The sequence below is a fragment of the Dermacentor andersoni genome, chromosome 8 (genome assembly GCF_023375885.2).
Source record: "Dermacentor andersoni chromosome 8, qqDerAnde1_hic_scaffold, whole genome shotgun sequence".
Taxonomy (NCBI): Eukaryota; Metazoa; Arthropoda; class Arachnida; order Ixodida; family Ixodidae; genus Dermacentor; species Dermacentor andersoni.
The window spans coordinates 128,354,637-128,498,285 of record NC_092821.1 but is presented as its reverse complement, the minus strand read 5'-3'; the positions used below and the strand labels follow the sequence as shown (position 1 = coordinate 128,498,285).

The 143,649-nt window shown below is 45.5% G+C and overlaps 5 protein-coding genes, 3 long non-coding RNA genes and 1 pseudogene across 12 annotated transcripts; 4 read left to right on the top strand and 5 right to left on the bottom strand.

Moving 5' to 3' along the window:
• The first annotated feature begins 3,608 nt into the window (after positions 1-3,608).
• LOC129383333 (uncharacterized) lies at positions 3,609-9,052 on the top strand. Its single transcript, XM_055067769.2, has 3 exons — positions 3,609-3,967; positions 7,112-7,664; positions 8,552-9,052. The coding sequence occupies exons 2-3, from the start codon at positions 7,226-7,228 to the stop codon at positions 9,016-9,018; spliced, it is 906 nt and encodes a 301-aa protein (XP_054923744.1). The 5' UTR covers positions 3,609-3,967; positions 7,112-7,225; the 3' UTR covers positions 9,019-9,052.
• Positions 9,053-20,129: 11,077 nt separating this feature from the next.
• On the bottom strand, positions 20,130-40,444 carry LOC129383332 (uncharacterized). 2 transcript variants are annotated; one of them, XR_008611207.2, is made up of 4 exons: positions 40,124-40,432; positions 39,910-40,052; positions 38,571-38,908; positions 20,130-20,286 (listed from the first exon to the last, which is right to left on the bottom strand). It is a non-coding gene; the product is annotated as an uncharacterized lncRNA (long non-coding RNA). The 2 variants fall into 2 exon arrangements; XR_008611206.2 differs by lacking the exon at positions 20,130-20,286 and having other exon boundaries at positions 37,786-38,908; positions 40,124-40,444.
• On the top strand, positions 27,754-31,192 carry LOC129383331 (uncharacterized). Its single transcript, XR_008611205.1, has 2 exons — positions 27,754-28,014; positions 30,745-31,192. It is a non-coding gene; the product is annotated as an uncharacterized lncRNA (long non-coding RNA).
• A 4,876-nt stretch (positions 40,445-45,320) lies between the features above and the next one.
• On the bottom strand, positions 45,321-47,089 carry LOC129383246 (uncharacterized). Its single transcript, XR_008611128.2, has 3 exons — positions 46,932-47,089; positions 46,268-46,324; positions 45,321-45,773 (listed from the first exon to the last, which is right to left on the bottom strand). It is a non-coding gene; the product is annotated as an uncharacterized lncRNA (long non-coding RNA).
• A 5,978-nt stretch (positions 47,090-53,067) lies between these two features.
• On the bottom strand, positions 53,068-65,387 carry LOC126525627 (cytochrome P450 3A19-like). The gene is made up of 8 exons (XM_055067955.2): positions 65,177-65,387; positions 64,366-64,441; positions 61,937-62,012; positions 61,266-61,374; positions 60,311-60,399; positions 58,175-58,315; positions 56,600-56,765; positions 53,068-55,229 (listed from the first exon to the last, which is right to left on the bottom strand). The coding sequence occupies exons 1-8, from the start codon at positions 65,201-65,203 to the stop codon at positions 55,083-55,085; spliced, it is 831 nt and encodes a 276-aa protein (XP_054923930.2). The 5' UTR covers positions 65,204-65,387; the 3' UTR covers positions 53,068-55,082.
• Positions 65,388-88,316: 22,929 nt separating this feature from the next.
• LOC126526081 (U2 spliceosomal RNA) lies at positions 88,317-88,480 on the bottom strand (annotated as a pseudogene).
• Positions 88,481-90,208: 1,728 nt separating this feature from the next.
• LOC126525626 (uncharacterized) lies at positions 90,209-107,177 on the top strand. 3 transcript variants are annotated; one of them, XM_055067767.2, is made up of 4 exons: positions 90,209-90,368; positions 96,919-97,226; positions 100,471-100,590; positions 106,945-107,177. In XM_055067767.2, exons 2-4 carry the CDS (start codon positions 96,975-96,977, stop codon positions 107,077-107,079), a joined length of 507 nt encoding a protein of 168 aa, XP_054923742.1. In that variant the 5' UTR covers positions 90,209-90,368; positions 96,919-96,974; the 3' UTR covers positions 107,080-107,177. The 3 variants fall into 3 exon arrangements, with proteins under 3 accessions (XP_054923742.1, XP_054923743.1, XP_050029512.1); XM_055067768.1 differs by lacking the exon at positions 90,209-90,368 and adding an exon at positions 91,441-91,459; XM_050173555.3 differs by lacking the exon at positions 90,209-90,368 and adding an exon at positions 91,528-91,962.
• Positions 107,178-108,065: 888 nt separating this feature from the next.
• Positions 108,066-123,791, bottom strand: LOC126525624 (thioredoxin domain-containing protein 11-like). Of its 2 annotated transcripts, XM_050173553.3 has the most exons (9): positions 123,256-123,784; positions 122,202-122,754; positions 121,527-121,592; positions 121,302-121,421; positions 120,092-120,268; positions 119,291-119,488; positions 118,312-118,424; positions 114,392-114,469; positions 108,066-113,042 (listed from the first exon to the last, which is right to left on the bottom strand). In XM_050173553.3, the coding sequence occupies exons 1-9, from the start codon at positions 123,573-123,575 to the stop codon at positions 112,766-112,768; spliced, it is 1,902 nt and encodes a 633-aa protein (XP_050029510.1). In that variant the 5' UTR covers positions 123,576-123,784; the 3' UTR covers positions 108,066-112,765. The 2 variants fall into 2 exon arrangements, with proteins under 2 accessions (XP_050029510.1, XP_054923741.1); XM_055067766.2 differs by lacking the exons at positions 108,066-113,042; positions 114,392-114,469 and adding an exon at positions 114,478-115,352 and having other exon boundaries at positions 123,256-123,791.
• A 208-nt stretch (positions 123,792-123,999) lies between these two features.
• PIG-Q (phosphatidylinositol glycan anchor biosynthesis class Q) lies at positions 124,000-141,737 on the top strand. The gene is made up of 8 exons (XM_050173554.2): positions 124,000-124,663; positions 127,928-128,050; positions 130,101-130,224; positions 131,979-132,105; positions 134,171-134,505; positions 138,624-138,738; positions 139,068-139,123; positions 140,400-141,737. The coding sequence occupies exons 1-8, from the start codon at positions 124,071-124,073 to the stop codon at positions 140,502-140,504; spliced, it is 1,578 nt and encodes a 525-aa protein (XP_050029511.1). The 5' UTR covers positions 124,000-124,070; the 3' UTR covers positions 140,505-141,737.
• Positions 141,738-143,649: the final 1,912 nt, after the last annotated feature.

Here is a 143,649-nt window from a genome sequence, read left to right as displayed (position 1 = left end):
ATACATTTTGCCACAAGATAACGAGAGCTGTTGCACAACAGCAACTTTGTATGGAACAAATAAATGCTCATGCTTTGCACCACATCCGCCAACGCCATTATGTCAACTCTTGGCTTGCTTCTAACACGATCACAAACTCCAGACAACTCAAACGGTGAAAGAACACAGGGTTAACGCTGTATATGTTTGCAATATCATTTAAATTACGTGAAAACTTGTATGTACGGAATTACAAACGACGCTCTTGTACTTTTCTGCTTTTTGTTTTACCCAAACCTGACAAGCAAGTGCAGCAGTGACGCAGTGGCTTAGGTGACCTGCTGCAGACAGACTATAGCTTCTGAAAGATGATTTTCATGTCGTGGTCACATGATTTTGAGAGGACAGAACGCAGGCAACAAAAGACGATGGCATTCTTGAACACCTTCGATTGGTTGGAAAAAAAAAAATAGCAAGGGCTTAACACATCGTGGCTTAACATCATGGTTTAACATCGTGGCTGGACACAGCACACACGACTTGGTGCAAAAGTTAAAGTTGAATCTGGAAATCTCAAATGGCTGTCCTCAGACATTTTTTCGACGGTGAAATGTAGCCCAAGGCCTTGCTCACGAAATAACTTTGGAATGTCAATAGCAGTTATTTTGTATTCTGTAACCTTGTATATAACCAAATAATCATCCACTGAGCAAAAAAAAAAAAATTATTGCTAACAAGCCATGCAAGCTCTTTTTTACCACTCTATCAACTCCGCCCAGGAAACTATCACGGAGCACAGACGCCATCTTCTAACCATTAGGAACACCTGGCTTTTGGGTATACAGGACATCATCCCAACCAAGTCACGTGCTAAAATAAAACGACGGTAACTCAAGGAAGGATTCGATGGACTGTAAATTTTGGTTTTGAAAAGCCAACTCGTCATTTTGTTCTGTGATGCACATTTCTACATTCCTTATAAGTTATTCGTGCGGGCGAAAATACTAGAAATATTCCGCGTCAATACTAACGACTTCACAAAAACCAGGGTTTTCTTCCCGATGTAGTTCACGAGTTTTTCTGAACTTGACATCAAATGCTGGTCACTAATAGTTAATGACGACAAGTGCGTTTCTAAAAAACCGGCAACAGCAATCTGTCAAGTATTCATTTCGGAAAAGGTAGCTCTGAATTATAGAGCCATCTCCTGGGGTTTCGCCGAAAGGAACAAATCTAACTGACTTAAATTAGCTTTCTAAACAATGAAGATTAAGGTCGTGTACTGCTTCCTGTTTAACATTCCTGGCATCACATGACATAGGTTCAAGAGCTCTGCTAACTCCGTCTAGTCCCCTCGTCGAAAAATTGTCTTGCAGTAAGACCAGAAAAAAAAAAATATTATTTTCTCTGATGTTCAATCACCTACCACCGTCAACATGGAGACAAACACCCAATACCACGCGACATTCAGCAATGGATACACGCCGACCCTATTCCGAAAAAATATGCACCCAGACCACAACAAAGAACGCAGGAAGGCACGAGCTACCTCCCTCATCAAAGCTTATGCCAACACCGCAGGCGTCACCTTCGTCGACGCAGCTGAGTACCAAGATGGACGGCGCTTTGAGGCGGTTACCACAGCAGGCGGCTTGCTCCGACATGCTGCCAGCATCGTTACCCAAAATGCCGAGACGGCTGCGGAAGTGGCCATCGCCCTGGCCACTCTTGACCCAGCCTGTCACGCCATACTGAGCTATTCTCGCGCAGCAATCAACAACTACATGAAGGGCCGTATTTCTCAGCAATCACTCCGTATCTTACAACAAGCCCCGCATTCCTCTGAAAATCAAATCACCCTCGCCTGGATCCCAGCACACGCCGGCGTTGTCCACCTGCACCTCACCAACCTCAACGAGGTTACACACTCCGTAGCACGAGGACTAGTCAACCGTGCCGGAGACGGTGCAGGTGCACCCGCAGGACGCGACCGCCTTACAAGATACAACGACCTTGTAAAATCATTTTACCTCGCAAGAACCTTTCCCACCCCTCACCGCAAGTTAAACAGAGCACAGGCAACCACCCTTCGCCTGTTACAGACGAATACATACCCCTCCCTCACACGCTATCACACCATATACCTCGACATCTACCCGAGCCAGACGTGCAATGTCTGTAAAACTGAATCAGCAACACTTTCCCACATGCTGTGGGAGTGCAAACATCAATATCCAGACCTTAATCCCGTGACCCTCTCGTCGAGATGGTACGCCGCCCTGCGCAGCTCCCATCTCGACGACCAATTCTGGGCGATCCAGCAGGCCTACGAAGCGGCGAAGAGGCAAGACCTCGACGTCCCATCGTGGGAGGCCTAGGCCTAGCCGACTGAACTGCTGGTGCTCATTAAAGTTCACTCTCTCTCTCTCTGATATTCAAGGTATGGTACTGTGTGAACAAATTTCTTTTGCAATACATATGCTTTTTTCAGTTTCCTTTAATGTTTCTTCTGTCATGCTTCTGATGCTTCTCCGGTAGGTGGCTTGTATAATAAGATGTCATATGTGTGTTTTCTTTTCTCTTCAATAAACTACTTGAGAGTCAACGCGTCCTCTTGTTTCTTTTCTTCGTGCTCCTCTTCGGTGCTGTTTTACCATTTCTTTTTCAGAAAATGAAGCGCCAACGGTAATGGCACACTAAGAAGGAACAAAAGACACGTTCGCCACGCGCATAATCTGTGAAAACTAAAATGCAGTCACTGTTTTCTCTTTGTTTTCGTTTGTGTTTGCTTTAATTGACGCCACTAAAGACCCGCTGAATCTTCAACAGTCGTGAACAGCCAGCTAGATATTTTTTTTCTGTACATGTCAGTCGCATTAGCCAATCGCCAGCGCTGCTCATATTAATCAAGTAGAAATACTGCATCGTAAATTGTATTAAAGGGCCCAATGCTGAACTCTGCCGTTCAAGGTCGGGCGATCCCTTTCGTAATACGCTGCCTTGTGCGATGTCAACCGCATATAACGCTGTTGTATTTGTACCCGCGCTAAGCAATGACAATAGGCACCTCACGCTTCGTGCAAGGCTTTTCTTTTTTTCACGCAGGCCCAGGCTGGGCCAATTTGATGCTAGGAAAAAGCTAGTGAAAGAAGTGTTATCAAAAATGAAGATGAAGAAAAAAGAGAGATCCTCATCTCGAATCTCTAACCTCCTCGCCTCTGTCGTCCGTAATTTCACTCGGGCGCGTTCTTTTCAGCGCAGCCCTTCTGGGAAGGGTAAGAGAGGAGGTGATTTAAGCGACTTCGGGTGACGGCGCGGCTTTTAAAGAGAACGCCAACAGGCGGCAACACGGCGTGCCGTCGAAGGCACGTTGTAATGAGTGAAATACGCCTGTTGCGGAAGCAGCCACCGCCTACTCGTCGCCGAGGCGACCCGTGCAGCTCACAAAGGCGTCGCGCGCGCCCCGAAAGAAAGGAACGAATGAGACCTTGTTTGCGGTTTTCACTTCTCGTCAATGCATACTCGTGCAACCACTGGGGGGGCACGCTATAGAAGAGTTATCAAGAGAAAAAAAGAACTAGAAGAACTGGTGGAGACTTGTATGCCAGTGTTGCCAGCGTGTTTGCTTGTTTTGTTTTGTCACTCCCATTGGGCATTGCTCACCGCTCACGCCCGCCCGCTCGTCGAACTCCCGAATCTGAGCCGTCGTCGGAGTTGTAAGGACAGCTCTGGGTTTGCGGGCGTGAGGAACACATACTTGAGCAACCTCGCCGTCGCGGACACTCTATCGCGTGCATCTGGGATTTCGGCCCACACTTAGCCCGCAACAGCCTCGACTCGTGCGAAGACAGTGCTCGAACCAGCCGGGACTCTGGCCAAGACAAGCCGGGACGTCGCCGTCGTCGAAGACGGCGTCTTCGCTACTCGCTGGAATCGCGTCACTCCTGCAAGAGTTCGGCCACGCCTGTGCGGTTTTCGTGACAGCGAGGTGACGATAGATGCAATCAAACAATGTGTTTGACCATTGAGTATTATGGAACCACGTGGGGGCGTTTTCTATAGCTGTAATTATTAGTATGGTAAAACTAAAATGCCACCAATATCGTTGGCTAGTAGAAGAAATGTTTCATAGAAATGGATTGGCGATAGTACAAGTTGAGTCGTTACACTTGATCACAAGCAAGCAATATATACTTGTAAGTTCAGACGTATTAATAGTGTTTGTGATAGAGCGGGGGGAAATCTGAGCGATTTCTTCGTAATTAACCTTCAAGATGCAAAGCGAATGCCACGGTTCTTGCAGCCTTCTTTTCCGCATGCACTACACATATATACTTTTCCATATTTGAAATAATATTGTGAATTTATCCAATTTTGCTACTAAATACACTTCGTCCATTTACTTGCGTACATATAACTTATTCTTCGTTTTTTGGGTGTATTATGCACCACAGTTACAAAATAGGCGAAGTGTGATCTTAAGAGGACACTTTACGTAAGAAGGTCCCTATCTAAATACATGAGATGGGCGAAATTGTATTGCATAAGGAGTGAAAAGCGGGCAGGTTCGAACCTATCCATACTTGGGCACCGCACAAACAAACGAAACACGAGAAAAAGACGGGACAAGCGCTTGTCCTGTCTTCTTTATCGTGTTTCGCTTGTTTATGCGCTGCTCGCTTGGCATCCACTTAGTTAATGCATTGAGGTTTGTTACATTTAAGAGAAAGAAAGCTGAAATCTAACGACCGCAGGCAGCACAATTTTAAGCAAAGATATCAATTGAAGGTTATTCTTTAGAGCCACCAACATTTAAAAAAATGCATAATTTTTACAACTCGGTAACTCAGCAGTGAGAACGATAATGCAATTATGTAAACCATACCTATTGCCACATCTAAAGTAGACATAACTGAGACATTATACACTACTCTGAAGTGTACCACTAGTTTGGGGGTAGGATCTTTGCAAAACCCTCGTAAACGTTTTAAAAATTTCAAGTAAGCTGCAAGCTCACTTATCCCGTTTCTCTACTTCGAATGGTTTAACCCTTTCAGCTTACTGAACTGCGATTCCTTTTTCTTTTTTTCTTTTTTGAGTAGAGTTACGGATTTATAAACTTCGTGCTTCAGCATTCTTTTTTTTTTCTTTAAGCTTTACATTTTCGGAAAAATTTTTGTAAACACTTCATATGTTATATGAACATGTTACCACAATAAGTAGAATTTTACTTTGTCTCTCAAATGCAACAATGTTTTTATTTGTTTAGCGGCTGTCCGACGGTATCACTTCGGCGTCTCACATGTATTTGAAAAGGACAAGTCAGAGTTGGCCCCGACATAATTAGATTCCTTATAACAGTTCCTGGGAAATGCAGCGATGGCCTGCTTAAAGAATTATTACGCAAATGCTTTTCCTCCTGACCTTCTGTACCGAGTCAAAGTGTGCTGCCTTGACTGGGCGTGTGTAAATCATTAAAGACCGAACAAACCGCCCTTTTGAAAAGTAAACCTAAATTCAGCTTTCGAGAGGCGAAGTGTTCGTTGCTTTCTGAGTGAGTGATTTAAGCGATGCACGAAGTGCCAGCGAAATCACCGGTCTTCTATACCAAAACGAACACACTGCTTTTTTTTTTTTTTTCAGAACAAATTGGTAAGCTCTAGCTTGCTCGAGAAAGTGGGAATAGAATAGCAGAAGCTGTTTCTTATGAAAGGCCGTGTGGAAAGGAGTATATATTATAGCTGCTTCAGTAGCAAATAGCTATTCAAACTATTACGTCACCTGAATAGACAAAGCACTAGACAACAGCTCAGAATGAGTCAAATAGGTCAAGATATTAAGCGACATCAGCTAGCATTGATTGTTTTTAACTACAATGTAGGTATGAAGGTAACCGTGTTACATAGTAGTTTATGCCGGTTTAATGGCATCCGCTCAGTTCGTGTCCTCCATTAACTACAGTTGGCACGACGTGAAGTCCTCCAAACTAGTCATTTTTGCATAAATGGCTGTTTAAGTCGTAATCTGAAAATGAAAGCGGTCATATTTCCCTTTGTTATGAGTTACATGGCCCTTTTAGGCAGCGTCTGAACGAAACGAAAACAAAAACGAAAAAGAAAGCGATATTTTTGACCGGAACGATAACGTAACCGAAACGCTATTTATTATTTTGTATGGGAGTGAAACCGAAATATTTTTATCGGTTTTCGGCTCAACGGGAACGTCAGCAATCCGAAACAACCGACGCCAGGCAACGTCAGCATTATCCTCTCATCGTTCCTTCGTCCTGTTTTACCTTTCCTTCCGCATATCAGTGTTTTGCGCTGCAGAAATTTACATCATGAGCATTAGCGTGTATCTCTAATGCGCAAGCGGTAGCCGGTCGAGCGCTCCACTAATCTAAGCTCGGTCAGAAGATCCAGCTCTAAGCCTTCATATCGGCATCATAGCGAAATCCAGGACTTACGCGCTCAATAGCTTAGCGTGTAATTTTCTACGGGTACAACGCTTTGTTAGCTCATTTCCCATCTTCTTCTCTCCTATCTGCCGTTCCGTTTAGGGCTATAACTAAGCTAAGCGGAGCTGTCGAATGTTCTTACTCAGCAGATATAACTTCGAAATGCAACCTTTTCATACTAAAACCCTTTAGCGTGTACTGAACATCGATGATTTAAAACAAAACAAGATGATTTAAAATGAGCTTGTCGATAATATTACTACTTTCACGTTTCCAAATTATAGCCCTTGATCCACTTTCATGGAAGTTATATAATTTCAAGAAAAAGACTACTGACAACTGATAATTGGACTTAGAGAGAGAAATACTTTACTGAGAGCTGAAGATGTTAGAATAGCGAAATGCTTATCATGCTACTCCAGATTTCTGCGTTAATATATGCGACAATTACTGTAAATAAATAAATAAATAAATAAATAAATAAATAAATAAATAAGAGTAAAATATACATTAATAACCGCTCTAAAAACTAAAAGAAAGGCTGTAAAATAGATCGTTAGAGAGTGTTTTCTATACTTCTTTTTATTGCACGCACTGCCATCTTCGACTATATGTGCATGAAGTCTGCCATAAAGACTACCTCAGTCTTCATAGCCCCGCCCTCCTCATGCGCAGAATCATGCGGAGGCGTCCGACTAGAGAGACAAAACCTGAGTGACAAGGTTAAAGGCAAAGAAATCGAGAAGAAAATCGCTGCTGCTGCTGTAGAAGGGACAGGAGCCAACAGCCATGAACAAGGGAGTGTTTATGGTGCTGTTTGCTGCGACACTGACGCCGCTGCTAAACCGGGTGGCATGCCAGCCCCAATGTGACATGAACGATTGCGCCGATCAGTGCGGGTCACTCGGGGCTCTGCGGTGGTGTTGCGAAGAGGAAGGGTGTCTCTGCACGTTCCCACTGAAAGATGCCAAGACTATGTGCAAAGGCGGTGGCGAAAATGGTGGTGGCAGTGACAGCGGCAGCGGTGGCGGCGGCGGTGGCGGCAGCGGTGGTGGCAGCGGTGGTGGCAGCGGTGGTGGCAGCGGTGATGGTGGCGCTGGGGATGGCGGTGGTGATGGCGGCACGGGCTACGGGGACAATGGTGGCGGCGGAGATGGAGGAAGCAACCGTGACAAGCAGAAGGACAAGGATCGTGACAACGATGACGACTACGATTACGACAACGTTGGTGAGTCAAAGGACAGGGGTAGACCCAGCGAAGAAGGCGGCAGTAACAAGCACACCAAGGCTCCCGGTCGGTAGCAAACTTTTCCCAGGGCAGCGTTCTTCAAATTTTGGGAAGTCTTTCGTGAGCAGCGCTGACGGGAAGGACAGGGCAGAAAACGCGAAGACGGGTCCTTCTGGGACTTATGACGATAGATAAGCGCTAGTTCAACTTGCATGCAGTCTAACCTCGATTTAATGAAACCCGATTGTACGAAGCTTTCTATTTAAAACAGTTTGGTTTAGAATCTCGTACGTGTGCACTTTTTCGCACTGTTTCGCTCTTTCTAACAAATGATGCAACTCAGGAACAGCGCAGGACCGGAGCAGAACAGTCGCCGAGCGCTTGTGCTGTTCAGTCTTGTCCTGTCTTTTTGAGCTCTTTCGGTTATACTCAGATTAGTATGCTGTCCACAAAAGTGTTATAGCCTTTTCAATTTAGTGACTTTCTCAATATTACAAAATAGTCTTGGGTCTTATACATTTCGTTATATCAAGGTTTATGTGTATGTTCTTCCGAGTGTCCTTGCACCAAGATATCGTACGCAAAAGTAAAGAAAAATTTCGAAAAGAGAACAAAAAAAAAGAACGTTGCAAATATCCTTGCAAATCAGGCAGTTGATGTTCGTGAAATCAGCAAAAGGTTGGTTAAGATAGCTGCCCTACAATCTTGCAAGTAAATAGAAATTTAAATCAACCACTGACCTTACGAGTGTCCCGAGTTTGTTAATGCTTGCTGCTTTACATTTTCTCACGGGAGCTAGGACTTCTACATAGGCTGTTGCACGCGACTTTGCAAGCCGGTCTTGCATGTACGATTGATTCAACGAACTTGCAAATTCTCTCGTCTAGGTGGCGGTAAGAAAAGCAAAGGCACTACCAAGAGCCCAGCGGACAGCGGAAAGAAAAGCAAGCCGCCAGACCAGGGTGGCAAGCCTCCCGGTGGTGATGGTCCGGACACCATCAAGGAAGGTGGGAGTGGCGATAAGGCGGAACAGCCGCCAGGCGGTGCGCAGTCTAGTAAGGGCACCAAGAAGCCAACCACGAGTGCGGAAGACCACGGCCAGAAAGATTACGGACAGAAGGACTACGGAGCCAAGGCCAGAGGTGCCGTCGATGAGCTCATGCCCCGAAGGGCACTGGAGCCGGACGGGGGTGCCGGTAGCCAACGTAAGGGCGGGAAAATGCACATGCCGTTCATTGTCAGAAGCTTGCACAAGCCACTGTCCCCCAAGCAGGTGATGCAGCAGCTCAACCGACAGAAGGGGGACATTCCCATGAAGGAGATCCAAGATTTCTTGAAGAAAGGGGGGCGTTAATAAACACGCTCATAGGGGAAGCGCGGGTTGACAAGTTTCGTTGCAGTATCTTCTCGAGAAAGGTAACAGAGGGAGAACTCTCACGGGTACCAAAGGTGAGCATTTATGGAGAGTCGTCAACGAAAATGTCGTGACGTGACGTTATTGAATAGCGATTTCGTGTGCAATGTGTTTACGAACAAGTTAATTTTTTTTTAGTGCGGATATAACAGGAGTGCAGTTATCAAATACCGGAGGTACTATAGTCACGGATTGAAACGCGTCAAACTAGGGCTAACTAATACGCATGTTTTCGTTTCCACCATCTGCACTGCATGTGACACCGGTACAATATTGGCTCGGACACTTTGAGCAATACCTTCGCTCCACACCTTCACACCATCATTAATGACCATATTTGTAGCGAAATCTTTATTTATTTATTTTAGAAATGCGGCCAACCTCTGATACTAGGCCTTAGTCGAGACTAAGTCATACAATGAAAAAAAAAGACAAAGCTATTAGTAATAATAAGAACATCAGCTGCGCGAAAGTTTGACGTAGCTCTCTCAAGTAGTTGTGCGTTTCCCGGTCGCGTTTCACTCCGTAAGCATAGTGCAGGCTGCCTTCTCACATACAGTATTTGTTTGAAGACGAATGATAGGCCGTGAATTGTCAACAGTAGCGCCCCCATGTATGTTTTTTATGGCTTAATTTACAGGGTTGACGCTGGGCAGATCAATTTGTTTTTAATATGCATAAGCATAGTTGCGCGAATGAACAACTTAAAAAAGCCTTGGCCCTAAATCATTCGGTGCACCTTATCTCTGTGGAGGCAGGGTCCCGGTTGGTCGTCATGTTGAACCAATTTGGCTGGCTGAATTGCATGAAAAATTTTGCAGCTTTGGAAGATTTACGATTGGGTTACTATTTCGGTTGTTTTGCAATTATTGGCAGTGATAACACGAGCTAAGGTTCGATTTCCAGAAGAACAGTATCAGTAGTCCCCAGCGATTAATGTGCCTACCGCCGGTAGACGCGAATCAGCCAACAGGAAAACATTCCCGGTCATTAACTTTGGATAGCGCAGTAAGGACGAAAGACGAACAAATGCACAAGCCAAACAAATAGACACGCAGGACAAGGGCTCGTCCTGTGTACAGGACAAGTGAACAAGAACACAGGACAAGCGTTCGTCGCGTGTATATAGGACAAACGAACAAACACGCAGAACAAGCGCTGGCCCTATATATATATATATATATATATATATATATATATATATATATATATATATAGCTCGAGGGTGATGAGTCAAATCCCGGCCACGGCGGCCGTATTTACATGGGGGCGAATTACAAGAACGCCCGTCTACCAATGAACGGGGGCGCGTTAAAGAACCCCAGGTGGTCAAAATGAATCCCGAGTCTCCCACTAGGGCATGCCACAGAATCATACCATGGTTTTTGGAAGCAAAAGCTTGAAATTTAATTTTTGAAGACAAGCGCTCGTCCTGTGAACACAGGACAAACGAACAAATACACAGGACAAGCACTCGTCCATTGCATCCCGGACAAACGAACAAATACACAGGACAAGTGCTGGTCCTCTGTATCCAGGACAAAGGACAAATACGAAAGACAAGTGCTCGTGCTCTGAATACAGGACAAGTGAACAAATCCGCAGGGACAAGCAGTCATATTCTGTATGATAGACAAGCGAACAAGTACTCAGGACCACGTACTGCTCGTACTCCGTATACAGGACAAACGAACAAATACACAAGAGAAGAGCTCATCCTCTGTATCCACTACAAACGAAAAAACACACTCGACAAGCGCTCATCCTGTGTATACAGAACGAACATTTACAAACACACAGGATAAAAGTATAGAGGAGAAGCAAGCATAAAGTACAAGCGTGTATAAAGAACAAGCTAATACACAGAACAAGCGCTCGTCCTGTGTATACAGGACAAGCGAACAAATAAACAGGACAAGCATACAAATACACTGGACAAACAATCTGCATATGTGTACAGCACAAACGAACACATAAACAGAAGGAGCTCTTGCGCTCTGCTACAGGGCAAATGAACAAATACACAGCACAAATGAACGAATACAAAAGACGAGATAATGTCCTGTGTATACAGGACAAACGAACAAACACACAGGACAAGCGCTCATCCTCCGTATGCAGGACAAACAATTACAACCACACAAGACAAGCGTGTATAGAGGACAAACAAGCATAAAGGACAGGCTTGTATAAGCGACAAACAAACAAATACACAAAGAAGCGTTCTGTTTAAACCTGTTCAAACCTGTTCAAATTTCTGCTCGAACCGCAAGAAAAGCTTAACAGCGAGGTTCTTTCACTCACTCACATGTTTCTCGAACTGAGCAGGCACACCCATCAGGATACCTTGATGTTGAATAAACACTGCTTGTGGCCGAGAGACGTACACGTGGTACTGAGGCATCCTACCTACACGAAACAGCTGGCTGCTAATTACCGCATGCGAGAAATAGAGTGCCTCGACGTCCTGCTCGCCCGGAGCTCCGCACACGGTGGAGAAAACCGCGGCGTCTACTACGGCGTTGCGCACGCGAATGGAGGATACACACGAGCGCCGGCAACGCGCCCCTACGGCGTCCGCCGTTCGCGTGCCCAACGCCGTAGTAGACGCAGCGGTTGTCTACACCCGGGGGGGGGGGGGGGGGGGAGCGGCGGGCAAGGAATACACCGAGGCACCGTAGCGAGAAACGGCTTTCCGCGCCACCTGTTGTTTCCCTTCACATCACTCGCGCCAGTTGTTTTCGCTTTCTGCGATGATGTCATTGAATCTAAACAGCGTGCCTGCCGGGATAGCTCAGCTGCTGCTTGACACAAGGTCGCTGGTTCTATGCCGGTTGCGGCGGTTGCTTTCCGATGGAGGCGGAAGGCGAAAAACTATCTCGTGTATCGCGCATTGGGTGCGCTTTAAACAGCCCCAGGGGGTAAGAACTACACCGGGGTTCCCCATCATGCGGTGTACCTCTTAAACAGATCGTGGGTTCTGGCTCGCAAAAACCCTGAACTCTTTCCAATTTCAAATGAGCGCCTCACAAGAAGATTTATAGACTCATGAGCAATTTACTTTGTGAGTCCATAGTCGGGAACACGCAGTTGATTCGCTGCGTACGACTAGGCAGTTGCGTTTATGGAAACGCAAGTTGTGCTCCTTCGCTTCAGCGCGTACGGATCGAGGGGCACAGTGCGTGAGCTGCACACATCGAAGCAAATTGTTCGCATTTATTTCAGCATGTACAGCAGCGGGACGCACTTCTTCAGTTCTCAAGAAAACTCTGTTTATAAAAAAAAAAACTCGGTTCGTTCCGCTTTTTAAGTGCTAATACCTTAGTGTAAATTTCCATGTGTAGTGTAGCAAACCGGTTGAGCTAAACTGGTTAACCTCCCTCCCTTTGCTTCTCCACTTTTTTCTTCCTTCCTTAGTGTAAATTGAATGTGTGCTGTAGTTGCTTAGCTCACTATCACGTTAGAAAATTTTCTCGTAATATAACCAAGCGAATCAAGGAAAAAAAATTTCAAATTCACTGACTCGAAAGAAAACGCTAATTTGAAGAAAGAACGCAATTTACCGCCGCTTAGAAATGCCGAGTTGCCGGGCATCTATCCGGATGCGTCAACGTAAATGAGCTTTGCCGGAGCAGCTGGTGCACAAACAACTGTCACAGAGTGATCTACTGCGCAAAGGCACTGACTTATATTGCTTTATTCTGACAGCATACAACGCTCCGACTAGTGGTCTGATGTCGTTGATAAGCCTAACGGTTTGAAGTATGAGTTCACGCTGTTTCACACAGAGTACGCTGTAAAAATGTATACTCGAAATTAACTGACGCATGTTTCTTTCTTTCTAGTTTCATCAACGTGCTTATTCCCAGACGGCTATGTCATAGCACAGCCAAATTTATTTCCGTACTAACAATATCATCGGTGACAACCTGATGATAGATTCGATTGATCGTTAGAATAGGTGTTCTAGAGCACTCTCGGTTGCGATATACATGCAGTTGGTCGGTATAGAGTGCTCGGGACACATTTACCTGGTTCATTCAAAGCGCTGCGCTTCAGCTCAGAGCGCTCGGAAGCGCTTGAGCCTGGGCGCGCGACGGATATCCTACAAAATTTTGCTCACGTGACTACTACGATTGCGCTTTATGGGCAGGGAGGAAGGAATGCACTATATGAGGGAGCATTACGCAACAAAACTGAAGCCAAGGAGCGAACGCGGGGTGGTCAACAATGTTTTGTAGCGCAGAAGTACTGAGACAAGTTGCAATGCGGTCTCGTGAGCGGAGGTTGTACGGAATTCTAGGAGTCAGAGAGCAGTGGGATGGGAACGGCAGTGAGGTTAACCAGAAGAGCTTCCGGTTTGCTACTGAATTCCAAGGTTGTCGGCGAGTATAACCTAATGCATTTCTGATTGTTCAAAGTTGCAATGGGTACGAATCAGCTTCCGAAAAGGATGTGTTATAAGCACGAGTCCTTTTTCTTCTTTTGTTACATTATTTCTTTACTTCGACTACACGTCTCCGGACATTCATGTACAGCAACAATGTTTAAAACAGGCTTTGCCTATTTTGCCTACTTTGCCGTGTTTGCCATTACTGCTGTTTGCTGTTGGGTGGTTCTTATCTCGACAGCTATGTTAGTGGACACACACACACACAGTGTGTGTGCGTGTGCGTGCGCGCGCGCGCGCGCGCGTGTGTGTGTGTGTGTGTGTGTGTGTGTGTGTGTGTGTGTGTGTGTGTGTGTGTGTGTGCGCGTGCGTGTTTGTGTGTGTGTGTGTGTGTGTGTGCGTGTGTGTGTGTGAACAAAAAATATTTGCTCACAGGTGGCTCCAGAACAAAACGACCTGGTAATTCTCCTATTACCATGTCTTATTACCAGGTCTTATTACCAGGAGGTGTATTTTCTTATTTACTCGATTTTCATTGATTCACCGATTCGGTAGGTGCCACTGAGAGTGTGCCATCTCTCGTCTAGTCCTACAGATTGGATATGTACCGCTGTGATCAAAGTACAGAAACCTTAAACGTAGCTAGGCATATGTGGCCCCTCCCTGTGCGCACACCTTCTGTCACTATTATTCTCTCGACAAGTAGGCATAGCCTGTGAGCAGTGCTGAGCATAAACATAAAAAAATACATGATATTAAAATTATGGCATTGGTGTTGAGCAAACATAAACTTGAAAGATGTTTCACGCGGTATAGAATGAACGCAAACACAATTGTACACATCGCCATCAGTTGTATAGAAAATAGAACACACAATTACACTTCACTAAAGCTTCACTAAAATGTAGGGCCATCTCACATGCGTGCTCTCTCGGCGCTCGCTTGCTTTATCTAATTGACTGCGGCACGAGGAGCACGTTTTTGCTCGAACTACAATGACTTCCAATCGAAAGGTCTTCTTTTTGTACAGAATACCTTTTCTTTGCGTTTTGCCATACTTCACTCAGGTACAATACACTTTCTTTACCCCTCGCCCTCTTCTACATACGCTTCCCCCGCAAAGGTCCTGAGGGCGATCTAAGAAGCTATTTAAACACGCACGCTGAATGGACTTACATCCATGATAAATTACTAGCACAATCGCGGAGCACGAGAAACGCTTCGCTATTCTACTGACAGCCTATGATCGATATGCGCACAATGCGACTTCGCAGTGCTAGAACAAGCAATGTCGCTGGAGCCAACATTTCGACAAGAGGTATTTCCTCCGGGAGAAACAGGACGTCCGGACACTTCAAGCCTCGATTTTCGTGTTAACCTCTCTCTCTCTCTCTCTCTCTCTCTCTCTCTCTCTCTCTCTCTCTCTCTCTCTCTCTCTCTCTCTCTCTCTCTCTCTCTCTCTCTCTCTCTCTCTCTCTCTCTCTCTCTCTCTCTCTCTCTCTCTCTCACTCTCTCTCTCTCATTTGTTTTTTGTTCTTGCAAAAGTATGCTTACGCTGTTAACTTTTCGTTTTAGTGCTCGTTTCAAGCCGCCACAACAAACTCAGCTCCCCTCAGTTACTTCAACTCCGAACCCGCCCTCAGAAATGGCGTCACAGTTTCTTCGTTGTCGGGCTCTTGGGATCACAGAGTTACTATACTGATTCCAAAGGGCAAGCTACCCATAGGGCCCATGCATTGAAATCGGGAACCGCAAGACCGCAGCCATGTTGCTACGTACCGAGGTTGCCAGCTCCTGAGATGCTTGCTAGACTTGGTGACAGTAGTCAGTTTTAATCTGGCAACCGTAGCAGCGTAGCAGTGTGGCGTCTCGCTTGTAGTGTGGTGATGTGGTGTGCGTGCAGCCGTGTGTTTGGGCTTTATATAAGTTGGTTCTTTATTCTGTATTGCGGGATGGTGTGGGCGTGGTCAATGCTGGCCGTGCAGGTGGCAGTTATACAACCTAAGGATGATCCTGTTGAAGTTTCCGGCGGTATGCGCTTTTCAGCGGTCACGCCTGTTGCAAGAGTGTCACTCGACGAGGTTACGAGTTAGGAGCTTGAAGCTGTGGTCAGATTCCTCATCGGCGTTCCGTAATTCTCTTCGCACGGCCGCGGTCGGTTGCAGAAGCCGCTGGGCGCTTTTTTCGTCGGGGGATGCTTTTCTCGTCACGACGATACACATTTTTTTTACAAGTACTGATCCAGCTTTAGGGCACACGTAACCGATAAACGGAAGTATCAGGAGAGTGCCTCAGATTATAATAAAGCAGGCGGCGCAGAAATTCCAGACACCCAAGGGAGGGGGGGGGAGGATCAAAGTTCGAAGCAGAACAGTTCGTAGGTTGGGGCCGCTGAGGCAGGTGTGTGCCAGGATGTGTTCGCACGGAGAGCTCCCCTAGCACGCGCAGCGGTGCCTCGCAAGGTCGAGATACTTTAAAGGCACCTGCGCCCATGATTTTTCTTTTGCCTCGGTGCAGTGAGCATGATTAACCAGAATAATATGGAGGGCATCCGGTGCAGTCGCGAATGCGAGTCATTGCATATGTATACTACATACGTCGCCAGGCGTATGTAGTAATACAGTTAGTTGTATGAACTTTATGCATAATACGCTTTGTTACGGTACCTTAAATGAATGGGTCTAGAGGACGGTGTTGGTACGTTTTTTTCGTACCGCCCTAATCCTATACCCCCCCCCCCTACAAACACACACCTATACCCCCTTTTTTTTCTATATGTATACATACAATTCCTTCCCATGACGGATTGACCAGTTCAAGTTGTCAACTTTTCCATAACTGTCATAGGAATCACTGTAATAAACACAATTCCGCGATCGGATTGTTTACTTTTATTATATTATAGCACTGAGAACTACATAGAACCTTATTTTGTATATGTGAGAGAAGTATAGGCCTTTTGCACATGTGGATATAAAGAGCTTAATCCAATGTGCAATACACAGACAAAGCAGCTGCTACAACATGAACTGCATTGAGGGCCACACAACACATACGTAAATAAAAGGGCAAAATATAGAGGGAAGCTTCAAAATACGCTATGTAGCACTCCAAAGTATAACATGTATGTGTACATTAAATGTTCAAAAGGTCAATGCATCAATGTCCCATTTGCCCCCTTCAAGTTTATTATTAAGTTCAAGTTTACTGAAGTTTAGTATGAGCATATGTACAAGAGGAATCTGCTGACACACCCGCAGTCAAGATGGCTGGTTCGAGGTGTGCTGGCTGCCTCAGTGTAAGAAAAAGAAAGAAATTGGGTGAATGTCGACACCAGTGCCACTGCTTCTTGTTTCTGACCTACACGTGCCTTAGCAGCATCTTTGTTGGTGGAGACTGCACAGGTGAGCTGGCGTGGCGAGGCATAGGAGTTATCCGAGAGAAAGAGTATCGTTCACATGGAGAAGTGGCTGTTCATATTGCCTGTCGCTTTCCCTCAAATGCTTCCTTGGCGACTAGTGTGACACACCCGCAGTCAAGGTGGCTGTTGGGGGTTGTTAAGAACGGCCCGCTGAGGTGCAAGTTTTGCCAGCCAGTTGCGACAGCTGCGTCAACTTTTCTTGGAAAGCCACCGTCATCCTCTAGCCAAATGGCGTCACTAAGTCTACTGTGTGCGGGGGACAATGCGCCACGTCCGCCACTCTGCGTCGCGGGATTGCCGAGATGAGTTCGACGAACCAGGCTTTGTGACTAAACACGCCACCGCCGACCCGGTCTGCCGTGAGCAAGGGAGGTGCCGAGAAAACGTCTTCGGAGGCCCCTTCCCACGCGCCTTTCAAGACGCAAGACAATGGAGAACCGGCGGCCGCGCTGCGGGGGTCAGCTCGGGGAATAAGATGCGCCTTTCCTGACGTAAGCCCCGAGTTCTGCGAATACCGTCTGACGTCGGTGGGGACCGTGAACCTGTGCGGAAGTGTGTGTGTGTAGCCCTCCCGCAGAGAGGCGGCTCGTTTACGATGTATGGTCGAACGTTTCCCTCAACTTGGGATCGAGGGAGGACTGAGTGTTTTTAAACCGCAGTTGCTCGGCTGCTCAGGGTACTTTTCTCTAGCAGTCATGCTAGACTGATGAACTGCAACGCCTTATGTAGATACTGTAAATAAACCCATATTCCTCGTTCTCGATGAGAAGCAGTCCTTCCCTTCAACAACGTCCTCAGCGTGGATAAGTTGGACGTCGGCATGGGCCAGCTACCATCTAAATCATGCCCGACTACAATCTTGACAACTGGCTACGAACGGTGGGATTGACCTCCCAATCCTCACAGGGTGTGCTGGCTGCCTAAACGTAAGAAAAAGAAAGAAAGTAGATGAATGTCAGTACCAGTGCTATTGCTTCTTGCCTCTTACCTGCATTTGCTTCCACGACCTCTTGGCTTGCAGAGTCTGCATGAGGGAGCTGTTGTGGCTAGGCGTAGGCATTGTCTAAGTAAAAAGAAAAGGCCATTGAAATGGGGAATTATGGAAATAAATGAAGTTCTTATGTCTGCTTCTTGCACTCTTCTTGCCTAAAAGTTTTCATACATAGTGTCCAGAATACACCAGCACATTGACTGCTTTTGCTTTTTACCTGCAGGTGTTGCCGTGAGATCCTTAGTATGGCTGCGTGCAGCATTGTAACACTTGGTGGAGGCATTTGAAGTGGTAGCCAAAAATATAAAGAATCATCCTTGTCTGCACGAATGCTTTCAATTTCTAAATGCAGTGGTAACTATCAGTATTGGTGCAAGGCCCCCCACATCTATGCGGCAGGTGCCATAGCTCGATACTGAATTTTTCCTTTCGTGTTTCACAAGGCGTCTGGCATGTCCACATTAGATGTGATCCGTTTATTTTTATTTATCCCAGTGTGGAAAGAGCATCACGAAATTGTTTTTATTTTTGCGTGTCTTGTTTTTGTTTTTTTTGTTTCTTAATTTATCAAGCAACAGTCTCATGATGCTTAAGTGACTTATGTAATGACAATCATCAGCTTTTTTTGCAGAAAACGAAGCATTTCCTGACCCATTGTTTGCAATCCCATCACTCGCATAATTGACTTGCTTGATCTCCACTAAAGAGTCTTGCATTTTCAAATACCATTCTTTCTCTAAAATCATTCGACAATTTTCATAATTTCTGTAGCTTGGGCTTCTGAACTAGAAATGTCTTCTTTAATGTAGAGCTTAAATTTTACCTTTGGAACACACAGAAGGGCTTGTAATTGCATATCTGCATAACAGGGGAACATGTTCCATTAAACATTCGCAAAATTCAATAGAAGATTGATGAATGCAGCTTGCAGTGTGATTTTACTGAATGAGCCATAAAAGTAACTAATCTGACTTGATAAATTAAAGCACATATCAGTGTGATGTACCACATATGTTACACTAAAGTGCTGGGTTCTCTTGCTTATACAGCAAAATAATCGGTACGCGAGAAAAAAATTATTTTTGCATACCCCTTGTACAAACTGATTTAAGGAAAATGAGCTGGAGCTGTCAACATGACCTACCTATTTTACCTGCGAGTATACTCAACAAAAATGTCTTCCAGCTGCTTAATGGAAATTGAGATTATGTCAGTATTGCATATATGTGCCTGGTGTCTAAAATAATTGAATTTTGAAAATGCTCGTAAGGATCTGATGTGTATATCTGCAGTTTAGGAATGCATGTAAAAGATTCAGCATCAAGTGCAAGTGAACGTTCCCACAGACCCGGAGTCGATCATGCAAACAGATTCGCTGCACACATTTGTGTCCAGAAAAGATATGCCCCATGAAATGGCATGCAAGGAAGTACTGAAAATATTGCAATGTTAATAAAACGCCTACGCTACTAATATGTGGGTTCATGCACTCGATTCCGTCCGTATTAAGCACTCGCCTCTTGATTGCTTCGTGGCACAGAAATACTCGGCATCAGGCTGTTTTTCTGCTGTGGCCTTTGTAGAAGCATGATTGTTCAAAGTGCAACAATTAAACATATTCTATGACTTGCTTGTGGATTCGCCAGTGCAATTTCGGTGCGCTGGTCCGCCTGTCCGGCAATTTCCTACCGAAGGAAAACCTGCAAACAAAAACACCTCTCCGCATGTAAAAAAAATGCTCTGCTGTAACGCTTCTCAAACAATTGGGATGCATGATAGGAGCTGTCTACTCGCGTGATAATCTGAACAAGAAGATACATTCATTTACTTATATGTGAAGGTTTATGCCAGAGCACTTCGGGGCTTCGGTGGCACAAAAGGCACGAATCTGCCATAGCGTCAGATGTTGACGCGCGGTCGCATGTCAAACTTAAACTGTACGAAATTACTACGCATCCAAAAAAAAAAAGAACAGATTCGAAACCGAAATTCGTGTCCTCCTTTATTGCATGAATGTGTACGTCGTGATTTACACAAGTCACGCACTTAGCAAGCGCTTTCCGTAAACTTAATATTAACGCATCACCTTCATAAAGCCATCAGGTATGCGACAAAGCATAAGGTCACCTGTACTTGTTTTTAGCTATTTCATTGTTTAGGGCGCTTGTGACATACACCATCCATAATAGGGGGGCGCCCTAGCGGTGCTCACTCTCCCTCGCCGGCTCTTCCTCTACCAACTCTACATTTCTCGGTCGCACGTGCATTGGATGGCCGGTAGAAGCGTTGCCATGACGACGAAAGCGCCGAACAGCAGCGCCGCCCAGTCGCAGTCGCGGGCGACGTCTCGTCGCCGTGGCAGGAATGACTTACCGTGCAGCATGTTGGCCTGTCTTCCCGCTGAATCTGAAATCGAGAAACCGAAACTCAGCGCACGACCGACCGCCAATATTTAGCACAAATTAGTTATACAAAAACCAACGCATCTGCAATGCTGCGCTGAGTTTGATACCTAAGAATTTTTATTTACGTTCTTGAATCTTAACGCAAAGCCCACAGTAGAGTTTGTGATTGGAGCGAGTTCTCCCGCCTCCTCCACATCCGGATAGTTCAACACATCTACCATTTATTGCTTAGTTACTATATTATTTATTTCCTTGAATTAACTTTTCCTTGATTTTTGTATAAATATCTACTCTTCATGGTTAGAAAACTAGATAAACAAGTTGTTTTAATTTTCCTTTATGTGGGATGGTGTATGAACACTGTGATCTTGAGAATGATCTGGGTGCGAACAGTGTTCAATACCACTGTCTGCGTCCTTCGGTAACGCAATATCGTGAGAGAGTTGTTTGTGCCCTGACGTAAAACATGCAGCCGAAAAGATATTGAAAGGCAGGTCACTGATGTTCTGTGCGCGTGAGTGAGTGAGTGAGTGAGTGAGTGAGTGAGTGAGTGAGTGAGTGAGTGAGTGAGTGAGTGAGTGAGTGAGTGAGTGAGTGAGTGAGTGAGTGAGCGAGCGAGCGAAAAGCAAAATAGTGCAAGGAAAAAGACAAATCAGATTGGCCGTGGCCGCTCATTTCCAGAAAGTCCAACTTTCGGGAATCGGTATAGCTTGGAAACAAGAGCAACGAGAGGAGTTTTTGTTCCCGTTGCGCGTCGATCTAGCGTACGCATAAAACAGGCAGGGATTATCGAGAGATGACGTGAAGGCGTAAATAGGATAGTGGATATATTAGATGTGTACTTCGGACGCCGCATATCCAATGAGTTTAAGCTCGCCGCCTTCTCGCTTACAAAACACGTGTGCACGTTCTCATATAAGCTAGTTGACTCGGTTATTCATAAGGTGTTATTCACGATCCATATGGAGTTCGTATCATTTTCTACGAATAATACAGTAAACACTGTGGGAACTGGCATCCGCTCAGCCCGCAGGCTGAACAGCCGCAGGGAGATCGACGCTAACGATGAGGCTTCAAAGAGCCGTGACTGCACCATAATTATTATCATCATCATTATTATCATCATCATAATGAAGCAGAGCTAGGGTGGCTAGAACGGGCCCCAGCTGTAGAGCGCAAGATTGGCCGGGAAGAGCTAGCAGAAGTTCGCGCCTGGGACTTGCCCACAATACGTCGACTTTTTAGCTTATGAGAACGCAGTGGGGACACTTTCAGCCTGCGTCCTTTTAACCAGAGTCATTTTACCCTTTAAAGACGGATGACGAGGAGACGAGCTCGTTGAACGCTTTTTTTTTCTTTTCCTTTTTTGTGCTGGTTTGAAGACGACTTGAGCTCCTGTGTTGCTGCGCGCTTCTTCCAGATGACGTGCTTTATTTTGTGCTTGCTTTGAATAACAATAAATGCTGCAAGGAGCTGTTGAAGAGTAAAGTTGGGAGCATAGACTCTCTTCTGAGAAGTAAAGTCCACCTTCGTTACAGTGTAATTTTTTTTCTCTCGGTAAACCTCGCCTTTCTGACAGAAATTATTTACGAGGTCTTGCTTTATATGGCTATCACAATCGTTTGCACGTGGTATTGGCGGCACAGACAAATTTCTGTGCAGTGATGCCCACTTTTTTTATAGGTTAAAACTTCTTTTTTTTTCTGGCAAAATTAATTTTTCTGATAAATTTTTCGTGTGGTTGCGTTTCATGTTCTCATCAGACTCATCTCCACGCAAAAAAAAAAACAAAAAAAATATCCGTCTTCTTAGGTCTCAAATCTGCTGTGCACAAATAAAGTTTATTCCTCCTCCTCCTCCTCCTCCGTCTTCTTGGCAAGCTTGCTATTTTACCGTATTTACAAAGTTAATTAAAGCACGCTAATATATCATGTGGCGGCACAGTATCGCCATGACGTATTGTGGAGATTTCCTACCACCGAAGTGTGCCGGCAGAGCTCGTATTTCAACAGCTGTTGTTGATGTGCATGACAACGTCGCCTGCTTCTGCGAAGCTTATACACTGCTTGCTTGGTCCCAGTGTCGTTGTCTTGGCCAGAAACAATCAGTCGCTGCAAATTACGTTGTCATCCTCGTATTAACGTACTGACGTTTAATTGTAACCAGCCACAGAGACAAACGCTCACGTGATGCCCCCAGCTATAATGCCTCGGCTGCCTTTAGTCTGGGCCTGACGGCAACGTGGCAATAGTACTAAATGCTAATGGGCCTATAAACGGCCCTAATGTGAATAGACGATTGCGCTAAATTAAAAAGAAGGAAAGGAAGAGAAAAAAAAAAGCACCCAAGCAATGCAGCGCATTCAGCGGCGGACATTGCAGTAATCGTGAGGTTTCGTCTACTAACGTCTGCCCAGCATATAATGGTTGCTACGACTACGAGAACCCTCCGCGTGCAGGATTTTAGCAGCTATAGAGTTGGCACCAGCCAATAAGGAACTGTGTTCACAGAGCTTCTCTCACGTAACAGCGGTCCGGATTCGGTCACCACCCCTGTTCTGACCAATCGTGGTAGCGGGCTAGCTGTTCGCGGGGCAGGGCTCTGACCAATCACGGGGCTTAGTTGCGCTCCAGCAGATCAGAATTTCTGCGTCAGGTGCCATTCGCTGACGGCCTGGCGCCGACTCTATAGCTTCAACAGCATTGGTGCGCGGTTTTGAAAGTGAGACACAGTAACAACAACAACAGCAACAACCAAGTCTGCATAATGCAAAAAAAAGGGGGGCGCAAGGCGTGCAGACAGGGACGCAGGAGAAGACAGGTGGACAACACGAACGTCCACTTCTCTTCTCTTGTGCCCGTGTCTGCACGCCTTACCCCCTTATTTGCATCATGAATCCTTACAAACTAGCTCAGCTTTCTGTCGTACCAAGCATGCATAGTCGTGGCTCTGTTAACGAGCTTTTCGTGTTTCTTTTTTCTTGTTTTCTTCTTCTTTTACATCACGTTTTAGAAAGTTGAAGGTGCAGACGACACAAATGGCTCCATGCCATAGGAGCAGAAGCATATGTGGCCCTCGGAAGTGTTGTTATGCTCGGCCCTGAGCTACACGCTACAGCTGCAGCTTCCGCCGAAATGTGAGGCGCTGCTGAGATTGAGTGCATCCTATACAGGTGGACGCGAAAGGAGTTTATTCCGCTTGCGTCTCAACGCAGCAGTTTTAGAGGCTCCTTTTACGGCTTACGAGCAGCCAGAATGGGAGAGAACAACGATCCCTCTGCGCCCACACGGGTGTTAAACTATACCCCCGTGAAACAAGGCGTATCTGGCGCAACGTTAAGGTGCTAGTACAACTCGAATCTCGTTTATTTTACCTTCAGGGCTTTTCGCAGTTTGAGAGGAAAGCGGCGACGTTAGCCACAAATGTACATAAATATAGTACAAACCATTTCCCCTTAAGAATCGCAGTGTAAGAGATTTAAAAAAAAATAACGATACGTTAACACAAGTATAACGCATGAAAGATGTTCCAAGTACTGCTAGGTAAGAACAAAAAGCCAGATGAATTTTCTTGCAATATTATCTCGTTGAGTTTATCTCGCCAAGTCATATACAGATGGATTTATTGGCGTGTTTAAAATAGCACTAAATCCGCGATATTCACGGTACCGTGAAGGAGCTGGTTCTACTCATTGCAAGTTTCAGGATGAAATATACTCGAGAAGGTTGCAGTTGGGTTGGGAGGAACAAAAACTTTATGCGTACGGTAAAGGCGACGTGATACGTGTGACGGTAGAACTATGAAAAGAAAGGGAATGAACTGGTCGTGGTAGTACAGCTTATGAAACAGAGTGAGATGTGATATCTTGCTGCGGTTCCTAAGCAGCGGGGGAGATTCAGTGTTTATGTTCGTTAAACTTGCTGTGCCGTTTTGTAGTTACGGTGAAATGGTAATCTTTAAAACAAGAAAATGGCGGTTCTGGTCACTCGAGACCTCGCGCAGAATGAGCTAGTTTACTTACACGTCACCGACCGCTCACCGTGATCGATTTTGTCAGAAAGCACTAGCTCTATGGCGAAATATTGTAGTACGACGTGGGGCGCGTGATAATAGCACCTAATGTAAATATTAGATTATGTCAGACTATTAATTATTTCACGCTAAAACGTATATAGTCTGCGCAAATTGTGGTAAGGATGGTGCAAAAAAAGCTGCATCCACAGCAACTTCACTGATGCTGAATTCCAGCCCCATTAACCCAGCAGTAGTCAGCACAGTCTATACATAGCTATCATGAAACCAACAAGGCGAAAAAAAAAATGAAGATTAGAAAAGTGTATCACAGCGGTTGATCGCTATAATAAATCAACGATAATCAATTATACCATAAATAGAGCTTGTACTGTACAATCCGGCGGAAAATTCACCAGAAGAGAATGAAAAAAAGAAAGAAAGAAAGGAAGAAAGAAAGAAAGAAGGAAAGAAAGAAAGAAAGAGAGAAAGAACGGAAAAGGGTACAGAAAATTTTAAATTCAAATTTGACTTAGATGTTCTGGTACATTTTTGATGACGTCGAACAGTCTGTGCTTTTCCAGTTAGACGAATTCGGAGGGTGAATTGCCGAAAAAATCTGACAGTAGATAGCAAAGAAGCGAATAAACTGTACGCGTCTAAGCAAGCATGCGTCAGAGACCAGCTTACCGATACGAATAATTGTTCTGAAGCCTTCCAGACTCGGCAATTCTAATAAAGCAAGTGTTTCGGAGAGCACACGTTTTCTTGAATGCTTCTCTTTACTGTCTTTATGAAGCAGATGCTAACAAATAGATTATTGCCGAAGTAAAGTGCACATGCACTTTGCACACAGTAAATGCGCGCGGCGCTGCTTGTCAATTCACCACTCGCACACACACGCAAATGCACACATAAGTACACGCACATACATAGCACGCACGCATGCGCGCTAGCCACGTCCACTAAATATCTATCGTTATATTGCCTGTCTATAGTGTAGGTGAAAGTGGTGAGTTTGTTCTGGTTATACACGACTGCCTGTTGCATTGGAAAACATTTGTTTCGGGCCTCTTTTATTCCCGCCAACAAAGTTAGAAAAACAACGTGATTTAACTGATTAATTAATTATGGCAAATCAGTTCTGCAGAATCCCGCTAGGTGGAGGAAGTGTCATGAAAGGGAAAATTGTCCCTGAACTTCGTTCGGTGTTCCCGTGCTTCTAGTTGTCGATGAATTCGCCCTCGCGGTGCGATCTGCCTGCTTCCTGCTTAGCTCAGGTCGTAGGGCAACCACCCTGCGAAGGCGCTGGTCCCGCGGGTTCGAATCCCGGACCAGGACGAATCCCGTTCGAGGACAGTAACTGTGAATATTTATTTCTGAGAAACCCGTCTGGGTTTCCTTTGTAGCTTTATGCTACATTCGGGTGTATGACAAATTTATCTTTCGTAAACATTTACTTACTTATTTATTTATGTGTTTAAAAGTACTGCCAGATTCTTTTACCGCGCTGCCACATTCGTATAATGAAAGATTTATTTATTTATTTATTTATTTATTTAATCACAGGTTACAGAGTTTGGAACATTGCATGAGGGGAGGTGGGGGTGCAGGGGAGTGGTTGCAAGTAAGTTATACCAGGCACAGAAAAATTCATAACATGAGAAATGGGAAAAGGTACACAAATTTAGCTCGACAGACAACGGAAACTATCTCTCAGAGAAACAATGGGGTAAGGCGCACGAATTTAGCATTATAAACAACGGAAACAAACCTTTCAGAGAAACGAGTATTGTTTCTCTTGAAAAAAGAAACGAAGAAAATACACATCTGTGGAGAATGTATACACCCACATGTACGAGCACATAAATCGAAAACATACTTTACACAACACACTAGTGACAGTAAAAATGCAAGTTAAGAAGAAAGACTGACCTTATACAGTCTTCAATGTAGGAAAATTAGATTACGGAAAAAACAAATTCAGCTCATTTGTTCGTCCACTGAACCATCATGCCTTAAATACAAAAAAAAAACTGCTTGTGATTTTTTTTACACTACAAGCAGTTCGTCATCGCCATTGCAGTAACAAAGCAAAATTTTCCATGCATCTCCACAACTATCATCACCATAGGTGCACTACTGTTTTTACCATCCGTAAACAATTTACCCGCTAGCATATCATCCTCAGTTAAGTTGTTCGCTGATGACTGCATTATTTAAAATGCTTCAATGGCCGTTCTATTCTCCAAAGTGACCTTGAACTAGCCTACAGTTGGTGCAAAGCTTGGCCAATGCTCTGTAACCACTCAAAATGCAAGGTAATTTTTGTTAGCTGTTAACACACGAACTTCAAGTTGTCCTATTATATTATTAATACCAAAGATTAAAAGACCATATCATAGAAATACCTTGGCGTCCATCTTACTCCTTATCTTTCCTGGTCCATTTCTGATCCTTCCATTTGAAAGTCTCTAAGGCTCTCGTATATCTACGCAGAGACTTGCGTAACTCCCCTGCTAACCTATGCAAATTAGCTTACGTGATCTATTCTCGTATGCAACTAGAATTTACGCCATCCACATGGTCATCTTATCAAGATTACCTTATCTCCATGGTGGAAGCTGTTCAGAACAAAGCAAGAGTCTCACGTAACTACGACCCTCATTCCAGCAATACCCGAGTAAAACAAGACATTTCACTTGTCACTGAAAACTCGCCGCCCGATCACGTACTCTCTCATGCGTTATTTTACGAGAACGTTTACATCAATAGGTATCAACCTTCGCCGCTTCCTCCACCAGAACTCAGGTCATTATGCCTTAGAATACGTTCAGCTTTATGCGCATGCCCAATGAAGCGCGAGCATTTGACTCCTCTGCATTGCCCTGCGCTATTGCGCATTGAAAGGATCTTCCGAACTACATGGCATCCCGGTACAATCACGAAACATTTCGCGATAACTTGAATACGGTGCACTTCTATATTGTATTATGATGTTTCACTGAGCTTGAAGTTTGTTTCCAAACGTTAATTTGTAGATATGAACGCCCATTGCCTTTGTATTTACCAAGATTATTTTTTTTTCTGCACCGTGTCAAATATGTTACACGCCAGGCTCAATGCCCTTGATTGAGCCTGTTAAGTGTTGTAAATAAATAAATAAATAAATAAATAAATAAATAAATAAATAAATAAATGCGATCACAACATTTGTGCAAAAAGCGGACGAATTTCCGCAATTGTATTCTCTATCGGGCTAAATCAAACGAAAATCAAGAGCTTTTCGATCGCGTCAGTGGCAACGACAGTAAATGATTAGCGCGATTTTCGAGATCTTTCCTCGTGATTCCAGCTAGATTATAACAAGACAGTAACACGTCATAAAGCGCTCAACGCTGAGCCCGAAGGCATTAACCGGCACAAAGGCGTACAGTAACGAATTCAAAGCTTACTTTAAGTGCTAGAAGAATGTCTTCGTTTTCATGAGCTAAACCTCTGGCCCTTATTATTTCTTTTTCACAGTATAGCCTATACTTCACAGCCATCTGCCGCATAGACGCAGTTAGCGTCAAGTAAAAAAAAAAGAAGAAGAAGAAGAAGGACTCCATCTTTCTTTTTTCCTTGAACACTACTCGCAACACATTTTCTCTCGTTGCGTCTTCAAAATTATCTACAGAGGCAAGTGGATTCATACGATTCGTCTGCAACGAATTTTGTAAGTAAAAAAACACCGCTGTTGTATTTATGGATTCCTTTTTAATTTTTTTGCGCTGTACGTGCTAGCGACACCCAAACGCACATATTTACATCGAAAACATTTGCTCATAATGTAAGATGAACTCCAGATTAGCAGATTCCTGACAGAATAACTTGCGATTTGATTTCACAGTTGAAGCCACATTTTGTGGGTACCCTTTGGTAAATTGTAACCTTGAGCAGAGACCTTCATCAGACTATTATTCACTTTAGTTTTGTCCACGTCTCTAGAATAAGAGAAATAAATGAAATTTTATTTGCAATTTGATAAATGAGAGAAAAACGAGATATTTGCAGGGGTTGCAGTGCCATAGTGACGTTCCCTCTGTTACTGATCGTAATAGGCTCAGACTTGCGAGTACTGTGCTCTGTCTCTACTTGGCATTGAAATGACGAAGATAGGTACTGCATCCGCACAACCTGTTGCAAACTGAAGTCAAGGTGAACGTTCAAGCCTCGTCGATGTGTCTTGCCTCGAGACTACAGCTCGAACTTTAACGAATGTGCTCAGTGCTGCACGATTACAGGACCGTTACTCTCAGTAAGGAATTACCCTTGCATATGGCGAAGATGCCTCGTATCGATCTCCGCACGTCGACCATGTGCTCTCGTTTCGGTTTGTTTCACGAGGTTTATTTTACTAACCCCTCTCTTAAAGAACAGCTCCTCCTGCCTCCCACCTATGTTTCATCTCGCAGTGACCACGAATTCGGAGAAGTCCAGAGGCCGAACCAACCTTTTTTTCCAATTCCTTTAAACCGCGCACGAGCAACGAATGGAATCGTCTCCCTCCCTACGTTGCTGCAATTACTCATGCTACCGCCTTCAAGAAAGCCATGTTTGAAGATGTTTGCGTATGAAAAAAAGATACCCTCTCTTCTATGTAAAGCCTTCGGGTCCTTTAGAGTACTGAAATAAAATAAAATAAAATAAAATAAAATAAAACATATACCAAGCACACCAAGGGTGTCTGCGGGGAGTGGACACAGACTGTGAAAAGGAAATTGGCGCGCAGCCGACTAACGCGACCAATCCCCTATTTTTTCATCCTCTGTTGCTCTGAACAAAGACGTCACAAGACGATGCAGTCTTGAGATGGTCAACAGTGACTGAGAAAGGGGAGCCTTCAACCTGGAGCTTTCGACGAGGGGGCTCTTCGTCAAGCACCTTCCCCGCAGGGCCACCATTTCGGCAATGTGACTTGTCTTCGCCAGTATCCTAAGAAATACAAGTCCACTTGTGACCCCAGTCTTCGCCAAGTGCAGCAAGGGCCTCGAAACAATGTTTCAACGAGATGACTTGGCTACATAAGGGCGCTAAGAGAGAGAGAGAAATAATATTTAATGGCAGAAAGGTGGAGAGGTTGGCCTGAGTGAAGTGTCTCTAGCCTGCTACTTTACGCTGGGGTAGGCGTTTGGGAAAATCACAGCGATAGGATGTGAAGAGGAAGGAAGGTGGTGGTAGAAATACATGTTTTTTTTTTGTTTTTTTGTTTTTTTTTTTTGACGCCGATGTTTCGACAAGGGGCACTTGTCCTCTTCAGGCTCCTAAAGACAAGACGTGACAAAGCAAAATAAGACGACGGGCCTTGTCTTCGCCAGGACCCTGATGAAGACAAGCCCCTTTGTCAAAACGTTGCGCTCAGTGGCTTTCTTTGTCCAGCCACTGTTGATCGCTGCTTTGCTGGGCTGTATGACGTAAACCTATGCATTCTGATTTTATTACAACCACCTGACTTCAAGCTTATGCGACGGCCGACGCAAGCATAGGGCGGTTACGCGCAATTTTTTCAGCAGCAGCGCGCAGAAATGGAGAGCGTTTCGGTTTATCCGAGCCAGCGCAGTAAAAGCAGATACCGAATGAGGAATGCAGCGCGGGCGTCTGCGATTGGTCCGCTTCCCCTTGCTTTCATTACGGTGGCTGATCAAAAATCGTGGACGCGTGCAACGGAAGGTTATAAATACCGCTAAAAGGGGTCCTCAGACAAGGAAAGTTGGCAGAGCGATGTCTTATACCTGCCGCGAGGACTCGATAACGTTATATTGCTGCGCAAAAATTCTCATTATACTCAGAGAATTAATTATCCATGGCATCTCCGAGCAGCCAGCGCCAAAGTGATAGCGGGCAGCCATCTTTTATTTCTTTCAAAACGGAGGAGTCTCCGGCTATTCAGGGGAAAAAATAAGTTCGGTATTTTACTGCATCGTTAGTGCGTGCATGTGACTTTGACGTGATGAGCGATCATAGTGTTTTACGCTGCGTGACGGAAAGGCGACGTGGGGATAGCCCGAAATATTTTGACTAATAGCAGAGGGATAATTGCAGAGAAGGTCTACAATAGGAAACAGTTATTTTTCTTTTTTTCGGCTTAATCACGTGTAATCAGTATGCACAAATCATATCCGACGGGGAGTTATCGCAGTTTTGGTGACAGACAGAGGAAGTGGGGGTGGCCCGAAAAAAATGTTGACCAATCGTGGAGTGCTAGCGGCAGAAATGCAATAGCTTTACGTTACAGCACCCCTGGTCCCCAGCGAAGTGTGTGAAAATCCTGAAATAGATGCTATACCTACATAACATTCGCAGATAGCTAATTTGTTTTTAACAAGTACTGTACGGTACTCTCTCCAATATTTTCTTCTTTCCTTTTTCTCGAAGATTAATGTAATGCGTTTCTAACGTGACGCAGTACGGGGGCCGAATCGAGGCTACGAAAGGATCGACGCTCCCTTGGTGCCATGACGCCGTCACCGACTCGGAGGTGCCTCGACCGGAAGCTCTTGACTGGGCGTGGAGCGTCAAAGGGCCTGCTCGCCTTCTTCCTAGTCGCGATCACGTTGTCGACACTGCTTCTGCAGGCGACCGCTACGCGGATTTGCGAGCCGAACGCATGTGCGACGCGGTGCCTAGGAAGAGGGTTCGACAATGGCATGTGCAGCACCCACCAGGATTATTTGAACAACGGCCAGGCACTGTGCCGCTGCGCGTACATACTCGGATCTGCGCCCAAGGTGCTTCGACGCGAAATGTCTGAGAAAGCGGCGGACAGGGGCACCTAAACTGGACACGGAAATAGCTCGCAAGTAGCTACAACCGCGAGCCTATGAGGTCAAATAAAAGTTCTTGGAAGTTCCGGATATTTGGAATGATCCTATATTTATAGGGATAACAGACATCACGCACTGGTGGTTTCAACCGCAGACAGACAGACAGACAGACAGACAGACAGACAGACAGACAGACAGACAGACAGACAGACAGACAGACAGACGGACAGACAGACGGACAGACAGACAGACAGACAGACAGACGGACGGACGGACGGACGGACAGACAGACAGACAGACGGACGGACAGACAGACAGACAGACAGACAGACAGACAGACAGACAGACAGACAGACAGACAGACAAACAGACAGATGGATAGATGGACAGACGGACGGACGGACAGACGGACGCACAGACAGACAGACGGATGGACGGACAGACAGACAGAGAGACAGACAGACAGATGGATAGATGGACAGACGGACGGACGGACAGACGGACGGACAGACAGACAGACGGATGGACGGACAGACGGATGGACGGACAGACAGACAGAGAGACAGACAGATGGATAGATGGACGGACAGACAGACAGACAGACAGACAGACAGACAGACAGACAGACATCCCGCATTTAAAGTGTCTCGAGTGGCCAGTCGCGCTACAATATTGCATGTATTCGGGGGCTTCTTTCACTCTCGGAAAAACACTTTTATGCAGCACGTATTGAGCGACAGAAAGCTGTATCGCGAGTTTTTCATGTTGCTCTACAATTTTCTCGCTGACACTTTTCATCAAACTATAATATTCGATAAGTGTGTTAATTAATTAGGACTAATCATGTAATTATAAGCGGTATGCAAAAAATACTATGTGTATCTCCAAGCGACGGCTAACAACGTTACCTTGGTTCTGTCCGGCGACATGGTATTTGCATATTTTTTTTTAAATCATGGTGTACGATCTTTGGGACACCCGGTATACATTCGTCACTTTGTCGTGACGGTGAATAATAAGAATATGGCTCAACGGCTCGTCCCAAGGCTAACTCTTTTGTGGGCGAATTTGCGCATACAGACAGCAGTTACGCTCGTACAGTACGATATATTGACGAGCACGCGCGTCGATCGTCGAAATATGATTCTCCATGTCAGACGCGTCGGCTATTTATGCACCACACCACACCACGCGAAGATTCCAGCGTAATCGCTGGTGCTCGCACTTGTTCATTCTAGAATGAACAACACTATTCGCGTCGCGCGTGCGGTCTGATCACGCGACGTTCGGCGACAACACAGGCAACAAATAGAACCGGCGATGTCATTCGAGACAGTCTTGCGCCGAGTGAAACGTTTAACAGTTGTTAGCAAGTGAAAAGCGGCCCCCGGAAAAAAGAATAAACAAATGATAAACAATGTACGCGAGACCCCGGACACGAGACCCCACATTGTTAAGAATGGCCATACGGGGTGGCAACGTGCCAGCTTTCAGCCCGCTGCACGTGTTTCAAGCCCACCAGTTCGGAGAACTGCGAAGAGCCGACAGCCACGAGGCGCGTGATCAACTCCGGAAATTGGTACTTGACCGCACCACCCGGGACAAAGCAGTTCTACGAGGCCCTCTGACGTCGGCACTGAAAGCTGGGCAGTACCGAGAACTGCAGATGACCGGCAGCCACGTGGCGCGCGGTCAGCTCAGGCTTGTGGCACTCCGCCGCGCCACACCAGACGGAGCAGTTCTACGAAGCCCTCGGTCGTCGACTCCGGAGCCTTTGTGTGTATGATTTCGCACCTGTGTGTTTGCGTGTGTTTGGGCGATAAACGATAGTGCGGGGCGGCGACAAGTTTACAATGCTTGGACGAACCTTCCCGACCATTCCTGCTCCGACCCACCTCATCCTCCAAGCCGGCACACCTCACCCTCCATTCCTGCTCCGTCCTCGTCCGAACGATGACGTCGAACTATGACGTCAAGCGGAGAGCTTATAAGCAACGTTTGCCGGCTGCTAGGGGTGCTCGTGTCGTGATCATTGTCGGGAGCTGACTGCTCTGTCCTACTAGAAATGTACTAGTGAGCTGTGTGCTCGTAAACTGTTAGCTGTATGTTAGTTTTGCGGGCTCCATATGGGAGTCGCGCTAGTCTGCCAATGTATCCTGCTTAAACTGTTAATATGTAAATAAATCCTGTTCACCGAGTTCCTGTCTACGACCTTCATCTCCTTCAAATGGTGGCAGCGGCGAGATAGTCCGACGACTCCTACATCTGGTCGACAGCGGTAGGACCGTCAGACGAATCTAATAACATGCACATAGACAATCAAAACTTGTACTGCTAATCTATAATCCGAACGCAGGCAATGAGTATGACAAAATAAAGCAAAACAGTCCACTGAAAAAAAAAGCACCTAATATCTAACGTGACATAACAGGACAGATTTCGTGAAGAAACAGGGCTAGAATTTAGCAGCGAGCTCATAGTTTAAGCGTCCATCATCCGACGCGGTGCGGTGGGGCCGGTTCGCCAGTAGAGTTTGGCGCCTCTGGTTCCTGTCGATGTAGAGGCTTGGTTGACGTCATCGGCCGGTGGAGTTGGCGATGACGACGCGATGACGCCTCGCCTCGCGCCAGGTTGCGGGCCGGCGTCTTTCTCTGCGGGCCTCGTAGCAACCGCGCGATCCGAAGTCGAACGCGTCTCGCCTCCATCTGCTGTCCTCGGAACTGCGGCCACGCGATGCCCGGCCGGGATGCGGTGTTTCCATCTTTCGCATGGTTCTTCGCCAGAAGCCCTGTGCAGAAGCACCTTTGTTTCGGCCTCTCTTTTTCAGGTTTGGCTGTCTGCGAACGGTTGTCATAAGTCCGTCTGGTCGCCCGATGCCTGGTCGTCTGGTCGCCCGATGGTCACCCTGGCTGCTGCTAGGTGCGGCAGTAACCAGTGTCTCGCGGGGAAACACCACAGTCACTACAGAGACTCACCTCCTACAGTCAACCTAACCACGCAATCTTTTTCTTTTCACTGTATCTATCCGAAACAGATAATGTGAGGCACATGCGTCTAGTACATGCAGTCGTCAGCAAAGTGAAAGAGAATACCGAATTTGCTTTCAAGCGGGCGGATTTGCACCTGTCATGTTCGTATGTAACAAGGAGCTTTTCCGCCGTTTTGTGCCATTGAAGAGCTTTAGCTTTGTGTTATACGTAATACGCTAGCACGATATGCGACACTTTATGCGTGCTCCTTATAGACGCAACTTCTCAGTGGTATTACCGTACACATGTCGAAATATCGGCGTTTTAGCATACCTCTATTCAGTCAGTAAAATTATTGATGCAATGAAAAAATGCGCTTAAGCGTTCCGCATCACTGACGCTATAATTCTGTGGCGCCATCTCCTTGGTTGAAATCAAGCCACCCTTCTGGTCTCTCTCTAGGCGTAAAGTCGTCAAAACAAGCCTGCTTATCTCAATAATGAGGACGAAACAGCGCTGCTACTTGGTCCTCGGCGTGAGTTGAGATTGAGCGATGGCTCATTTTACCATTTATTCATTTTTTGACGACGAAAAGCACACGTATCCTGGGCAAATTCGGATCGACGAATACTGTGTGGGCGCCGACATGCTGCTGCAAGATAATGGTGACCTGTGTTCTAACTAGATTTACAGTAACCCGTGTTTAGTCACAAGAAAGTAATCCGTCTGCTTCCTTTAATATTGCTCTACGGCGCAGAAAAGGATCTAATGCAGCTAAAGTTACTACAAGCACAGACATAACACACATGACAGTTCAGTTCAATCCAGCCCAGTAACTTAAGTGGGATAAGCGTAAACACTTCATCTCCAAATGATAACACTCAGATTGCATATCATATTTGGTTATAAAAGTTCTTCATACGTAGTACTCTTCAACTGAAATGCAGCTGAAATCGATTCGCAGTTCAGACCTATACCAAGCGTCGTTCTCATAGGGCTGTACTGCTGTATTCATGGCCAAAGTGTGTAAGGCAGTTCGTAAAACGCCACCAAAGCTGGTAGATAGCTGTTACGTTGCCACTGAAATTTCTGCCGTATCGCGTTTGCCCTCGCCGCCGCTCTCGGAGGCCCATTATTGCCTGATCGTAAGCGATGTGGGCCGCCGCTATCGTTAGATCACTTCAAGCTTGAGGCAGTGAGGAAACCAGTGATAAGTGCGTGTCCGACCCACTTTATCTGGTAATATCAAGAACGTTTGACAGTAAATGAACCACATTTTAGCGATATAATAATAACCAGGCTTCCTTTTTTTCTTTCTTCTTTTTCAACGCAGAAACATCGCCCTAAGGCTCGGCCTAACGCCGTGGCATAACCAGTCGAGGTGAATACCGACCAGAAAACCTGCAAATGAGAGTCAGAAGATGCACAGCTGAATGGAAGTTTGCACTTAACGAAATAAGAAGACAATAACTTCAGAAGTAGTGTCTGGTCCAACGTTAGTCAGGTCAGTGCTATGCAAAAAAGATACTAAACTAGGGATGTACGAATATTCGAAACTGTCGAATAACGAATCGAATACTGTCGTGTTCGATTCGTAGATCGGATCAAACAGTCAATATTCGAAAATGCGAATTTCATTTGAATGCATTTTGAATATTTCAAAACGTCAACTGTGCCCAAATAAACATAAAGCTGGAGCAAAATTACGGTAAATTTTCACCCTCGCGGTGACAGTATAAACATAAAACACGACGGAATATCGCAAATCAGTTCTGCGGAATCCTGCAATGTGGAGGAAGTATTCATGGAAGTTATCATCCACCCGAATGTAGCGCGAAGCTACAATGGAAACCCGTACGGGTTTCTCAGAAATAACGCTTCACAGTAGAGGAAAAAATTCGTCCTGGTCCGGAACCAGGACGAATTTTGCTCAACTGCGTTCACTTTGGACGACGCTGCTAAAAATTTTTTAGCAGCATGCCATTTGTTGGTCAGCTGAAGTGTATCGCGAAACAAGGCAAGACAAATTGTTCAAGTCGTTTGGCCAGAAAAGCTCACAAATGTGTTTGTTGTGAGCATCGAGTTACTGTAACAACTGCGGAGGAAATGCTGGGAGAAAAAAGCGGTAACCACAAAGACGCCGCCAGAAATAATCAAAACATGATGCAACAACAAGCATTTACACGTATCACGTACGTGTGGACAATGTGTAAAGTTCATTCCGTACATTTTCGAGATAGGTCCGACGGGTATTTAAAAAAATTTGCGCGTTAAAATTTACGATGCGTAAAAGGATGCGTCGGCAGGCACATGAACCAGATGGCACCACCACAATGACTCATGATCACGGTCAGGTGTCGATCGCGCGTTTCCTTTGAATCGCATCTCATCGTCTGCTAGCATACCATTGAAGCTGGTTTCTCTCTCATCTTCTGCGCCTGCGCGCCGGCACAGAGTAGCAACATGGGAGGGCCTTCGCGGTTACCGATTTCGATGCATGGGCGCTATGAAGTGCTTTTCCTCTACAGCTGGTTATATTAACTCTATGGCTGTGGGCATCAGAGACCATTAGGAAGAAAAAAGAAAAGAACTAAGGCGAGATATGTAGCAAATAAACTCAGTTGGTGGATGTCGCTCATGCCATCATGCTCGCTTCCTACGTTTACTGTCTCCGTGATTTCTCATCAATATTTCTTAAAGGTGCGCCGACATGACATTTTTGCTTTCTGACTGTTTTTAAGTATATGAAGATTCAGGTGTTTTAAGCCCTTGCACAATCGTGGCAAGCGCCAGAGGGCCCTAAATAATTCTCAGTCAGCATGAGAATGATAGCTACTACATGAATTTGCCTGAACTTCGTCCTTCTGGTTTTTTATGGCTTCGTGACTCCGCAAAGTGATCCTCTTCAAGGAAGTATTGCGTTATAAACAATGAAAAGAAGCTTATCACAATTGTCCGATATCAAAACCATTACGCCACGGACACATTTATTTTCTTTCATGGTATTTATTGTATCATGTATACGCAAGAATCGTACTATACGCGAGAAACGTGCAAGCACTAGCCAACACGTCTCGTATTCATGGCCTAGGAAGGACCTATAAATGACATTGAGCACACCATGCACCACACAAAAACTACAACTAGCTTTGAACTCTAAAAAGGGGCAACGGCAAGCAACGTATCAGGAGATAGCACCAGTACGGTTGCTGAACCCGTTGTTTCGTCGAAATTTTCTGTATTCTCAAATTATTGGACACTGGAAGGACAAGTACGACTTTACACGTTTTCAACCGATCTGGTTCGCCAAGGACTCATGCACAAGCGGAACCCCTGCAATTAGCAAAGATTACTGCTACCTTCTGTATCAAAAAGTGTAAATTGCTTTTGAAATTTAGGCCATTTCAGGCCCCGATGAAGCGTAATAAACGCAGCCACAAGAATGTCTGGAGCCCCAAGCACTATGATCAGACAAATGGATGCACTACCCATCGTTCCCATAGTGGCCGAACGATCGCAGCGCCCGAGTTCTCTCTAGTGATTGTAGTAAACTCTATGGATGGATGGATGCTTACGTCATGATACGCTTGCTCGTTCGATTCGGCAATCGCTGCGGCTGCTACAAGTGGGCGTATATAGAGCCAGAAATAATGCACACAGCACTCTTGTTTGATCTTTTTTTGTGTGTGAGCAATATGATTATACCAAGTCGTATTCCGTTTTATTTCATTTATTTTAACCTCAGAGCCTTTCAACATTACAGAGAGAGAGGGGGATGGAGGGCGGGTACGTTAGCAATACAACACAAATATACATAAATACGGTATAAAACTTTCTGTTAAAAATCGCAGTGAAAGACTGGAAGAAATAAACAGGATACTATTACAAGTGCAATGCAACAATAACAATGATAATATAAACACGGATTATGCAAATGTTACTCAATAACAATAAAATGTAGTATAAAGCAAGAAAGGAAGCCAAATTAAAATTATTAAATTTTTTTTAGAGCTACAGGAGCAAAGTAAACATTTCTTCGAATGTAACCAAGACTGCAGGTAGTTTTTGCGATGGCTGAATGTGCATGTAACTGTCACGCTAACTCAAAAGAGATGGGTATTCCTAAATATTCATATGACTATACTGTATCAAAACCATGTTACGAATTGACACAGTATGCCAGCAAATTTAGCCATCTGTCACGACGCCATAATAATGTCGATGATGCCAGCTCTATAGCACGCGAAGACGACAATCTAGTATCAAATAAAAGTATCTGTTTCTCAACTTTCGTACTTACTAATGTCACCCTTTTACGCGTGAAGAGCGCGTGATAGCGTTTATACAACCTTGAAACTACGTGTCAGCTTGTATTCTTCAAATGTCCCAACATGTGACCAACTAACCCGAGTGTGCCTTCTGCGCTAAAGTTAACTCTTCTACATGGACGTACTGTGCCTGCCTCTAAACAGACTCAATACTTCCATATTTTGTTGTACCTTCCAGGGGCGCCCCTTCGTTTTGGTGGACGGAACCAAACGTCCGAGCAGTGGCACCTCTTCTCGTTCCTGTACGGCCAGAACTCGAGACACACTCCCGTCAGGTGGCGCCAGGCGACGCACAGAGTGCGGCAGAAGTGCTCATTGCACCTGCCTTGCTCGTTCTTTGCAGCTTCCACTATCCCCAGCGAGGCCACTAGCGCCACCACCATAACGACCAGTGTGGTCATGGCGATCGGTGAAGTGGCGAACTCTGGGTGCTTCATCGCATCTACATATCAGCCGTATTTCCAAGCACTTCCTTTTGGCGTACCCAGTTCCAAAGAGCTGACCTTCGTCTGAAAACAAAAGATCGTATAAACCATTCGCTGCACTCAAATGCTCCAGACGCCCTCCTTGTAATAAATGCGTATTATTTTGCGACAAATAAGCACTAGGCGTAATGTTACGTCGAAATGCCTGACGCGTACCCATATATTCTCAAGTGCGAGGCGCTATTTTTTGGATCGCGAACGTGAGCAGGGAGACAAGCCTCTCTAGCCTCCGTAGCACTGATAGCTGTAGATGAAGCGCAGTATAGGTGACTAAGACACTGATTTTCTAGACATGTCTTTAGCGATGTCTCTCAGCTACCGCTTGGCGCTCCGCACCTCTCCGCCTGTCTCCAGTGTGTTAGAACGCGACAGGTCTCCCCTTATAGGAGGAATGACCTAATACACCACGACGCTCTTTCGGCTCGACTTGCTAGCGTTCCCGTCATGGTTCGCGTAAACCCGATGGCCGGATTTCAGCCTAACAAGCTGAGTCTACCTGATTTGTCGGTTGCATGTAAACGTAGCTAGTGGTTATAGAAAGACGATACTTGTCTGCCCTTGAAGGCGGGGGGGGGGGGGGGGTGAATGTATGACACGGGCACAACAATGACGTCAGAGTACCACGTATATACCTTGCATGAAGGTTCACATGTCGGGGGTAAGAACAATGTGGAACAGCAAGCCAGAGACACCTTCTATGTCACCACATTTTTTCTCATTAAGTTTCATTCTCTTGATCTCTCACATGTCTTGGAGCCATATTTAAGACATTAGCTACTGCTTTAAAATTGCAATCTGATTGCCACAACTTGATGGTGCGTGTTGCTGTAGTTCATCTTTATTATGTCTGAATTTTTTTTTTTTTTTGCGGATTCAAGAGAATAGTTAGCAGGAGTTAACGGCTATATGAAATGAAGGCACTGATAGTTACCCGGGTCAAACTTATTAGCAGCAAAGGGCGGATGCCCCTGGCAGATTACAAGGCTTGGCATAATTCTTTCGAAAATATAATGAGAAAAACTCACTCGGTACTAGGTAGAACAGCCATCGGCCTCTTTGCCGCAGAGAATGGCCAGTAGTACATACAACCCCTTGACTTTCAATCACCCTCTATTTATTTCTGGCTTAAGGATCATCCGTAATTCTTTGTCCTCTTACACCACCACGACTAAAAAGAAAGAAAAGGAATTAAAACACAGTGAGAACTCTGTCCTTCTGTGTCGGTCTTGAAACGCTTACCTAATTCAATGGGCTACGTAACGCTGCCTTCAAGACGTGCAGCTAACGTGTAAAAAAAAGCGTTTCGAAAGCGGTCGACTTTGAAAGCTCTCCCAGCTGGCACTGAGTATTCGTTCTCCGAAAAAGCGCTGAAGACAAAAAAGAAAAATGTTGCATAAAAGTGAGTCCTTACGCAAATCTCAAAGAGCCAGAAATTAGGTAAGCTCGGCATCTGGCGGCGTGGGGATCAACTAAACTTTTTTACAGGCGCGTCGCACCACTCCCAATCCTGCGCACAAATTTCTACCGCAAGAACATCTTCTGTTCCTGTTACCACGGTGGTTCATTCGCACGTACTTCTGCGTCGCAGGAGGTGCCGGGTTCGTTTCCCAGATCATTCTGACTGTAGCGGAATGCAAAAGCGCACCTTTACCACGCTTTTGGGTGCATGTTAGGGTAGAGAGCACCAGTTGAAAACCATTAATCCGGAAGCTCCCACTATGTCTTTTCACATAGCCGTCGACGATGAAGTCTTATAGCGCCTGAAAGATCCAGCGATCCAATTGGCTGCCTTTTCAAAACATTTCGTGGGGTACTTCACGACGACATGCTGCTTCCTTCGGATAAATCCCCTCGTCTTCAAATTGCCGTGTAATGTGGCCATTTTCTATCAAAACACTCGCGGTCTCCGTGAGTTCCACGCCAGTGTTATTTCATCCTCCTTTCCTATAATTGTAATTACCGAAAATTGTTTGTGCAGTGACATATAACCTTCGGATTTTTTTCCCACCTGAGTATAATGTCTCCCGCAGTGACCGAGACCTTAGTGGAGCAAAACAAGAAGGTGGTGGTGTATTGATTGGCGTTTTGAGTTCCCTGAAATGTGTTCGGCGCGCGGATAGTTAAACCATACGGGAATCTATATGGGTTGAAATCAGCCTAGAGCGCACCGAGAAATTGCTGTGTACACTTTTATGTGCCTCCGAATGTACCTCCTGTAATTTTTCACGAAAAAAAAATTATGGGGCTTTACGTGCCAAAACCACTTTCTGATTATGAGGCACGCCGTAGTGGAGGACTCCGGAAATTTTGATCACCTGGGGTTCTTTAACGTGCACCTAAATCTAAGCACACGGGTGTTTTCGCATTTCGCCCCCATCGAAATGCGGCCGCCGTGGCCGGGATTCGATCCCGCGACCTTGTGCTCAGCAGCCCAACACTATAGCCACTGAGCAACCACGGCGGGTAATTTTTCACGAAGGCACTGCATCAATCGAATGCGTATTATCCTCCTACAGTAAATGCATTCTATATTTGTCCTCGGTAATCTTAATACATCGGGCGTTGATTGGCGCATGCATACACTATACCTTCTCACAGTAACCACTGCGAGAGAACAAATGCGGCTTATTGTTCGACTTTCTAGCCTTTAATTCCATTCAACAGCATAGTTTGATCACGAATTGTTGTGCTAATGTGTTAGACGTATGCCTTACGAATGCGCAGGATGTACAGGTGTCCCGTTTTGACATTCCTCTCGTTTGAGCCGGCAAGTTTCATCCACCCCTAGAAATAACAGCCTCCGCGGCCGGGTCTTAGACATAACACTTCCAGCGGTATCACCAGATGTCCAAGCTTTGCCTTCAAGCGTGGTGACTCTGCGACGTCTTTTCCAACACCGATTAGTCTCAGGTTACTGGCACGGTGGATGCTGAACAGCAGGCTCGCCAAATCATGGAGCTTGTTCTTGATGACATGCAGATATTTATCCCCGAGCGCGGACATAAGTGCGCAAAGTGTCCTCATTGGTTCTCGTTTGAGCTGATAAATGCTTAGAAGCATAGAAAAGTCTTGCGCACAGAAAAGCTAAATGCTCACGAAGTGATGATTGGGGGCAGCAATGTCGTCTTTTTAGAGCTCGTTGCAAACGTTTCTACAAGCGAGACCGCGATTTGTATGTGACGTTCCTGGAAAAGAGCACCTCTGAACGGCCGGCTGATATTTGGAAATATATCCGGAATCGCTCCGGTGAACGCGGAGAGTCCTTTCGCCTGCCTGACTCAAATGGTGCAGAAGTCTGAGTGGTCGCTCACTGTTTTGCTGCTCATTTTTCTTCAATATATAAAACCTCTGATATCAGCGACAGTGCCGGTCAGCAGCGGGCTTCAGTTACGATACCTAGTACAGTGTTGTTCGATGAGAAGCTCATCCATGACTTGTGGTGGTGGTAAACTTTATTGAAAGGGGGAAGGGGAGGTGGCTGAGGGATCGGGCTCAAGTAAGGCCCTGGGCCTGCTTGGCCTTCTCCGCCCAGTCCACCAGTTCAAGCTGTCGGTCGGCGTCCCCGGACCTGAGTCAGGCTGTCCAGTCAGTCTCGCTGCTGACGGGGGGATGAGAAAACGGGAGCGAGGTGCATTCCCACATTATGTGTGTGAGTGTCCCTGTTTGCGAACAGAGCCTACATTGGTCGCTTTCCTTGCCCCCTGTGATTGTGTTAATGTACATTGGGTGTGGGTGTGTGCTTGTCTGGAGTCGCCTAAACGCGACCGCTTGCGTTTCATCGAGTTGTTTGGCCGGTTGTGGAAGCGCGCGACGCCTCAAGCGATGCCTATGGGCTATTTCGGGATAAGTCTCGCATCGTTCCTCGTGTCTCTCCTACTCGTTCACGCCGTCCGCATCCACGGAAGAGGCTCGGCGAGCGAGATCTCGAGCCATACTGTGAGCCGGCGCGTTGCCGGGCACAGCCGCGTGAGCGGGGGTCCACACGAAGGTTTTCGAGCCGCTTAGGGGGCACCGTGTGAGGACACGGTACGCCTGACTGACTGCATTCGACGTTTAAGCCCTCATTGTCTTGTGGTCCAGATGGCATTTCCTCGGCAATTTTAAAAGCTTCCGGCAACATATTTGAGCGAGTATTTATATCTATATTTAATAACTCTCTAAATAGTTCGACATTTCCGCGCATTTGGAATACTGCTCGTGGTTTCCCTGTAAATAAGTTTGTCTGCAAAACACATGTCTCGAAATGCAGGCCGCTTTCGCTCCTCAGGGCCAAATCCCAGATTTTTCAGCTTGCCCTTTGCCTCATGGCGTCTCCTAGTCCAAAGAGCTTGTAAACTACGAACAAACACTGATTTATCTGTGGTGACTCAATAGTCACCAGTCTTCCGAGGTTCATGACGCAGATTTCTGCGTCAGCATTCCAGAGGGGCCCAGTTGGTGCGGTATACTGCGACCTCAGCAATGCTTTTGATGTGGTCAGCCATCCGATGCTCCTTCTCAAGTTTATGCATCATGGTGTTGATGTTTCAGCCGTTGCTGTCCTTCGCAGCTACCTTTTGGAGAAGTTGTGCTGTGTTAGCATCAATGCACAGTCATGTTTAGTGTACAAGGCCACTAAGGTGGTGTCCCTCAAGGCTCCGTATCAAGACCATTCGATCCTGTTCTTGGTATTTGCCAAATACGTTTCTTCCATTATCCCGAAGTCGTCCTTTCTTCAATATGCCGATGACATCAAGATCTTCAAAGACATTGCCATTATTGATGACTGTCGGATTCTTCAGTCTGACCTGTTGTCTTTTGTAGAATGGTGCAACAATAAAGGTCTCAGCCTCAACGCTTCTAATACCAAAATTATTACCTTTACTCGCAAAACCGAAACTATTTTGTTTTCCTATACTCTGGACTCTTTTCCGCTTAGATAGGGTTGCTGAGGTCAATGTTATCGGTGTACTCTTTATTGCCTCTTTAAGCTTTTCACCTAATATTGAACGCATTGCAATGCGTGGTCTGCGCTTTCTATGTTCTGTTTACTGCCTCTCACGCGAATTCAAATCTTCCACTCTTTTCGTAATGCTGTGTCAGTCTATGTGTCTTTCCCAATGCGAATACGCATCGGTTGTATGGAATGGAACTTCCAAATCCCACAGTGACTGACTAGAAAGAGTACAGAAAAGTTCGTAGCAATTTACACCGTTCTTGCGCTGCCACTGGTCAGTCTTGTAGCGCTTGCACTTTACCCTCACTACCGTCCCTTACTTGCCAACGTATTCATGCAGACCTTCTGCTTTTAAATCAGCTCCTTCGCGGAAATCTGAACTGCGCTGAGCTATACTTAATTATGACACGCTTCGAATTCCGTAGAAATTCACACGGAAAGCATCCACTATTCTTCGTTCCTGCTTGTCACTACAAACATTTTGCTGTGTGTAGGTTTAAAAATCTGTATATTACTTATTTCGCTTTTCTTGATATTTTTCATCAGTCACTTTCGTCGTTCTGTTCCCAGCTTCGTATTGTCATGTGCTAGTTTTTCTCCGTATACTTCCATGCTCTCTTTCGCCGTGTAATTTGGTACATCTTCAGCTTGCCTGGTGATATGTCTAATGTCTCAGAAACTTTTTACTTTCTTTTTCTTTCACACGTACATCCAGTGTTCTTGTTTTATCTCATTTACATGTATTTTACATGAATCAATTTTCCTTTCTTTATTCACTTTCGCTTACCTTTGTACCTTTAGGAGTACAGTTTTCTTTTTCGTCGTCCTTTTTCACTAATCTTCTGTTAATTTTCGGTTTACTTTACCTTTTCGATAGATATATGAGAACTTGTTTTAGCAACTTTCCATTACCTTGGTTGTGTGCACGTGGCCTGTTACCCAACTGGCCTAGTAGGCCAGGCAGCCGCCACAACCATTTGTCTATTTGGGCACGTATACCACGTGGCCGACGTTGTCTGCTCGGCGAGACTAGCGGCCAGCCCGTACATATGGTGGCCCCATGCTAGTGCACAATTTGCGTCGCTCGGTGAAAGAAGCTAGATACATATAGCGCAAAGTGGGTAATGTTCCCGAATATAGCTAATCGCAATAAAACGTTAATTAGCGAATATTTTAATTAGCTATGTGCACCTCTTCTAGAAATACACCTGAAAAAAAAGTACAATGCTATGTGTCACAGTTGTTTCTTTTTGTCTCCTAATACCTTTGAACAAAAACAAGAAAATGTGGAATATGGCGAAGAACTGTGTCGCAGGTTCGAAGTGTAACTCGGCAAGTGAAAAAAAAAACACAGTGTGCAGAAATGTAGTTTAACATTCATGCGTTCTGCTCGAAATTCCGCTGTTCGCATTAACTGAAGCGATGGCTGTGTGTGTCTACTTCTGTGCGCCCTGTCTACTTCGTGCTGTATCCACCGTCACGAAGTGAGGCAATCGTAAAGCCATTGGAGTCTTTGGTTTTATTATCATAATGATTCTGTCCTTCAGGCCGAAGCGGGATCTCGGTGGCTGTATCTTCGACGGTCTTTCGTGTCCCCTCAGCGTGGGAAGAATATTCGCTGCTGCTGTTGCTGCTGCTGGCCCTTCGTGTCCAGGTAGTTGAAATGTCGGTCAGGCAAGTTATAGTAGATGGAGTCGTAACACGTGCACACCAGGTATCGCATGTTGCCGTAGTAGCGGGGCAGGCACGTGCCGGGCCCACGGCCGCTGTACTGGCACTGCTGGTAGCACAAATAGCTAATGCATTGTCCTCGGGTCAGAGGCAGCAGGACCGAAAGCACGGCAAGCGCCACCAGCAGAGGTGAGGCAACAGACGAGGGGCCGGTGGAAAGGAACGGGGGAACCTTGCTGTTCTTTGCGGGTGGCATCTCGTCAGACGTCGGGTTTGCTACCGCTGTTGGCGAAACGATCAAGTCGAAATTTCAGTTCTCCACTCAGATATGGACATATTTCGCTTACGAGCGCTCCGCCTAGGCTGTTTGACATTCGTTGTAAGAATGTTCAGTGCGATTAGCTTTATTTGGGAACTTTATCTGTTTTGCGGTAGGTTTGTCTGTGGGTACATATTTAACCTCTTTCACGTACTCAATGACCCAAGTTGCCAAGTAGCTTGGGTCACTAGGTGTGTTGCCTAGTATATCGGGTCACTAGCTGCTGCTGTTGACTTAGTAGACAACTTGGGTCACAAGGTATGTCCCAGTGGGTATGTAGGTCATAGAACAAATAAAGGTCGACGTTCAAGCTCTTTAATGAGTACTCAGCTCTTCCACTCATCACAACTTTGTCTCTGTCTTGTAACCTCCATCACCATAATTATCACAATAATCATCATACCATATAAAACATATAACTAACTATATACCGACGATAAAGAAGATTGCTACTCACATTAACGTCGATCGCCAATGATTTATAAAGGATGGATGCGGCACCGATGTTCTTTTGCTGAAATTATTATGAATAGAGTATATTTGTGCAGTTACTATTCATAAAGATGCATGTTTTTATCTACAGTGATGTTCAGTTAACTGATTCAGGCTTATTGCGAACTTTTCTGATGCGCTTAAGTAAAACATCCTAGTTTTTTATTGCATGAGACAATGACTAATAGATATACTTATGTAAGCGACAAAATGGTCACGTAAACTTTACATATAGTTCTATCAAATAAAAACATTTATTCAATCATTCATTCATTTGTTCGTTCATTTATTCGTGGTTCCTGAAATCACTTACATTGAGAGGGCAAGAAAAAGATCAATAGCGCATACGTCAGACAACATTAGTTGAAAAATACACGTTGCTTATTGAGTAAATAAGAACCCTCTTTCAGCGGCACGACGCTTAATGTTCCCTTTAAATAGCTGTAACTACAACGTAAACCAAATTGAGGGGCGCGATCGTGTTAATGGGGCATTAAATAAAAAACGCTTAATCAGTTTTCACTCGTGCAACATTCTTTAAAATATTCGTCCAAATTCCTTCGCCTGTACGAAGTGTATATCGAAAGTATTACGTCTGAAACGTACTTCCTGGAAGGCGACTCACTCACCTCGGAATGTTTTCCAGCGCGCTATTTTTGCGACACCATGAAGTTTCAGTCGAGAGCAAAGGAACCGAAAGGGCTCGCGCCAGAGAAGGATTATGCCAACTCTCAAATGGCGGTCATGCTACTGCGCGCCAGGCCTTCTTTTTTCTCTTTTATACGCTAAAGCATTACCGACCATCTTCTCAGAAATGTAAAACTTCGTGCTTTCTCGCGAGCATTCAATCCAGGCGCGGACCGCACTGAATAACTCCCCCTCCCCCTCCCCAAGAAAAAAAAATTAGTTTTCTTCAGTGAAAGCTCGTACCTCTCTTTTTTAAACCTCCCTTCCCTGCCTTTATTTATATGCTTGTTTCCCTTATACCCCGTTCCTGCCTCCCTGCTGCACGCTTACGGTACGGGAAGTCGTGTACATGGAAGCTTGATGTTTTTTGAAGACCTCCATAAGGACACAAATCAAACTTACTGAACCAGCGACATGCAGGAACAGGCAAACCATTACAAAGCTTGAGGTGCATGCGAAAAAACGTAATCGTAAGAGCATCGCGCCATTGTTACTCTGCCGGAAGAAAGCGCCTGCAAGTACGCTCACAATATACCCGGACTAGCCTTCGCATGTTCCAGGTGCTGCATCATACACACATACAACCTAGGGAACCACGTGGACCCATAAACGTATGTTCTTTAACAGATTAACGGCGTATAACATCAAACGTAGACCACGGTTTTCATTGGCCTCGATTAAGATTTGGATTCCGCGTAACGTCTTTTGATGCGCAAGTCCGTGAATACGCTTCACAAAGCGTCCTGTAAGTGCCAGAAGAAAAAAAAACAGCGATAAAGGAACTACCTACGTTGAAATGAAGCACGCACCAGTTGCTCTTTGCGAAGAGCACGTCAAGGTAACTTAGAGTCACGAAGTGAATGATGTTTAACTAGTGAATGAACGAGTGCAATTTTTTTTGCTCTTCTTCATTTCTTTTCGAAAGCGTCACGGTGGCTGTTTTCACTAAAGTAGCGAGCACTAAGACCCCTCAAAAGCCGCCACATGCTAGGTGTAATTTGTCGTACGCTCCAAAGCGGCATGCACGTACATTAAACAGTTCGCATCATGCTAGCTAATAACTGGGACCTTCATGCCTTTACGTTTTTTTTTTATTTGACATTGGTTACAACACGGTATCACGAGAAATTAAATTGAGTAAAACCGTGCAGCCGCATTCATACACTGCAGGAGGAACTGGTGCCGTCCACAAGCCATCGTTGTAAAAGAGACGCTACAGGGACACTTACACTCGCTCACCTCTTAGCATTATTTTATTTGCGCTGAGCGATTAGCCGTTGGTATATACAACGCGCGCATCTTTGTTGCAGTAATAGCTATTTATAGTAATAGCTATTTATAGACAACGAAATCAAAGTGTAACCGCGTTTTTAGATGAAATCTCGCATTTCTCTTTCGTGTCGCGCCCCCTTAGCTTACTTGGAGGTGTAAACGTTGATTTGATAAAATGTCGATGGGAAACGGTTGTCCATTACCTTATCCATGCTGACGCTGGTACTGCTGCTACACTTAATTGTCCCACGCGTGTCCAATTTCTACTCGATTTGTCAGTTCCACCCTGTATCCTGCATGTTAATGTTCGGTCTACGATTACCTACTGTTCAACACAAAAGTTTCAGATAAACCTTTCTTTGTCGGCGTTTCTTATCTTCGGAAGAATCAGAAAACCCATCACCGAAAATTCGTCGCAACAGAAGTTGTACACGAGAAAAAGATAGATCGATTGCTTCAATATTACGATTGCGGGATGCTTCCTTACGTCTGTGCCGACGAACAGGTCACAAGAGTCTATCGTTGAGTCTATCGATGCAAGAAAGCGTTAGTTATGTAGCTAAGCTAGAAATGCTTTGTATTAACAAAAAGGTCCCAGCGGCTATTGAGGAAGGAAAATTGGCTTGGGCGTGGTCTCAACATTTACAAAGGAATGCTGAAATTCAAATTAGCCCGCAATAAGGCGTCTGAGTTACTTCATGCCAAAAGGCGAAACTATTTTTGCTTTAAACTTAAACTGTCGTAATTGAGCTCTTCCAGAACATGGGCAGCAATTATTGAGTTAAGAAGTACCACATCTACAAGTACACTTGAAGCGATCTGTGCTAGTTCTTGGAGTGAATCCTTAACTATACGGCCGACCAGTTTAGCTCATTTTTGCTGCGCCAGCACATTGCATAAATACAGTGTCTATATAATGGTCTTTCCTGATTTAACATTTCTCCATCGTGTACTCAGACAACATCCGTTTTATTCTGTTCAACTTCAAACTAAGTTTTAAAACTAAGTTTTTGGTATGTTACGTAGACGACCTGCTGAAGTTCGTGTCAGCGCGACAGGTTTCTTCTGCGAGACGTCGGGTTCGAGGTGGACATCGCGAACGACAACGTGCTCGAGACGTTCCCGTTCGAGATGGTCAACCGCATGGCCTGGCGGTTCCGTCGCCGCGTTCGGCGCCTCGGCGACTGCCAAAGCACGCTGTCTGCGGGCGGAACGCTGCACATCACGTGCCCGGACTGATGGCGAGGTACGACGCGGCATCCACTTCAGTCTCACGTGGGGACAGCCGCGAGCTGCAGTTCTTCGGGCCATGAAGACATGGAGGTTGCAGCGACCCCGGGTAAGCCTTGTTTACTCGATCATGGTGCGTGTGTGTGTATGTATGTATGTATGTATGTATGTATGTATCTACGTACGTACGTATGTATGTATGTATGTATGTATGTATGTATGTATGTATGTATGTATGTATGTATGTATGTATGTATGTAGTATGTATGTATGTATGTAGTATGTGTATGCATGTATGCATGTATGTATATATGTATGTATGTATGTATGTATGTATGTATGTATGTATGCATGTATGGATGGATGGATGGATGGATGGATGGATGGATGGATGGATGGATGGATGGATGGATGGATGGATGGATGGATGGATGGATGGATGGATGGACGGATGGATCCGCAGGCGGTTCAGTTGATGAGGAAAATTTCAAACAGCCAGGTCAATGTGCAACTCTTTCTCTGCAATGTAAATCCTCTGACTTTGTAGTGTTAGCGAAAAAGTTTCCTGCCGTAAGCCGCTTCTAAGGCCCTTTTGTCTATATGCGCGCTGTAGTCAAGTTTGGAATGAAATACCAACTAGCCCGTACCCAAAACGTGGTTTAGATAAAATGCCGCTGCTGTGATGTGCGATTTGGTGAAATTGAAGACGGTGGCTTCCACGACCTCCTGGAAGGAAACTTTATCTCTTGTCCTAACAGTAATCATGGGGAGAGACATCTGCTAAGTCTCTACAAATCTATAGAAAATAGTAGCTCACATTTCATTCTTACTAACTATTCTCGGACATCAAGCGTAACAACTATGAAGGCTACTTTAAACCTCCCTCTCATCTCATACCGTAGGAAGTTAGCACGCTTATCACTGCTGCACAAGATTTATTACTACAATCCGGAATTAAAAAGTGAACTTTTGTCCGAACCTGCATACATATCACCATAAATTGAGCGTTCCACGCTGTCGCACGAACCAATTTTTTTATTCATTTATTCCTAAAACTACCAATGAATGGAATCACCTGCCGGCGTCAATTGTTAACATAACCGATACATTTGCTTTTAGAACTACTATTGAAGAATACTTTTGTTAATCCGCACTTTCTAATGTTTTTATTATTATACCCTGTTATCTGCACACGCTCTGTATTTCGTTCCACTCTCTTCTGTAATGCCTTCAGGCCTTGAAGGTACAAAATATAAACAAATAAAATAAATAAGTGTATTCTTCGCCAATTTTTATGTGGGCCGCCCCGTGCTTTTCAGGTATTTACCCACCGCGGCGTCGTATGGTGGCCTTGGCGGTGTGCTGCTAAGTCCGAGGTCGCGGGATTGAATGCCGGCCGCGGCGGATCCACTTCAATGGGGGCGAAATACAAAAGCGCCCGTATACCGTGCATTGAATGCACGTTAAAGAACCCCTAGTGGTAAAAATTATCCTGGACTATATATCGTGCTTTTGGCACGCAACCCCCCCGCCCTCCTCTTCAATTTATTGTTAACATTATCGTGCTGTACAGATTTTAACACTGAGGCTCTCCTTACTTGGGTCTTCCAATTCCTGTCAAAATTTCAACAGTGCTTCCTCAGTCTGCATCACTGGAATTAACGAAAGGTTCTCTAAAGAGACCTATCGATTGCGTAGCTTCCACGCACACCACCTTTGATTCTGAAACGAAGTCTTATCAACCCGTTCTTGTTTTTCTTTTATCGGGGAGGCCGACGCAGCTTACGTCACTCTGCCTCTTCTCTCTGAAGATGATGAGACAAAATGACCGGCTCCTGGTTCAACCCGACGTGGACGCAGTTTTCGAGCTCAAGGCTTCTGAGAATGTGGAAAGGACGGTGTGGGAAGTCCTGGAAATCTCGTACGCCACCCTGATAAGGCGAATTCTTCAAAGTATACGACCTCAGTTGCCTACAAGCATGTAGAGCAGTATATTCATCTTGTATAAATTCCGCATAGAGTGAGAGGAATGAGTGGATCACAGGAGCTCGGCTTTTTCAGACCCATTTGCCTTCCTTACTTTGTCCCGCCACTTCTCATGCCCCTACCATGCACATGGAGTTTATTTTCTGGCGTCTAGTTGGCGGCACGCCGCACACTACTTGACTGCGCGTCTGCTACTTTTTTTTTTAAATTTTGTTAATGTTAAGCCTTCGGTCCCCCCAATCGAGTTCCTCAGGACACTCTAATAAAGTTCTTGTCACTGTCACTGTTAATGTGATAGCACCATAAGTACCATTGGAGGACACTTGACGTTTCGCGTTATCATTATAGTTGGGAGATTGTAAGCTTTAAGGCGTTGGCATTCTTTGGGTACCTCACTAACTTTTCGTCGACTACGTTTGTAGCTGCGTTTCCTTCTAACCGTCTTCCCGCCTACCTGCGTCACGGGGTGGTGCGTGGTCGAATGGGTAGTGCTTCGGGCTGCTGTGCTGAGGGAACAGAGTTGGGAACCAACGGTTGGACCAATTTGAGTCACCGAGTCACTGAGTACGTGACAACGCGCACATACGTATAGCGCTCTTCAACGAGCCTCTTTCAGACCCACGTGGGTCACCGTACAGATGCGGGACTGGGTAGGTGCCGCGGTTTGTAGACACTCTTTGGCGCTGACTTGGAGCGCTGCGTGTGTGCCTCTTGGTCTGTGCACCTCTTCAATGAATCTCTTTGATGTCTGCTTGCGCCACTGGGTATGTGGAAGTATAGGTGTGTGCCACTCTCAAATGAACGTACTTGGGGTAACTCGGGTAACTATGTGGCAACGAGAAAGGGCCAATCTACAATGATGAGCCGCGTCACAAAGGTTCCTCATGGACAACAATCGGACGACTTAGCAGGCTGCCTCACAAATGCACTGGGTATGTCGCTTTTCAATTAACGTATTTCACGCCAGCGCTTTAGCGAGCTGCGCCTTGAATGTACTGGGCCTCCGAAAATGTGCCGCTAGGTGCGCGGCCACTCTTGTTCGCCGAGTGTCTGTTAAGCAACACGCTTAGCCTTCCGTTGCGCGCCGTCGCGATTTTCGACCGGCCACCGCAGGCTAAGCAAGGGCAATCGAGCTAATGCCACACGCCGACACCGCCCTCCTCCTCAGGTTGAATACTTTCCCTGCACTAGATCGGCCCCACTGAAGCCTTCTCCGCTTCTGCGTGCTCCTCGTCTCTTGTCAGTCAATTAGTTTGGAAAACCCTGTCAAGGTAGGCAATGATATTCGCTTTGAAAGCAAACAAAGGTGACCTCTTATAGATGAGGAGAGCGTTTGATTGGGCGGTTTGAACAACGCTGCGACTCACCGCTCGATCCTTGCTTTGGCGGTCACGGAAATTTGATGTCAGGAGACTGGAATAAAAAACAGATTGGAATATTTTTACATTACAGGGCCCCAGCTACTCCATGCAGGAGGATCTAATGCAATGACATTGCTTTGGATGAGTTTCCTTACGATGCATCAACAACCCATGCGTAGAAGGCGAAACGTTCGCACGGAAAAAGAAGGCAGGAAGACAAACAACGAACGACAGTTGATGTTTATTCATTACAAAAATACACATGAATTAAAGTATTTGCTAAGCTCTAAACGCTCCGCGTCCATGCGAAAAAAATATGAGACCTCGCAGGATTTTGCGGCCACTCAAGGTCAGGATGGATCAGGAGGATCAGGAGGTCAGAAGGTCAGAAGGATGGACAGGCTAAGTCAGCTAACAGGTAGAGACATATTAGGCGCTATAAGTCAGGTCGATTTCACCAAAAAGATGCCACCCACCCCGATATAATTTCTTGCTGCAGGAGCTTGATATGGGCATGTTGGTGCAATATACTTGCAGAAAAAACAGCGCAATAGAGACAAGGACAAAAGGAAGATAAGTACAACAGACGGGCGCTAACTTCCAACAAAATTTTTATTTGAAGAAGCAAGGTTTATATACATGCATAAAAAAAGGAATTGCACCATCGTCACACCATGAACTCCCTATCGCATCAGAAAAGCAATCTCTTTGTCGGAAGTGCCACTCATGGTCAGTTAATGCACGTGCCCTCGGCTCTCGCAATGTAAAAGGCTTCCAGTAACCCCCTTTCTAGTCTATCTCCAGAAGGTGCCAGAAACTTGGTGTTGGACGGCATTTGCAACGCTTACAATATTCACCCAAATGCCCGCCCGCATTGTTATTTACGGCCCAGCCGTGCTCTCGCGCCCTTTCATTGTAGCAACGACCCGTTTGCCCAATGTATACCTGGTTGCAGCTCAGGGGAATTTCATAGACAACATTTCTTAATTGTGCATTGCCTATACTATACTTCATGTTTCTTACAGCAAGGGTCTGGTTTTGCCTTGGTCGCCAAGGACATATCTTGACCAATTTACATGGCGCACTGAAGGCAATGTTAACATTGTGCCTTTTCGCAACCTTCTTGAGGTTATGGGACATCCCGTGCCAATATGGGATCGCATGTACGTTCCTGCTGTCACCTGGTTTTTCTTTGCTAACTCCCTCCCTTACCTGTCTGATCTTTTGAAGAAGCTTATCACAAACGCTAGAAACTAGATATGAAGGAAAAACTGGCTTGTCCCAGCCTTGCAACATGGTTAATAAAGCTCTGTTATACCTTCTGAATGCAAGATTTATTTAGCGCTTGCTTCAGACACGTCATAGCGACTCCTCTTTTTACTAATAATTTGGAGTGGGCACTGTCATACGAAATCAGTTGCTTGTTCAACCGTGTCCGGTACACCTGGCTGGTACAACCGTGGCTGGTACACCGTGACTGGCATGTTCAACAACGTGATCTTCAGTTCCAGAAAACGAATGCAATTGTCACTTGGCCGCTTGCCTGTGAAGTTTAGAGCCCCAGACGCGTTTATAAAGGCGTTAATTATCGTTTCTACTTTGTCATCTAGCCTCGACTGCAGTACTTCGCTAACGACCATCATGTAGTCGTCGAAGTACCTCAGCACAGTAGGAGCACGTGACTGATCCAGAATGCTATTTGCACGTTTGTCAAGTGTGCTAATTTAGTTGGAAGTTAGCGCCCGTCCGTTGTACCTGTCTTCTTTACGTCCTCGCCTCTCTTGCGCTGTTTTTCTTCAAGTCAATTATTTCTTGCTGTTAAATGAATTGTCACGAACGTTTTTAGCCTGTTGATTCGTTGAGGTTTTAACGACATTCTTACTACGTGGGTCACCTGCGAAATGACCGTCACCGTGGCCAGAGAAAAAAAATGAACTAATAAGGATTTGAGGATAACCTGCTCTTCAGTGGCCGAGTTGCTCGTAATTGGCAGTTAATACACAAGAAGAAACTTGAGTGAAAAATATAAACAAGGAAAACGAGAAACTTATTGTACTCCCCCGAGAAATATATAAGAGGAGATGAGTCATTTTGATTCCGGCTATATATGTGAGATGTCCTAAGAAATATCAGTCTACTGCTGTGCCTGCTAGAGATCTAACAGCTAGCGAGCTAGGAGCGATTGCAACTTTCGAACTCCAAACAGCGAGGTAAGGCACAGGTGAAAAATTGTCGAGGAAGCCACTAAGCGTTGATGTGGGCTTCAAGCGCCGCCGTGCGGGCTTTCCTCATTGAACCTGTGCTTGGATCGCGCTGCATTTTCTCAAGCTTGAGCCAGATGCCATCGTTGACTACTGTGGTAATGAACGCCGAGCTCAGCTTGATAGGTTCCTGCACAGGAATAAATAAACCAAGATAAAGACAAAGACTGAATAAGACAGCAAGTTTTTTTTTTTTTTTTTTGCGAGGTTCTAAGTGATATTTCACAAAATGGTATCAGACTAGACGCCCCCCTTCCCGGCACCACAAGACCACGTAAATTTTTCTTACACTTCTGAGTTTGCTTGAAAACAAATTCAATTTTTTGTTGCTGAAGCAATACAAATAATAATAGGTCAAGCTGGGCAAATTATACAACAGCCTTTTGGGAATGCCAAATAGGTGTCGGATGAGAGATGTTTGATAAATTCGTGGCTGACAAAAGTTGTTAAGAGCGGTGACTTGGTGCGTCAAACGCTTTAAAGCGCAATGGGCAGTCGCGATACGACCTCGACCTGAACCCCCTCGCTTCCCATAGCTTCATAGAATGTAGCAAAGTTTGGCGGAAGCTGGCTATACGCTTATAAAAAATGCATTGTGTAGCCCTCGCGGATAAATGACACTGCAACCTGACAACTATACCAGAAATTTAGTGCACGAAAGAAAATCTGTCTCAGTTCGTGCCGCCACACTGACATCACCTTCGCCGTAATTTGGCAGGCAGATTCAGAAAGGATAGTTTGTCCTTGATTTCCTCCCTTAATGCTCATTTTCGCATTCATCAAATGAGGCAAGAGCTCTCAGAGCGTAACTTAGCATTAGTGTCCGGTTTAAAGTTTGTCTATTCAAATACCGCTCCAATTACCTTATGTATTCTCTGCCTACATGTATTGTTGGCTTCGTCAGCAGTTACGGTTATACGGAAAAGAGCAAAAGAGCTCAAATTACACCACCTGACGCGAATAAGTTTAACTTCCCAGCACATTGTTTTCAAATCTAACATCAATTCACTAGCCGATGCCTTCAATGATTGTATACGCAATGTAGACAGCTGGAAGTTCGTTGCATTATTTGACATTGCCCCTAATGCGCAGTGTGTTCCGCGAAAACGCCGTAGTAAATTTTAGTTTATGAAACTGTACAAAGAGCAGGAAGGAAGCAAATTTCTTCTGGTCCCACTGTAACTGTCAGTGGTTAACACCTGAAGGGTGCTCAGCAGTGGGCAAGCGGTGTGCTGCGATTAAGAGGACAAAAGAGAGAGGATAGCTGAAACGGCAAAGAAGGCGAGAAATGCCTATTTATATTCTCGTTTATAAAAAGGTTCATTACTAGGTGAAAGCTTTCCCTGTAGTTCACGTATTTGGCACAGGACATAGCAGATCACTGACGTCACTGTTTGTAGAGCAGCCGTGCTGCTAGGCCTGACTCCCGAAAGTCACCAACACATCTGCTGCGTACGTAATAGAATGTGCAGTATGGCTTGTAGATTGTCTCGCACTTACCTTATGATGCTCCTCATCAACGATGACCCTAAAATTGGCGAGGAATTTCGAGAGCATCAGTTTCATCTCGACGAGAGCAAAATTCTTTCCGAGGCACTCCCGGGGGCCTTTCCCGAAAGGCTGGAAGCTGACCGGGTGGATCTGTGACTTGTTTTCTGAGTTGAACCTATGATGTGCATACAGTAAAGAATGAAAAATGCGTGATAAGAAGTCACCGAATATGGGAAGCCTCTGTCGGAAGCCATCGTTTCTGCAAGGCCCTGACGAATACAAATCCCCGTTCCGAAATGTTGGCTCGAGACTGAAGTTTCGTTTGTTCGACTACAACTAATCACTTCGAGTAATCTTGCACGAACTCTTTGTGTTCACTGAATCTGGCATAAAGCAAAGAAACCACGAAAAATGCCATAAGGAAAGAAAAGTGGCAATGAACCATTATGCACAAAATCTTAGCCTTGTGTACGAGATAACTTTTGCGTAGGATTGGTGTATAGCTTCTGCAACAGCAGCCGCTCAATGAAAAGTGTAACGTTTTCGATTGTGCCAGATGATTTATCGACGAAAGAATGCATCTAGCCTAATCTCTTGTTTGGTTGCTTTTCTCATACGCTCCCCTACGTAGGTAAGCCATTATTTATATCTGAGTTATTGTTCCCCATTAAAAGATGCTTTGAAAGCGTGTTTTAAAGACAAATGATGGCATAATTACAAAAAGTTGAAATAGGTGTGAAAACTATTGCTGAACATGCTTTTAGAGGCATTATTTCATTGGAATGTGTATTTTGAGCAATCAGTTGAGGAAGAGAACAACAAATTATTCTTGGTGAACCGGTTGAAATGTCCTGGAAAAACTTGTTACCTGTGCGCAAATCTTTATATTTACCGTTTCTACGTAATATTAGAACATTTTAGCACAGCTTGCCGCACTAACATTACCTTTGCCGCTGCCGCATGCCATGAATAGTAAACCCCGAGCAGCGCAGTCGGCGCCAGGACATCTCATTAGCAGTAACGCTAACGCCGTGCTTAATTACTTTAGTAAGCCAACAGCCGATTTCTTTGAGGACACAATGCGCAGTATATTCTACCGTGGTTGTCGACATACACTTTAAGCGTAAAAATGCAACACGATGTGCCCCGGTTGCTAGGGCGAAGATTGCTAAGCTAATGCTGAAAACGCAAGTCTTGTCAGCGGTGAAAAAGCTCTAAACATTAGTGAAATTTTACGTCAAGGAACTCTAAAATGTACCACGAAGTACGCCGCGGTGCAGGGATCCAAAATAATTTTGACAACCTGTGGTTATTCAACGTTCAACAACGAGTTTCTTAAGCATCCCAGCCTCATCAAAGCAACTTCACCATGAACCCACAACGTTTGGCAGAATGTCGCGGTGCCTTTGAGCGAGTAAGTCATGACGTTCAAGTATATCAGGAGACAGTATGATTTCACATCTCTCTATGCGCTGCTTGACACAGCAAACATACTTGCTCTTAAAAGCTCCGCAAATATTTTTATTTCTCGGTTGTAGTACGATTGCAGAAAATCAGAAAATAGAGCGGAAGGGTTGTTCTCACCTTTCCGGATCGAACTTTTCCGGTTCGTGCCAAACTTCGGGATCGTGATGTAGGTAAGTGACAGGCACCATGACGCTGAGACCCTTGGGAATTTTGGTGCCCTTGAACTCGAAGTCCCTTTCTGCACGCCGTGTAACAAAGCTGCACATATGTCGCGCGAAATAAGTGGCCTCCGTGATATGCGTCGACGCTATGAAGTCTGTTGTGTATCGCTACAGCTAAGCGAGCGCAGTCACGGCCAATCGCACTAGGTCTCCTTCTGTAACTGGTGGGACGCATAAATAAATCATCGTGCGCCAAACCAAACCTGGCCTTCAATTACCGGGAAAAAAAGATTCGTGAAATACCTAATACCACTCGCGGCTGGAAAGGTTAAAAGCATTTAGAAACGTCACGTTAGAAATGTAAAAAAGGCTTGAAACTGACTTCCTCAAGAACTGTTTGAATAACATTTTGCTAGGCGTTCAAGAATCAATACTGGGATCACTGTTGTTTTTATTGTACGTACATAGCTGATATCGCTAACATACGCGAATAGCCTGATCTGATAATATAATTTGACAACACGAGTACACCTTTATTATATTTTTCCCTGTCCCAAATAAAAGGCTGTGGTAAATGCCTATTCAAGTAAACTGCATATCTACTTAATGGCTAACGAGTGAAAACTTAATTTGTCGAAGCCAAACTACATTTTTTTCTCCCATTAATACAGAAGGACGTATCATTCTTTAACTTGTTTAAGATCATACCAAATTACGGCGACCTCCAAACCCGAATTTTCTTAGTGTTTGGTTTAATGAGAAGATGACGAACCTTTCCTGCAATTTTCACACCTCAAACTTTGCTTCTGATGTGAATAAAACCATTGGTTGTCTATACAAAATATCTCATCTGTTGCCATCTTGGCTAAAGACAGCCATGAATTACGCACTTGTGCAGTCTAGGTTATTGTAGTGCATTCTTGTTTAGGGAACTACGACGTCCAGTAATTGCCTAAACCATTTTTTTCATTAAACGCTCTTTGCGGGCAATAGAAGTTTTATGTGGCAGAACTTTACACGTTCGCACATCACCGCTATTACATAAACATAGCATCTTTAAAACAGTCTACTGAATCACATTTCTGTTTACTTTAACACATCCATCATCATGAATTGCGCTTTCTTTTTCAGGTAATTCCAGCAGCAGAAATGTTTTCCGCAAGAACCTAGACTTCCACCAGTAACGCGCACTAATTACGGCAACCAAAGACTAAATTAAGAAATTTCAAAAATAGACCGTGGATTTCCTTTCAAAAGTGAATATTACGTTTAACTAAAATGTTTTCAATCTACCATTACACAACACACCTAACTGAACAAACCAAAGGATATATTTATTTAGTAGATATAGCCTACACGCATCTTCCTACCCTTAAAATGGTAGGAGGATGCTCAACCTCCTCTTAAAAGGGTAGGAAGGAAGTTTCTCTTGCTTGCGAAGGTGTCAGCTCTGAAATAGTGTTCTGTGTTTTATGACTGACCTTTTGTTTATCTGTACAAAATTATATATATTTAATTGTATCTTTACTGCAATATGTTATGGATACTTTCTAGTTGTACGCATTTCATATATAACTTGATGCACGTTGACTTCCTGTTCACGTGCTTGTATAATATATTATAAAATTGTTGTGAAGCACTTGTGCACAATGCCGCATTCTTCCCAGTTCCTCAAGCTCCTGTCAGGCCCTTGTCCTTTTGTGTTGGCACCCAGTTATTGTTTAAAAGCAATAAACTTTCGCTTTCACTTTGCCTGATAAGAAAATAGGCCTATCAAAGCTAGCCGTATCCGTTCTTACTACTATCTCTTTTGTCAAGACAAAGCCATCTCCTTATCTTAAGGAGTAATTCGCTGAGATATCATAACGAACTACCTACTAATAAGCAGCACAATTTGCCTTCCGAATCGTATATTTATTAAGACAACGTGGGGCCGTAGCATTTATATTTTTATCCTATATTTAAGGTTAGTAACTTAAGTACAACGCTGAACGTATACAGGTATGTGTTGGCAGGTGTTAAAGGAAGTTCAGACTCAGCAGAACATTGACGCTTTGAAATCGAGACGCGCATTTGTGTAAGCAGCACTCACCCGACCACTCCAGTGTAGAAGCGCATAGACTCGTTCAAAACCATATCCATGTACGGCATTTCCATCACGTTCTTCGAAGTAAACTTGCCCTAAAGTAGAGAACACCTATTGTAAGCTGAACAAATGGCACTGCGGCGTACTTATTAGAGCTGGACTTCCACTATCTTCTGAGCACAACATAGTACCTTGTAGCAGCTGTGAACTTTTGCCTTTCGTCTGTAGTAAGGACAAGACAAAACTTACAGCTACAGAGCGTCTAAAAATTTCGCTTTTGCAATGAAATCGACCATTATGCTTGAAAGCGGCGTTAGTGAATGTCAAAATTCGTCAAAAAGATTTTTCGACAGCCTGATTTCCTTTCACGAAAAAGGAAATGTGTTCATCTTGAAAAAAGAAGGTACAAAGAAAGATAACGCATTCGACTAGACAACAAGGCAAGTGCCTTGCTGTTACCTGAAGAAAAGGTTCACTGAAAGCACTTGACTTGTTATCCAGTCTTGCATGCTCTTTTGTGTAATTTCGTTCAACATGAGCCGGTACGAACCAGGCGAACAAGTCCTACGCAATGAAGTCTTCTAATAGTTACAATAAAACTGGCCTTGTCATAACTTAAGAACATTAGACTTAGGATACACATCTGTGACGCTCCGAGAAAAAATATGTGGACAGCCGCTCTATGAGAGAGTTTTTAGCGCCATCCAAAACAGCAGTAGCTCCAAAATCGTTGATTACTGTGCAAGATAGCGTGGAGTCATGGTGAAAATGTAGCGTCAAAACCCGGATTTTAGAGCTGTAACAGCCATCAATACTACGACAGTTAGCTCAAATGCTTCAAATGCGCTGAAGGACCACAGCACTCTCGCACTTCAGGGAAAAGTCGCACGACCCGAAGTCGCAAAGTATATGCCGGGATTTAGGTATCAGCATCGAGTAATTTTCCCGCCCTCTCGCTCACGTCTTTCTGGAGAACCTCCGTGATCTCAGCCTGCAGCCTGTCTTGAATCTCGGGATGCAACGCGAGAAGGTGCAGGGTGAGGCCCATCGTGTTCGGGGTCGCTTCCAGGCTGCGAGCAGTAAGAGCATACAGACTGTGCTTCAGAACGAGAACTCGTCAGCACTCGAAAAGAAAAAAAAATAGATGTTTGCTGCATTTTCTGCGTTCTGCTGCAACGAAACGTTAGCTAGAGATAAAAAAAAGGCCTCGATAACTTAACTTTCTATCGCGTCTAAAGCTTTGCATTGCAAGGAACATGGTACTTGCCTGTACCTAGTCGTACTGCGTCTCCGTGTTCTTTACGTTGATCTAAGTTTAATCACTTGTTAGAGACCCAACGATCAAACCTTGCCTAAGATAAAGTTTTTTTTTTTCTGGAATATCAGCCTCTATAACGTTTAAGGTTGAATTGATTCGTTCGTCCGTTACTCTGTTCGTTTGCACGACCATGTAGTGCATGTCGTAGTGAATTTTAGTACCGATATTTTTTTTTCACAAGAAAGAATTTCTTTATCTCGTGGTCTCACATAAAATGGTGGTATATACACGATATAAGCTTAACTAGCACTGCGAGTGATGTGAGCAATAGATTTAAAAGAAAAAAAAAAGATAAAAGAAAAAGCTTTACATACCCTGCAATCAAATAAAATGCCGAATTCGCGATCACTTCTTCCCTCGTTAGCGCCAGCTTCGTTTTCCCGTCGAATCCTGTTCGGGAGACAAATTACAGAAAAAAATTGCGTCACCGTACAGTGTTCGTTAAGATGTTGCGATTAACCTCGCTTGCTACTTTACTTCGTACTGTGAACCGGGGCGCAACGGGTACTGTTCAAAGGGATTCTCCCTAATTGACAGGATTGCTGAAACATATGGGTAACAGCGCGAACAGACGACCACAAGAAGGCAGACACGTACACACAAGCGCTGTGTGTGCGTGTCTCCCTTCTTGTGGTCGTCTGTTTGGGCTGTTACCCATATGTTTTAAGATGGACCAACTCATCCAAACAGAAATATTAATGACAGGATTGTGCTGCAAATTCTCTCTCGGTTACACTCTGAACCATTTGACGTTGCATGCCTCTGTATGTGACATCGACACTGCGGGTGACCACGTGGTGCCTTGACAGACTGTGCGAAAGCACCCACACATATGTCTTTTTTTTCTTTTTTTTAACAATCGACATACGCCTGTTTTTCAAGAACGACTTCCTTGGTACGCTCAGAACGTCACCCTCCTACGTGGACGTAGTGAGGAACGAGACTCTGCACTAATAAATGGTGTCCAAAACGTGGCGTCCATGACGTATTTCCGGCTCTTTGAGCCGCTCCTAGTGCTTGCAGTGTGTAAAAAACGTTGCCTTCTAGATTGGTGCTTGCTATTCTGAGGAAGCCGCCGCTGGGGGCGTGCATTTGAAAGCCATCTATTGCCAAGCGTGAATGCAGCGCAATAGTTCAGAGGTTAGCAGGTGCGGCGTCCACTTTCAAGGGCATGAGTTCCTTCTGCAGTGACGGAGAGGCTGTGCCCTTCACCATATGGCAAGGATGAGGACGATGCCTGACGAAGATGATGACACTACGGAGTAGCGCGAATGCGCGAAGGACAGACAAACCGACAGACTCGCACAATAAATTCAGTTTGGGACTTTGGAACAGTTTAGCGCATAACAGCACATCATCCGCATCATTATGCAATTTCCTGAGGGTTACTGCGTTTTCCCTGGTTATGTTGGGTCTACGGTATCCTACTGCAAAAGAATCTCACCAACTGGGCATTCGAACTTCCGCAACTACTGTAATGTGACAGGCGCCCTACGCTATATGGTATGAGGATGTGTCGGAAAACATGGCCTCGTAGACACCCAAACAGTAACCGCAGAGCAGTGGGAGGCCAGTCTATATCAGACCCGGACCCGAAGAAACAACGCAGCCTGATCGAACAGGCACGGGAGATGGCCATGGCCCACGTGCTACCTGGAAAAAAAAAGGCCGCCCGCCTAGGGCGCACACTGCGCTTGCTCTGACTAAAAGTTTACTCTCTCTCTCTCTCTCTCTCTCTCTCTCTCTCTATCCACATCATTTTATTTGTATAAGCAAATTGTTCACCTTCGTCTATTTAACTTACAAAAACAACTCCTATGTTATACTTGCGGACAACTTTCCGTGCAATGGGGGAAAAGCTACGCAGGCAAAGCGCGCACTAGTAGCCGCATTCTTGGAAAAAAGCCTCCCATTCTCATCCGGGTTAGTTTAAGCTGGGGAAGAGAGAACATTAGCGTCACATTTGCGACACCAAAATAAGGCAAATACGCGGCTCAGTGCCAATTCTAAGTCAATTTTCTTGTTTTTTATCTCTCTCTGTCTCTTTTGCGTTTGGTAAAGTGCGAAACCGTTGCACATGGAAGCTGCCCTGATTCAGCATCTGCTCCAATAAATCAAAAGCTCTGTCACACACTGCCGGTCTAAATGACGCAGTAGCACAGTGCAGAAGCGCCGCCCCTCTATCGCTTTCCTTTCATTGCCACAGAAAGTCGGCCGCAAGTATAGCAAAAACAAAATGCTATGCACGTGTTTGACAATCTGTATTGAGCTCAACAAAGTCCTTGTAATACCTGTATTTATATTATTTGTCTAGTTCATCGATAGTTTCACGTGTTAACAAATGGAACCCTGCTAGAACTATTGAAAGGGTTCTGGGGTCCTGCTTGTATAAAAATAAGATGTTAGATATCTCCGAGAAACAGCAAAGAAATAATTGGTTGAGCTTAACTGCTATCGCAGTAAACACTTTCTAAAAATCGATGTGGCGTTATCTGGCGTGGAAAGCATCAATGGGGAAATCGCGTGGTCGTTTAAACAAGACAGCGAATGTGGCGCTGAGAAGGTATCAAAATTAGGAAAAGATAAAAAAATCCTTATTGCAATATGAAAATATCGAGAATTTTATTAAATCTTGTAGTACGTTTTCCGCTGCAACGTGCTCCCCGCTAAACAAAAATAATAACATTGCCGCTTCTCAGGCTCGAGTTTTCGGGAAAATAACAGACCCGTAGTCACAACTCACCGTGTGCGTCGTTCTTGAACAGCTCTCCCGTGCTCTCTTTGTTCAGAAGAAGCTGCAGGACGTCAGCTTTCTCACGCTACAAAAGAATGTTCGAGAAATAGAACATAAGAAAAAACAAATAAGTATGTCACGCAGCAATAGAATTTGCTAATGTAATCTTACCAACACGAAACCGTTCGTTTGCTACAAAAGACGAACGCTATATAGCATGGGCTATAAGAAGTCGTTACAGTTCTAACATTTTTTAAGACTAAGAACTTGCTATAACACTCTCCCCACATCCTCCTTTGGTTGCATACTGTTGTGACTGGATCTCAAGGCGTTGGTATTAATCGCCTGCAATGACGCACGGGGCATCCCTGCGGCAACCCAAGTGCCGTCAGATGAATGGACTGCGCATTTTTAGGACAAAGTCAAATAAATGTTATCTTATTTTTTGCAATGTAGCTTTATATTGGGATTCATATTTTTTCTTGACTTTAGGTTCGAGGTTCACTTCTTCCTTTCTATTTTCTTATAATTTTATTGACAATCTAGTTGCGTTTGGGAATACCATTTCAACGATTATAATCGTTTCACTTGAGAATACCCACCACAATTTGGATGCATAGCCAGTCTAGATGAAGGCGGTTAGGTATATTGAGGTCGGAGTTTACCTTCGCCTTTTATCCCGCAATCACTTAGAAAAAAAGACTGCTTGCTTTACTTAAGGTTATTTTACAAGCGCACGTATTCCAAATAAATATTGTTTTGTCTCATAGGTCACCACTTCACGTTCGATTTGAAGAATAACAAAAGAAGTCACGCTCACGAGCGCCTTCGCCCGCCTCTCGGACATGACCGGCTGGATGAGCTTCGTGGTCAGAGTGAAGTAAGGGACCACCGCCCTTGACGTCACCCACGTGAGAAGGAACCAGAAGTGGTGCAGCTCCGGGAAGCAGTCTGGAAACAATCAGAACGACCCCGTTCGGTGCATACATGTGATGTCCTCGTCTATAGTACGTTGTCAGAATCAATTTTACTTTCTTTCGTGGTTTCGTCTGCATTGCCGGTGACGTATTTCACGCGAAGATTTGTGAGCATTACTGTCATCAAGACAATCGATATAATTCCTATGCAAAACAACAAAAGGAAATTCTTCTGGCACGCGCGATAGTTTTATTACATCCACCTACAGTGAGAAACCTGAACAGTACACGCCGCGTATTTAGGACGTTACATTTTGTTTTGCCTCTCTGACCTTACTACGCTCCTCGACAAGCGTAAACGAGCATACATGCGGTTTCGTGATATTTATTGATGGGAAAGCGTCAAGTGACTCATTGAACAAAAAGCCGGCGTCTGTCCCGCTCTCCCGCCTCGACGGAGAAGAGCGGGAGAGAGGGAACACCCCAGTAGCGCGCCAGGTGTTGCGCGAGGGGAAAGGGCGTCGCCACGAGGCCACGCCATCCTCGCTCTCGCTCTCCCAAGCCTGCGTTAACCGCGCGTTCCTTGTTCAGGTGCGCTCTCATCTGCGTTCGAACTGCGCCTCGGTAAGGCCAAATCAAAACGCGCAGAGCGTCCCAACGCGATCGCTTGCCCGTTAGAAGTTCATAACTCGAAGGACAGCTCCGCAGCGTTTGATTGGACATTAATGCTTTCGCATTCACAACTCATAAGAAGTTCTTAGGAGTCCTCGGATTTTTTACTTATTCCTCTATACAGACAAATGGATGCCTATCTTACGAACAATATACACATACGTTGAGTACGAACGCAATAATTAATACCGCTGTTGAATCAAGGAGGGAAAGTGGGCATAGTGTCGGAAAGAGGCGAGGAACACATAAGCCGGTGTCAAGCGGTTGCGCTCTCACTGAAGGTGCAGGATACGGCCATAGAAGAGCTGATCACTCAGAGTCGATGCAGAGACAGGCCTGCTGAACAATGCGCATACATGGATGGTGTCTTAATTTCTTCAGGGCATACATCCATGATGAGGGGAGCAGGTGGCGCCCTCTGGGAGCGGTGGTGCGAGACTCAGTGCGTGCGTGTGTGCGTGCGTGGGCGAGCGGCCATCAGCGTTGTAGGCCTAATAAACCTGACTATTCCTCTATCAGCTGTCGCAGCAAATTAGTCGAGGGGACTAGAGAATTACAGGTCAAAACGGTTGCGCAATCGGCTCAATTTCATTCGTATCTACGAAAAGACTAATTCATTTAACTACTCCGCTCCTCCAAGAGCCATTGGCCTTTGGAGCGACCTTCCTAATGCCATTGGTCATGAGAGTGACCAAAACAATTTTCGACTTATTCTAACAACGCATTTTTCGAACTCTACATAACCAACGTATTTTTTCTTGCCTTTCCCGTTGTTAATGGGCAACTATCCATTAAATATTGTTTCGTTATAGCCTAATTATGTTCCGCTCGCTCTGCAATTTTTATTGTTAAATGGCCTGTCGCTTTCAAAAGCATTCGCTTTGTCCGTTGTACAATTGTAACACCACATTACTGTATGTTAGCGCATTTCTTACACTGTACTTTTTGTATATGTATTCACATATGTGTTCTAATTATTGTATGTTATAATCTTTGATCTGCTCTCTCTCCTTACACAATGCATCTGGGGGCCTGTAAGGTATGTTTAAACAAATAAATAAATTATTAAAGTTACCTTTTTTTTTGACGCCTAGTTTTCTTTCCACTGAATTAGAGACAACTACCAAGCCACAAATATAGCCGCTCACTCACTGGACAGAAAGCTTATTCCTTGCAAGGGTACTCTCCGCAACAGCGCTCCAGCGCCGTCGCCCATCTGATCCAGGGGTCCTCCAGGGGTGCTATGCTGGACATCGAGGTTGACGCCGTAGCCTGCCTTGAACATGGTGTCCATGGTGGCACGCCTGAAGGCCTTCGACACCTCCACGGCCTCGCCCGCCGCGGCCTTCTGGTGGAGCAGTTCGATCATGGTGTCGGTACACTCGTCCATAATGACGAAGATCTGCGGGAGGTGCACCAGGAGTTGTGGAAGCAAAATATAAGCAAAACCATACGGGCAGATCAAACTGAAGACAAGTAAGCCAGAAAAGACGAAAAAAACAAGAGGTACTCTACGCCACCGTCGTGACAATTGGCGCATTAGCTCCTTCACTCGGAGTCCTGTCGTCATCAACTTTGAATAAACTACACTGTGACCGAGACTATAGACTACATCCTTTGTTTGTCTGCTGCACTTGCGAGATAAATAGACAATCAAGTGTCGGATCTTTGGTGAACATCGACAAATCAGTTCTTCTGAAAGTCTAGTTTTTTGGGTTTATTCTCAGAATCCTGTGCGCTTCAGGCCCCGAAAGCCATTGTGGCTTTATCTAGAGAAATTGAAGAGCCTATGCGATAGTAATACGTGCTTCCCGTTGCGTTTTTTTTTGTATGTGTGTATATGTGTGTGTGTGCTCATGTACAGCTCCTTGTTTTATCTCGTCATCATTACCTTCGGTTTCTCTCTACCTTTCTTTTTTCTCTTCCTTCTTACCCCAACGCTAGAAACATAGTAATCCAGACCGACCTGTCAGCTTTTACGCTACAATAAATCCATCTCTCTCTCTACTTCATCAACATTTGCTCAGGACTAGCTAATTCCATCTGAAAAGATCATGATTACATTTGATTTCAAAGCAAGCAAATGCTCGACATGGACATTTTAATAACTTCTCAGAAAGAGGCATAGTGCACGAAAATATTGTTAAACATATGGTGCCAGTGATCTCGCGGGTACGCTGGTTTGGGCGATAAGTGTAAATGTCGAAGTCTGGTGTGCATTTTTGTATAATTAATCGACCTTTCCATCTGCTGATTAAATTACAAATAGAGTTTTGACAGAACCATCTGTCAATCCAAAGTGGTGTGCACGTTGCTGTCCTAGTAAGTTTGAATGCTACTGGCGTTCAACATCCCATAGCTTTCTCAGTTTGTTGCGTTCATTTACAGGTATCTCATCTGGGAAATTGAAACCTTTCTACCCCTTGGCAAAACTTTGTTTAACTCCCTAATGAGTACCTCATTAGTACTTTGTTGTGGCACACATAAACATTTGAACATTTGAACCATTGTTATACATATTTAACCGCTAGTTTCTCCCGCTATGTACGAAAAAAATAGGAGATGCAAAAAAAGAAACAAAGCTAAGGCGAAAGCGTTCAAGGGAAGAAATACCTGTGCCATTATGTATCTTACCACATTACACATCTTACCGCTCTTCTCGCTTCAAGAAGGACAACAACAGCACGGCATCTGACACGTATGTTAACAACTGAGTGTTGAATCGTTGTCTTTGGCAATCGTCAAAATCCAACTTGGGACGAAGTGCATAGCGCAACACCAGGTCATGGACGCCAGAAGAAACGACAGTCACACAGCGCTTGCCGTGAACAACATCTTATTTCGCGACGAGCTGCATAGTATCTGCACATTTGCGTCACAATCCACGTTTCAATACACATTTTAGGCGAAGAAACGGAAACAAGAAACAAAAGAAATTAAGAATAAAAAAACGCACTAAAGGTTCGCAAAACTGCTCGCAACCGCGAGCCCACGAACCCACAGAGATACATATCATTCAACAAATACTTTGTTTATTGCTGAAGGTTAGCTCTGTGTGTCTCTCGTTCCTTCTTGTGTCGCGATGTCCTGGCGCTGTGCTATATACGCTTTGTCCCTCGTTCAATACGTCCGGCCAACAAGCCCTCAACTCCACCCAGGTAAAAAAAAAAATCGAGGTGTTGACGTACTAAGATGGCGAAAACCATTAGGTCCCCCATGTCAGTAACAAAGACAATCCTTGCTGGTGGCTTCAAAATAGCAAAAGCGCCATGTTTATGCCTACCTGCGACAGTTTCTTGGTGGTGAAGGCGGGACTGAGCACGGCACGCATTTCGCGCCAGCGGTTGACCGGAGCGGTGACGATCAGCCTCTGCCGAATGTCGGGCACGGCCTGGACCTCGATGACATTCTGGACGGGAAGGACAGTGCGTGGCCAAAGGGTTTCTCCACAGTGCTTCGGGCTTTTCAACATTCAATACGTTCGGAAAAAAAGTCGAATTGTAGCGACGCCCCGAGGATAAAGAATACGACCCGCTAGCCAGAGCTGCTGCAAAGGTCGTTCGATTCAGGGCACCTTTTGGGTGAATTCATCCCGTTCACCGATATTGAGATGTGAGTAACCGGTTTCTACAGGCTAGCGCTTTCCCGCCTAATGATGCTTGTATTTGTGTGTGCATATTCGTAGGCGCTGTTGTTGGTGTTCGTGGTGCCTGTGGCGTCCGCTCCACTCTTACGCTCAGAGGTTTGACGCACCAACACAGTCGCCTCGAATTCCTAGCTTTACCCATTCGGCACGCTAAATAAATCCCACCTCAGAGTTAGTTTATTGCACACACAGGGACACTACCCTCCGTGAGCCGACTTTTGACTTCGCGCGCGGTGTTGCAAGAAGCCTACGAATAATTCTATTATTTGTAATTATTATGCTTGTATATTACGTGTTATACATTTTTTTGCGCGTGAATTATTTTAACACTGTTTAATTCCTCATCTATTTATATGCTCATCGAAGTCTACATCACAGCCGTTTGTGTGTGTTTGTGACTTTGTTTGCGAACTCATTGTGGTGCAACTTGCATTTGAATTTTATACTGTTATGTTCATGGGCGTATACGACTGTGCTGTGGATTTCTGATCGTATGAGGTGATTTCTTTTCATTTTCCTATATATATTTTTATGTTGTTGTTTCCGCTATGAAAAACGGGGTAGGCGTCACCATTATAAGGTGGCTACGTCTCTTTCTTTTATTTTCCTTTCAATAAAAAAAATGGTTGGTAGCCGTAGGCGCCTCTGGTTGATGTTGTCTTTCTGCTCAGCTCTAGCAAAAAATAAGCAATAAGATGCTTATTCCTGCAAGATGGAATGACCGGACGGATCCATTTCTCACGTTCTTGAAACCTGCTTCTGTTCCTTTTTTGGATTCCGCTAGACTCATCTAGCACACAAATGAGCGCCACTCACCCCTCGTTCAGCAAAATTGTGAAAATCTTCGATTTCCACTTTCTTCAGCAACTCTAGGTCATTGACCAGGAGGAAAGGAATGGCGCCGTTGTAGAATCTGCAAGTCAGCGAAAATGCCGTAGATGTCGGCTTCAGATTTAATTCAACTAAGAAGCTCGACTTGTACACATAAATAAACGGTAAAGAAAATAAAATTTGCGGGTGTACACAATGCTTCATCGCTATCGGATATAACTATAATGACATTTGATTCCCAAACTGCTGGCTCATTTGATAGAAAATATGACAGAAAAAACTACATTTCCTGGTTGAGTTTTTGATGACGGTGAGCCCCAGAACAAGGCTTTGCAATAAGTGTAATTTCTGTAATACTGAGATATTTCCTTAACAGACATCTGAAAACTTAAACGAATCTCTCAAGTGAGCCACTAAAAAATTAGCATTTCCCCTTATATACAACAAATTTTATTCCAACAGGTGCATCGGAATTCTCTCAGAATCTCGTGACGCAGTGCGTTTTTTGCGTAGAAAAGCCTACAGTTTTATTTTTTTTCGTAAAAACTCAATTGAGCCAGACCTTTAACCCAAAGCTTTCTTCGGTCAAAAGTTATAGCTAACTCTCGAGAACTGAACTTTGCTCAAAACTATCGTTTTATCGATGATGTCGCTACATATTTTTCCGACGTGTACGGATCGGTTCCGCATATCAAAGTGCTCAATTATTTTCTTTTTGTCTCTATCTCTTTGTTCTCACCGCTGTTTCTAGGGTGTCCCAGTTAACGTGAGCCAAACTATTCCAAGAAAAATATGATTTATAAAACACAGGGCAAGATACGATTTTAAGACTTACGGTATTCGGTCGTCAGAGGCCTGACGACCGAATACCGTAAGTCTTAAAATCGTATCTTGCACTCTGCCTTTTTTTAAGTATTTTTTTTATTGGGACAGCTTGGCTAACGTTAGCTTCGACATACCGTATGTGCAGCGTAAGACGAGGAAGCACGAAATGAGAAATTTCAAGTCGGCGAACAAAAGACCAAGTGTAGAGCTACATATCTATGGAACAAAATGTAGCGATGGATAATAGCGGTAGAACGATACTTGCATCACACACCGATCCACAGCTCACTGTTGACGCGCGGGCCTGACATCAATGAGCACACAAGTCATGCGCGCTTGGAAAACAAAGTGTACGTACTAGAAGATCTGATCACGCGTCAACATACCCGACAATATTTCCGTACTTCTTTATCCATTCAGCAAACATCGTAGCGCCACCCTGTAAGGAAGGGGAAACAAAAAAACAATGGGCAGAAATGCGGAAATGGCTAAAAAATCTGCATAGTCTTCAACGCGCTGATGACAAGCCCCTACATGTAATCGTTCGCGCACATGTACAAGTATTCAGAGTATAAGACATGCTACAAAAAAAGGGTGACGAAAATTCCAGCACTGATACGAAACAGTTATTGCATTTCGTTTTCGTTAATTGAACGTCGGCTCAGTTTTATTCTCTTCAAAAGTGTCCTTTTGTTTCAAAGATAAAGAATGAGTTCGTTCTTTGTTTTAGAGAAAATTCAGATTGGTATCTTGAACTGCAACAAGTTCAATATGAGTTCGATCAAGCTAGCAAATGTTTCTTCTTAAATAATTATTTTATTTATTTATTCAGTATACCGTCAAGGCCCTCCGTTGGAGGCTATTACATAGGGGGGATATGCAACATCTTCAAAGGTAACATGTAACAGGTGACAATATACAAGGTAAAAAAGAAAAGCGGAAAACATTCACTCTCTAAAAAAAATATTGTAAGGCCAACTTGTGTTAAAGGTTCACTTTATGCAATGCAGAACAATGCAATGGTTGCAAAATGCAAAACACTGAAATTTAGTGCTACGAAACCAGTTCTTTTTAACAATAAGTAAATATAAAAAACCGATAAATAAGAAAAAAAAGCCGAAACAGCGATAAAAAGGGTACGAGCATGGTTGATGAACATTCTGGGCATAAGATACGACCGAACAAGTTTTTGAAATTGATTAAAGTCGAGTTCTGTTGCAATATCAGATGGCAGCTTATTACACTCGGTTGTAGCGCGCGGTATGAAAGAATGAGCGTATCGTGATGTGCGACAAAAAACGCGTTTTAGTTCAAAAAGATTATCATGACGAATGAGTATAGCAGACGGGGTATGAAAAAAATCATGCAGGAACGGGTGGTGATAAAGTTTATGAAATAGGGGAGTTATGCGCGCTATTTTGCGACGAACTGACAAATTATCGAGTTCAGCACGCTGTTTTAACTGTGTGAAGCTAACTGTGTTCGTGAACAGTCCGAAAAAATAAATCCCGTGTAGCACGATTTTGCAGAGCTTCAATATCATGTGTACTCATGTGTCATGGGTCATGTGTCTCATGTGTCTCATGTGTACAATGTACTCGTGTTCAGGGTCCCATAAGGCCGACGCATACTCAAGCTTTGGTCGAATTAATGCAGTGTGTGCTAGTTTTCTAACGTGGGGTGGTGCGTGTGTTAGACTACGTCTGATGAGGCCCAGACAGCGGCTAGCAGATGCTAAAATGGTTTCAATGCGGCTTTTCCACGTAAGGTCACTGCAGAGCCGGAGCTATAAGCGGAGGCAAGCTCAACGTTAGTATGGTTTAATACGTAGGAAGTTTGAAGTCGAGTAGTTCGATTAGTAAAAGACGTAAATTTAGTCAATTTAGAACATTCTGGGGTTTCACGTGCCAAAACCACGATAGCATTATGAGCCACGCCGTTGTGGGGGTTACGTAATAATTTTCACCACCTGGAGTTCTTAAACGAGCAGCAGCTACACGGTCGATTCACAAGTTCCCACAAAGAGAGAACGTCAAAAAATTACATCACATGAGCTGTGACGTCAGAACGCTTACGTGTGCGTGTGCGTGCGTATGCGTGTGTGTGCGCGCGTGTGTGTCGACACTGACACACAGCTACTCTCTATATAAATTCCAACTCGCTGGATCTGCTGCATATTTTTTTTTACATTATCACTTCGCTTGAACTGGAACGGAAAACATTGCGTTACCCTTTGCCTGGCATGTGCCCTGCGTTGCCACATGCGCGGCGGCGTTTCTTTTTTTTTTTTTTTTGCAATAAAGCAGCTGTGTAAACCTTATTTGTGGATTTGTAGCATTGCTTCGCCACCGCCTCAAGTATTGTTATAATGGGCCCTGAGCTGGGGATTCAAAAACATAAGCTAAATGCGAAACTTCCCTGTGCTGCCCCTTCAATTAGGCCTAACCAGCAACAATAAATTTGTTTAGACTGGTGAAGCTATTCAGAAGTGGTCGAATAAACCCTGATGTTTTTCTGTTTACTTTCCGCTGCTGTCAGTAGACATGTGGAGATTGAATTGAATATATGGCATTAATTATGCAAAAGAGTGGTCTGTCAAGATTCCACTCGTGCTCATTTAGACGATAATAGTTACTGCAGTAGCGGAGAAAATGAAAATCAAAGTTTCCTTTGCTCAAATGAAGCGCAATTCTAAGCTGACTCCTTGAATCAAATCTTCAGTTCGTTATACGCCATTCCTTGGTCTTTCTTTACAAGTCTTTACAGTTAGTTGTTGTGCTTCTACTTAGTTTGTTGCATCCAATATGTTTTCTGTTGGGACGCACATGAATGTCACGCACGATATTTTTAAGAGTTGCCATTCCATCGATTTGGGCTTTGAGATGTCTCTGCACACCTTCGCACGGATTCACTTAGCCATCTTTCCACTAAGCCCCGACCGGGGACAAGTGGTGCAGAAGGTGACCGTATACGACTTGAGCGCTCAGCAACAGAGCAGCACGATCGTTTATTTATAGCACTAGCTAGCACTATGTAACGCAGCTGCTTTGGCATATGCGTTGCAGCGGGTTTCCATGGTGCAAACGAAGTCAAGGGCATCTTAGCGCGGCGTTACTACAGCTACAGCAAAAGTCGACACTGCGTTACGAAACCAGAGCGCACGTTCAGGCAGTACTGGCGGCGCACTGGCGTACCTTATCTCAGTGTAGAGAGCAAAGGGGCCATATGCGTGGCAACCGCATTTCCTTGACTGAAAAGACGAAAAAAAAAAAGAAACATCGCGGGATACTTTTGCGCTGCTGGTCCGCAATGAAGTACGGGTCGTCGAAAGTCCCGTGTGGATCTGCACTTGGTGATCGCCCAGGCGTGCTTAACCCAATGCGAAGATGACAAGGATGTTTGTACCGTTTATCCATAGTTTTTTACTTAATCGAGAAGTTTCATGCTCTGAAACTGTACACAGTAGGCTGCACATGAGGGACGCCCAAGTAGAGGGCTTCAGATTAATTTCGGACCATTTTGGAGGTTCTTATACCCAAACCACCGGTACACGAGCGTTCTTGCATTAAGTCCTTATCGGAAAATGGCAGCTGCGGCCAGAAGCTACCGTATTTATTTGTGTCTGTCTGTCTATCTGTATTCTGTTCTGTTCTGTTCTGTTCTGTTCTGTTCTGTTCTGTTCTGTTCTGTTCTGTTCTGTTCTGGTCTGGTCTGTTCTGTTTGTTCTGGTCTGGTCTGGTCTTGTCTGTCTGTCTTGTTGACAGAACTTCAGCACCGTGCCAACAATCTCAGAGGCTACACCCTGAGTTTCTGTGAACGTCACCACTGACACCACATGATTGCACTCGAGCACGAAAGCACGAACGTTCGCAAATTCTGGCATTGTAGTAGTCTGAGCAAGACTTGGCGCGTGGTGCTTCGGCTAGTGATAAAACAAGACCATATTTTTTTTGTCGCTTGGAATGTTGTCTCTTTTCTTGAACAGAAATTGCTAACAAAATTGGGCGTCCGAAGGTGAGATTTCAACCACGATTCGCAGGCGTATTAGGCCTATTTTATAACGGTTAGGCTACAAGCGCAGGCTATTAACGCGTGCTTAATTTTTACCTTTACTGGCTACGTCGCTCCTCTCAGCTTGCTGTTGGAGTCGACTGGAGCGCGCATAGGCGCTTACTGATTAATTGATGTTTATGAAGCAAATGCATCTGAGGCCATAGAGTGCTTAAATAATGTTTTGACGATAAGTATAACTTTAAAGACCTGATTCATATTGTGAAATTCACTTTTCATCCTCAGCAGATTCGCTAGCCGGTGGTCGTACTTTCTGCACATGAAACATCTATGTAGGTTTGGGATTAATGCTCTTACGCTGATCTTTGTATATCCTGTTTTGAACTATTCTGTTAGCACAGTCGACGCAAAGGTATGATAGGAGTTTCTTTCTTGTCACGCCTGATCTTTATTCGTTGTACTTGTATTACAGTCTATAATCCTTCCATCCCTCTAAAGAAAATCTGCTTCGTTCAAGTCCAAGAGGTATCGCCACTCAAGTCCAACGTGAACCGAGGTGTGCAGTCACCGTGGTTGGAACATCACCGAATGCCACAGTGTTTGACATTTTTCCGTGTTGTTGGCTATCGTAGACCTCAATTAGGAGGTCATCGCTGGCTTTGTAACCGGAGCCTGGTGTGTCAGTAAGAAACCTTCCAACAATGAAGGGTAAAAGTGTTCTCACAACTTTCCGGTATTTTTGCTGTGCATGGCGTGAAAGCGTGGAAAGAAAACTTATTTGTGCTGGACAAGAGTAGGCCCACTCATCGCTACCTCCACTTTTGAAAGAGGACAATTAGTTAGTCGAGAGAACAACTCTGAAACTATGAAGCTTTAGCCGATTTGGGCCGCGATTCCAGCCGCCCACCACCGAGCCCAACAAGACGACGCCACAAAACCTAAAGGCATCGCAGATGTTACTACTTCTTATAATGTAACATACCCAAGGTTAGATATAATACATCAGATTACCCCAAAGCTAAGATAGCAATTTAGTAAAAAAGGATATGACGGGATCGAAAGGAAACTTCACAGGAAACCAAAAGATCTAAAAGGGATAAGAATAAGCGACCGCCGATTTCCTGAAAGTGGGAAAGCCAAGGGGCACCGTCTATGTGAAACTGAAGCCGAAGTGGTGTCTTGCCTCCGCCGAGGGACATTAAAGGTCCAAGCACAAGGGGACCTTAAAGGCCCCGTACAACGCTGTCAGGCTCGGCTAAGCGCCACAGGGTCCAACTCCCATGTGCTCGGGTCCGTGGTGTCGCACAAGACCAACGACCTACTCACTGCAAACACCAGTGAGGGGTGCACAGGCGCTTATACGTAAGCACGTGAACGCGTCAAAATAGCTTCTATAAATAATATCGGCACGTGAACGTACGATGAAAAATTACAGGGCGACAGTTTTGTGTGGCGACATCTGGTGAAAACGAAAGAAACGAGCACGTTGCACAGACGCTTTCAATGGTTCATAATTAGTTCTCAATGATATAAGGCTTATTCGCTTGATGCTATACGAGCACTTTGACACAATATAAACGCTCGTGGACGCTTAGAAACACGCGGATGCGTCTAAAAGCACATCATGAAGAATTCCCACCATTGCCACTCTTTGGTCGTTGCAGCTAACCTTTTGAGACAATTCAAATTCTCATTTGCGCTGGTAAAGCGATAAATGAAAGCAAGTTTACCGCGAGTGTGGGCGAAAGGACACTTTGCTCGCACCTTTTTCCATAGTACGTAGGACCTGCACAATTTTACTGCGATAGCAATTATACGGACACTCCAGGCGCATTTCTGCCATCGGCGTCGGCGTCGCCGTAGTGTTCCGTATAACGTCCAAGGGTGTTAGCATCGTCGCCGCGCACCGCATGCTCTATGGCGAGTGAAAGTGTGCAAAGGTGAGCCGACGACGGTGGCTCGACCTTGCGCGCGCAAGGGAAGAAATCGGGGAGGAAGAGCGCCGTCTGCCGTGGTGCGTAAGGCGCCGGGAGGAGGGGAGCGAGAGGGGGCGTTCTACTTTGGCGGCGACTGCGTATGGCCAGGCCGCGCGGGCTTTATCTTGAAAGCGATCTGCGATGGGGACAGAGCCGAAGGGTGATATCTTCGAGTGTGCTGTGTTCTCACCATTTAGTTCACGTTGAAGTCAGAGGCAGTACGAAGGTCAATTCGCTCGCTGCTGCTGCCACGCTTCCTCACTCCATCGTTTTGACAGCAACTGTGTCGCGGTCATCAAGTGAGATGTATTTATGTTTGCTTGTGCACGCGTAACACCATGATTGTTAGTTCAATTAGTAAGCGAACGTTTATAAGTTAATACGGCCAATAAAACTACTATCCTTACTTCGTATAGCTGTCCACTGATTTTCTATCGCAATCGAGGCTTCGCCTTCCGGAAGAAACTGCGAGTTTTTTGTCACTTCCTATTTTTGCTAAGTACATTAAAACACTCCGTGTTTTATTTGCATTTTCGACATTATCCACGTGCCTCATTATTCTCATGACCCATATGCACTATCAGCACTTTGAACATTAAACCAGATCTCGTTCATTTCGAAGTGCTCTGCACTTACCCTTCGCTTTATATCCATCAGGTTACCAAATATCAGGCTTGGTTCTGGCCCAGGTATGCCCATATCCTTGAAGTACGAAAACTTCCTTTTGCGCCATCTGCAAATGAAGAGGAAGACAAGAAAATGGGGCTGAATCCATCTCACGATGAATGTTGATGTTAATGCGATTGGAATGGAGCAAAGTAGCGACCCAACGTGATTCCACCACACAGCAGCATCGTGTTCCAGGAGTGTGTACTGCCGGGCTACTCACTCGCGCTTCCCTCTGGATCATCATCATCATCAGCCTGGTTACGCCCACTGCAGGGTAAAGGCCTCTCCCATATTTCTCCAACTACCCCGGTCATGTACTAATTGTGGCCATGTCGTCCCGGCAAACTTCTTAATCTCATCCGCCCACCTAACTTTCTGCCGCCCCCTGCTACGCTTCCCTTTTCTTGGAATCCAGTCCGTAACCCTTAATGTCCATCGGTTATCTTCCCTCCTCATTACATGTCCTGCCCATGCCCATTTCTTTTTCTTGATTTCAACTAAGATGTCATTAACTCGCGTTTGTTCCCTCACCCAATCTGCTCTTTTCTTATCCCTTAACGTTACACCCATCATTCTTCTTTCCATAGCTGGTTGCGTCGTCCTCAATTTAAGTAGAACCCTTTTCGTAAGCCTCCAGGTTTCTACCCCGTACGTGAGTACTGGTAAGACACAGCTGTTATACACTTTTCTTTTGAGGGATAATGGCAACCTGCTGTTCATGATCTGAGAATGCCTGTCAAACGCACCCCAGCCCATTCTTATTCTTCTGATTATTTCAGTCTCATGATCCGGATCCGCGGTCACTACCTGCCCTAAGTAGATGTATTCCCTTACCACTTCCAGTGCCTCGCTACCTATCGTAAACTGTTGTTCTCTACCGAGACTGTTAAACATTACTTTAGTTTTCTGCAGATTAATTTTTAGACTCACCCTTCTCCTTTGCCTCTCCAGATCAGTCAGCATGCATTGCAATTTGTCCCCTGAGTTACTAAGCAAGGTAATATCATCAGCGAATCGCAAGTTACTGAGGTGTTCTCCATTAACTCTTATCCCCAAATCTTCTCAATCCAGGTCTCTGAATACCTCCTGTGAACACACTGTCAATAGCATTGGAGAGATCGTATCTCCCTGCCTGACTCCTTTCCTTATTAGGATTTTGTTGCTTTCTTTATGGAGCACTACGGTGGCTGTGGAACCGCTATAGACATCTTTCAGTATTTTTACATACGGCTCGTCTACAACCTCCTTCCGTAATGCCTCCATGACTGCTGAGGTTTCGACTGAATGAAACGCTTTCTCGTAATCAATGAAAGCTATATATAACGGTTGGTTATATTCCGTACATTTCTCTATCACCTGATTGATAGTGTGAATATGGTCTATTGTTGAGTAGCCTTTACGGAATCCTGCCTGGTCCTTTGGTTGACAGAAGTCTAAGGTGTTCCTGATTCTATTTGTGATTACCTTAGTAAATACTTTGTAAGCAAAGTGTGTAGGCAAGGTATGTAGGCAGCGTATCCCTCTGGATACGCTGGGTCATTCAGCGGCGGCACCGCGGAGTCCGCGCATGGCAATTGTGTGAGAATACATTCAGAGAAATTTGTCAGGATACATGCGACAAGGCTTTCATTCCGCTCAAGCATTAGAGAAATCATAAATGATTTTTTTTGCCATTCAACAGTGGCACACACTGAGTGGCGCATAGTTACCCAAATTGGCATCAAAGAGGTTTCTTTGAAGAGCGACAGATACGCTGTGGCACATACCTGGTGACCGAAGTTGGCGTCTAGGAGGTCTACTGAAGAGCGGTACATAAGCAGTAGCACATACCTAGGAACACAAGTTGGCGTGAAACGCGTTAACTGATGGGCGGCAGATACCCAGTGTCATACCCAGTGACCCAAGATGGTCCGGCGGTTGCTGTCGCACCCGGTTCACTAAGCCCGATGCCCTACCCATTAGACTATGGACTTCCCAGTGAACCAAGTCGGTGGAAAAACGGATACGGATAGATAGATAGATAGATAGATAGATAGATAGATAGATAGATAGATGGATAGATAGATAGATAGATAGATAGATAGATAGATAGATAGATAGATAGATAGATAGATAGATAGATAGATAGATAGATAGATAGATAGATAGATAGATAGATAGATAGATAGATAGATAGATAGATAGATAGATAGATAGATAGATCTCGGAAAGTGGGTGACGTACCCTAAGAATGCTAATCACTAAAACAATACCACTTTATTGTCATCTCCCCACCCATACTGCGCACAACACTGCAGAATCCACCCTTTATTAATTACAGCAGTGTTACTAATATTGTATTGTAATACTGAATTCTTTGTTCCTAAACGTTTCAGGAATCGGCCTTCTCGAAAAGATTTAACCAAAGTTCGCCTCACGAAATAAAGAATCGCCTGAATTTTTCACCATCATCTCACCTTAAAATGTCGTTACCATGTTTACTAGTACATTCTTACATTGTTTATTTTTTCACCCTCCTCTGGAATATTTTATTCTCCTCCCTACGGGGAATAGCATGTCAGCGGTAATGTACCCACTGGCGAAATACCTGCCTTCCAATAAAAAGCTTCCCTCCCTTTTCCTCTCTAGGGGCGATGCCATTTTGATAATCACGTGACAGTTACACGCGGTTCATTGGACTTTATAGCGCCTGATCAGGACTAGTTCGGCGATAACGAATAAAGAAAATTGCGCAGAAACCATCGACGATGACTGTCAATGTAAGCGAATAGCCCCAAGTAACGAACTGACGAAAGAACGAGGGAAAGAGCGAGTGAGAGAGAGCGAACGAACAAACTAACGTTTTCTTTGCGAGTCTGACCACCGATCAACGACCATCACTGAACTCCGACCAATCACGGTAACTAACGGTCGAAAGAGGCAAAGAAATCTGTTCGATTTAAAGTATAATATTTTTACATGCAAGCGTATAACATTACAAGAACCGAGAAATGAAAAATAGCCACACGTCTAATTTTACAAAGATTACATTAAACAAAAATTAAATAATGGGGTTTTACGTGCCAAAACTACGATCTGATTATGAGGCACGCCGTAGTGGGGGCTCCGGAAATTTGGGTCACCTGGGGTTCTTTAACGTGCACCCAAATCAAAATACACAAAGGTTACATGTGATTCGAAAACTAGAAGAGGCAGTGTGGCAACTTTCAGGAAGCTTTGCAGCGAAAGGACTATATGCATATAAATAATCGAATATTGTGTTACGCTCCTGGAGCTCGAGGTCGTGGATGCGACTGCCAGCCGTGGTGACCACATTGCGATGGCGGCGAAGCACAGAAACGTTCGTACACTAATGTTTAGTTTAATGTTATTGTAACTGCCGGTGGTCAAGATTAGTTCATCATCATCATCATCATCATCATCATCATCAGCCTGATTACGCCCACTGCAGGGCAAAGGCCTCTCCCATACTTCTCCAACTACCCCGGTCATGTACTAATTGTGGCCATGTTGACCCTCCAAACTTCCTAATCTCATCTGCCCACCTAACTTTCTGTCGCCCCCTGCTACGCTTCCCTTCCCTCGGAATCCAGTCCGTAACCCTTAATGACCATCGGTTATCTTCCCTCCTCATTACATGTCCTGCCCATGCCCATTTCTTTTTCTTGATTTCAACTAAGATGTCATTAACGCGCGTTTGTTCCCTCACCCAATCTGCTCTTTTCTTATCCCTTAACGTTACACCTATCATTTTTCTTTCCATAGCTCGTTTCCATAGACAAGGGGAGCAATCATGTTCTTGGCAATGCATTGCCAAATGCGTACTAGGGCGACCTTTCAGACTAGACAAGTGCTCTCTTAAACTCGTGTTAATGCATCTCCAAGTCTGCCCTACGTACACATGACCACACGTCATAGGAATCTGGTAGACAACGTTCTTCACGCAATCAACAAATTGGTTCTTGCGCGGATGTTTAACACTACATTCTTTCTTTACATCATCTTTACTTTCGAACTTCTTTTTAACCTTGGAACACACACTACCTATTTTGTTTTTTGCCGAAAATACCACTTTTACTTCATAACTACCAGCCACCTTTTTAAGTATGTGTGAAAGGCCGTGCACATACCTATTCCTATGACGTGTGGTCATGTGTACGTAGGGCAGACTGGGAGATGCATTAACACGAGTTTAAGAGAGCACTTGTCTAGTCTGAAAGGTCGCCCTAGTACGCATTTGGCAATGCATTGCCAAGAACATGATTGCTCCCCTTGTCTTACTAGCACAGACATTTTGTACAGGCATAGGAATCAAACCGCTAGGGAAATCGTGGAAGCACACTGGATTGAAAAACAAAAAGAAAAATGCATCAGCCATCCTTCTGTTTCATTGTTAGATAAAGAAAATTCGCTTCTATCATCACATCTTTAACGCATTTTATTGTAAGTGGTTATGTTATGCACCTTGCTGTTTTTAGTATGACCGGGTGGCTTTGGTCCACGTCTTTTTATCACAAGTGTTATATGTAATATTGACGTTGCTCTTTTGACTTGATCGCGCTGATCTGCGGGTATCATATGCGCTATAGGCGTGCTCTGTTGACTAGATCGCGCAGATATTTAAGCAGGTAGTTCTTCAAAAATAAAACCAGTTGTTAGAAAGCGCTCGTCCTCGTGTTGCCCCTATTCTTCGTCCCTGTTTGTTTGCGCACAAAAAGTTTTAAGATGAATCTGTTCCAACTAGGCCGACTCGCAGTTATGCTACAAAGGAAAAATGCTTTATTGTCCCCACACGCATACGCAAGACAGACCTTGTATGTGTGCGTGAACCATTCGAGTGAGGAAAGAGTAAACGCTTCCGAGAAGGCCTCTTAAAGCCAGAGGCGGCACAAGGCTCTGCCATTCCTTGGGGGCTTCAAATTCCACCTCTCAGTCAACCAGCACCCTGACCACCCCGAATCACGGCAGCTGCGCGTTCAGGACTCCTTACCTATTTAGAGCAAACTGATTGATACGCACGTATACAGAACCCATAATACGGTAGCTGCCAAGACCACGGAGATCCAGACGGCCATGCTCCTTTGCTCCAGCAAACACTTCAGAAGGCTTTCGATGACGCCAACTCTACTGCGATCGCTAACTACTGGTCTACAGAAGAGCAGTTCGCGGTTCGCAATACAATTGTCTGTTGTGAAATGTGAAAAGGAACAGCTGTGCATTTGCAAGCGCATGTGCATGCGAACACCCGAAGGCCGAAAGATAAAACAAAAAGAAGATAGCGACTGTTGCACAAGTGGCATTTGCAGGAAAGGGGTGGCAGAGTAAAACACAACTCTTTATCGCAGGGTGGCGTATTTGATTTACTGATTACATAATCCACTGATTCAATGATTGATAAAGTTTAAGGTACAAAAGCAACCACCTTGACACGAGCAGCCACGCGCAGTCACGTTGTCATCGCCTTTTCTATCAGACTGTCGTCGTGTGTCGCCACGGCGACAGCTTGACGAGTGAAGTTGTGGAGGCCACAGAGAAAGCACGGGCAGGAGAAGAGTGCGTCCGTTGGAGGACAGTGGGTTTATCAAGGAAAGAGTTTGAAATCTTGGCATAGATGGCACGTGGCAGTTTACCTTCTTCGTCTCTGTTCTTTCCCTTTGCGGATTCAGGTGGGCTTATATACATATATATATATGCTCAGGATCTGCGATAAAACTTTAGTTGAAAGTCAGCGCTTGTCCTGTCTCGACTTGTCCTTTGTCCTTACTGCGCCGTATTTTCTGCATTACGATGAATAACCAACACGCCAAAACCTATTCCTTAGTCTTTACCATTGACTGACTGCCTTCACTAATAATATGCACAGCATCAGGAGTCCCTCAAATTTTCTCTTACGAGCAATTCTATCCTTATGAACGAATGAATGAATGAATGAATGAACAACTTTAATTATAAGGACTAAAACCCTACAGGTACTGCGGGGGTGGGACGCGATAGAGCCATTTACTCGCGGTAGAACTCCATCACCTCAGCGGTCTATCGCGCGACGTCGTCCTGCAGACCAGCCCCCGACAGCTACACACTCTTAAGACGGAAGGAGGGGGAGGAATTTTATCGTGAGAGCTTTTGCTGAATACTGGCTCAGATTTCTAAAAAGCTTATTTGATAGCAGACGCCTTCACCTCACATTTCTGCGAACGGCTGAAGCGGCGTACTGATGGTGCCACGCCTTCGTTGTACGGAAAAAGACCCTCAAGTCCGTCACACTCCGTCGCCGCCGCACCCACCCATCCACAAACACACCCCACGCCCGTACACATACACACGCATTTGCTTAACCTCTTCCTTTTTTGCCTTAAGTCCCGGTGGCAAGAGCAAGCTGGAGTCGTCCGGAATGAATGATCTTAAAATGACCACGCGCAACCCTCTCGAAGTGCTCGTCTACAGCGCCGAAGTGAACGTGGAAAGACGGCAGAAAACTGCGAACGCATACTGTGGCCAACCTTGCAGAGCAACTACGCAAAGGCTTTAGTAGGAGTTCGAAACGGGGCACAACCGTCCATAGGTATTTTAGGGAATCAGCGGCACTTCAGCGCCCTTTAGCGCGTTGAACGTGCCATCCGGCGATGCGAAATAAAAAGGAAATATTATATGATCTTTAGCCGGATATAAGGCACTGGAAGCAGTAGGCACGGGTGAGGGGTCGCACGCAAAAGTTATAGCGTTTCTTGAATGAAAAATAAAACAAGCTGCACAAGAATTCCCATATTCCAGTAACTCTTTAGAAAACCAGCGAAAAAATTGATACGCAAACACGACAGAAAGAAGAGACACCACAACGCTGGACTAGCAACTGAACACACGGATCAACCCTCGAACATCAAACCGCCGACGCATGCGCAATGTTCTTAGCAAGGTACAAATTCTTTAAATTGATGAACACGCCATTTTGCCCTAACAACCTCATCTTTAAATTCAGTCTTTTAGAAAAACTATATCTTTATCTACATCTCTATACAGTGTGAGTATGAACCAACTGGTCCAGCAAGCAGCACTTCTCCCGTAACACGTCCACTTCTCCCGCACGTCGATTCTCTTAATTGTTACTGCTAAAGAGGTTGCAACGCTCTCATGCGTCCTTGTGCAGCCACCGTGTCGAAATCATACCCCTATCGTTATCATCGCCTTTGTCTTGGCCGCTGGCATCACTGTCATACCATCGGTGGCATGACACCGGTGTCATTATCATGACATCCCCATCATGCCGCCTTCGTTCTCCATCTCCTCATTGTCGTCACGCCACCGTCATATTGTCGAGCAGTTGACGTCATACAGCAGTCGTCGTCGTTGTCCTCGTATTGTCGTTATTGTAGGGTTAATTGCGCAGTGCAGTAATGAGCTATTAAGTTCCAAAGATGCCTGTCTCTTTTACATTGCGTTGCCTTGGTCGATGCCAAAGTGTGACGGACGAACTAACAGGTCCAGTCAATTTCCTGGTGTGTAACCACTGTTCGCAACAAATGACTGTAGCGGACCACTCATTGGAAGGTCCTGAGTGTCACTCAGAACACCAACAGCTGATCACACGATAACGACGACAGCAATGACACCGATGACGGCATTGCAATGATAGTATGACAACTACAGCAAGGATAAGCTAGACAACTCGTAGTGCGGCAAATCCAGTATGTAATTTTGTATCCCCTTGGAGTGCGCGAGTGTTCAAGACTTTATAGCAAGGAATCAAATATTGTACCATTCAATTCAGTCCTCGAATCGAATATTCACTACTCCATCTTGTCCTCAAACCAAATAGGAACTATTCGAAAATAAGAATATTCCAGAAGCCAGGAAAAGCAGATACCGAAATGTGAGAGAACGGGTGTGAAAAGAAAGGGTGTGAATGTCTTAGTGACTCACACTAAGCAATAAATTAATTTTAGCACCCTTTCCGGAAGGTATGGACTTGCCACATATATGATGCACTTGCAGGAAGGGCCTTGGCTCTCTCTCAGTGAAAATCCCTTGAATGCTTACGCTGTTTGAATAGGAGTATGAGCTACTTGTTTGACAAGCCTTATGTGCTCCCCCTATTCGTCAGAAACCTCTTTTTTTGAAAGACAGGTATCATTGGAAAGTCGTGGCAACGTTGTTATCGTGATGTGTATTGCTCGTGTGCGGAAATCTTTGCTACGTGCCTGGAGCCTTCATTAAACAGTTCCTAGTTGGCGCTTTTCTGTCGGCAATATTTCACTGCTTTTATGTTTCCTTATGGTGCACAATGCCAAAAAAATATATGTATAGCAAACCAACTTGCCCAACTGTTTTAATGGTTATATAATAAATGGCATTACGGTGTCAAGCAAAAACAATGCAACACACATTTCACACTGAACGTCTAGCACTAAGTATAGTGTAGCCTGTTTCATATCATGGTGACATTTATTTATCGTTGTGAAAACAGCTCCTGCGCTGCAGCTACCCGCTACCCACAGAAGCGTCACGGAGGCAGAGAGGTTAATGAGCTCCGACGCGAGAGTCTACAAACCGGTGACGGAGACCTGTCATACAGCGGCTACGGTTGCTGGTTATCATCAAAGGCTTTAGTGTGAGTTGGTCTGGGCTCGGTTCGGGTTGAAGCCTTGGTTGGGAAAAAAAATGGCCTCTGCAAGCCACAGCCAAAGCCATCTGCGCAGTCAAAATGGCATTCATTCCACAAACAAAGCGCTAAAGAAAACTAAGCATTATTTCAGGAACGTAGGATTACATGTCCAAAAGTAACTTTCGAGAATTCAATGATAAATCGAAAGCAAGGAATATGGGAGGAAACCATTCGAAGATAATTGTCCAGCAATAGTTCTCTCCTACGCCTCCTGACATAAGTTGCTGTGAACGTTTTGGTTAGTTCTATATTAGTTAATGCTACGAGGCGTGCGAGTGCTGTGACGCTTTACTGGCTTCAAGATTGGCCAGCGTTACAATACCTTGAGAGGAGACATATCTTGCACCGGTATCAGAACCGGTCCCACCAAATCAACACCTTTAATTACACTGTCAATCTGTCGCATCAGCAGAGCTCACTCAGCCTGAAGGCAGCCGCCAACTCAAAGTCGGGGGAAGAAAAGGCACTTTAGTAACAAGAATGGCTCCGTGACCGAAGCAGTGCTCAGTGTCAACGGTTGGTAGCATAAAATAAAGAAAGAAATAAAGGAATAGGTAGCGCTACCCTAATCTAACGGAAGAAAAGCAAGAACGTCTAGCTTGCAAACGCACAAATAAGGAGCCACTGTTTATATCGCTTCGCACTGCGATAATTCTCCTGAAGGGAGTTTCGGTCGTATTTTTTTATTCGAATAGACGAAAAATGCTCGCACTGGGCTTTGGGCCGACGATTCTAGAGGTAATCGAAATGTGAAGCTGCGTGCACGAATATGTGACAGCGCGCCGACCAATGACAAGATACGGCGGACGTCTTTCCCCTATTCGCGTGCCTCCTCATGCTTTGATTAGCAGGTCAGCCAGTCTGGCCTGTACATATAGCATTACAAAGACAGGAGGCAAGCTGTATAGCATGTTTCGAGTCGCACCACAGTTTATTATTAACGAACCAAAACACAAATTGTCAATTTTCTAGGACTCGAAGACGACACTGCAGTGTTTACTGTCAGCCTTACAGCACGGTCCGCATGAACAGTCGGTGTTCTAAATTATAGATAGCATACACCATCTCACTGAAAAACGACACGAAATCATTTTTCAGTGGCTACCAAGACACTGTGGTATTATTGGCGATGAACTTGCTGATCAAATTGCTCGTTTAGCTCATGTAGAAGAACACCGCCTATCAATCCTGCTGTCTAGCACAGATGCTGCAAGGATGCTCCGTCTACTTACATGCCAGTGCATCGCATCGGAGTGGAATTAACCACATTTTATGCAAGCCCGTTCATAAACCCTGGATCCAACCATAAAACTTCGACTTCCACCAAGACTTCTCCGAAGAGACGCGACCCTTTTGTGTAGGCTATGGTTGGGCGTCGCGTTTACCAAATGCCAACCCGTTGCGCATAGGGATGGCCGACACCGCAGCATGAGGTGGTTGCGGTGACGAAGAAACAATTCGTCATGTTCTATGCCAGTGCCCACATTGCGTGCAGAGACAATCGCTTTGCGTCATGCTCAACCAGTTGGACGACAAGCCTCTGTCGGAAGAAAGAATTCTACAACACCGACGGTACTTAACATCGCATCAGAAGGCCGTACAAGCGCTTTTTGAGATCGACCGGCCTGTGTGATGAGCGCCTGCGACTAGAACGCATTTCTTGTTACGACGCGTTCCTGTTCTCCTTTTTCTTTCCTTTTTTCTTATTTTTACATCGAAGCGTTACATGGATAGTTTCGATGTTCGCAAACCAAAAACCGTGGGCCGATCCCGGATTGTGCAATACCGGGCCGACCTGCGGCGGAGATGAAGCAGGCTTCAAGCACTCCGCCAACTTGCAAAAATAAATTTAATATCTTGGGTCCCAATACAACCCGCATCAGACATTAAGCTGAGAATAAGTAATCGTTAAAATGATCGCGCTTCTTGCCTTACCGCTCGCCTGTCTTGTTTCGCTATCGGTCGAATGAATGTATGGTGCGCGGGTGTACGTATGTGTGAGTTTTTCTATTCTATGCCTGTTTGAACGCAATAAACTTTTAGACGTGAGTCAGCGATCGGGTTTCGTCTCTCTTCTGTGTCCGTGTTTTAATGCGCGCTTTAAGTAATGATAATGAAGATAAGAACAGATATACTACACTTTGACCCGCGTCGATCATGTCCACGTTCGCACCGTCCTCTCTTTGTCGGCGTTCCAAGAGCTTAGTGCCTCCTTTCCTTTTCTTCCGCTCTCCCGTGATGGCGGTCCCGTCGAAACGTCACGCGTGTCTAGTTCCCTCCGCCTCCTCGGGGCGGCGGCCCTGTCGTCCATGAGAATGTGTATAAAAATCACGGTATATAAGTCCGCACCTATACTCAAAATTTTGTGTCACCTCTGTGTCGTATATGCTAAACAACTTGGCTGGTCATCCACTTTCCCAGAGTGGAATGGCTCATGACTTTTTCTTTCTCTCTTTGCCCTCTTTCCAACCCCTATTTCCCCCACACAATGCAGGGTAGCAAGGCGGAAACTCTCGTCTGTTTAACAGCTCCCTGCATTTTCTCTCTCCCTCTCTTGCTCCACACCGGGCAAACTTTTTTCATCTGCGCTTTCCTAAGCGCCTGCCGGATCACAAAGTCGTTCTACACGCATCGAATACGCCTCGCATAATCCTTGCCATCGTTCGCGTTCCCGATTCTGTCGTTTCGGTCCTAACCTATGCTTTCGAAACCAGGGAGTAGCGAAAGGCAGAGGAGGTTAAGCGGAAGCGAAAAAAATCTGGTTTGCTACCCTACACTGGTGGAGGGGTAAAGGGAGACAGAAATGCAAGTTGGCCTATTGGAGACACGGCGATCGAAACGCTATGGAAGGCTGCAGAGGATTACACGGTCGAGTGATGGCGTTAGGAAATTTGCAGAAATATGGATGGCAAAACAAAGCTAATCAAATCTCTCGAAGAGGACTTTAATGGGACGCTAAAGAGAAAGATAAAGTCGAGCTAGATTGAAAGATTAGGTTTCTGTAATAGTAAGTACTGAGAACAGAGCTTTTGTGAGCAAGAAAATGACGAAACAGGAAAATCGGAGTGGCGCCACCTGCTGTGGACTACGGCACCTTTCATGTGACTTCTGCACCAGCTGATTCACAGAGAGCGGCTAGAGGGAGGTGACGTGGAGATGACGTCAGCTCGTCCGTTATGGTGCGGTTTGTTGAAATTAAGAAGCAGCAACGGGACCTTCGGCGGCAATCTTCTACTAAAGAAGTGATATATTGGCGCACAGAAAGCAATGATAGACTTCTAGACGAATAATCTATCAATATAGCTCGACCTAATGTTTTCATTTAAAACAACATGTTAATAATGAACGTGTTCACGGCCGCCTTTTCTTTTTCTATTTCTGTTCCTTTTTTTTCTTTTGAATGAATTAATGAATTTAGAGAATCAGCGATTAGATGGTTAATAACTTCATCGCTAATACTCTTTTTTTTTCTATTTCCCCTGAGCTTCAACACCCTTGTAAATTTGGTGCCCTCTGAATATACGTAACGCCAGCTGCAACAAACACAAACAGTGTTGAATGTTTTTACTGTGAAACAACGCATACGAAAATCTACAGCCTCTCTCCTTATCTCACTAGTGTAACAGAGGCACTTTATCTGAGTTCCCCGGAATCTTAAGAGCTCGACGGCCGCGTCTTTGTGCGAACGCAGCGCGGATAACGCTGCGGCCTCACTTAAAAGACGCATTCTCGCAACGCCCCCGCACTGTTCGAAGACCCACCCATTGGCGTCCCAAGTGCGGGGCCGCCTCTCGGAGCTACCAGTCGTAAGTCCTAAGAGAATCTGTTTGCGAGTGACCGGCCACAGCAACGTTGCGCAAGCTCGTCTCATTGTTTATATTAGCGCCAGCGACCGCAATTGAGTCATATCGAATGTGCTGCTTTTAGCCACGATGCTGAGGTGAGTGACCAGATTTTTTTTTTTTTTTTTGCCAGTCGTATCGAAAACTCCCGAGTGCAGCTGCACCCTCGCCCAAATATATCGGAACGTATTAGGGGATATGCATTTCGCAAGGAATGCTGTAGAATGCTGGAGAAACCTTTCTTTTTCGATTTTTCTTGTTTCGTCCGAAAGCCTTGCACATCTCACTCGCATGTAAGCATCAGGTTAATCGAAACTACAGAGTGTAACGTATACATCTACAGGCAGAGAAGGAAAACCACACACCTCGTTGAACAAGGTCACAAGCAGCAGTCGGTACTTTAGATGAGTACTGACATATTTCCGACTCTTCCTTTCTTGCGTTAAATGACCTCGATACCCTAAAAAAGAATGCTGGCAAGCCTCAAGCGTCCTAAAATAACTTTACATTGTAGTAGTTTTTCCGCAGCCACTTTCAATGTCGTTGAAAGCAACCAAAGATCGCTTTCAAGATAGGGCCCGATCTGCACCGGTATACGTAGCGGCCGCCGCAGTAAACTCCCCCCCCCCCATCTCTCTCCTCCTCCCGGTACCTTGTGCGCAACGGAAGACGGTGCGCTTCCTCTCTGCTTTCTTCCCTTGAGGGCGCGACATTGAGCCGCCATCGTCGACTCACCCGCGCACGCTTTAACACGCACATACAACACACGGCGCGCGGCGACAACGTTATCGCCCTTGGACTTTACATGAACATCACAGCGACACCGACGACGCCTGAAGTGTCCGTATAATTGCTATCGCAATGATAAATACTCCAGTTACGTGAAACTCCGCGAAATAAAGAATCGTGTGTTTTCTGAGCGGCTGCTCGAAACAGAGTTGGCGCTGCCAGTGTCGCTCATTCTCTGTCGTCTGCTACTGGTAGCTCGTTGCGCCGCCAGCGCTCCCTGACAGGAAGTCATATCCCTGTGCCACGCGAGAGGCTAGGCTGGGGCGGTGAGTTTTGCAGCTGACCTTGGTTCTATAAACGTAACTACAAAAGCGAGTGCAGTGCTGGAAAAAGTCACCCGGCCAGTAGAGGAGGTCTTCCTCGAGCGTGTAGCGTGAAGCGAGGCCAAGGGTGTGGTACTGCTGCTCTATGGGTTGAGCTTTGCGTGACGAGTGCTGGGCAGGAGAGTCTCGCTTTCATCGCAGGAGCCACAGGCTGGTGAGGTTGCTCGGCCTTGGCTGTAAGGCGGGCGGCAGTTTTGACACAGCCAGAAGGGAGGGGGTCACCGATAGGCACGTGCGAAACAACAAAGAGAACACAAGTATTCGACCGGCGCCGGAAAAATCAATAAACCAGCTCAGTCTGGACCCGGCGCTCGTCCCGCCCGCATGCTTCTCCCTCCCACGCGGGCTCGCCTCAGCCCTTCCTGCTCTGCGCTCGAAACAGCAGGCGTTGCAACGTACCCATGTGGATATATGGTCATCTTACAGCCGTCACGGAGGCAGTGGACGTAAGTGTGACTGCGAAGACCCATTGGCGAGTCTCCATTGGCAAAGCGCGCGCTCACGTCACCCGGCTTGTAAAAGCTTCGACAGTTGCTAGACACCCTATCACTGAACCCGAGCAGAGCCGCGGAGGAAAAACTAATGTTAACAAATTCACATAGTTATTACCGCGTAACAATAATGCGTCGTTGTATAAGTACTAAGATGCAGGGCGCACAAGTGTCACCGAACAAGTACACGGAAGAAACCGAAAAACACGACAGACGAACTCGGGTACAAACAATATAATTCTATTTAACTCTGGACAGAAGATCTCTTCGAGGCAAGGGTTGGGTTTAGGTCCCGTAGTTCATGCAGGAACTATTTTTGTATTGTTTTTAAGGGATGGATTGAAATGTTTTAACCACAGAGGAAATTTGTGGGCGCGCGTGCGTCTGCAGGTTTGTCCTGACACTGATGAACTGCCTGAAGCATTTTTCTTTTCCTTTCCTTCTTTCTTTCTTTGCGTTTGCAGATGTCCACGCTGCAGCAGCTTGAACATTTTTTTTTTTCGTTCCATTTCTCCAATTCCTCTCTTCTTTTTTTTTCCAAAATCACACAAATGGTATTAGCCAAGATACGAAATGCCTGAACCTTTCCGCAGCAAATATCTGTTATAAAAGAACAGAAGGACAGATGTAGGAAAGTGGGGAGGATATGCAAATTAAGTAAATACGAGAGCGGGTACATTATCTGGCGCATTCGTTTCGCAGTACAGCGTAGAGTAGTGCAAGAACCCCTATTGATTGAAATATATGCCGTAAAGTAATTAATTAAAAAGTTAATTTGCGTAAATATTTTAATTGTTCTATTAGGTATTTTGATTTCTCGAACAGATAATGGCCACCTCACTGAGTAATTTAGATCAAGGGTTAGAATTCTGCTATCTACTGCCACAGGCAATCTTTAAAAATTTGGTGCAGCTGAATAAGAAACGCTGTATATGCCAGTTTCCGCTTGGGTGTGAAGCGAAAACGAGATCATTATTCTTATACGAATAATATTAATAGCATATCTTGATCACTGGCTCACACAACGTCGGTAGTGCTCATTAGGTTTCTAACACCTGCATTTATTATCAACCTTCACGAAAAGGCGAACTTCGTGGAGAAATCGAGTTTAGGCAGATATTCATAAAACTTGTTCTAAAGGCGAAAATTGTGACTCATCGGGTTTTGCCTGAAAATGAAGGACAATAAATATCAGCGGCAGCAAGGTGCCCGTAGTGTAAAGGACTCAAGACTGTACAGCGGCGCCGACGTATACAGAGAATTGGTTTATTAAATCAGCTTATCTAAGCTAATGTTGAATAGCCACGGTAACAGAACAAAAGTCCATGATCGGCAGTCAGCCTCTAGAATCTGTGCAGGAGTACATTTATTTAGTTCGATTGCTCACAGGGTACCCTGATCACGAGAAGGAAATACACAGAAGAATAAAAATGGCTTAGAGCACGTATGGCAGGCATTACGAAATCATCACGGGGATCTTACAGCTATCCTTGAAAAGAAAAGTGCACAATCATTGCATTCTACCGGCGCTAACATGTGGGGCAGAAAACTGGAGGTTTAGCAATGAAGCTCGAGAAGAAGTTAAGGACCGCGCAAAGAGCGATGGAGCGAAAAGTGTTGGGCGCAACGTTAAGAGAGAGAAAGAGAGCGGTGTTGATCAGAGAGCAAGCGGCGATAGACAATATACTAGCTGACATGAGGAGAAATAAATGGAACTGGGTAGGCCATGTAACGCATAGGACAGATAGCCGGTGGTCCATCAGAGTTACAGAATGGGCGCCGAGGGAGTCGAGGACGACAAAGAATTAGGTGGGCTGGGGAAACTAGGGCATTTGCAGGCACAAATTGGAACCAGCTAGATCAAGACAGAGGTGATTTGCGATTGCTATAGGAGAGGCCTTCGTTCTGATGTGGAAATAAAATTATGTTGCTGCTGATGATGATTAATTGGAACGGTATCTATGTCTGCAGTTATTCATATATCGGCGCCGCCGCACAGTCTTGGGACCCCTTCAGCCACAGGCAACTTGTTGCGGGTCATATTGAACGCGAGTGTCCTTCAAGGGAGGAGTTCCAGCTTGAAGTCCAAGGCTGTGCACAACCTGCAGTTCTTATACAAGAATATGCAGATTTCTGCTCCTGCTGCCCTTTGCCGCTGCGCTTTCCCGCTAATGCTTCCGGGGCATAGTTTTCGGGGACAGCCAACTTACGTCACTGCTTGTGATTTTAACCGAACTTGTTGCGAATTCATGGCTTTACTGAATTTGCTATATTAATTTTAGACAAACCAGGAGAGAATGTTGTTAGCTTTTATAGTTTGATCATATTGTGCACGATCATTGCCTCCATTATTTTCGTCCCTAAGTTGAAATATGCGCGTTTAAGATTCCGGCTGCTTTTGATTGCTGTTCATCTAATATAATTTTGAAGTTTTCTTTTCTTTTCTTGTTGCAGAAACTATATTTATTAACCAAGAGCCGTCCTTACGAGTTCCAAAAACACTACGTCTTGAGCATAAAGTGTACACAAGAGCTTTAAGGGAAATGCCTTACTAAATATTTTTAACCCAGTCTTTGCTTCTGTCGACTATTTCAAGGTAACTGTAGAGTTGTGCTGCTTAAAAAAAGAGGCTTTTCTCAATGTTTTATTGTCCCTGATGTTTTATTGTGATGTCTTTTGACATACCACCTACCGTAAAATCCCGAGAGATGTCCCACCCCCGAATGACAACTCAACCCAGTTTTTAACACGATTTTCTAGTTTTTGAAAAACACCGATAGATAACTTACCCTTGACAATAGCATCGTTCCTTTCGGTGATAACGTCTGCGGGAACGAGGTTAGCAAGCGTAGGAGATAACCGAACAATGGGCACAAGCTGAACTCTGGCTGCGATAACAGATCACATACAGGATCACTGCAAGGATGTAGCAAAGCTTCACCGTGGAGAAGAAAGTGGGGGTTGTCCGTTGGCACCTACGCCAATTTGGGCTGCAGATCGAAAGCAAGTCAGGCGGTGTAATCCTGCTGATGAAACTCTTCTTCAGGAGTGTCACGGAAAGGGAAAGCTTAAGCACTCGTTGAACAGTCGACCTGTGTTTTCGGAGGAGACTGACGACGGACTTCTTGAATTTCTGCAATAAGGGAGAGCGGCGGGATGGGGGGTTAGTAACCATCCGCTACAAGAACATACAAGGAAGCTCGCATTGGAAACCAAGCTGGGGGACTTCAACGCTTCGGGCCAATATCTATCCCAATGGAAAACGAGGTTCAACGTGTCACTTCGCGCCGCGACAAACGACAGCCAGAAGCCCCCGGTCGACCATGTGGAAGCGGTATCGGCCTTCTCCAAGGCTGTAGGAATTCTGTGCCTACAGCACGACTACAGTGGCTTCTCCATCACCAACATGAACCAGACGATGGTACGGATGGATCATTCCGCAAAGGGGACCAACAACGTCACCGGTATAGCAAGTATCCAGATCGCGATCACTGGATGCTTCCGTCGTGGGCTTATGGCGGCGTTGTGTGCGACCGCAGCGGGGACTAAGCTGACGTCATTCAAGATCCTCAGAGAGCCGACCGGCCGGATCCTTCCGAAGGTGCTGTTCGCCCTCATCGTTCCGGGTGGCTGCACACCGATAGTGCAGCCAGCTGACGTGAGTTGGATGAAACCAGTCAAGGACAGCCTTCGCAAGACCTGCACAAGCTTCGTTCGAGCTCGGGCAGTGACGCCTAAGGGGAATCTCAAGAAGCCATCGCGACAAGATGTCGTCGACTTCGTTTCCAAGGCTTGGGCGGCCGTGAGCGAGGAAGCTGTCGCCCACTCCTTCAAGCGGTGCATGTGGCATATCAACCGGATATCTTGAAGCAATAATATTTCTAAGTCACGTACACACCGAGTTGCGGGGCCGAGCTTGGTCATGCAGGTGCAGGCTGGGGCCTGGTCTGGGCATGTAGCCACGGGCACGTGCAGTGCTCTAGTACAGCGTGTGCTTTTAGCCCGCATCGACCTCGCCTATTCTATTTTTGGTGACGTTGGTGATCGTCTGGTGACTTGTCTATCGTATCGCTGGCGGACGTGATTATGGAGCACTTTATAGGGCACAAACAAGCAGTACGTGCTCAAAGCCCGGTCAAAATAATTTTCGGTGTATTGCCACGGGTTTACGGTTTACGCTTTGTCAGCGTCCTTTTTTACCGTAATAGCATTCGCCGTTATCAAGTTACTTCTCGACGCAAGACGCGCTTATGTTTATAGAAAACCTTTCTTCTTTTACGTGGTCGCCAATTCTGCAGCGATAGAGGCACGTCACCTATTGTGTGCATCTCGCGAATAGTGTTCACCATTCTGCGCACGCCCATGGTTCCGCCTCTTCTCTCTCCTTCACATGCGGTACGGGATTTTGACAAAAAGACAGATCAAATTATAGGGTTCAAGCATGCCAGAGGGCTCCCGCGAGAAGGTTAAGTCCTCCACTAAAGCGCTCGAAACCGCACTATGTTTCAGTCCGTCAGGGAGAGTCCTGTGCTATTCCACGAATTCTCGGCAGTCTAATAAGTAATGTTTCATATCACAACGAGCGTGACAGAAGGAATTGCTCTGACCCACCGCGATAGTCCAGTGGCTATGGCGTTGCGCTGCAGGGCAGGAGGTCACGGGTTCTATGATGGCCGTGGCAGCTGCATTTCGCTCGGGGCGAAGTCCGCGAACGCTGGTGTGTCGTGCGTGTACGTTGAAGAATCCCAGAGAGTCAAAACTATAATCCGCGAGTCCGCCCCCTCAACCCCCTCATACGGCGGGCCTCATAATCTGATCGTGGCTTTGGCACGTAAAACCCCAGAATTTAGTTTTAATGAGCTGTTGTGGACGGCAGACACCCGAAAGCTTTCTTTGGATGTTTCGTTCCAGGTCGAGGAACACCGCGCTGTAACTAGAGGCGAGAAGCGCGAAGACAAGCAAGCACCATGGCGTCCGAAACGAACGAGCCCTGCCTAGTGAACCTCCACATGACGCCGCTTCAGGCGAGCCACGGTGCCCAGGAGCTGGCCAGGTCCGGCGTCGAGCTGCCGAGCTGGATCCAGCACTGGGCGATCGTCTTCCTATGGCAGGAGAAGGACCGCGCCCTGCGAGTCGAAGGCATCGAGGTGGAGGACAAGTGCGAGGTCAAGGTCAAGGAGATGGGCTTCCAGGAGGGGCTGGAACAACCGGGAACCAAGGTATTTTGCTTTTTGTAAGCACGGACCCTGGAAAGCTTCCGGCATTGCCTGCGTAAATAACTCGTTGTTTTGGTGAGAAAGGACGAGGAATTATGTTAAGAAAGGAAAAGACAGGGATAAAAAAACAGCGTCAGTCACTTTTGATCGTTATGTGGCGTCCTTTTCACGTCATTTTGCATATACGCGCTGTCATTCAGTAATACATACATACATACATACATACATACATACATACATACATACATACATACATACATACATACATACATACATACATACATACATACATACATACATACATACATACATATATATATGAACCAACTAGCCCAGCAACCAGCAGGGATATAAATAACCTGCCAACAACAATGACAGTGGTGAGCCGACCTAGCGCTGGAAGAGATTTGAGGAGATCAGTTGACGCTTTTTCTTTGCAGCTAATCTCAATTTTGCTAATCGACCTTGTCGCAAAAATTTACATTAATAAATTACACATATTTGTACTTAAGGCGTGCAGCAAATTACTTCTATTTGAAAGCGCAGCAATATGTCCCGTAAAAGATGTCCCGCGCACGTCCGAACAAATTGAAAACGCGCTTGTTTTCATGATATAACACGCGACCGAAAGTTTCTATAGGGGAGCAAGCTCACTGCTATCAATGCGTTCGCAGGACCGTCTGTTAGATTGGGACCTTTAAATGTGAGAGCATTTAACTTGAGTGCCCTCAGCCACTTTGCTGAACCTGACTGTCATCATCTTAGCAGCAGACGACGTTAGAGAATACGAGAGAAAAGAAAGGAGAGCGTCACAAGGTGCACTAACAACTGAAGGCTTAGTTCTTGATCGCGCCGAATAAATGCGGTTTGACAAGAATAAACTGAAGGTACACGCCAGCGCAAGCACACACAAAAAAGAACTCTAAACTGTCAAAAATATCGAAAGGACTGTCATCCTCCGCGGTGGCTATGTGATGTTCAGCATTGCCATTTGTTGGGCGTGTTGGTAGACTGACTTGGAAAGCATATTTTGCGCCAATGTGATGTTACGCTGATAGTTAGCACGAGGTCACTGGTTCGATTTTCAGCCGTGGGGCCGGGAATCATTCCTACCAGGCCGAAATGCAAGCACTTACATGTACTTACATGTACTTTACGTACTCGTCAAAGAGCCACGGATGGTTAAAATTAATCCGGAGCTCCTCACTACTGCGTCCCTCTTATCACATTGTGCACTTTCAAGACACGAAACCACACAGATTATTTCAGTTTAATCTGGCTGTTTAGCATCGAAGCTAAGAAAATATATATTAAAGAATTTTTAATTAGTTCGGTTCGAAACAACAAGCTGGCGGCTGTGATACAGGCCTCTTACCATTAATCCACAACCGCATTCCACAACCAGGACACACAACCGCGACAATGGGAGAAAAAAATGTCATACCATAACTTCACTCTCCTATTTCACAGAATCGTTTTTGATGGGTCCCTTTAAAGGTAGCATCAAAAAAACATGGTTCGTGATGTAAATTAAACCCCAAAATTATTAGCTATCGCAAGGATAGGAAGTGAAAACGATCGTGTGTTCACAAGGAATATGCAGAATTTGAAACTGCGTAGTTATACCTATCATACTCCTGCATACATAGTCCCCTGCTCGTTGTCGCAGGTAGGGAATCGTCTACGGAGAACCGGAATCGCCCCTGACGTGACAGATATATCCACTATAAATATATCCCTGTAATGCCCAGCGTACCATATTGTATGCTACGCCGATTTGATGCTTCAAATTGGTTATTTATGCGTGGAAATCTTAACGCAAAGTCTACAGTTGCGTTTTAGTGTGCTAGGGTGCAGTTCCAGCCGCGAATAGTTCAGTAAACCAAATACTAATCAGTTAATTTCTGTAGTAATAGAGTTTTAACTCGCATAACATTTATTCGTTTTTTTCTTTTTTTTTTGCACAAATGCACTCTGCAATAAAAGCGAATAGCTGCTCCAATATTGCTACTGCGAAGTTGTATTTTAGGGCATTACAGGGATATACAAAATTATACGAATAGTGTCTTAATGCGTACCCTCTCCCAGATAGTCGTTATATGTGAATTCTGAAACATTTTCAACAATGCGGTGGCGTTTAGTGCGAGTTTATCCTCTGGGAGATCACTGCGAATTATTCAAAAAGTCATTATTAATATTTGGAAAAAAAAGTGCGAAAGTTTTAGCGGCAGCTATATACATATCGACAGAAAAGAGATGCCTGTAGAGGCTATGTCTTGAATAGCAAGAGAGATACTATTTCTAGACGACCTTTAGGCCAAGCCATCACCGGAATCCAGCTTGTTCATATGCTATGATGCTAGGTCAAGTTAATCTTAATTAATTGTTACTACATTGTACGTGTTAGGTAGTGTAGACATAAAGGAGCCTCGATGCAAAACTATACGTTTGAAATACAAGCGCAAGCGTCAAGGAAACCTCGCAAAAATTGCCGTCTTTAATACCGGAACTAGGGTGGCTTTCCGCCATACCGAAAATGAAAAAATACCTCCGTCATTACCGCTTGCCGGAAGTGACGTATGAGCTAGAGCGCGCAGCTCTTCGGCACGACCTCCGAGATTCCGCGGCTACCCGCGGCGCAGTGAAAAAATATAGATGCGACATACGTCAAAGTGACAACCACCAGGACAAGTGACAACCAACCGCAAGTGTGATTTTTGTGTTCTCTTCCGCTGTCCCCGTCTTTATTTGCGGTGAATATGATATACCACCCGTGTCGTTCTTGCGTTCTCTTCCGCTGTCCCCGTCTTTATTTGCGGTCAATATGATACGCAGTAAACACCAATTAGGCCAAACTGAAGTTCTTCTGCACCAGGTGCATGCTTCGTCTGCTTAGGTGCTGTTAAGTGGAAGCTAACAAGAAAACAGTAATTACTTACCCTGCGGCATTGACAACATTGCTTTGGTGGTATGTGCTAATCAGTTATAACAAATTTAGCCAAATGAAACTTTGTTGCAGTTGGCCTCTAAATGTAGAGGCCATAGACACCAGCAATTCTTCGCTTATACCACCAAATTTTCATTTTGAAAACTAGACCAGCGATGTATGCGTGCGACATTTGAGCGCCAAAGATGCACTGGTCAAGTGAAATTTTTTTAACTTGTCGGACCAAATACGACGGTCACTGTACTGACTAGCGTTCTGACTGCCTCTTTGCAATGCTCGATATCTCTTGCCTTCACACAGGTCGAGTGCGGCACTTATCCATTGACTATTGAACAAGTGAAAAAGGTAGCCGAGGAAAAAGGTGCCAATCCACCAGACTACGACGAGCTTACAGCTAGCTGCCAGACTACGGCCAAGGAGGTTCGTTCTCACTGCATGGTTTTGCGTTTTATTTCTAAGCCTCGGCATAGTGCCTCTGCAGAAGCTTCTGCTACTATGCAACACCTGGGACGTTGCAGCTGCTTCGAAAGCCTGAAGGCAGTGTGGCCACTTGTTTGTGACTGTCTTTCGTCGTGCTCCATAGAGCGCACCAAATTTATGTTGTCGGAAAATACCCGTCGCATACAAGCCGTATATATTTTCCTAGTTTCTGTCGTCTGCGGTTTGAGTGCACGTCGTAGTGCATAGTTAATCACATGTGGATCGCCTGTTGCAGTGTATACCAGCTAGGCCCCGTGCGATTGTCAAATGCGCGCTATGCTTATACCGAGCAAGACGTGGCCCGATCGAGGGAGAACGCCATGCGGAGCGAGAGATAAACACTTTATTTCAGATAAGCAAGTCCGAGGCCTCGCTGTTACGATTCTTCAAGGCAGCGTCGACGAATTCCACCAGGTACTCCTGTGCCAGTCACGCAGCCGAAGGAAGAGTGGTGGAGGGACAAGGAAGGAGAGTGAGGAGAAACAGGCAGAGGCAATGCCACAGAATGTGCTGGGAAGTGATTGATACGAAAAGCAGGGGAGAGATTGATACGACCGGACTCGTTATGGGCATAGGTAGCGGTACATGGTAGGTAGAGAAGTTTTGAGGAAAAAAAAGAACATTATTTAAGGAGATGCACACAAAAATGCAGAAAACATGTATAGCATACGTTATTAACTCAAGCAGGCTAGATGACTATTTGTCACCGCCCCGTTTCAAAAGTCATGCAAATAAATCATCATCATCATCATCTAGGAGTTGGACTAACCCCCACAAAAAGTGTGGGTTCATATGCGAAAGCGCGGAGAAGGCCGAGGCGGGTTGGAGAGAGCAAAGATTTGGACTGAACCTGCGGTAGGTGCAACGCAATTCGCAAGCGGGAGTGCCGGGCGGGGAGGGGGAAGGATGGAACCGCGAACGGATGTGCTGGCATCAGTGAAAGAACAACAGAGAGAGACAAAAGTAGGAAAGCCAGGGATGTTAACCAAGTAAAGCCCCTTAAACTTCGTAAAGTAGGGCCACGCTTTGAAGAATGTCGCCTCCTCCTCGCGCACTCTGGCCGACGCCGTGTCGCTATTGGCCTAATAGCATCACGTGGGCCCTCGCGCCGTGCATCAGCGGCATTTTTGCTCGAGAAGCGTCTACGGATTGGCGAGGAGCGCATGTTGGCGCCCTTGCTACGCTCGAGCAGTGTAGGCGGCGCCACGGTCGAGGAGGGAGCGTGAAAGAGAGGAGAAACGAGGAGGAGTGAAGGCGGAGGAGTGAAGGCGGAGGAGGAGAGTGTCGCTACTTTACGAAGTTGAAGGGGTTTTATAACCAATGTCTCACCCGAATGATTACCCTACACGCAGGATGCGATGGGACGAGTGGGGAGGTAGCGCTTGATCGAGGGCTTACGCCGCGAAACGTCCCGTTGGAGTCGCATGCGGCGTGAAAGAGGTGGAGTAGCCACCGTAGGGAATGGCACAGCCTAAGCACTCAATGATAGTGCTACCCTGTTGAGTGAGGCCTAGGCGAAGCTCTTCCCATATGAGAGGGGTGGGGGGGGGGAGTAAGGGAGCTATAGCTCTAGGACTATATCGTGCTCATGGAAAGTAATCATTCTTTCTCAATATGTTTGCCGAATACTGAAGGTGCAAATGGAGTAACAGCGGTGCATATCTCGCTTTGGCCAAGCAAGGTGAATTGGTGTGCCCTTTCCTCATCTAAGCGGTGAAGTCACCCTCGGGTGCCAAATAACTGCAGCGCAAGGCTCTGTTCTTATTAAACAACTGCATTCACCGATAAAGAACTTGCCTTTTTTGGGATCGCACATGCGCTTTCGTTCGGCTTAAGAGGGTAGCTGTGGTTCGTTTGAATTTTGAGTGCTTGCTAATGTTGGCTTCATGCTTTGGAGGGGACGCTCTTGTCTTGGATTCTTGGTCATATATGCTTGTTACCCGAAATAAAAAAATGTGTCGTGGTTGAACGCAGTTGAACCAAGTTTATTGAGCGAGAGTATACGGTTTTGCTTGCTTTGGGAATGGACACAGACGCCGCTCGGCGCCTTCAGCAACTATTAGCCGCATCTATAATTCCACCACAAGACAACACAGACGCTGTTCGGCGCGGCAGCAGCAGCGAGCAAACTAGCCTCCATGCTGCGTCTCGCTTCAACGCGAACTAAGCTTCGAAAGAACAGCGCATACGAAGCTACCAGCACTCGGCGCGCTTTGTACACATCGCAGATCACTTTGAAAATATGGGCGCCCACGTGGCGTACGCAGCAGCCGCCGGTAGTGGCAGGCTAAGTCGTAGTTTGACCTTGGCTTAGCTTGGAGGTCAGATTTACGGAACCAGGCGTTTTCTGTATTTGTACCTGAAGCAGTTGAGCTATCGCTCTAAAAATTCAGTTGGAAGTCAGCGCTTGTCTTCGCCTTTCTATCCCCTTGTATGTGTGTGCGCTGTAAGTCACGTTTGCAGTTGAATACCAGCTGGCCCGTACAGGCACGTACCCAGGGGGGGGGGGGGGCGCCCCCCCCCCCGAAATTAAGCGGCATACCCACCCCCCCTATCCGCCCAGCGCCGCCACTCCTCACACACATTCCTAAAGCGCCGACTAATCAATCTACTCGGCGGTCAACATTCTGCTGCGTTTTACCGCGAAAGCAGTATATGACTAACTTCCGCAGTTTTTTCGACATCCGTCAGCAAAAAAAATTATCATGTGGGCCGATCCTGGAGATAGTGCAAAACGGGTCCAAGATCGATGGCACATACCCCTGTGGACTCGGGAACCTATAACGCGCCCTTCGGGATCTTCGGGAGCGGCCCACGTATGGGGAGCGCTTAACGCCTGCTTCACCTTTGCCGCGGGTCGGCCCGGCGTTGCACTACCTTCGGGATTGGCCCACGTATACAGATATGGGGGGGGGGGGGGGGAGTGTTTAACGCCTGCTTCACCTCCGCCGCGGGTCGGCCCGATATTGCACTATATTCAGGCCGACCCGCGGCCGAGGGGAAACACTTTGCTTTTCGTTTGAGCTTTGACTGTCGTCAGCTTTTGCTGCCATTCCATCTTCACAGAGTGGAAAAAAATCGGCATATTCTGGGGTGTGGAGGCCAGTTTTCTCATCGATTCGGTGTCCGTGCAATTAACTCAAGATGAGTTCAATTGTCAACATCTATTGCAGTAGGCAGGGCGTAGTTTATTGTTTTAATTATAATATTTTATTTTATTAATAATGCCCAACACAATTTTTATGTCACCGTCTATTCAACGAACACGAGCATCGCTGTTGCTTCATTAGTTCAACCTTCCTTGTTTACACTTATCCAGAGGTCAGGAAAGGGATTCGGTTCATAGTCGGCTGGTCTGTATGCTCGCGGAACGAGTTGCGGCAGGAGAAAACGCCAATTGCGTTTAACTTTTCCTTTTGCTTCATTATTTCCTCGACTGACAGTTCGCCGCGACACTGGCAGATCATCGAAAGCACATACCCGCGATATGGGGTAGATAACGTGGAAAATAAAACCATGCGAAATAACGTCCATCATCAGACCCTGCAACAACCGTTAAACCCATAAGCAATATGACTGGCATCCGTTACCTCGTCTGGCTTTTCCCTAATTGTAAATCACTTTTCGTGGAAAACTGGCAACTGGAAACAAGAGTCGCAAGGAGTTGAGAAATTAAGCGATCTACTAAGGGAGAGAGCAAAGACATCAGCTAAACAGGGAGGAAAAATGAAAATCGTTTGTGAAAATATTTATGGATCAACATCTTTTTATTTAAAAAGGAAGTAGAGAGAATGCCACCGCAAGTGGCGAATAATTCCGTGTGTTTTGATTGACGCTTCTACAGTAATCAATCGAGCCGCCTGACGTAGCCACTTCTCTGCTGTGCTAACGTGGATGTTTTTCTAACTTTCCGCGGTGGGCGCAGTATGTCTAGAACCGCAACGTCCTGCGTTCTACGTGGTTGTACGGGACTGCTGACCACGCATCTTACGCAACTTCACAAATAACAACGCTAGTCGGCTTTGGCACTTGGTAGAGCCGTAAACGAGGGATCCAAAAGAATTGTGATTGTTCCGCAAATATATATTTCTCTACAATTCTTCCAGAGCTAATTCAAAAAACGTTGCTAGAAATCTTTATTTTGCACTTTCGCATGTTAACTTGTTCTTGGCAAGGTTCTTCCTGCGCATCTTTCATGAGTGAGTCCATTTGATGTGGTTCTTTGTTTGCCAAGTAAAGGAGAGGTGTACCTCACAGGCGTACCTGTGAGATACACGTTATTTCAATTCTCTTTTGCGTGTTCACCCGCCTTTATGGCAAATGGTGCGCATTATTCACATTTGTACTAGTAAAAGTACCTCCCCCTCCTCATTTGCATAGAAAGTTACCTTGGATTGCCCCCCCCCCCCCCCCCCTGAGAGAAAATCCGGCGTACGTGCCTGAGCCCGTGTCCAAACCCTGCTTTATGTGGAGCTGTACTGTATACACTAACATAATATAAAACTAAACTAAAACAAGTAAAAAATGAAATTCCTTTAGCTTATATATATATATATATATATATATATATATATATATATATATATATATATATATATATATATATATATATATATATATATATGTATGTATAGCAAGTCACATTTGAAGCTTAGAACGACAGAAAGCTGAGCTAGTTGATAAGGATTCATTATGCAAAATAGAAGTGAGGCGTGCAGACAGGACACGGCAGACAGGATGAATGCGCGATATTGCACAGGCATAAGAATGGAGATACGCGTCTTATGGTAGAGGCATGGCATATCTATAATGGTGGAAGTGCGTGCGTGAGTAAGCCTTCGATTACTTTGCATAAGGAATAGATTAAGTGCCTTAACAGTTATCTTTCACGTAGGCCGGCACGTGTACCCGATTGACACGTGGTGTTACCATTCCTGAGCATGCGCAGATGAGTTTTGTGTCTTCTTTCTTTTTTTCGCCTCAGTGCTCCCTTCAGTTGATAGTCGGCGTTCGTGTTGTCCACTTCTCTACTCTTGTGTCCTGTCTGCACGCCTCACTTCTATTTTGCATAATGAATCACATTTCAAGCATGGCATCCGAGATAGGGCGGCGCGCGATGTCAGTGTTCCACCCGATCTCGAAGGCCAAACAGCGTGCGCGCTGTTTCATGAAGCCTTGTGTGTCAGTGGTCACTCCGAGACTTTTCGAGACAGGCAAGATTTTGCTTTGCATAGCGAGTTATACCGCTTGTCCTATATCTCAAGCCTTGCATGTAATGTGTCTAGTAGCACAAAAAGCAAAAGAAAAACAGTAAAGCCGGGAAACGGATCAGGTCTCCACCAAAATCTCGGAGGCAACAGCCATCACACGCGAAATGCACGCCAAGTGGCGCCACAATACTGCACCGCTTTAGCGCCGCGGCTTCACCAAAGCGCACGTATATGCGCTTCTGCGCCTTGCTAACGGCGTTCGTCAACCATGTCTTTGTATAATGTCGTCGACGCGCACCTGAAGCGCTCATTGATCAACAAGAACGTGTACCCACGTCGTCGGTACCAAACAATTATACTTTCATTCAGTTGTATAGATAGACGCTTTAGTTTAATTTAGAGCGCATATCTTAGGCACCCGTCCTTGCGTTGAGCGTCGACGTCGCTCGGCGTAACCGAGAGAACAAGCACAGCGAAGGATGAAAGAGCGAATGCGGAGCGCAGCGGGGGATGAAAGATGGCGAAAGCGAAGAGAGCGCGAGGAGGAAAGAGGAGCATGAAGGTATGGCGAAAGCGTGAGAAGAAAAATGTAGTGCCGCGCAAAACGTGTTCTGCGGCGATGATCGCTACGGGATGTCGCTAGAGTAGCGCGCATCATCTGTTCACCGACGTCGCCATCGGAAAGGCATGCGGAGAGCGCGTCCGTCGATAAACAAAGCACTGCATGAGCCGAGGTCTGTCTGCAGCGGCTGCTGTGAATTGCGCCCGCGCGTCACCCACGGGCTGCCTCTCACGATCTCCAGATTAGCGAGGCAGTCGCGCCATACTTGACTCAGTTTGCAACGTGTCGCTCGAGACAGATTGTCCGCGCCAGCCAATATATCGCGAAATGAATACACGCATAGAGGTGCGCTTAAATTTCACATTAGGGAGTATCGTAATCGTCGGTGAATTTTTGATTTATTACCTTTATAAAACGAGGCAGTTATGCAGCTTGTGCGAAATACAGTTTCGGAAAACTGTTGTAAACTGCATAGCTACGCTGGCATTCAAATTTATGTGCGCAAACTTTTTTTTTTTTCAGGTTCTCTCGGGCCTGGGCATTACAATCGGAACGCAGAGTGCGCTCGAGTCTGCGCTGACCGTTTTGCTGTCCCTGGGAGGAGATGGCGCTGCGGAAAAGTTGCAGTCTGCCCTCAAGGACAAGACAGCGCGTTAGCCACCGCAGCAAAATCAAAGAACTGCAGAAAAATTCCGCCACATGTGCCAAAATGAAAGTACACACTTGTGGTTGAATAAAAACGACTACATCAGGGCGACAGTCTAAATTCGCCATTTTTGATGATCTCACTGCGGAAGGGTGAAAATATGGGCCAGACGGACCTCTACATTTCAACAACTGAGTGGAGAAACACGAGCTAATGGTCAAGAATGAAATTGCCGTGCTTGACCGCGGTTAAACCAACTTTGTCGAGCGATAGCACGGTTTTGCTTGCTTTGGGAAAGGACACAGACGCTGGTCGGCGCCGTCAGCAACTACCGCATCTACAAGTGCATCGCAAGACAACAGACAGACGCTGCTCGGAGCGGAAGCAGCAGCGAGCACCTTCACAAGTACTCTACCAGCGTCCATGCTTGTGGACTTTCTTCCTAAAGCCAAGTATGCCGTTGTGAGTTGTGAGGTATTCAAATCACGCGAGTTTGTCCGCCTACATCTTGGTTTGCCCTGCTTCCAATAAAGGGTGCCATATCTCGGCTGAGGCGGCAGTAAAAAAAGAAAGGAGAAAAGGAAATGGCTGCGAGCAGCTCACGAAATGTTTTCACATGTGCACACACTTGCAGTTATGTTTTTTTTTTTTGGTTTCAAGACTTTTTTTATGTCACAAATTTTTTTTCTCAACTAATATTTTAAGAGAGTTACTCATTTCTCTGCCTACATTGCCTTCAGTAGAGAAGTGTGTAAACAACATAAAAATTACCGGTAGGGCCTACTGAGGAGCCTTTTAACGTGCACCTAAGTCTAAGTACTTCCATAATTCAGTTAGGAAGAATACGTTGCAAGGGAAGTGCACTCACAAGAATGCACAGAGGTGTACTGTCAGGATTATCATGTGGGCCAAACGAAAACGGGTCAATTCAACTAGCCACAATGTTGCCCACAACGAACACCGAAAGAGAGAACAAAATTGCAACATTCCACATCAATGAAAGATTGACGAGATGCGAGCAATTTATTTAAGTTATTTGTATTGAGCAGCCCGACACACTCCCCAGAAAAGTCGTTGAAAGTACAGGAGTAACTTTAGAACAGCACCACTGCATTTTCACTGATGCAAGAATAATAATCATATGCTAGATGACATATTGAACCATTACCAAAGTGGCTGGCACAAAGTTTGACGAAACGCTGCCATTTACTCACCACCCTAGCAAATCTAGGCAGACTGTACAGAGAAAGTAATAGAGTTTGTCCCAAAGTAAGGCACAAAATTTCATGCACAATGTACAAAGATGCCACTTGCAACAACATTAGCAACAGCCACTGCAGACACTATTCAGCAGGACGAAGTCTGAAGACAAAATTAACTTATGTGGCATCAATACATACCAGCACTTTAATTTTAATACCACGTAAGACAAAACATATCACCAAACAGGGTCTTGCAGTCTATGTCTACATGAATGACCAAAAGCCTGAACCAGTGCTTATAATACGAATGAAGGGAGTAATAGACTCTTTCAAGATATAGAGATAATAAAACAAAAAGAACTGTTGGACCGTATGCAATTCCTAGCCTCATATACCGTATCCCTAGGGCCGGACACTATTACAGATGCATGTGAACTATGAACTAGTACATTGTGAGAGCTAATGCTTCATAGTGGCAGTGAAAAATCAGTAAACATGATAAAGCAGCCGTGAATACCATTCCAACTTGCCCTGACTTGACCACCCCGGATTTTTTTACATTCAATAATAACGGTCAAACACTCGAAAACTTAGAAAATCATAACTAAGCAATCATACAAAACCATACCAAGAAAAAGATAAGGAACATGCAAATAGAAGGAAGCCTTTGGGTTAGCATCATCACAAAAAACTTGAAAACGTCTCGAGGTAGGTATACTGATAAACAAGAATGTCATGGTAATATAAAATGTAACGTATCTCATGGCAAATTTGTTCCCAGATGCCATTAGTCATCACTATACTCTTCTACAGAAGGCTTCCTAAAAAAAATTGCAGCAATAAATGCTGAATTACTGACCACAGTTTGGCACGTAAATTTTCATTGTGTCCTCGTGTGTTCATGTATCTTATGTTCACGAAGACTTCCTGTCTTCAAGTACTGTCGTGAGCAAAAGTAACTGACCCCTGTTAGCACATGGCTGGACTATGCTGAACCGTATCGCAACGCCACCTACTTCCACGCCGTTGAGCTCATCTGTGAGGCTCACATAGTGCGTATCTCTGCCCTATATTGGTTTGGCATGATCCTGGCTTCATCCTAAGCTTCACACTACCGCTGCGCCAGTTTCGAGACAGCTCGCACTACCTGCATGTTTTTTTCTTAACAGTCCTATGCTGTGCTGGAAGATAGCGGGACCCCATAGGGTGCCCCTACTGCAAGATCCTGCCAAGCCATGCATGGCAGGCAGTGGTGGCTTATACAGAATTCACCAAGGAGTAGCGCAGCATATCAGACCGAGCAAACAGTCATGCTGGCGAGTAATATAGGATGCACATGCAGACTGCCTGGGTCTCAGCACGGTATGAGCTCAATTGGATAGGAAGTGGTTGGCACAGTGATGCAGTTCAGTGCAGTCCAGCAATGCTCTCACAGGGGCCCATTGCTATTGCTCAAGACTGTACATGTACCTGATTGGTTCATGTGTGTGTATGCGCAATGCTTCACAAGCATCAAGGTAGAAGACAAGCAAACAGGGCACTTACGAGTGCCTCAAGCTCTGGCAGTTGAGCTCTACTTGCCCGCACCAATAGCAGACCAAAATGCAACGCAAATCACTCTTTAGAAACATAAATCTGGCAGAATCTATAAAGTCTTACGAACATTGCAGCACAGTGAGCATGAGAAAGCTTTACTTTTGAAAATTTGGAGACCATCATGATGGCATGCGGCCTATTCGACATTCATGGTCCACAGATCCATTGACCAGTAGGAGCATCTCATTTATTACTTTTTTCCAGGACAGTTCGAAAAGCTTAAAATTCCATTACAACATGGCACCCTGTAGGTACCACCATCAATTATATGGCTTAATACTTTCGCATGAGAATTTTCTTCATAACTTAATTTCTAGCACTGTGGTACAATTTTGTTCCAGCAGGCATTGCAAACTCTCTGCATAGCACCAGAAAAGCAGTGTTAATAAACACATTCCTTGCATTTTGAAAAGCTTTGACTAATCTGGCGAATAATTTGGCATCTCAAACCAGTATAAGGCATGCTGAACTATCACTAGTGATATCTTTACTAGTAGTGTAGCTATGGCAACAAGCCATTTTAGGACTATTAGGAAATGGAATATAACCCTAAATGAAAGGACACTGCCAAAACAGTGTCCTATTATAAGAACTAGCTATGAGGTACTAAATCATACCCACATAAAACTGGACAACATCAGAACACTCCCAGAAGTACTCTAAACCTTAGCAATATGTGTTGTGGAAATCAGCCAACAGAAATTTACCTTCAAAACAACTCCTTGTATCCCATTATATCTGGCTGTAATCATAAAAGGCAAGATTTTTCTTGACATAATCGGCCATGCTAAAAAGTAGATGGGAGGCAGCTGTCGCTTCTGTTGACAGTGACAGCTTCATAAATACAAAATTTGTTTAAAGCTGATTAGAGGAGTATGTTTATGTCTACTAGAACTGTTCTGTTTATGCAACTATCATGGAGCAAAGAGGTTTCACCCCTTATAAACTTATTTTTATCTTAGCGCCAGACAATGTAGAGCTAGTTTACAAGATAACATAGTTGAAAGAGAGTTTTGAGACAGTTGAAAAAAAATTCGAAATACGTTTTCATTTCTTCCTGTAATCGCTAGCAGCCTAGTCTCAGAAAAAAGAAAACATTACCATAAAAAATTATAATCTTGCTAACATGAACTGAAAACAGCAAAATAAAGTGATCAGGCATGACATACTTCATGCAGGGCTCAGTCGCTGATCACATACTGAACAGTAATACATTTGAAAACAAACTGCACAGATACATATTACTGCCAATGAGAGCCAGTAAATGTGAGTCATTTGAGATTTCTCAAGCATAAGTGTCTTTCCTGACCAATTTTCAATAATTCTCAACATGGATTCACCAGCTGACATATACTCTGTTTACTACGCAGTCATTATATAATGTAGAAAAGGTATATAGGAAATTATTATGGAATAGATTACAGCAGTCATTCAAAATGGTTGGTTGCAGAATGCATTGCAAGCAGTTCAAAGTTCCAACGCTTCGAATTCACAATATTTGTATAACACTCTGTTTGCAGTAATAACTCAGAGTAAAAGCTTTAAACTCAAAAGCAGGAGCCAAAGGGAAAATAACAGGCATTTAATGCACATCCCTACCTCTATCGTTCCTAAGCTGTTAAGACACTTTCTCATGTTTTCCTGTGTAAGAAAATATGGCCTGGATTTATCCATTTAAAAGACAATATGACTCCATAAATAGGCATTGCAAGACAATCGCATAATTTCCGCCTCAAAATAAAAAATAAGCTTATCTCACACCCAACGTTGACTCAGAGTAACAAGCATTTAAGAAATCCACCGTTTCTTCAATCACCGTAGAACGTATAACAAGGCATGTCCACAACGTGCCTAGTAGCTTTCTCCCTGCTAAACCAAGAAATCCAACACCATAACAAATCACAACATTAAATTAGTCGTCAAGATCTAACACCCTTCATCCTAAAGACTAAAGACCGTTTAGGCATACAGATGCTGACAGAGCGAACTCCAGTCAATCATTCTAAGTGACAATAAACAAGCGTAACTACTGACAAAAAGAAATGAAAGTGCAATAAAGCATTTCATTTGAATCTCACCAGGATGTTTCAAAGCTAGACAGCTGATGATTGCACAATGGCTTCACGGCCAGGAAATGCTGCAGTGACCCACTACAGAAACACAATCTGTGACAGAAACATCATTTCGGTGCTTGGCACTATCCCATGACATTTTTTAGAGCTTTCTGCAATTTAATAAAGGAAGTTCTACTGGTCAAGCAGCACACTAAGGCCCTTCACATCATTGCCACCGCCGTAGTATTGTGGAAGAAGCAGTGGCCGTATTCAATTAATGCTATCTACATCTGGGCATCATAGTAAAAAAACATTTGCAGCACCATCTTTTCAAGTGGGTTATGTAAACCACAGTGGCCCAGCTATCAGAGCAATCATTTTGAAAACGGGACACTACATTTGTGACGTTCAAATTCCCAAAAATGGTCGTGCTGAAGACGGCCCTCATCGCATACGGGCTGAGAAAGTTATGTGCGTGCGACGCTGACAGAATTGCAGCATTGACATTTTCATTACAGGGAGTCTCGTCACAGTAATCTCGTTGTAATGTACTTAGATATGGCAAGCACTTTGCAATGCCACAATGGATGTGTGCGTCATATAGAACATCGTCGACGATGAATGTTTCTTCAGGCAGGATGCAGTCGGTGAGCCCCGTCTCTTTGAAAAGTCACACAGCACGCACCCACACGCACCGACATTCGACAAAGTAGTCCACGCTGCGCGCACTGAAGACTCGAAAAATCTGTTGCTTGAAAGAATGGAAGCTGCTGCACCACTGCTGTTCGTGTCCACAGCAAATTTTATACAACATTTTAAAGAACACTCTATGCCAACCACAAACATCATGAGTGCCCTCTCCGTCGCAGCCGGGTCAGCAACATCTTGCGTAACGTCTTTTCCCTGCGGTGTGTTTCGGCCAGCCTCGACGGCGGAAGGTTCAGCCATGAGCAGCGCAGCCGCCATGCCTGCAGCTTGCGTAGGCTTCGCAGAAGGCAGATTCGCGAATCACACAGCGTCTTCACCAGCTGCCTCGCCACATCGTGGCGAAGGTGTCGTAACACAAAGCGTACAAGTCGCGTAGTGGTGATGTAGCCCGAATACTGGACGCTGTCCGCTTTTCTGCAAGGAAAATGGCAACGGATGTGCAGAGCAAATTTAGTGATTGATTTTTGCATGTCACAGGTACACATAGTCTATAATGGGTGTTGTACGAGTAGTGGAGGGCTATTGCTTTGGCTACCCGAGGCTCAGAACAAGACCATTTCGCCGCCGTGGATTTTAGGGTTTACTTCATCCACTTTTCATGGCATCTCCTATCTCGTTTATCATAACTAAGTTTCTTTGGAAGAACAAGCAGCTGGAAAAAGAAAGATTATTGTCCCCATCCATGGTTTGACACCCGGGTCCATTATGTCTGTGCCGTAATGCCATCACCATTGCCGTCTTGTGAACATGGTCTTCATGTCGCCACTGTTATCACTGCCACCATCGTCACTGTTGTGTCATCATCTTCAAGCTGCTGTCGTAATAATGGTCATTGTAGTACCATTGTCATTGAGAAAGCTACTGCTGTTTTCATGGTGGTGCTTAAAGCTTTCCTTTTGATGGTTCACTGCAATTTTCTTTGCAGCTCACCTCCTTTTCTTTTTGAAGCCACCTGAGCTGGGTCTTTCGCAGTGCAGAATTCTGTGGCTTCCAAGCCACTATAGTAAGTACACAGAGCCAATTCACACAACACAACAGATGCAATTCCTTGGACAAAAGACTGTGATAATGATAATAAATAGTACAAGTTCAACTCTGCCATCACAGTGTGAAAGGCTACAATTCTTGCAGCGGGCATGCAATGAATCACAAGGAGAGATTTCAACGTTGAACAGAATATTGTGTCGCACTGAAATCAACACAAAGGCAGCCTGCTTAAAGCGACGGAGTTCTTGTAGCGCAGCTTCAGAAATCTGCCAATGTCACTGAGTGGGAAACAGTCAAAGTTCACTATAACGTCACAATCCTGCACTGACGCCTGGCTGCACAATGGGAGGACTGCTTCGGATGAAGGCAAAAAATTAGAAATGCATGTTAATGATCAACAGGAAAACTGTCATGCTCCCACCTACTTCTTACTAAGGGAGAGAAAATTGTTTCAGCAAATTTAGGTTTTCTGAGGGAAAGTTCTTGAAGAAGTAGCCAATGTTTTCAGTCTAAATGGTCTTTACTTTTGAAAAACCATTAGACTTTTTAACCGCAGCACAGTTTACCAACTGACAACATTACTGCAGTTTGGAACATCACTTGGGATACAAATGTTTGGAACACTAGCATCACTGTGCCATACAACAAAGGTTAGCTCTGGTTCGGGTTTTTTTAACGAGAGGATGAAATGCACAACGTAAGTATGGCTGCAAGCTTGAGCACTCACATATAAATGTGCTTTGATATTGTGCAACATGCAACAGAAAGTTTCTTACTTCCGTGAAAAGAAAATGATGGTGGGATACTGTTGTACAGTGAACTCCCAGGGCAGGTCATTCTTGAATGCATCGACCCTGAAAAAAAAAATGACGACGAACTTCAGACAGAAAGCATACTGTGCCATATTTTCCTATGTATAAGACCCATTTCTTATTCCAAAATTTGTGTAGGTGCGTCTTATACAATGACGTGACTTGTATATGCTCAAGACTGCGAGTGCTGGCGGGACAAATATGTGCATTTTATTATACGAGTACAAGAAACCATGTGTAGCAGCATTATGAAAGAATTTGAATGTTGTTCAACAGTGGAGCGACCGTAGCGACAAATTTCAGCTCCTAGGGCACATCAGGTAGGCAGTGTGACGGCAGCAGTAAAGCACTCCATGAATGGAGGTCTCATGTGCTACCTTACTGTTATAGTTTTGTTTTTCTTAAAGAAAAGGTTAATCCCCCAGAATTGGCACCATAAATTTTTAAAATGCACCGCAATATTTGTTTTGTTGGGTTGTAGTGCCCAACAAAAGCTGGCAAAAAAAAAAGAAAAATATGTGAAGAAAAACCAGTAGCACTAAGTGGTGTCCAAATCCACACCCCAGTGACGGCTCTCTTGGCAGCAAAAGCCAATTTCCGTGGTCATGCTTTTGCTGACTGCACAAGTCCAGCAGCTATAGCAGTAGTCGAAGTGCTTCCAGCTTCCTGTTGCCATTTTGCTTTCGTATGCGTGTGTTCAGGCGTGACGTGATCGTTGTTCCTGTGTTTGTCCCGAGCATGCCATGCCACAGAGGCAATACCAGTAACATGCTTCAAGATGCTTAAAAAAAAAATTTATTCAGAGGCCAACGAAAGTGACCCAGCGATGCTACCGGCTGACATGGCTCAGCTTGTTGACAGTGTGTTAGAGGATGAGTCCTTCGATGGCTTCAAGTAAAGTGCAATAAAGGTTGGTTTCCTGCGCCTAAGAGAAGTGTTGGTTCAAGTTTTATTCTGCTAGAATCTGCAGCTCGTATAAATAATTTTAAAGAAGTTTAGTGCGAGTACGGCATTTTGTGATGAGTGTACAAGCATGGATAATGAAGCTTCATGATGCCAAAAGAGTGAAAATATGTACGTCTTATACACAGCTGCGGCTTATATATAGTAAAACTTTCTTAATTCGAATTTCACAGGATCGAAAAAAAAAATATCCAAATTAACTGAATGTTGAATCATTGAGGGTACCAAGAGAACCATAGACAAATGCTTACTGCACCAACAAACATTTATTTACTGCATTAATCAGCAAATCATGTTTCCATATTGCACAAAAGCGGCACACCTCCTCCTATTCTCATCACCTCGTGATTGATTAGTGCAAGCAGCAGCAAAGGCCTCACAACTTCCTATGCAGTGTGGCCGTGGCGCAAAACCCACGTCTTCGTCCGCAACACACTTTTCTCTACCACGTGCACGTCCGGATTATTTTTCACCAGTGAGCTGGTTTGCAAAAGCATCGCGATGTAGCCAGCGGGTTTGATGCCAGCATGCAGACCGTGGTAGAATCACTCTTCTCCTCGACAACTTTCACCGCGTTTGACATTGCTTGCACATTGCACTAAGTCAAAACGAAACCGCTTATCATCACAACCACTGCAGGCAAGTTGACGACATCATGGATAGCGACCATGCAGCTCTGAAGGCACGCAATGAGTGCATACTCGTCAGAACAAAGCTGTACGACTGCTGCGGACAAAATCATAGTCGCTATCGACAGAGTCATGGATGTTGATTATGCAGTTCTGAAGGCGCACAATCAACACAGCATCACGTGTGGTGGTAAACACAAGAACAATGTCTACAAAGGCACACATAGGCATAAAACGTTGGTTGGTTCCTGTAGTACCCGTATGGTTTTGGCTCATGACTAAGGCAATGCGGACTCTAGCATCTTGTTTCAGTTGGACGCTAGCATCGCTCTTGCTCTTTTGCATTGCACGTTTGTGACACACCATACTCCAAGGATTGTCCAAATTAACCTGTGGATACGTTCGAATTAACGAGAGCTTAATGCTGTTGAATAGTGCATATGCCTGGCAGGACCAGAGGACGATTCCGAATTATCCGGTTTTGCGAATTAACACGGGTCGGATTAAGAAGGTTTTACTATACCAACTGTGTAGAAAGTCACGAAAAGTAGAGCATGCATCTTATACAATGGTGTGATTTATACACCTGAATGTACTGCAAGTTCAGCTGAAGGAAGAGTAATGGTATATTCAACTCGTCACTGTCAAGCATTCTCAAGCAATCTCGACTCGGGCATGCTTTCTTTGGTTCCACTGTCAAGAGGCCTCAGCCTTCTATTTTTTTTTTCCGAACAATTACTTTTAAATTAAATTATGGGGTTTTACGTGCCAAAAGCGCTTTCTGATTATGAGGCACGCCGTAGTGGAGGACTCCGGAAATTTCGACCACCTGGGGTTCTTTAACATGCGCCTAAATCCCATCGCCGCCCCCATCGAAATGCGGCCGCTGTGGCCGGGATTCGATCCCGCGACCTCGTGCTCAGCAGCCCAACACCATAGCCACTGAGCAACCACGGCGGGTCGAACTATTACTTTTCTCACCTGGTAAACCATTTCAAAATTCATTTGGTCAACAACCTGATTTTGCACTTTTGTTTTCTGAACATTGCCTTAGTTATCTTTTCTTATAACAGCGCCACTCCTGCAATAGTACATTGTTTGGCTGATGGCATTAACAAATATTAATGAATATACATCAGTCCTAATTAATCATTGACACCTCGCATCTACTCGCAAGTGGCACCGAGCAGACTGGGGCTGGCCCAACTTAAATTAAATATTCCAGTCTCATCGTTTACTTGGCCAAAGTGAGCGGGAACGTCATGCATCACGAACACCAGCATGGCAGTTCTTCCACTAAAATAAAAAGAGTTTTAAAAAATGTGCGCTGATCACTTCCTCACAGTGGATATCAACCACAAAATCCATGAGATCATACCACCTCAAAAAATGCAGCCCATGGGGCATGGTTACATTGTGCAACAGTGTAACAGTAATAATGTTGTATTGCTCCCTCTGCCCTCCCAGGCAAAGTTACAGAGTGTCTTTATGACCTAGCACAATACTTCTGAGTAGAAAAGCTGTGTTCATCTCCATTTCTCTCTAGGGAACTGTCCTTTCATGCTGGCAATTACAGCGTCAATCCGAAATATTGCTGCAGCAAAAGTGTAGCAGTGAATCACCATTGTTTCCTCCTTTAACCCCACAAAGCCAGAAACCATTGCACATGAAGGAAAATTAAGATAAGCTGTTCGCATTTATGTCTGGTCACGGGAAGAATATATTAGTACAAAAAGAAAGCAAGAAAAGGAAATTCAAGTAAATACTATCATTTACCGTATAGACTCTTGTGAGGGCTGCAATGCCAACTTAGCACGGCAAAATTTGCAAAAAAAGATTTCATACGAAGAAGCAATCAAGTTCGGTAACTTGATGACACGCGCACGCTTGTGCAAATTTTGGTGCCCTGCATACTTCCGAATGCCGCTAACAGATGGCGAGAGCTGCACACCGCCCTGTGATGCAGTGGATCCAGGATGTGCACAAGTCACCGGCTGCAGCAGCACCATTTTCACCGAACAGTTCGGTCCGATGTAAGGGCCACCCCTCGTCAAAATTTTTTTTAAAGTGCGGCCCTTACACGAGTCTATACAGTAGTACGGTAATTAGTTAGTATAATCGGTCATCAATTATGTGCAACTAAAACTTCCTCCGGCACATCAAAAACACTACTATGGGCTCTGCATGATGGATTACAGGTATAAATCAGAATTTTAAGGTATCTAATTCAGCTCATTAACAATCATGAGATTTATAGGGTGAAGTATACGAAGTCCTATACTGTCGACTCACCTAGCAAAGATGAGGCCTTTGAAACCCCTGAAGAACCTTGCCGTAGCAAAGAAGTGGTGATAGATGGCCTTGCAGAAGCCGCACCAAGACGCATAAAACAGTACGACTGCATCCTGGAACAAGATGCGCAGAGGGCATTTAAAAGTAATAACCGGTGTTTGGTTGAACTCAAACAAAGCTAATATGGAATTGAAAGATCAATTCCAACAACCACAGTTTCTCACGTGAAGCACACGCAGCAGAAGACCGAAAGAGCAACCTGTTTGGTAAAACTCGGAATCACATAGCTTTCACCAAACTGCCCCGGACGGGGCAACAAAATGCGATGCTCAATTCTGTAAGGAATGCCCGGTTCAATCATTTCTGAAAGGCCAGTGGTTATTTAAGCCCAAAAGAATGCAGTCAACTGCACCCTCATTGGCATCAGAATAGAACCCGGAATACTACGTGGGTGGGCCACGCAACATGTCTTGAAAATGAACAGAGCTGCGCAAGGCCACAGCTGATGCCTTCTTTGGTCCGAAGTGCTAAGAAGGTGCATAGATCTGCATCTCCCTTCATTCTTCTGATCATTACATTTTACTATTTTCTTCTCTCTCACTTTCATCGGTGGTAATCCCACGCCTTCTCTTGTGCATACAGTAGTTTGTTTTGCAATAGAGCTCTGCTGCCAGGTGGTTGAGCTTGTCGCACTCGATTGCCTGATGGCTGAGCTTGCTAACAGTGAGCTCAACCACCTGATCCTTAGTCTAAACCATCTTAGTCTTAACCATTTAATTATAAAGCTAACAGCGATAGAGTGCATACAGAGTCAGAACTTGTGAAAAATTCTGCAGAACTTTGTGCTGTGAAATCACCCAGCTACGAGAAAAAAGGCAAGCGATGTGAGCAGAAGATAATAAATTTTGCAGCAGAGCAGAAACGAATTCATTGTACAGCCCACAAATCAACAGATGCTAATCCAAACCAGTGTTCTCACCCGTGTAGCGTCCAACATGAGCTTCCGGAAGCCCTTGCTGCTGAGTTCGGCGACAAGGCCGTCACTGCTACCAAGTGCGATCGAATCTGGTCCAACCGAGTTTAAGTGGCGGTCCAGGACCCGATCAGCAAAGTCAACAACGAGCTTCTTTAGAGTGGGCGCGGTCACTGGTCCACGAATAACATACTGGGCTTCATCCTATTTTTACAGAAAGAAAAAATTCAGTGGCGATTTAGCAGTAAATGCGAGAAAAATGCATTAGCATTACATTGTACTTCATTGAGTTCTCAGATCTATGATTTAAATTGCATCCACCACATTGCAAAGTGTTGTTCAAGACTCACTAAACACACGTGAGCGAGCATATGGATACAGGGTGTCCCACACAACTGGACAGAACCAAGGTAATGTTTTTTGCCGTCACTTGGAGATACTCAGATTATTTTTTAAAATTTCGCTAAGTTAGATAATTAGTATTAATTAAATAATCAACTTCTCAAATATTATAATTAGATGAAAAGTGTCGATGACAAAATTGTAGAGCAACATGAAAAACCAATAATCTCTTCAAGTAATCTCTTCAAGTAGGCAATAACACGAGGTTACGGTAGAAGCCTTGTAGAAAGGTTGCCAAGTGAGAAAAACATGACAAAGTTATGACTCCTGCTCCTAGAGTGTCATATGAAAGCATCATAGATGGAAGTTGTTGCAGGCACACTACATTAACAGACTAGAATATGGTAGTCACACTAAAATTAGTGAGCTCGGAAAAGACGGAGATAAAGAGTTGTTAAAATGCACCTTCGTAGCGTAAATGACAGCGGTAGGGATGCCATCAGAGAGGAGACCAGGTGGCGCAAACTCTGAGTGCCTCCCATCCAGGGCAACAAAATTGACAGTGCTGTTAGTCCGGCAGCTGAGGCCCGAGAAGCGACCTTTCAGGTCACACGCCTTGTAGTCCTGGGACAGCTGATGCATCTGCATGTGAATATGTGAGGATTCAACTTTGCCAGGCTCTAAGAAAACATGGAATGCATTCTTCACATCCCAGGAGCACATCAGAAACGGTGGACTACAGCAGTGAAAATGCCTTTTGCCCAATACTTTTCATTAGAAGCATAGTTATTAATAGCAGCAACTCAAGGAAGCCAAACATGTCTTCTATTCAATGCTGAAATGATTTGGGTAGTGTAAAACATGGCGCAGCAAAAACAACTGTCTCATCACCACAAGTACATCACCACGAAGTGCATAGTAGCTTTTCACTACTTTCCCCTGGCAACAGCTTGTAAGCTTACTGCAGTTTCTCTGCTATATTCAAGACTTTGCTGAATGGGCACTAGAACCAATTTCACATTATGACTTTAAGTTGTGCACACGTACTTAGACAGAAAACAGACATTTTCTGCATTGGTATTCTTGAGTTAGCTTGTATGTGTATTGGCTTCTACATCCCACTGCCAATAACTCCATTCAATTAAGTCAAGCTTGCACCTTATCACTCAAGACAGCTATGCACATATGACTAATTAGCATTGAAGAGTTAGTCATCATGCAGTAAACATTAACGAACAATAACCAGCAGTACATCTCCTTAGTGTAAAATCTATATACATTTTCGGTGTTACACTGACTACATTGCCCACCAAGCTTAAAATTCATAATCATTCTGAGTGTCATATCACACATTATTGTTAATAAAGCAATAATTGGGGTTGGTTCGGTCATTTTGATTTCTTTTAAGAATGTGCTGATTTAATAGTACTACACAAAGAAATCACACGGAAACACAAGTTGACGAGACAAAGCGCAACTAATACCTTTAAGTTGTTAGTCATGCCTTGTCCAGTGAATTTGTGTTTCTGTCTTGTTTCTTTGTGTAGTGCTTTTAAATCAGTGTTTTCTTAAAAGAAAATATAGTGCACATGTTGACTACTAAGCATCAAGTACCAAAAATAATTGTGTTTATGTGTGTGCCAAACAGATGAAGGGATCAGAAATGACTAAGCACCTGAAAGTATTCCGGGCTGCCATGCTCCGCATAAAGGACAAGCGTTGACTGGTTCTCAACGAGCTTCGAAAGACTCCTGCTTTTCAGGCCAGAGGGAGACACCCAGTGAAGTGTTCGAGCCTGCACATAGGATTCACAATCAAACATGCAAGCCAGCAACTGTGAAGGCAATGAAACATAATGCAAGACTTTAAGGTGCACCTTTAGTCGAGTGAAATTTAATACCTCACGAGCTTTGTTGAACGTCCAATCAAGCGCAGTCTTGTAGTCCGTACCTTTCTCACTGTAACCCTGTGATAAAAGAAGGAACCTGTCTTAGTACAAACACAAAGGAACCTTCGGAAGTTTCTTCACCTTACCAGAAGTTCACAAGAAAAGTGTGCTAAGTCTACAGGAAAACAAAGGTCCCAAAAATGTTCAGCTTGTCAGACAATTTAGCTCACCAGGATTCGTATTAACCCTTCAGCCACTTTCAGGAAAAAATTCTGGGATATTACACTCAATATTCAAGACCTTTCAATGTTGTGTTAGGTACTGCATATTCGTCCATTTGGCAGATGCACGAGTTGAACAGCATCACAGGAATGCTGCACAAAGCTTTTGTCTACAAGAACACTTACTCATCAACTAAGGGTCACGTGCCATGGTAGCTCAGTGGCTACGGCAATGTGCACAGGGACACAGGTTCGATCCCGGTCACAGCAGCCACGTTCTGATAAAGGCGGAATGCAGAAACAGTCATGTACTGTGCATTGAAGAAACCGAGGTGGTCTAAATTAATCCAGAGCCCTCCACTACAGCGGCCCTCATCACCTACAATGAAGTTTAGGGACATCAAACACCACAGTTTAATTTCACTGCAATGATCATCTGGTGGCCAACTCCCAAAAACAAACTCACCAACGACGCGTTCCAGGTGAACAGCGTCACAGCGTGCTCGACGCCGATCTCCAGGGCGGCACGGCCGTCCACGGCCACGGCGAACGCGACGTCCCGCCAGGGGTCTCGAGTGAGCGCCTGCAGCGCGAACCCGTAGAAGCTCTCGTACGCGCCGCCCCTGGGGTCGCCCACGATCCCTAGGACCACGGCCGTGTGGCGTCGAAGCAGCGCCGCGAGGTCGACGGCACTCGTCACGCGTACCAGCGGCGTCGAGACGTGTTGGAGGAAGCCGTCGAGTGTCCGCATGGTGGGCGTCACGTTCATGGGGAAGACGACGTCCCCGAAGTCTCGGACGTGCGCCACGACGATGGGGTAGAGCGAGGGGGAGTGGCGCTTTCGGCAGCGGCCGTTGGGCCACCAGCAGTTGACGGCGCCGAAGGCGAACTGGTCCCGGTACCGGTACGCCAGGTACTCGAAGGCGTCGCGCGCCCGCATGCTGGCGGCGTCCCACGGCGCGTAGTAGAGGACGAGGGACACGTCGTACTTGTGCACTCGCTCCGGGTCCAGCTGACCCCTGCGATAAGGAAGGAAGGCGCGTACTTTTTCCCCAATGTCTACGGATGCAGACCTTATCTATGGGCTTTCGTTTCTACTGGTTTTCGCCGGGAAGGATTTTCACCTTCGGCAAATACATACCTGCCGGCTGCTACGCGTTTAAAACTAACAGCAGCTGTCGAAGATGAAATGTGCTATACGTGTATGTTTACTTTCTTGTTCTGTATCGCGCGCTCTGTTTAATGTATTCGAGTTTGTTCACACAAACCCATGTGCTTTCTGTTTAGGCGTCTTCCATTGCACATACAGATCTACAACTCTACCACGAGTACGGCCATGAAGTGGTTCCCACGTCTTTGGTTCTCACGGTAAACAAAGATGACTTCGACAGAATGTCTGTAGGAAGGTGTAGTTTCTCGTTCGTGCGCGGTGTTACAGGGTAACGCTATGCCCGATGTTTCCTTTAGGTATTCCGCGTAATCGACAGCCGACAGACGTCTGCTTTTAGCCAACCACGTACCTGTAGGAGTCATTTACGGGCGAGTGTTTTGAAAAGAAGCGTCGCGGAGGCGACGCCGGTCGCGTCTTCTTGGCCGTTTCGTGCAACGCCGCCCAGCTCGCCAGGAGCAGGAGCGTGAGGAAGAACAACTCTCGTGCGTACGACGTCATCGTCCTCCTGCGGTGTCCGTCGAGGTTATCCTCGTCGACGAGTGTTTCAGAGGTTTCAGAATCGGAGCGCTGCTCCCGCGGAGCGACACGTGGATTAGCGTCGTCGTTCGTCGTCGGCTCATCGCTGTCACCACTGCTGCTACCGCTGGTGTTTTCGTCGAGCTCTTCCATGGTGACGTCATTGCCCCCACGTATCGCCGAAAGCCTCCTCGACGCTCAGTGGAAGGCGCGGAGAGCTTCGGACACGACGCGATCGCCGCCGGCAACTACGCAGCGATATCGGTGCATCGGCGAGAGCACGAATGTTGCATGAAGAACGCTTAACTTTCCGATCGGTTTCGATATCTGCCGATCAGGCAGCGCCATGTTGGCTCGCCGGTGATGTGGCTTGTCTCAATGCAACCTACGAAGTTATTTTAGAGCACGCATCCACTTGCAAATTACAGTTTCATTTTATGTGGTGAAATAAAACGCAGATAATAATTGTACTGGTTTTATTTGCTATATTTGTAATAATTATCTTAAAGAAAACCTACGTAGTGACTTTGGGTGTCAGATTACCATCGTTTGAGTCCCAAGAGTAGTGCACCTGGCAACAAGCAACGCTTGAAAACATACAAGATGGCAGCCACGTGAAATCGAAACTGCTCACGCCTCTCCTCAGAAATGACAAACGGCTTTGCGAATATTTTCCTACCCGTGCAGCTGTGCCAGGGCACGGGGGTGCTCATAGGATGCGCGGACAATGCGGAGACCAACATCGCGTGCTCCGCGTCGCTTCTGCTGCCCGATTCCGAAGCGACGAAAGCCACAATCGACGTGTTCAGGGACTGCCTGGCGAGCAGCTTAGCGCGGTGCGGCGAATCGTGCTTCGTGGGGCTGCTTACGAGGGGCGACGACCACGTCGTGCTGGTCGCGCACGCGAAGGAGACGCTCGACTTCTGCATCCAGGTCGACGATTACGGGAACGTGGTGCAGTCCTTCGTGAGACAGCCCTCGACGAGGACGATGGTCGTGCTGTACGACGCTCACGTGCTAGAGCGCACTCCTAGCTTCCGAGAGCGCGGCGTCAACGCCTTGGTCGGCTGGTTGATCGAATGTCAGCAGTTTCGACTGCCTGAAAGCGTCGGCGGCACCGCAGACGTCGTGTACGCCAGTTCCGACGCGGAGGAAATCTCTTTCCTGTGGCAGCCCGCGATCTGTGCCGGTTCGTTGATACATGCTGCGAAGGCGGGAATGGCGCGCAAGCTGCCCACTCGGTAAGCTGTGCACTGGGTGTCTCGATTGTTCGATATGTATACTATTCCAGGTCGTTCAATATTGTAAATGCACTGGGCACGATATTACGCGCGCGTTGCTAGGGCAATGAAACAAGAAACACGTTCGATAGCGACCATATAGCTCACACGTACCACGCTAATGTATTGCGCATAGTTAGGGGTACAGCAAGGAGAAAAGAAAAACAAACGCCTTTCGTAAGGCATGTTGCCACCCAATCGCGACAGCAAGCGAAAGTGTCGTGTTTTTTTTTTTTTTTCGAATATAACCACACACTAGATATTCATCTTCAGCCCGACAAGAAAGAAGGAAATCGTACGCAAATTATTCGGCACCAGTGTTCGAGCTGCCGTTTTGAAAAAAATAATATTTCTAAAAGCTTCCACACGACAAACAACATGAGTTCAAATAACAAAAGCTTTTGCTCTGATATATCGAGAGAAACAGGGGCATCGGGCTGTTATTCGATCGGAGGACATCGTACAACGTGATCGCAGCGACAGTAATTTTTTTTCTTAATTTTAAAATCGCTTTGTGTTATTTCATGTTGAGTTCCTCCAGAATAAAACGATATCTACTGCGTAGAATTCGTGATGTATTATTTGCTTCACAGCCGTATATTATACATGCACTGCGTACCAAGTGCATCACTGTGGGAATTCAAAAAAGGCTGCGGCATTTCTAAATTTGCACCTTCTCTTTCAGATCTACAGAACACGTTTCATGACAGTTTTACCCGCACGGAAAAGTTACAGACAAAATACAGAGAGCCATTTTACCGGCTTCGTTCCATAAAAATAGCCCTTGCACCCGAAGATAGCTTTTCTGCAGTGCTGGTGAGCCGTAGGGCAAGAAGGCATCTTCGAGAATGAACTAACTTTACTTTGGGCGCGCAACAAACAGACCTTCGACACAACCTCGCCCAGTTTTACCGTAAGTTGGATGCGTTTCCTCCGCTTTGAGTTTATTATCCACACCCTGGACTGCCAAAGAAGAGAGGGGTTAAATTATGCAGCGCTGACGTCACGCGCACTGCTTAACGTCCGTGCAGCTTGCCTGCGAACCATACGCACTGGCTTTCATATGCATGTTCTACTTTGGAGACACCTACGCGTGTGAGCGGATGCGTCGGTCAGCTCCGCTGCCTGCTGCAATGACTTCTAGCAGTGACTAAAGATTGTGCCTGAGAATTGATGCAAATGTCGGTCTGCTCCGCCGCAGCTGCTGCAGTGACTAAATATCGCGTATGTTAGTGCATCAGCTCCAATCCATGCTGCAATGGTACGTTTATTTTTAATTAAATATTTTATAATAATCAGCATAAATAGACGTAACTAGATACCCTCCTCGGAAGAAAGCGTGGTCATTCAAGACACCCAGAATTTAAAGGCCATGCAACTGCAACGAAATTTTGGGCCGCGTAGAAAGCGTCGAGTTTCAGATAGCATGCCTCCGTGCAATTATCGCGGAGGCCGGAATGTTGGGAACCAGTGGGGCTCATCGGAATGAGCTCCGAGATTGGGAGGCGCCTGCGGCCAACGTTTCTAGATCTAATCTAAAAGCGTGGCCTGCGGCACGCTGAACATCTCGGATGCCATGTGCCTTGATATTTGCGTCATATCCGCCAACCTCCAGATGAACGGGTATTTAACGGAAGGTTATACAAGCACCAGCGCTGCAATTTTGCTAGGGTTCCTTTAATAGTATCTAATACTCATTTACGACAAATTTAACGAAACTGAAATTTTGTTGCAGTTGCTTTTTTTAATGCGTTAGCATTAGGAGTGTTAAAGTGGAAAAGAAGTGCGGGAATCCGATAACAAGGTAGATGTATATACCGGGTGTTTCAGCGAACACTTTCAAAATTTTTTGACAGGTTACCTGTGGCAAATAGCATAATTCTTGTTCATGAGGTGGTCTACTCAAAGCGGCGGACACTACTCGCGCAAGAAATTGAAATGCATAATCGACTAATTAACAAAAATTCGCTAATTCACTTGTTTAACTAATTACCTTATGGCCCATATTGCAATTTACAATTTCTAGCCGTGGAGTTCGCAAGGCGGCTCTAACGAATTCTCAACAAGACTCCAGTTTCGAGATATTAGTTCCCGAACTTTACGAAGAAAGGCACTGGCGTTCCAATTACTTCCTTAACAAAACGTCGTTTTATGCATTCAAGCACAAAAGCAAAGGTGTATGAAAAAACGGCGCCGCGGTAGCTTAATTGTTAGAGCATCGCACGCGTAATGCCATTGTTGTGGGATCGTTCCCCACCTGCGGCAAGTTGTTTTTTTTCGTCCACTTTCATCTCCATCAATTTATCATTTCGTTAATTCAATTACTAAGCAGAAGTAATTTCCCCTATGTTGTCCTTGGTGTCAGTGTTTGTTTGTTGGCTTCTTATAATATGACTAATAAAAATCAGGCCCCTTGATATATATATGCACTTTGCTCCTCGAACAGGTGGGACGTTTGTCGAGTGAACTCCTGAACAGCACTTTGTAATCAATCAATCAATCATTCAATCAATCGATCGATTTTATTGCATATAACTACATTTAGGTATGAAGTATATGCAGAAGGAGGCCTCATAGTCAAAGACTGTAAGGGTGAGACCTCCTTTTAATACTTACAACGGGAAAATAAAACTTCATATTAAGCAAACGAAAATTGATGTGTACATGATGAAGATACGAGCATAAGTACGTAATGAATAATGAAACATACGTGTGAAATAAAACAAGGTGATACATAAAATATGTAGTAAGTCAACTTTATACATATTGCAAGAACGCGCGCAACTCGAATTTATATGAACTAATGGCAGAATATTCTTTAATTCTGTAAGGTTAGTGGATAAGGTATTCCATAGCGAAGTTCAGGCAAAATTAGCGATGAAATTTCCGTAACTATTTCTTGGATTATAGGCAACGAAAAGCCATTCTGTGAAGCGAATATTGTAGAAGCGACGTGCGGGAACTGATCTGGGTTAATCGGGGGCTATTGGGAGTTTTCCATTTACGCAGTTTAAATCGGGGATCCGGGACCTCAAAGAGGTGTGACGTATTGCTAACGCATCTCACTGTCATTTACCGCTGAATCAGCACAGCCTTCTTCTTTTACGGCACTACCTCAGTGATGGTCGCCCTGTGTGATCATTTCAAAGTGCCTCTTGTCCCAGTCTTTTTTTGTTGTTGTCATTTTTAGGCGGAATAACAACTCTTGTTAAATGTACGCTGCAGGGCTAGGACGATGCTGTCGACGTGTGCCCAGGCAACGTCCACCGGTGCATTGATCTGCAAGCGACTCGACGACTTCGCTGCCGTCGCCGACAGCGTACGGTCACATGGCCGCATCACTCTTCGGTAAACGAAACCTCTGTAGCCTGCTTCGTGTGCGCGCATTGCAGGAGGGCATATGATAAGTGCGACCTTGCTATCTACTCTCCCACGCGAATAAAAGTTAACAGAAGCGCACGAATACAATTTCAGGCCAGTACAGTAATGTACTCTCTCTGCCCGGCTTTTTTTCGTTACGTACTTGTAGGTACATTGGTTGCACTGTTTCACCGTTAAGCGGCGCCACATGTCATTATTGCACCACTTTCAAAGCCAAATTAGAAATATAATTTCTTGTTTATGGGATGCCAGTATGCTCGATCGTTTCCGTCAATATGTGACACATTCTCGTTCCCGTCGCAATCCAAAGATACTAAAGAGAAAAATAATCTGAGCTGTGCTAGTAACTTACGCCTGTGCAATTCGAAAAACGTCATTCTTACCTCGAGAGGGGGCTTTCAAAGCCAAAAAAAAAAAAAAAAACACTCAGAACGATTGACCGATGGCGACGCCGCGTTGAACTCCCCGCACCACCTGGCCGTGACGTCATAGATTTTGACGTCTGCTTGAGTCTAGTTAAATTTGCAATCATAATGATGGACCGGATTTTATTCTAAAAGAAACAAAAAGTGAACTTAGCAAGCTTCAAGAACATTTAGTGAGCCAGAATATACGGAAAAAATATTTCGTGCTCCGTGACGTCACACTGACGTACCGACGTTGCGATTTTGGCGCGGAACTTTAAATTTGACTTTAATTTTCTCTTCTAATATAACTGAAATAGAGTTCTGAAAGACTACATTGCCAGATTAAACATATTTAGTGTTTCCCTTTAGCAATCCCTCTAAGGTAGCCTCGACAATTTTTTTTTTGTCTCTGGGTCTTTTCTGGCCCATCAAGCCTTTGCGCTCGGTGCGGTTCACGTTTTCCGTAACCGATAATGGTGGTTTGCCAATCGAAGCTTGACTAAAACGGCCTTTCATCAGATTTGGCTATCTTAAATAGACAAGTGCAGCGCGTACTTCAGGCACTGACGATTGTGTCTGCAAAGTATTACAGCGCTGCCTGCAGCCCCCGAAAACAGCCGAAATTTCAAAGGCCGCGCTTCCTTCCTCTCCAGGAAGTGACCCTCCCAGCCAGAGAATCAGGGTAGCACGCACAAACGCTGTGACGTAAAACGCAGTCCTAGCAACGTCACTCACTGTGACACGTCACTTCCGTCACCGTAGAAAACTCCAAAGAAAAGGCATATCTTTTCATTTATTTATTTATTTATTTATTTATTTATTTATTTATTTATTTATTTATTTATTTATTTATTTTGTAGCGCAAGCTGAACGACAAGCACAACAGAAATGCACGCCTGACACACATAGCGGTACGTGTGTCAGGCGTGCCTTTCTGTTGTCCTTGCCGTTCAGCTTGCGCTACGCTCTTAGGCAAAGTTACACCCTTTGGGGTGTATCTCTGCCACACAACGATAATCGTCATCTGCCTTGCTTGCGTTTCCTTTCTTGAAAACGCCGCGCCCGCTACTTTCCTGTCGGGAATGCTATGTCGTGCTGATAACGTGCATGCCGTTCGTTACTGGAAAGTACCGGGCTCGCCGCGTTAAGGAATGGAAAGGCGGACAAGACAGATGACTATTATTGTTATGTACACTCTAAAAACAGTTGCACCCTTTGGGGTGTATATTTGTCCCACAACAATAATCGTCATCTGTCTTGCCCGCGTTTCCTTTCTTTAACGCTGCGAGCCCGGTACTTCCCAGTAACGAACGGCATGCGCGTTATCAGTGTGACGCAGCATTCTCGGCAGGAAAGTAGCGAGCGCCGATTTTTCAAGAAAGGAAACGCAAGCAAGACAGATTACGATTATTGTTGTGGGACAAATATACACCCCAAAGGGTGCAAACTGTTTTTAGAGTGTAGCAAAAGGGTGTAATTTTGCTTAAGAGTGTACAACAAAATAAGATATGCCGTACCGACAAGCCCCCTATTGCTATCCAAAAAAAGGTTTCTGGGACGGGACGTGGTCATGCGTTCAAACTTGCGCGACTCGTGTCGCGCATGCGCAGCTGCAAGAACAGGATGTGCAGCGTGCTGCTCGACTGCTTGCTGGGCGCCTGCCTCGCCTGGGTGGTGCACTGGGACAACGGCTTCTCCGAAGAAGTGCCGTGGGCCTCGCTCGAGTGGACCGAGGTCAGTCGGCTGCCGCTGCTGCTGCCTGTTATACTTTTTCCTTGTAGTCCAACGTGGCGCCCACCTGCTCCTTTACTGTATCTGCTGTCTGTATGTTTTCATTGCACCAGCTCTTCTTCGGCACCAGTCACTGTTGACCTTTTTTGTTGTGTACAATGGCCACGACTCGACGTGATGGCTCCGTGTCTGTGGCGTTCCTCTGCTGAACACGAGGTCGCGGGTCCGATTCCCAGCCGCGGCGGCCGCGTTTCGATGACGGCGGAAGAAGAAAAAATCCACCCACGTGTACCTTATTTGGCTACTGGTTAAACAACCCCAGATGGGCAAAATTAATCTGGGGCACTTCACCATATAGAGTCCATTCATAATTCAAAAGGCCACGTGGCACTTTCCTCGCCGCTAAAAGTGAGGACAGAATATGTAGTTTGCAATAGTCTGAAAGAAAAAAACGGGGCTTCTCACCAGTTATTGTTATTATTCATTCAACAATTAGAGAGAAGGGGCAGAATTATTCAACAATTAGAGAGAAGGGGAAGAAAGCTAGCTGGCAACTGCCACCGGGACACTACGCCTGCCAGCTGCTCTAGAAGAGAAAACGTACGCAGAAAAAGAATAGTGAATAAATAATATGAGAGGTATGAGGAGAGAGAAAGTTTAAAACATGTGAGAGGAGGGGCGAGAAAAACAACACAAGAATAAAGTATGCATGTGACGTTACACACATCAGACGGCACTTATCGTCCGGCAAATATGGTCCGCAAATTTGCAGAAAATTGGAGCAAGAATGGTAGGCTATAATCGGCAGTCTAGATTTGTCGCCTTCAAAAATGATAGATACGCCATGTGTGTTTCATCACGTTTGACCGCACGACTATAGCACTATAGCACGACTAATGGGTGTATATATCTATCTATATATATATATATATATATATGCAGACAACTGCATATGAGGGACATTTCAATCTTAAAGTACTCGGCATATGCTTGAACAAGTCAGAAAATGGCAGCCTTTGTTTTTAAGCACCATCCCTAAACATCTGGCGAGCGCGGCGTGACCGATAAAGCACAGGAATGCGCCTCCGAGATCCCTGGTATGGAGTAACAATGCGCCGCGCAGATTTCGCGCCCAGGATGTCGTAGTTAACTACACGAGTTTGAGCAGCACTTGTTTTCACGCTAAAATGTTCGTTTAATTAATTTCTCGCGCGGATCGACCCGCCCAGTTTGGCGCTTGGGCCTAGGTTTGAGATTTATTTTTTGGTCGTTTGGCGTTGATCATATCCTAAGGCCAGCTACGTTCTCGCGTAAGAGAGAAATAAAATAGGAAAAAGAATCCGTTGTTACTGTCAGAGAAAGAAAACGGGGCTAACACGACATGACAAGGTGAAGAACTTACCGGAAGTTATTCTGGTATCGCACGTAAGCAGTCCTGACATGCGCTAGAGGCTGTCTAGCCACGAGCAAACGTCGCTGCCGGCCTCCGAGATTGCACCGCGGCGCGCATGATGCTATCTCGGAGGCCACGGTGCCACGACGCCGAACCAAGAGGCCTGTAACGTCGCATCCGAGATATTCGGCCCGCCATATCGCGCACAATCGATGAGACTGAAGTTGTCGATATTCGGGTGAAGAAGTGACCAACGCATGGCGTTACGAGCGGTCGTTCATGAGCGCGAATAATTGCGTGCATAGAGTTCAGTGTAGGAAACTCTATGGTTACGTGTAGCCATAACGCACACCTTGCCTCGCAGACGGTCGTCCAGCACCTGCAGACGCTCATCCAGTGGCTGATGGGCGCCCCCGCTGGACTGAAGCTGAACGCTGCTCTCAACAACGCGCTGGGACGCTTCTTCCTCTATCACATAAGCCTCTGGAAGAGTGAGTGTGCTCGCGTGTGTGGCCGCTAAGACTAGCACAACGTTTTCTCTCACATCTCACTCTTTTAACTAAATGTGCATTGCTAACCGCAGGATGGGATTACAGACACTTGTTTTCTGCGTCAGAGCCATCTTTCGACAACCTGTGGAAAAAGGGATTCGCGAAATTGTATGTTAAAACGTCAGTGTTATCCTTCGCGCCACTTGGTCGACATTGAAGCCTCTTGTGGAAGGTGTTCGTTTGCCATACTTGGGCTGTAGTCTACTTGTCCCATCCGTTTATTTCCCTGTATCGTGTTCTTGCTAGGCGCTGGCGTAATTATGATGATCTCATTATTATAAAATTTCTAATGCGAAGCATTTGCAAAGCAATCAAAGCCCGCAGAGAGGGAACACTCAAACCAACCGCGCACTTTTGACATGACGATCACGTGTTGGGCCACCAGTTTGGCTTCAATCGCGTTGCGGTATGCTCCACTCCTATCTGTTTCCATCCTCCATGGAGTTTGTCGCCGATGCACGCGCACCCCCATGCGCCCGTTCGCTTGCCGCCGGTTGGCTCGGCCCCTCCTTGCTCCACTCGCCGGTACGCGGGCGTGCGCGCCACAAGTACACGTGGCTCGGTTGCGCTAGCTACGCTATGTTGCGCGTAGACCTCTATTTGCAGACATAACCGTGAGCCCTCGAAAGTATCAAGCGGTAAAGGAGCATTAGAGTGCAAAGGCTCTGCAAATACTACATAGGTATGCGATGAATACAAAAGAGGCAGGAGGCGAAGCGACGGGCTGACGAGATAGGCGCGGCCGAAGGACAGCGTCACGCCAACCGAACGGCCTCTGAGCGGGTCGGCGAGACCGAGCGGCGCCAATCAGAGGACCACCGCCCGCGGGACGCAAACGCGTACTTTCAAAAGAACTTTGTTGGAGACGAATTTTGGTGCGGCGTGTGTCGTCTGCGACCCGCTGTGCTTCCAATCGTATACCTCGTCACGGTGTCACGGCCCGTCGTGCACGTCGTGGTCCTCGAGCGAACGTTTCCGACGGGAGGACGTACGCGAGTTTCTTTCGGGCACTGTGCCATGTGCAGGGGAGAAATGCTTCGCATTGACTTGGGTATAATCATCGAGGATGTTCTTGTGATGTATTTTTTTATAAACGCCGATTCCCGCGATATACTTCGGCAGTTCTGCGTTATCGCGTTTCCGATGTCCGGTATTTGCTCCTTATGGCGGTAGCAGTTTAACCCTGTAATGTCCAACGTACTGTATACGCTATACGGTCAGTTTGATACCACGATAGCCTGATTTATTCACGGGAAGCTTAACAAAGCATAGCGTAGTAGTCTGTTTGATACGCTGGAGCGAGTCCCCAGCGTGCCTAGCGCGAAAAGTGCCGCGCGTTTTTCGTGTTTTGCGGAATTTCAGCCTTGAAAAAAAAAACACTTTTAGATATAGCACGTATCGAGCAACATAAAGCTGGATGGGGAATTTTTCTGGACGGTCTACAATTCTTTTCATTGACACTGTTGCTCTGAATATAGTATTTGAGAAGCTGAATAATCAATAACTAATTCTGTAAATCAGGTGAAATACATAAAGGAGATAGTCTTACTTGCTCCAAGCGATGGCAAACGTCATAGCCTCGGTTCTGTCTAGCTACATGACACTTGCGTATATATATATTTTTTATTAAGTTTTGGCACAAAATACGTAGGACCCGCCATGGTTGCTCAGTCGCTATGGTGTTGGGTTGCTGAGCACGAGGTCGCGGGATCGAATCCCGGCCACAGCGGCCGCATTTCGATGAGGGCGACAACACCCGTGTACTTAGACTTAAGTGCACGTTAAAGAACCCAAGGTGGTCGAAATTTCCGTAGTCCTCCACTATACGGCGTGCCTCATAATCAGAAAGTGGCCTTGGCACGTAAAACCCCATAAGCTAAGATACGTAGGACGCATGGTATACCAGAAGTACATATTTATACCAGAAATACATATTCCCAAGCGAAAATTTCGTTGCTCTTGACCTTTAACCCTACAATGCGCTGTCACGTCCTTGGCCGCGCAGCGTACGTGGGCGTCGTGGACCCGTGGGTCGGGGCGTTGTTCAGCCTCTGGCCGGGCAGCCTGACCCTGCACCTGGCGCTGGCCTCGGACCTGCTCGCGCTGGCCACGGTGCACATGTACTGCTTCTACGGCTACGCGTGCCGCCTCTACCAGGGCTGGGCTCGCGCGCTGGGCGCCCTCTGGCGGCTGTTCCGCGGGCGCAAGTGGAACCCGCTGCGGCGGCGCGTCGACTCGCACCGCTACGACGTCGACCAGATGTTCGTGGGCACGCTGCTGTTCGGCGTGCTCTTCTTCCTCTTCCCCACCGTGGCCGTCTACTACGTCGTCTTCGTGGCGGTCAGTTTCGCCTGCAGAGCGCATGCGCAGCCGGTGGTGACGATGATTTCTGTCGGCACCTCCCCCGTTAAAACGAGGTGGCGACAAAGGGTGCCTGCTTGAGATAATCAGGTTTTACTACGTTTATTGCACTCGTATTTTGCCCTTCTCTACTTTACATTTTGTTTTCCTAATTAAAACATCCACTATCTCTTTATTGTTATGTTACTTATATAAGTGTCTAAACGCCCCCGGTTCCAACTCTTCCCTGCATATGAAATTTTTCTTTCTTATTTTTTTCCCCCAATACTATAAACTTCTCTTGGATATCTCGACCTCTGACCAGTTAGCGCTCAAATCAGCCTTGAACCTCAGCGCATCTGTAAGATGGACGTTCACTACGGTCCTGACTGGGTGAATATTTTGGCATTCCATTGGAATGTACTGGCTTGTCTCCGCAGTTTTACTGCAGCATACACGCGTCTTCTCATGCTGCGATTATTTGCTCCTGTTTCATTTCTTCGTTTTTTTTTTTCTTTTCTCGTTTTCTTTTAAATCCTCAGGCGTGACATCGAGGCACTGCCCATTGTGTTATCGTACAAATTTTATCTCCTAATGATGATCATCAGGAGATAAAATTCTAGCGATTTCTTTTTAACACATGTGGCAGAGACTATTCCTTAATTGTCACAGAAAGTTATTCGCTAGTATAGTGAACTTGGCCGCTATGATGTGGCACGATTCCTTCTGCTCAATTTTGCGCCGCTCTTATCATCCACCGTTTATGGTGGATAAACCGTTAATAACGCGGGTGGGTGGCCGCCCTGACCGCTGACAATTAAGACATGACATTGGAACAGAATCGTTACATTATTCTGATCTGATAATGCGATAAGTGGGAAAGTGCGATATCTCGATGATGTTACATGCTCTTATGGCAGTCTAATGGTTTCTTTCTTTTTTTCATTCAAAATATATACTTTTTTTTGCTGGTCTTTTGAATATCGGCCGTGGGCTTAGATTTTAACAAATACGGTATAGTTTGTTTTTAATTGGTGTTTTGTGAGTGCCTGTTACTTTCTCCCTTTTTATTTTAGCGATATTAAATTTTCACCTCGAAACAAATTTTCTTACTCGAAAGACACAGCTCTGGGTCCAGACGCCCTACTCCACCCCCACCTCCCAATCTATCTCTCAATGTCAAGATTTTCTCTTGCTTTCTATTATTTCTTCTTCTTGTTACTATTATTATTAATATTATTATTATGATTGTTGTTGTTGTTGTTGTTGTTGTTGTTGTTGTTGTTGTTGTTGTTGTTGTTGCGAGGCTTCTTGAACATGTGCCACCACCGTATTTCGAAGGCGTACACGATTGTATCCAAGCCTCTGCCACTTGATCCTCGTCCAGGCTTAGCAGTGGTTTGCACGGTTGAGGCCGTTATCCGTCTGTGGGAACCAAGGCTGTGGGAATCTAGCTGCATCTCTCTGAAATCCGACTCTGTCACGAACCACATGTGGTCGCCCTACAACGCGGCGGTGTATGAACGCGATAAGTACGCCTTCCGCGATTGTGTGGTGCCGGGTATTCCTGCAAGAAAGAAACCATAACGTTCCGGGGCGCGATAGCGCCAGACGCAGCGCGCAATTTAGAGAAACAAAATGTGCGAGCGAATAAGGAAACTATCTTTTTTTTTTATTTCGCAAAGTACAGGGATAGACAAATTAAGGGAGGGGGAAGTGATTTTTATTATGCGGTTTTCCATGCCAATGAAAACGGGGTAAAGGCTTTGTCAAGCTGCTAGCTCAGCAGCTGTTTGCTCCCATCCTAGCATTTTCATTTCCCCCGTTATTTCTATAAAAAAGGGGGAAAGCGGAAAAGGCAAATGTTGAATAAAATTCGATTTGATTTGATTCGAACCACGGTGGCGCAGCTCTGCGCTCCACCCGTTAGGCCATGGGCGCGCGCGCGTGCAACGGGAGAAAATGGCAACCTTACCACTGATATCCTATAGTTTCAAGCTAGAGTCTGAGACGCTTGGTGCGTGCATCGCGTCGCATGCGGAATCAGTTTACTTCCTAAAAGGGAGGGCGCGCCGGTTTTAATGCGTTAGAATTCTTCGGCGAGCAGTACCGCAGCAAAATCTGGCCACGCGAAAAGTGTAATGCCTTGTATCTGCACAAAAGCTCGTAATTTGCGAAGTTAAGACAGTTAATCGTCATAATAGCGTCAATGTAGATTAGCGGCTACATTATAAACAATAAGGGCAACTGAAAGAAAAAAAATGTTTGATCAGGAGAAAACGATTCACGTCAGGCCGCCTTGAAATCTTGCTTTCCCGCATTACGAGCATGTGTGCAGAGAAGCGCGCTGTGGGGCTGCTGAGTGTGATTGGTATATGTAATAATAATAATAATAATAATAATAATAATAATAATAATAATAATAAACGATTGGTGGCTTTTAAAAAGAAACTGGTGACGTCACCGCGTCAAGGTCGTGATAAAAAAATGGAAAGGAAAACAAAATAACATGAAGATAAAGAAAACAGCCGAGGTGAAACCGATTGTGACGGCTTTCCGGTTCAGTTGATACGATCGCTTTGAAGGGGCCATGCAGCTTCCTGGCAACTGATCTCCACACCGTTCAGTGCATGGATTTTCTTTGACACCGGGAAAGCGATGGGTAGACATGCATAAGCTAGGAAGAGCAAAAGCGAAGTAACAGCCTAGCCAAGGAATGCTTACTCATCAGTAGACAACTCTCAGGATTTCTGCAGCATCTTCTTTTTTCCTGCCCTCGTGGGCAGCTAGCGCTTTGAGACGGTATGTGACATTACACGTCATTTGGGATCGGCTCACTTGGGATCGTCGAATTCCGCCATATTGTGAAATTCCGCGATGGTGGCGTTTCGACCCAATCAGAGCGACCGTACAGCAGCGCTAGCTCTGGGCCAATCAGAGCTGACAAGACGGTGAATTAGACGATATGGCGGAATTTGTCAATATCCAGAGAAAGAGAGAGATATATAGGAAGAGTCGCTATTTTCTGCAGCCTTAAGGGAGCACGGCTCAGCCCGTTTAGGAAGGGGGGGGGGGTTATATAAATAAGAAAGAAGAGAGAGACGGTCGGGGGCGGTTACAGAGTCATTAGCTGTCAGCGGTAGCCGGGCGGCGCATTTGCAAGTTACTCGGCAGGCCCCGTGTCCTCCAGGAACGTGAGAAAGTGCCCGAAGGCGGAACTGGTGCTGCAGGCCTTGAAACAACAGTTGCTAGGCCGAGACGACAGGGGGTCCCGGGCGTCGAAACGATGTGCAGAGAGAAGCGCTCGCTTTGGAGAAAGCGGGGCAGGCGTAAAGGAAGACGCTCGATTGCCTCGGCCTCGCCGCACGCCGAGCAGGCCTGGGATGGAGCCAGGCCTTTGCTACAGTTCTGGGACGCCGTCCAGGAGCATCTGATCCCGAGGGGCGCAACAGGAGAGTCCGCTCCTGCTTTCTCGATCAAGAAGTATAGACGGGGGGTGATCGACCGCTGGCGACGCGCTGAGCTACAGCTCCCCATGCAGGTTGGCGGGAGATGGGACGATCCCGGCGGGCAGGCATTGCGAGTTGTGTTGTATAGGTCGATTTACACTGATGCACAAATTTCGGTTTACTCAGGCACGGCCTGCCCGTCCCGACGTAGGAGCGGCCCGCAGCGGCACCTCCCTCGTAAGGGGGGGACCTAAATAATGTTCATTGCCTGCTTGCCTGTCTCCATATGCGAGTCCAGTTTAAACCGAAATTTGTGCACCCTGCGGTGTGTGACATATGCACTTCTTCGCACGAGGCGGGCGGCAGGCGCGGGCGGTGCAGCTCGAGCGTAAATCGGCCCATACGTGACAAAAGCGAGACACACGTTGTCGACGAAGTTCACGCACAGCCGCGTGTGTCGGGGTCTTGCCTGCTGCGAGGTGCAGCCGTGCGGCAGTCGTACGAAGCAGCAGAAGCGCTTCTTCTGGACGAGAACGCACACACAAGCGGCCAGTATAGTAGTACAAAACAGTATACGCTTCGCTTGCTTGGGCACCATCAATATAGTTTTCATCTTCTATGGTTGCTGCACATCTTTTTTTTCTCCTCATCTTTTGCTTATCGGCGCAGCTCCGGTTGGTCGTCTTGTGCGTCCAAGGATTGCTGAGCCGCGCCGTGCTCGTGTGGGACTCGTTGCCGTTCTACACCCTGGCGGCGAGAACAGTCAGCGGACGTCCGATTGTGGGTGAGCCTCGTCGATGGCCCTGACACGGACGAATTACAACTGTAGCGCTACTAACACGTGTTGACTACACAAACTGTTCGTGGAAGTTAGTACCTGCCAGCACTTCGCTGGTGTACAGGTCAACGGGGGAAGCGCAAGGTCTGCGTTTGCCTTTGGGTGCTTGACGCATAATTACTTTTGGCTTGGCTATCCCACTGCTGCTTTTAATGCAGCAGTGGGATAGTGATTTTAGTTCGACTCGTAGCTATGAATTACTTTCTCGCAGTGATCTTTCTTTATTTATTTTCTTACTTTTTAACATACGCCATAAAGATGTGTTTACATCGCAGGAGACGTCCGCTTCGACGCCTTGTCATCGGGACCGGAGTTCGCACTCTACATGCAGGTGCGTTGCCATGGTTCGCGCATGGCGGACAATTAGGATTGGTGACGTGATGGCACACAAGCGGGAGACACCAAGTTTGTTCCGCGGTGTCTGGCTGTAATTTCAAAACTATATTAGCATTCTTTTTTTTAACTGGAGACGGCTTTCTATACAATAGCGGAGAAAATGAACGCCACGCTGGACTGTCTTGAATTTCGCTCAAAGAACCGCGAATCCCGATAGCGTAATTCTAGCGCCACAACCTTTGCCGTGTTTCTAGGTGCTCACGTCCTTTAATGGTCAGGTCAAGCCTCTGCTAGCTTTCGACTACAGCGTCACTTCGCTTTGTCACTAGTAAGTAGTGACCGGCAAGCCAAGTGGAGGTGACGGCGGAGCCTGCACGACGATTTCTGTGCGGCGTCACCCCAGCCTTTTGTAACAGCGACCCTCTTTCCTCTTTTTTCCCCACCTTCTGACCAAACCTCGGCTCGTGGTAGTATATACCTCACTGGCCCATTGGCAGCTGGGGGGAGCGTTAATCTACCATTAAAGCTTCTCATTATATAGCATCATTTCGGCGCTTACGGTGACGTACTCTGCTCTGGTCAGAAAGCTGCAGAGAAAGGAAGTGTCTCCGGCCAAGTTAAGCCGAAGGGGCCCCGAATTCACAAGGCTTTTTTCGTTCGTAAGTGTTCTTTGCTATTAGCCAGCCGCCGCTTCCACTAATAACGTGCTCAGCGTCAGGATTGGCTGGAATTTGCTCATACGGATAATTCTAGCGTAAGTTTGTGTGTGTGCGTGCATGTGTGTTAGTATGCTTACATAAAGCTGCAGACTGCACAAGTAGAGATATAGCTAAGATCGCCGAGTAGTAGAACGGGCGATGCCCTGCCAATCGTCTTTTTTTTTTTTTTTTCGTCATAACTTATTTCCTGTTCACACTTCAGGGGAGGACCCAACGCACGTGGTGGCTCAGTGGCTATACATGTAATGTCCTACTCCTGGGCACGAGGTCGCGGGTTCGTTTCCCAGCCTCGATCGACAGCCGCCGTAATTTTGATGAGAACGAAATGCAAAAGCGCTCGCTCGCTGACATCTAGGCGGTTAAACGATTTGAGCCATCCACTATGCCGTCTTTTATAGCCCCCGTGTTGTTATAAGACAAAAAAAAAAGAACGAACCACAAATAGATTAGTCTACCATTCAATCAGTCCATCTAAATTCACGGGGCATACTCATAGCACTATATCTATGAGAAATCTGATTGTTTCTTTCCCCTTGCTTTGGGCGCATGCAGGTGATCGGCGGAAGCGTGGATTTGCTCCCAGAACCCTTGGGCTTCCCTTCGTGGAAGAACCTGTTGGCCGACCTCCTGGTTGGACGCATCGTCTATCCGCTGTGAACGAGCTTCACTCCCAACTGGACGTTATCGTTTTACGTCGATGAAGACGCGGCTTCCAAGCACCCGTATATAGTGAAAAGCGTGCTGCACTCTAGTCGGATGAATTCCCGTTTAACGCGTATGGACTGGATCACTGAGAGACGAGTGCCGTTTCATTGAAAAAAGAAGTCCGCGCTGCATACGGCTAACAGATGAAGAATCCAGCCCTGCACGGGCCATGCTGGACATTCCAACCGCCGGTCGATTCTGACATACGTTCGCCGTCTTCGAGGTACTAAATATAGGAGACAGCGCTAGCCTTCTATGGGGGTACTCAGAAAAATATAGCACATACATGCAAACAGCGATATAACGAACGGGGATATGCAAAGTCGTTGAACGTGACGAAGTAAATCTAAAATGTTTTTCGCCGATATCAGCGTGTTACAAATACGCTTATAACGAATATCAGATATAGTGAATGTTTTTTTTTTTTTGTCAAATGCGGCTTAGTTATAGCGAGATTTGACCGTAACATTATTGAAAAGCCTGGTACCTTATGGCTCCCTGGCGGCCTTGATATGGGGCACCATGTTTTCCTATAAGAGAACAAAGAGCGCAATACATTCTATTCCGCGTGGCCGCGCGAGTCCTATCTTGAAACCGATCTGCGATGGGGACAGAGTGCGCCGAGTGCTGATAGCTTCGTGTGCTCAGTTCGCGTTGAAGCGAGAAGCAGCGCGAAGGTCAATTCGCTCGCTGCTGCTGCCGCTCTTCCTCACCCCAGCGTTTTGACAGCGAGTGTGCGCGGTCATCGAGTGAGATGTGTTCACCTTTGCTCTTGTGCGCGTGACATTAAGCTTGTTAATTTAGTTAGTAAGTGAATGTTTCTGCCGATAAAACGACTATCCTTACTTTGTATAGCCGTCTACTAATTTGCTATCGCAATAGATGCATCGTCTTTCGGGCTAAAACTTACTTTTCCTCTCTCTTTTACATTTGCGATGGCGCCTTCTCTGTCTCGACTTCCACAAGATGCACGAAAACCATCTGCAGAGACTCGTAAATATTATCTGACTTTAATTTAAAGCTTATGATATCCTATATGTTGTGCTGTTTCGTCAACCCATGACTGGTATACGCATACGTTGCTCACGTGTAATTCATTCCATTTTGACAGATCGATGTACCATATGTCTCCCCTATTGTGTTGTAAAATAAAAGGAGGCCGGAGGTGTCGTTTGACCGCCTTTATGTAAGTGACTAAGTGCGATGACAGCGACGTCCAGTGTTTTAAATTCGAAGCATTTCTTGACGAACATTTGCCACTTTGTCAGTCTAGGCGCCGACGTCTTGGTGCTCTCATGGTCGTTTCGTCAACTTGGTATCTACCAAAATTGGCATAGTATGACGAGAGTGCATTACGAACATAAATGATAGGTCATGACATGAATGTCATGTCGTGCTTGTCATGTAGGTCATGAAACAGCGGCCTACGTGTTGGTACGTACCAAAATTGACATAGTATGACAAGAGTGTATGGCGAAGATAAATGATAGGCCATGACATGTGTGTCATGTAAGTTATGAAACAGCCGCCTACGTCTTGGTGCTCTCATGGTCGTTTCGTTAACTTGGTATGCTCCCCGCACACTGCTTCGCGTAACATCGATTCCCAGTGGGCGTGGGATCTGCCGGCTTTTTTTTTTCTAGCGTTGGCACGCTGCAGGCCGGTGATCGACACACACACACGCACGCACGCACGCACACACACACACACACACACACACACACACACACACACACACACGTGATATGATATATACGCGTGATGATGATATATATATACACGGGTGATGATAGTGTGTGCACCGACGGACCGACGGTACGGTGCCTGCGTTACCTCGCGTGCAATCTTTCTATTAATTTGGCCTCGAGAAAATGGCCGGGCCTCCAAGCTACTTCACAGCTGACGTTAACAAAAAAAATTCAACTACGGGCACCCACGTGCTGGTCTATCTACATGTATCTCGCAGGCGAAGCGGCAAGTGAATGACCGGCAGCTGCGGTGAGTGGGGTGACACACGTGTGAATGAGAGGATGCAGTGGGCTGTTGAATTCCACCGCTGCTCGCAATTCTTCATGCGCTAGCGAACCGACAACGAGCCTAGACCGACAGCTGGCGATCTACGGTGATTAAATATGCAAACGAATTCGTGCGGCGGCAACCATAGGGGGTGGAATTGTATAGCATACCAGTGACGTTTCCGAAAAGCGCGGCATTTATATAAGGCAGGGAACGCCGTCGGCTTCGGGGCTTGATTCGGGCAGCAGTCGTTTTATATTGTCACGTACACGTCGTTTTGTCTATGATTAAGCGTAATACGCAAGTGATCACTCTTACGTGATCAAGAGGGGTGCACTCTCCCGATGTGTTCGCGCATCTTGAATGTTTAAGCCACGTGAAAAAGTATGGATGGTCGAGCGAATCCTCATAACTCCATTTCCTAACGGCGGGATACAATAAGACACTAAGAACAAGAAGGCCGCAGGACAATGGCTCACTCGCAACTAAGATTTATTCATGCACAACAAGGTATCATATGCGCACACAACTTCAAGGTGATGTCCTATACACATGCGCAAGCTATGACATGTCACCACCTCCTTTGTGGAGAGGGTACTGTTATCGCTAGCTTGTGTATATGATCCTGCCTTGAAACCATGCGTGCATATGCATCGACCGTCCGTCACTTCGTTGTCCCCGCTGTGGGGGTCATTGACCCTTGCTCCGGAAATCCAGTTTGCCTCGCCGTGGGGGTAATTGCCCCCTGCTCCATCTTGAAAGGAAAGCGGCTGCGCGACTGGGGCGCCACCACGACCGCTCCGCAAACCTGCCTTTACTTTTGAATAAAGTCAGTCGACTGTCCGTTCCAAGCTGTCAAAACGTGTATTCCTTGCCTCCGCCAAACCGAGCTCCCGACGCATATAATACCTTGTTGTGTATCAACAAGTCTTCGTTGCGAGTCAGCGCCTGTTTCGTAGCCTTCGGCTTAGTCTCTTGCCCTTTTGCGCTGTTACGAAATTGCAGCCATATGTAGAAAGACGGGGCCCGTCATATGTGAGTGAGATCTAGTATGTACGATAACGTACGTCCGTAAGCAAAA

Coding starts and splice junctions, on each gene's coding strand:
- LOC126525626 (XM_055067767.2), top strand. CDS start 96,975: ATGGCGTCCGAAACGAACGAGCCCTGCCTAGTGAACCTCCACATGACG. Junction 97,227..100,470: donor TGGAACAACCGGGAACCAAG/GTATTTTGCTTT, acceptor GCCTTCACACAG/GTCGAGTGCGGCACTTATCC. Junction 100,591..106,944: donor GCCAGACTACGGCCAAGGAG/GTTCGTTCTCAC, acceptor TTTTTTTTTCAG/GTTCTCTCGGGCCTGGGCAT.
- LOC129383333 (XM_055067769.2), top strand. CDS start 7,226: ATGAACAAGGGAGTGTTTATGGTGCTGTTTGCTGCGACACTGACGCCG. Junction 7,665..8,551: donor CTACGATTACGACAACGTTG/GTGAGTCAAAGG, acceptor TCTCTCGTCTAG/GTGGCGGTAAGAAAAGCAAA.
- LOC126525627 (XM_055067955.2), bottom strand. CDS start 65,203: ATGTCCGAGAGGCGGGCGAAGGCGCTC. Junction 64,442..65,176: donor AGAGGCGGGCGAAGGCGCTC/GTGAGCGTGACT, acceptor ATTCTTTTGTAG/CGTGAGAAAGCTGACGTCCT. Junction 56,766..58,174: donor GAAAAGTTCGATCCGGAAAG/GTGAGAACAACC, acceptor TGCACATCATAG/GTTCAACTCAGAAAACAAGT.
- LOC126525624 (XM_050173553.3), bottom strand. CDS start 123,575: ATGGAAGAGCTCGACGAAAACACCAGCGGTAGCAGCAGTGGTGACAGC. Junction 122,755..123,255: donor CCCGTAAATGACTCCTACAG/GTACGTGGTTGG, acceptor TCCTTATCGCAG/GGGTCAGCTGGACCCGGAGC. Junction 118,425..119,290: donor TCATGTTGGACGCTACACGG/GTGAGAACACTG, acceptor ATCTTGTTCCAG/GATGCAGTCGTACTGTTTTA.
- PIG-Q (XM_050173554.2), top strand. CDS start 124,071: ATGACAAACGGCTTTGCGAATATTTTCCTACCCGTGCAGCTGTGCCAG. Junction 130,225..131,978: donor CCTCGCTCGAGTGGACCGAG/GTCAGTCGGCTG, acceptor CTTGCCTCGCAG/ACGGTCGTCCAGCACCTGCA. Junction 134,506..138,623: donor ACTACGTCGTCTTCGTGGCG/GTCAGTTTCGCC, acceptor TTATCGGCGCAG/CTCCGGTTGGTCGTCTTGTG.